The sequence below is a fragment of the Equus przewalskii genome, chromosome 19, assembly GCF_037783145.1.
Source record: "Equus przewalskii isolate Varuska chromosome 19, EquPr2, whole genome shotgun sequence".
Lineage (NCBI taxonomy): Eukaryota > Metazoa > Chordata > Mammalia > Perissodactyla > Equidae > Equus > Equus przewalskii.
Window position 1 is genome coordinate 543,690 of NC_091849.1, and position 144,179 is coordinate 687,868.

The window sequence follows — 144,179 nt, forward strand, 5'->3', positions numbered from 1 at the left end:
TGGCACTGAAGGCATAGTGCAATCACTGCCAACACATTGCATCCAAATCCAGGGCTCTGCATCCTCTGTCACAAGATATGGCAACCAACTTTGGTACTCTGCACCACTGCATGGGCACTGCATCCACATTAAGGGACATCGAATGGGGCACTGCAACCACTGCAGGGACACTCCAGCCAGTGGAAGTGGCACTGCAAGTTCACTGCAATGACTGCAGGATCACTGCATCCTCCTTCATGATCACTGAATCCTCCAACACGTCATACGGCAACCACCTTGAGGGACACTGCATCCACTGCATGAGGACTGCATCTACGTTCAGGGACACTGCACTTGGCTCTGCAACCACTGCAGCAATACTGCATCCACCTGAAGTGGCACTGGAAGCGCACTACAATCACTTCAGGCTCACTGCATTCACCTTCATGGGCACCGCATCCTCTGTCAGAGCATACCTCATCCACCTTGTGGGACACTGCATGTCCTGCATGACTCCTCATCCACATTCCAGCACAATGCTGGGGGCCCTGCAACCACTGCAGGGACACTGCATCCGACTTCATGTGCACTGCATCCTCCGTGACAACATACTGCATACACCTTTAGGTACACTGCATCCACTGCATGGGCACGGTATTCACCTTCAGGGACACAGAAGGTGGCACTGCAACCACTGCAGCAACACTGCTGATGAGGAAATTCAGGCGCACTGCAATCACTGCAGGTTCACGGCCTCCATTGCATGTTCACAGCATCCACATTCAGGGACACAGCAGGGTGCACTGCAACCACTGCAGGGACACTGTATCCAGATGAAGTGACACTGCAGGTGCACTGCATTGACTGAAGGATCACTGTATCGTCCTTCATGGGCACTGAATCCTACTTCACAACATACTGCATCCACCTTGAGTCACACTGCAGACACTGCATGGGCACAGCATCCACATTCAGGGACATGGCAGGGCGGTCTGCAACCACTGCAGGTACACTGCATCCAGCTGAAGTGGCACTGGAGGCACACTGCAATCACTGAAGATTCACTGCATCCACCTCATAGGCACTGCATCAACATTTCAGGACCGTGCCTGGGGCATTGCAACAACTGGAAGGACACTGCATCCCCCTTCATGGGCACTGCATCCTCTGTCACGACATACTGCATAAACATTGTGGGACACTGCATCCACTGCATGGGCACTGCATCAACATTGAGCGACACATAATGTGGCAATGCAACCCCTGCAGGGACACTGCTTCCAGCTGATGTGGAAATGAAGGCGCACTGCAATCACTGCAGTATCACTGCATCCACTGCATGTTCACAGCATCCACATTCAGGGACACAGCAGGTTGCACTGCAACCATGGTCGGATCACTGCATCCACCCTCATGTTCACTGCATCCTCCATCACAACATACTGCATCCACCTTTTGGGACACTGCATCCAATGCATAGATACTGCATCCACGTTCTCGGGCAATGCAGTGGGCACTGCAACCACTGCAGGGACACTGCATACAGCTGAATTTGCACTGCATTCAGCACAGGCTCACTGCATCCACCTGCATCGGCACTGCATATTCCATCACAACATAAGACATCCACCTTGTGGAATACTGCAACTACTGCATGGGCACTGAATCACATTCAGGGAACGGTAGGGGGCACTGCAACCACGGCAAAATCACTGCATACACCATCATGGGCCATGCATCCTTCATCACAACATACTGCATCCTCTTTGTGGGACACTGCATCCACTGCATGACTACTGCATTCACATTCCCGGACAATGTAGGGGGCACTGCAACCACTGCAGAGACACTGCATCCACGTGAAGTGGCACTGCATGTGCACTGCCATGCCTGCATGATCACTGCATCATCCTTCATGGGCACTCAATCCTACTTCACTACATACTGCATCCACCTTGAGTCACGCTGCAGACACTGCATGGGCACAGCATCCACATTCAGCAACATAGCAGGGGGCGCTGCAACCACAGCAGTTACACTGCATCCATCTGGAGTGTTAATGCACGTGGACTGCAATCACTGAAGGTTTACTCTGTCCACCTACTAGGCACTGTATAAAAATTTCAGGACAAGGCCGAGGGCACTGGAACCACTGGAGGAACACTGCATCCCCCTTCATGGGCACTGCATCCTCCGTCACAACATACTGCATAAACCTTTAGGTACACTGCATCCACTGAATGGGCACTGCATTCACCTTCAGGGACACAGAAGGCAGCACTGCAACCACTGCAGCAACACTGCTTCCAGCTGATGTGGAAATGCAGGCGCACTGCCATCACTGCAGGATCACTGCATCCACTGCATGTTCAGAGCATCCACATTCAAGGACACAGCCCGGTGCACTGCAATCACTGCCAGAGGGTTGCATCCACCCTCAGGGGCACTACATCCTCCATCACAACATACAGCATGGAACTTGTCGGACACTGCATCCAATGCCTGGGCACTAAATCCAAGTTCTCGGACAATGCAGCGGACAATGCAACCACTGCAGGGACACTGCATACAGCTGAAGTTTCACTGAAGGCACAGTGCATTCAACACAGGCTCACTGCATCCACCTCCGTGGGCACTGCATCTTCCAAATGACATACGGCATCCACTTTGTGGGACACTGCAACTACTGCATGTGCACTGCATTCACCTTCAGGGAACTATAGGGGGCACTTCAGCCACTGCAGCATCACTGCATACACCTTCATGCGCCCTGCATCCTGCATCACAACATACTGCATCCAATTTGTGGGACATTGCATCCACTGCATGACTACTGCATCCACATTCCCTGACAATGCAGGGGGCACTGCAAGCACTGCAGGGACACTGAATCCACGTTCATAGAACTGCATCATCCATCATAACATACTGCATCCACCTTGTGGGACACTGTATACACTGCATGGGCACTGCATCTACATTCAGGGACAATGCAGGGGGCAGTGCAACCACTGCAGGGACACTGCATAAAGATGAAGTGGCACTGCAGGTGCACTGCAATGTCTGCAGGATCACTGCATCGTCCTTCATGGGCAGAGAATCCTACTTCACAACAAACTGCATCCATCTTGGGTCACACTGAAGACAGTGCATGGACACTGCATCCATATCCAGGGACATGGCAATGCGCTCTGCAACCATGGCAGCTACACTGCTGCCAGCTGAAGTGGCACTGCAGGTGCACTGCAATCACTGAAGTTTCACTGCATCCACTGATTGGTAGTGCATCAAGATTCCATGACAATGCTGGAGGCAATGCATCCACAGGAGGGACACTGCAACCACCTTCATGGGCACTGCATCCTCTGTCACAACATACTGCATAAACCTTTAGGAACACTGCATCCACTACATGGGCATTGCATTCAACTTCAGGTACACAGAATGTGGCACTGCAACACCTGCAGGGACACTGCTTCCAGGTGATGTGGAAATGCAGGCGCAGTGCAATCACTGCAGGATCACTGCATCCACCTCCGTGGGCACTGCATCTTCCATCACAACGTACGACACCCACCTTGTGGGGCACTGCAACTACAGCATGGGCACTGCATCCACATTCAGGGAACTGTTGGGGACACTGCAACCACTGCAGGATCACTAAATCCACCTTCATGGGCCCTGCATCCTCCAACACAACATGCTGCATCCACCTTGTGGGACACTGCATCCACTGCATGACTACTGCATCCAAATTCCTGACAATGCGTGGGGCACTGCAAGCATTGCAGGGACACTGCATCCAGCTGAAGTGGCCCTGAAGGCGTACTGCCATCACTGCTTGCTCTCTGCAACCAAATCCAGGGCTCTGCATCCTCTGTCACAACATACGGCAGCCAACTTTTGGTACTCTGCATCCAATGCATGGGTACTGCATCAACACTCAGGGGAACAGGATGGGGCACTGCAACCACTGCAGGGACACTGCAGCCAGCTTAATTGGCACTGTAAGTTCACTGCAATGACTGCAGGATCACTTCAGCCTCCTTCATGATCACTGAATTGTTCAACGAATCATAAGGCATCCACCAAGAGGGACACTGCATCCACTGCATGAGCACTGCATCCATATTCAGGTAAACTGCACCGGGTACTGCAACCACTGCAGGATCACTGAATCCACCTTCATGGGCACTGCATCCTCCGTCACAACATACTGCATAAACCTTTAGGTACACTGCATCCACCACATGGGCACTGCATTCAACTTCAGGGACAAAGAAGGCACAAATGCAACCCCAGCAGGGACACTGCTTCCAGCTGATGTGGAAATGCAGGCGCACTGCAATCACTTCAGGATCACTGAATCCACTGCATGTTCAGAGCATTCACATTCAGGGACACAGCAGGGTGCACTGTAACCACTGCCGGATCACTGCATCCACCTTCATGGGCACTGCATCCTCCGTCACAACATACTGCTTGCACCTTGTGGGAAACTGCATCCAAAGCCTGGGCACTGCATCCACGTTCTCGGACAATGCAGTGGGCACTGCAACCACTGCAGGGACACTGCATAAAGCTGAAGTTGCACTGCAGGTGCACTGCATTCAGCACAGGCTCACTGCATCCACCTCCGAGGGCACTGCATCTTCCATCAAAACATACTGCATGCATATTGTGGGACACTGCATCCACTGCATGGGGACAGCATCCACGTTCAAGGACACTGCAGTTGACTCTGTGACCACTGCAGCAACACTGCATCCAGCTGAAGAGGCACTGCAAGCGCACTCCAATCACTTCAGGCTCACTGCATCCACCTGCGTGGGCACTGCATCCTCCATCACAGCATACCACATCCACGTGGTTTGCCACTGCATGCCCTGCATGGGCACTGCATCCACATTCAGGGAAACTGTAGGGGGCACTGAAACCACTGCAGGTTCACCACATGCACCTTCATTGGCACTGAATCCTCCACCATAACATACTGCATCCACCTTGTGAGACCCTGCATCCACTGCATGAAGCCTGCATCCACATTCCAGCACAATGCCAGGAGCCACGCAACCACTGCTGGGACACTGCATCCACCTTCATGGGCACTGCATCCTCCGTCACAACAAACTGTATAAATCTTTAGGTACACTGCCTCCACTTCATGGACAGTGCATTCACCTTCACGGATACAGAAGGCAGCACTGCCACCACTGCAGAAACACAGCTTCCAGCTGATGGGGGAATGCAGGTGCACGGCAACCACTGCTGGATCACTGCATCCACCCTCATGGGCACTGCATCCTCCATCACAACATACAGCATGCACCTTGTGGGACACTACATTCAATGCCTGGGCTCTGCATCCTCGTCCTCAGACAATGCAGTTGGCACTGCAACCACAGCAGGGACACTGCATACAGCTGAAATCGCACTGCAGGTGCAGTGCATATAGCACAGGCTCACTACATCCACCTCAGTGGGCACTGCACCTTCCATCACAACATATGACATCCAACTTGCAGGACACTGCAACTACTGCATGGGCTCTGCATCCACATTCAGGGAACTGTAGGGGGCACTGCAACCACTGCAGCAGCACTGCATCCACCTTCATGGGCCCTGCATCCTCCACCACAACATACTGCATCCACCTTGTGGGACACTGCATCCACGGCATGACTACTGCATCCACATTCCTGGACAATGCAGGGGGCACTGCAAGCACTGCAGGGACACTGCATCCACGTTCATAGAACTGCATCATCCATCATAACATACTGCAACCACCTTGTGGGACACTGCATCCACTGCCTGGGCACTGCATCCTCAATCCCGGACAATGTAGGGGACACTGCAACCACTGTAGGTACACTGCATCCAGCTGAATTGGCACAGCAGGGTCACTGCCATCACTGCAGGATCACTGCATTCACCTTCATTGGCACTGCATACTACAACAAACCACAATGCTTCCACCTTGTGGGACACAGCATCCACTGCATGAGCAATGCATTCACATTCCAGGACAATGCAGGGTGTACTGCAACCACTGTAGGGACACTGAATCCAGATGAAGTGGCACTGAAGGCATACTGAAATCACTGCAGGCTCACTGCATCCAACTCAAGGGATCTGCATCCACTGTCACAACATATGGCAACCATATTTTGGTACTCAGCATCCATTGCAGGAGCACTGCATCCAAATTCACGGACACAGGATGGGACCCTGCAACCACTGCAGGGACACTGCAGCTAGCTGACATGGTACTGCAAGTTCACAGCAATGACTCCAGCATCACTGCATCCTCCTTCATGATCACTGAATCATCCAACACATCATAAGGCATCCACCTTGAGGGGCACTTCAACCACTGCAGGATCACTAAATCCACCTTCAATGGCACTGCATACTCCGTCAAATCATACTGCATGCACATTGTGGGACACTGCATCCACTGCATGGGCACTGCATCCACATTACGGGAAAATGTAGGGGGCACTGCCACAACAGCAGGTTCACCGCATCCGCCTTCATGGGCACTGCATTCTCCGACAAAACATACTGCATCCGCATTGTGAGACACCGCATCCACTGCATGACCCATGCATCCACATTCCAGCACAATGACGGGGGCCCTGAAACTACTGCAGTGACACTGCATCCACTTTCATGCGCACTGCATCCTCTGTCACAACATACTGCATAAACCTTTAGGTACACTGCCTCCACTGCATGGGAACTGCATTCACCTTCAGGGACAAAGAATGTGGCACTGCAACCACTGCAGCAACACTGCTTATAGCTGAAGAGGAAATGCAGGCACACTGCAATCACTGCAAGATCACTGCATACACTGCATGTTCACAGCATCCAAATTCAGGGACACAGCAGGGTGCACTGCAACCACTGCAGGGACACTGAATCCAGATGAAGTGGCACTACAGGTGCACTGCAATGACTGCAGGATCACTGCATCGTACTTCATGGGCACTGAATCCTGCTTCCCAACATACTGCATCCTCTTTGTGGGACACTGCATCCACTGTATGACTACTGAATTCACATTCCCGGACAATGCGGGGGGCACTGCAACCACTGCAGGGACACTGCATCCACGTGAAGTGGCACTGCAGGTGCACTGCCATGCCTGCAGGATCACTGCATCATCCTTCATGGGCACTCAATCCCACTTCACTACATATTGCATCCACCTTGAGTCACACTGCAGACACTGCATGGGCACAGCATCCACATTCAGGGACATGGCAGGGGGCTCTGCCACCACAGCAGCTACACTGCATCCCGCTGAAGTGTCACTGCAGGTGCACTGCAATCACTGAAGATTCACTGCATCCACTGCTTAGGAACTGCATCAACATTTCAGGACCTTGCCTGGGGCACTGCAACAACTGGGGGGACACTGCATCCCCCTTCATGGGCACTGCATCCTCCGTCATGACATACTGCATAAACATTTATGTACACTGCATCCACTGCTTGGGCACTGCATTCACCTTCATGGCTCGTGTGGGTCACATATTGTAGAGGACACTTTCACACGTGGTTCAGGCATAGCTCAGCCTTGGCTCACACATGATGCAGGCGTGCCACAGCACTGGCTCCCATGTGGCTGACACGTGATTCAGGCTTTTGTCACGCTTGGCTCGCAAAAGGCTCAGGAGCAGCTTATGCATGATGGTGGTCTTGCTCAGGCGTGGCTCACATGTGGCTGTGGCATGGTTGGCACGTGGTTCCGGCATGGCAGGCATGTTGTGCCAGTGAGGCTGACACGTGCTTCGAATAAGGCTGACCAGTGCTTCAAGTGTGACTGGCAGTCGGTTCAGGCCTGGCTGGCACGTGACCACAACACGGCTTTGACATGACTCAGGCCTGGCTCACAGTTTATTCAGGCATGGCTGACACATGACTCAGGTGAGGCAGCCACGTGGCACAGGTTGGATTCTGTATGTTGTGACAGAGGATGCAATGCTCATGAAGGTAGATACAGTGAGCCTACAGTGATTACAGTGCACCTGCAGTGAAACTTCAGCAGTGTGCAGAGTCCTTGTATGGTTTGCTTGCCCTCTGCATTGTCCCAGACTGTTGCTGCAGTACCCAAGCAGTGAAGGTGGATGCTGTGCACATGCTGTGGATGCATTGTCCCACAATGTGTATGCAATATGTTGTGGCAGATGATGCAGTGCCCATGAAGGTGGATGCACTGATCCTGCAGTGGTTGCAGCGCCCCCTGCATTGTCCTTGAATTTTGATGCAGTGCCCACGCGGTGGATGCAAAGTCCCACAGGTTGCATGCAGTATGATATGATGGATGATGTAGTGGTCATGAAGTTGGATGCAGTGTTGCTACAGTGGTTGCAGTGCCTCCAGAAATGTCCGGTAAGTTGGATGCAGTGCCCATGCTGTGGATGCAGTGTCCCACCAGGTGGATGTAGTATGTTGTCACGGAGGATGCAGTGATCATAAAGGTGGATGCAGTGTTACTGCAGTGGTTGCATGGCCCCCCACAGTTTCCCTGAATTTGGAGGCAGTGCTCATGCAGTGTATGCAATGTCCCACAAGATGGATGCATCATGCTGTGACTGAGGATACAGTGCACAGGATGTTGGATGCAGTGACCGTGCAGTGATTTCAGTGTGCCTGAGGTGCCACTTCAGCTGGATGCAGAGTCCATTCTGTGGTTGCACTGCACCATGCACCTTCCCTGAATGTGGATTCCTTGCCAATGCACTGGCTTCGGTGTCACCAAAGGTGGATGAAGTACGTTGTGAGGGAGGATGCAGTGCCCATGAAGGTGGATGCAGTGATCCTGCAATGATGGCAGTAACCCCTGCAGTTTCCCTGAATGTGGATGCAGTGAGCATGCAGTGATGCAAGGTTCCACAAGTTGGATGCAGTATGATATGACGGATGATGTAGTGCCGATGAGGTTGCATGCAGTGTCATTGCAGTGGTTGTAGTGCCTCCTGAAATGTCCAGCAATGTGGATGCAGTGCCCATGCAGTGGATGAAGTGTCCCACAAGGTTGATGCAGTATGTTGTGATGGTGGATGCAGTACCCATGAAGGTGGATGCAGTGTTGCTGCGGTGATTGCAGTCTCTCCTGCAATTTGTGGTAAGCTGGATGCAGTGCCCATGCAGTGTATGCAGTGTCCCACAAGGTGGATGCAGCATGTTGTGATGGAGGATGCAGTGCCCAGGATGTTGGATGCAATTATCCTGCGGTGATTTCAGTGTGCCTGCAGAACCTCTTCAGCTGGATTCAGTGTCACTGCTGTGGTTGCAGTGCACCCTGCACCTTCCCTGAATTTCGATTCAGTGCCCATGCAATGGCTTCATTGTGACCGAAGTTGGATGCAGTACATTGTGACGGAGAAGGCAGTGCTTACGAAGGTAGACGCAGCATATTGTGATGTAGGAAGCAGTGCCCATGAATGGGGATGCAGTGATCCTGCAATCGTGACAGTGCCCCATGCAGTTTCCCTGAGTGTGGATTGTAGTGCTGAAGCAGTGGATGCACTGGCCCACAAGGTGGATGCAGTATGTTGTGACAGAGGATGCAGTGCCCATGAAGGAAGATGCAGTGATGCAGCAGAGATTTCAATGCACCTGCTGTGCCACTTCAGCTGTATGCAGTGTCTCTGCAGTGGTTGCAGTGCATGCTGCGGTGTCCAAGCATGTGGATGCAGTGCCCACACCATGAATGCAGTGTCAAAGAAGGTGGATGCTATATGTTGTGACGGAAGATCCAGTGCCCATGAAGGAGGATGCAGTGAGTCTTCAGTGACTGCAGTGCGCCTGAAGTGCCCCTTCAGCGGTATGCATTGTCCCTGCAGTGTTGGCAGGGCCCAGTGCATTGTCCCTGAATTTTGATGCAGTGCACATGCGGTGGATGCAGTATCCCACAAGGTGGATGCAGTCTGTTATGACGGATGATGCAGTGCCCATGAAGGTGGATGCAGTTTCCCTGCAGTGGTTGCAGTGCGCCCTTCACTGTCAATGAATGGGGATGCAGTGCCAGTGCAGCGGCTCTAGTGTCAGAGAAGTTGGATGCTGTATGTTATGACGGAGGTTGCAATGCTCACAAAGGTGGATACAGCGTGCCTGCAGTATTTACAGTGCACCTCCAGTGAACCTTCAGAGGTATGCAGTGTCCCTGCATGGTTTGCATTGCCCACTGCATTGTCCCAGAATGTTGCTGCAGTACCCATGCAGTGGATGCAGTGTCCCATAAGGTGGATGCAGTATGTTATGATGTATGATGCAGTGCCGATGAAGTCAGATGTTGTGCGCATGCTTTGGATGCATTGTCCCACAACGTGAATGCAATATGTTGTGATAGATACTGCAGGGCCCATGAAGGTGGATGCACTGATGCTGCAGTGCTTGCAGTGCCCCCTGCAGTTTCCCTGAATGTGGATTCAGTGCTCATGCACTGGATGCTGTGAACCTGCAGTGGTTGCAGTGTCCCCTGCATTGTCCCTGAATTTTGATGCAGTGCCCATGCAGTGGATGCAAAGTCCCACAAGGTGGATGCAGTATGATATGACGGATGACGTAGTGCCCATGAAGTTGGATGCAGTGTCTCTGCGGTGGTTTCAGTGCCTCCTCCAATGTCCAGTAATGTGGATGCAGTGCCCATGCAGTGGCTGAAGTGTCCCACAAGGTGGATGCCATAAGTTGTGATGGAGTAGGCAGTGCCCATGAAGGTGGATGCAGTGTTGCTGCAGTGGTTGCAGTGACTCCTGCAATGTCCGTTAAGGTGGATGCAGTGCCCAAGCAGTGGATGCAGTGTCCCACCACGTTGATGCAGTATGTTGTCATGGAGGATGCAGTGCCCATGAAAGTGGATGCAGTGTTCCTGCACTGGTTGCAGGGCCCCCTGCAGTTTTCCTGAATTTGGAGGCAGTGCTCTTGCAGTGTATGCAGTGTCCCTAAAGGTGGCTGCAGCATGTTGTGACAGAGGATGCAATGCCCAGGATGTTGGATGCAGTGATCCAGCAGTGAGTTCAGTGTGCCTGCACTACCACTACATTTGGATGCAGTTTCCCTTCTATGGTTGCAGTGCACTCTGCAGCTTCCCTGAATGTGGATTCAGTGCCCATGCAGTGGCTTCAGTGTCACTGAAGGTGGATGCAGTACATTGTGATGGAGGATAAGGTGCTCACGAAGGTGGAAGCAGCATGTTGTGATGTGAGATGCAGTGCCCATGAAGGTCGATGCAGTGATCCTGCAATTCTGGCATTGCCACATGCAGTTTTCCTGAGTGTGGACTGCAGTGACGAGCTAGTGGATGCAGTGTCCTGAAGGTGGATTCAGTATGTTGTGACGGAAAATGCAGTGCCCATGAAGGTGGATGCAGTTCCCAGGACGTGGATGCATTGTTCCACCAGGTGGATGCAGGATGTTGTGACGGAATACGCAGTGCCCATGAAGGTGGATGCAGAGATCCTGCAGGGATTGCAGTGTGCCTGTAGTGCCTCTTCGGCTGGATGCAGTGGTGCTGCAGAGGTTGCATTGCCTCCTGAAATGTCCCATAAGGTGGATGCAGGGCCGATACAGTGGCTGAAGTGTCCCACAAGGTGGATTCAGTATGTTTTGATGGAGGATGCAGTGCCCATGAAGGTGGATGCAGTGATCCTGCAGTCGCTGCAGTGCCGACTGCCATGTCCCGGAATGTGGATGCAGTGCCCATGAAGGTGGATGCAGTGATGCTGCAGTTGTTGCGGTGCAGAATTCCATGTCCCAAAATGTGGATGCAGTGCCCATGAAGGTGGATGCAGTGATCCTGCAGGGATTGAAGTGAGCCCGCAGTGCCACTTCAGCTGGATGCAGTGTCTCTGCAGTGGTTGCAGTGCCCCGTGCACAGTCCCTGAATGTGGATGCAGTGCCCATGCAAAGGCTGCAGTGTCACAGAATGTGGATGCAGTAAGTTGTGATGGAGGATGCCGTGATCACAAATAGGGATGCAGTGAGCCTGCTGTGATTTCAGTGCATCTGCAGTGCTCCTTCAGCAGTATGCAGTGTCCCTGCATGGTTTGCAGTGCCCCTGCATTGTCCCTGAATTTTGGTGCAGTGCCCACGCAGTGGATGCAGTGTCCCAAAAGGTGGATGCAGTATGTTGTCATGGAGGATGCAGTGCCAATGAAGGTGGATGCAGTGATCCTGCAGTGGTTGCAGGGCCCCCTGCAGTTTTCCTGAATTTCCATGCAGTGCTCATGCAGTGTATGCAGTGTCCCACAAGGTGCATGCAGCATGTTGTGACGTAGGATGCAGTGCCCATGAAGGTGGATGCAGTGATCCTGCAATGGTGACAGTGCCCTATGCAGTTTCACTGAGTGTGGATTGCAGTGTCGAGGCTGTGGATGCACTGTTCCACAAGGTGGATGCAGTCTGTTGCGACGGAAGATGCAGTGCCCATGAAGGAGCATGCAGTCATGCAGTGGTGATTTCACTGCGCCTGCAGTGCCACTTCAGCTGTATGCAGTGTCTATTCCGTGATTGCAGTGCCCCCAGCACTGTTCCTGAATGTGGATGCAGTGCCCATTCAATGGCTGCAGTGTCATAAAATGTGGATGCAGTAGGTTGTGACGGAGGATGCAGTGCTCATGAAGGTGGATGTAGCATCTTGTGATGGAAGATGCAGTGCCCAAGAAGATGGATGCTCTGATCTTCTAGTCATTGCAGTGCGCCTGAAGTGCCCCCTCAGCTGTATGCATTGTCCCTGCAGTGTATGCAGTGCACCATGCATTGTCCCGGAATTTTGATGCAGTGCACATGCAGTGAGACAAGGTGGAGGCAGTATGTTATGACGGATGTTGCAGTGCCCATGAAGGTGGATGTAGTGTCTCTGCAGTGGTGGCAGTGACCCCTGCACTGTCCCTGAATGTGGATGCAGTGCCCATGCACTGGCTGCACTGTCAGAGATGTTGGAAGCTGTACGTTGTGACACAGGATGCAATGCTCACGAAGGTGGCTACAGCGAGCCTACAGTGATTACAGTTCACCTGCAGTGAACCTTCAGCGGTATGCAGTGTCCTGCATGGCTTGCATTGCCAGCTGCATTGTCCCAGATTGTTGCTGCAGTACCCATGCAGTGGATGCAGTGTCCCAGAAGGTGGATGCAGTATGTTATGACAGATGATGCAGAACCCATGAAGGTGGATGCTGTGCTCATGCTGTGGATGCATTGTCCCACAAGGTGTATGCAATATGTTGTGACAGATGATGCTGTGCCCATGAAGTTCGATGCACTGATCCTGCAGTGGTTGCAGTGCCACCTGCAGTTTCCCTGAATGTGGATGCTGTGCTCATGCACTGGATACAGTGAACCTGCAGTGGCTGCAGTGCCCACTGCATTGTCCCTGAATTTTAATGCAGTGCCCATGCAGTGAATGCAAAGTCCCACAAGTTGGATGCAGTATGATATGACAGATTATGTAGTGCCCATGAAGTTGGATGCAGTGTCGCTGCAGTGGTTGTAGTGCCTCCTGAAATGTCTGGTAATGTGGATGCAGAGCCCATGCAGTGGATGAAGTGTCCCACAAGGTGGATGCAGTATGTTGTGACGTAGGATACAGTGCCCATAAAGGTGGATGCAGTGTTTCTGCAGTGGTTGCAGTGCTTCCTGCAATGTCCGGTAAGGTGGATGGAGTGCCTCTGCAGTGGATGCAGTGTCCCACCAGGTGGATGCAGTATGTTGTCACGGAGGATGCAGTGCCCATGAATGTGGATGCAGTGTTCCGGCAGTGGTTGCAGGGCCTCCTACAGGTTCCCTGAATTTCAGGCAGTTCTCATGCAGTGTATGCAGTGTCCAACAAGGTGGATGTAGCATGTTGTGATGGAGAATGCAGTGCCCAGGATGTTGGATGCAGTGATGCTTCGGTGATTTCAGAGTGCCTGAGGTGCCACATCAGCTGTATCCAGTGTCCATGCTGTTCTTGCAGTGCACCCTGCACCTTCCCTGAATGTGTATTCATTGCCCATGAATTGGCTTTGGTGTCACCGAAGGTGGATGCAGTACGTTGTGACGGAGGATGCAGTGCCCATGAAGGTGGATGCAGTGACCCTGCAATGGTGGCAGTGCCCCATGCAGTTTCCCTGAAATTGGATGCAGTGTATTCAGTGTCCCACAAGGTGGATGAAGCATGTTGTGATGTAGGATGCAGTGCCCATAAAGGTGGGTGCAGTTATCCTACAGTGGTTGCGGTTCCCACTGCAGTGTCCTGAATGTGGATGCAGTGCCCATGGAGAGGATGCACTGTCCAACGCTGTGGATGCAGTATGCTGTGACAGAGGATGCAGTGACCATGAAGGAGGATGCAGTGATGCAGGAGTGATTTCACTGCGCCTGCAGTGCCACTTCAGCTGTACGCAGTGTCTCTGCCATGGTTGTAGTGCATGCTGCAGTGTCCCAGAATGTGGATGCAGTGCCCACACCGTGGATGCAGTGTCACAGAATGTGGATGCAGTAGGTTGTGATGGAGGATGCAGTACTCACGAAGAGGTATGCAGTGACCCTGCAGTGATTACTGTGCATCTGCAGTGCTCCTTCAGCAGTATGCAGTGTCCCTGCATGGATAGCAGTCACCTGCATTTTCCCTGAATTTTGCTGAAGTGCACATACAGTAGAAGTAGTGTGCCACAAGGTGGATGCAGTCTGTTATGACAGATGATGCAGTGCCCATAAAGGTGGATGTTGTGTCCCTGCAGTGGTTGCAGAGACTCCTGCCCTGTCCCAAAATGTGGATGTAGTGTCCATGCAGTGGCTGCAGTGTCAGAGAAGTTGGATGCTGTATGTTGTGACGGAGGATTCAATGCTCACGAAAGTGGATACAGTGAGCCTGCAGTGGTTGGAGGGCACCTGCAGTGAAATTTCAGCGGTATGCAGTGTCCCTGCTGACTTTGCATTGCCCGCTGCATTGTCCCAGAAGGTTACTGCAGTACCCATGCAGTGGATGCAGTGCCTCACAAGGTGGATGCGGTATGTTATGACCGATGATGCAGTGCCCATGTAGGTGGATGCTGTGTGCATGCTGTGGATGCATTGTCCCACAAGTTGCATGCAATATGTTGTAACAGATGATGCAGTGCCCATGAAGGTGGATGCACGAGTCCTGCAGTGGTTGCAGTGCCCACTGCAGTTTCCCTGAATGTGGATGCAGTGCTCCTGCGCTGGATGCACTGAACCTGCAGTGGTTGCAGTGCCCCCTGCGTTGTCCTCGAATTTTGATGCAGTGCCCTTGCAGTGGATGCAATGTCCCACAAGTTGGATGCAGTATGATATAAGGGATGATGTAGAGCCCATGAAGTTGGATGCAGTGTTGCTGCAGTGGTTGCAGGGCCTCCTGCAAAGTCCGGTACGATATATGCAGTGCCAAGGCAGAGGATGCAGTGTCCTGCAAGGTTGAGGCAGTATGTTGTGAAGAATGATGCAGTGCCCATGAAGGTGGATGCACGGATCCTGCAGTGGTTGCAGTGCCCGGTGCATTTTCCCTGAATGTGGATGCCGTGCCCATGCAGTGGATGCAATGTCCCACAAGTTGGATGCAGTATGGTATGCCACATGATGTAGTGCCCATGAAGTTGGATGCAGTGTCTCTGCAGTGGTTGCAGTGCCTCCTGCAATATCCACTAATGAGGATGAAGTTTCCATGCCGTGGGTGAGGTGTCACAGAGGGTGGATGCAGTATGTTGTGACGGAGGATTCAGTGCACATGAAGGTGGATGCAGTGTTGCTGCAGTGGTTGCAGTGCCTCCTGCAATGTCTGTTAAGGTGGATGCAGTGCCCATGCAGTGGATGCAGTGTCCCACCAGGTGGGTGCAGCATGTTTTCATGGAAAATGGAGTGACCATGAAGGTGGATGCAGTGTTCCTGCAGTGGTTGCAGGGCCCAATGCAGTTTCCCAGAATTTGGAGGCAGTGCTCGTGCAGTGTATGCAGCGTCCCACAAGGTAGATGCAGCATGTTGTGACATAGGATGCAGTGCCCAGGATGTTGGATGCAGTGATCCTGTGGTGATTTCAGTGTGCCTGCAGTGCCACTTCAGCTGGATGCAATGTCCCTGCTGTGGTTGCAGTGCCTCCTGCACATTCCCTGAATGTGGATCCAGTGCCCATGCAGTGGCTTCAGTTTCAACGTGGGTGGAGGCAGTATGTTGTGACGTAGGATGCGGTGCCCATGAAGGTGGATGTAGTGATCCTGCAATGGTGGCAGTGCCCCATGCAATTTCCCTGAGTGTGGATTGCAGTGCCGAGGCAGTGGATGCAGTGTCCCACAATGTGGATGCCCTATGTTGTGATGAAAGATACAGTGCCCATGAAGGAGGTTGCAATGATCCTGCGGTGATTTCAGTGTGCTTGCAGTGCCACTTCAGCTGGATGCAGTGCCCATGCAATGGATGCAGTGACACGCTAGGTGAATGCAGTATGTTCTGACGGATGATGCAATGCCCCTGAAGGTGGATGCAGTGTTGCTGCAGTGGTTGCGATGCCCACTGCAGTGTTTCGGAATGTGGATGAACTACGCATGCAGTGGATGCAGTGACTCAAACGTGGATGCAGTATCTTGTGACCAAGGATGCAGTGCCCATGAAGGAGGTTGCAATGATCCTGTGGTGATTTCAGTGCGCTTGTAGTGCCACTTCAGCTGGATGCAGTGCCCATGCATTGGATGCAGTGACAGGCTAGGTGATTGCAGCATGTTCTGAGGGAGGATGCAGTTCCCAAGATGTGGATGCAGTGATCCTCCTTGGATTACAGTGCTCATGCAGTGCCACTTGAGCTGGATGCAGTGTCCCTGCAGTTAGCCAGCGCCGCCTGCATTTTCCCTGAATGTGGATGCAGTGACCATGCAGTTGCTGCACTGTGAATGAAGGTGAATGCAATATGCTGTGACACAGTATGCGATGCCCACGAAGGTGGATGCAGTGCCCAGGCAGTGGATGCATTGTCCCACCAGGTTGATGCAGTATGTTTGACAGAGAATGCAGTGCACATGAAGGTGGATTCAGTGATCCTGCAGTTCTTGCGGTGCCGACTGCCATTTCCTGGGAAGTGGATGCAGCACCCATGAATGTGGATGCAGTGATCCTGCAGGTATAGCAGTGCGCCTGAATTGCCAGTTCAGCTGGATGCAGTGTCTCTGCAGTTGTTGCAGTGCCTCCTGCACTGTCCCTGAATGTGGATCCAGTGCCCATGCAAAGGCTGCGGTGTCACAGAATTTGGATGAAGTAGGTGGTGACGGAGGATTCAGTGCTCATGAAGAGGGATGCAGTGAGCCTGCAGTTTTTACAGTGTGCCTGCAGTGCTCCTTGAGCAGTATGCAGTGTCCCTGCATGGTTTGCAGTGCCCCTGCATTGTCCCTGATTGTTTCTACAGGACACATGGAGTGGATGCAGTGTTCAAAATGGTGGATGGAGTATGTTGTCACGTAGGATGCAGTGTCCATGAGGGTTGATGCAGTGTCACTGCAGTGGCTGCAGTGCCTCCTGAAATGTCCGGTAATGTGGATGCAGTGCCCATGAAGTGGCTGCAGTGTCAGAGAAGTTGGATGGTGTATTTTGTGACAGAGGATGCAATGTTCATGAAGGTGGAGACAGTGAGCCTGCAGTGATTACAGTGCACCTGCAGTGAAGCTTCAGCGGTATGAAGTGTCCCTGCTTGGTTTGCATTGCTCGCTGCATTGTCCCAGAATGTTGCTGCCATACCCATTCAGAGGGTGCAGTGTCCCCAAAGGTGTATGCAGTATTTTGTGACGGATGATGCAGTGCCCATGAAGGTGGATGCTGTGCGCATGCTGTGGATGCATTGTCCGACAAGGTGCATGCAATATGTTGTGAGAGATGATGCAGTGCCCATGAAGATGGATGCACTGATCCTGCAGTGGTTGCAGTGCCCACTGCAGTTTCCCTGAATGTGGATTCAGTGCCTTTGCAGTGGATGCAATGTCCCACAAGTTGGATGCAGTATGATAGGAGGGATGATGCAGTGCCCATGAAGTTGGATGCAGTGTTCCTGAAGTGGGTGCAGAACCCCCTGCAGTTTCCCTGGATTTGGAGTCAGTGCCCATGCAGTGTATGCAGTGTCCCACCAGGTGGATGCAGCTTGTTGTGACGGAGGATGCAGTGCCCAGGATGTTGTATGCAGTGATCCTGCGGTGATTGCAGTGTGCCTGCAGTGCCACTTCAGCTGGATGCAGTGTCGCTGCTGTCATTGCAGTGCGCCCTGCAACTTCCCTGAATGTGGATTCAGTGCCCATGCAGTGGCTTCAGTGTCAGCAAAGGTGGATGCAGCATGTTGTGATGTAGGATGCAGTGCCGATGAAGGTGGATGCAGTGATCCTGCAATGGTGGCAGTGCCCCATGTAGTTTCCCAGAGTGGGTATTGCAGTGCCGAGCCAGTGGATGGAGTGTCCCATAGGGTGGATGCATTATGTTGTGATGGAAGCTGGAGTGCCCATGAAGGGGGATGCAGTGTTGCTGCAGTGGTTGCAGTGCCTCCTGCAATGTCTGGTACAATATATGCAGTGCAGAGGCAGTGGATGCAGTGTCCTGCAAGGTCGATGCAGTATGCTGTGATGAAAGATGTGGTGCCCATGAATGTGGAAGCAGTATTCCTGCAGTGGTTGCGGTGCCCACTGCAGTGTCCCTGAATGTGGATGCAGTGGCCATGCAGTGGATGCCCTGCCGCACCAGGTGTAGGCAGTATGTTGTGACAGAGGATGCAGTGCCCATGAAGGAGGATGCAGTGATGCAGCCATTATTTCACTGTGCTTGCACTGCCACTTCAGCTGTATGCAGTGTCTCTGCAGTGGTTTCAGTGCCCCGTGCCTTGCTACTGAATTTAGATGCCTTGCACATGCAGTGGATACAGTGTGCTACAAGGTGGTTGCAGTCTGTAATGACGGATGATGCAATGCCCATGAAGGTGGATGCAGTGTCCCTGCAATGTTGGCAGTGCCCCGTGCACTGTCCCTGAATTTGGATGCAGTGCCCATGCTGTGGCTGCTGTGTCAGAAAAGTTGGATGCTATATGTTGTGACGGAGGATGCAATGCTCATGAATGTGGATACAGCGAGCCTGCAGTGATTACAGTGCACCTGCAGTGAACCTACATCAGTATGCAGTGTCCCTGCATGGTTTGCATTGCCCGCTGCATTGTCCCAGAATGTTGCTGCAGTACCCATGCAGAGGATGCAGTGTCTCACAAGGTGGATGCAGTATGTTATGACTGAAAATGCAGTGCCAATGAAGGTGGATGCAGTGATCCTGAAATGGTGGCAGTGCCCCATGTAGTTTCCCTGAGTGGGTATTGCAGTGCCGAGGCAGTGGATGCAGTGTCCCACAAGGTGGGTGCAGTATGTTATTACGGATGATGCATTGTCCATACAGGTGGATGCTGTACACATGATGTGGATGCATTGTTCCACAAGGTGTATGCAATATGTTTTGACAGATGATGCAGTGCCCATGAAGGTGGATGCACTCACATGCAGTGATGGAAGTGCTCCTGCAGTGTCACTTCAGCTGGATTCATTGTCCCTGCTGTGTTTGTGGTGCCCCCTGCACTGTCTCTGAAAGTGGATGCAGTTCCCATGCAGTGGCTGCAGTGTCACAGAAGGTGGATGCAATATGTTGTGCTGGATGATGCAGTGCCCACGAAAGTGGATGCTTTGCCCGTGCCATGGATGAAGTGTCCCACAAGGTGGTTGCATTATGCTGTGACAGAGAATGCAGTGCTCATGAAGGTGGAGGCAGTGATCCTGCAGTGGATGCAGTGCCCCATGCAGTTTCCCTGAAGTTGGATTGCAGTGCTGAGGCAGTTTCAAACAAGGTGAATGCAGTATGTTGTGACGGATTATGCATGGCCCATGGAGGTGGATGCACTGATCCTGCAGTGGTTGAAGTGTACCCTGCAGTGTGCCTGAATGAGATTGCTATGACCTTGCAGTGGATGCAGTGTCCCACAAGGCAGATGAAGTGTTTTGTGTTATAGTATGCACTGACCATGAAGGGGAATGCAGTGATACTGCAGTGTTTGCAGTGCCACGTGCAATGTCCAGGAATGTGGATGTGGTGCCCATGCAGTGGATGCAGTATCCCACAAGGCGGATGCAGTATATTGGGACAGGAATGCACTGCCCGTGAAGGTGGATGCAGTGATGTTGCAGTGGTTCAAGTGCCACCTGCATTGTCGGGGAATGTGGACACAGTGCCCATGCAGTGGATGCAGTGAGCCTGCAGTGGTTGCAGTGCCCCCTGCAGTTTCCCTGAATGTTATTTCAGTGACAAGGCCGTGGGTGCAGTGATACTGCGGTGATTGCAGAGGGCCTGCAGTGCCACTTCAGGTGGATGCATTGTCCCTGCAGTGGTGGCAGTGCTCTCTGCACTGTCCTTTAATGGGGATGCAGTGTCAATGTGTTGGCTGCAGTGTCACAGTAGGTGGATGTTGTATGTTGTGACGGAGGATGCAGTGCTCACGAAGGTGGATGGAGTCAGCCTGCTGTGATTACAGTGAGCCTGCAGTGCCCCTTCAGTGGTATGCCATGTCCCTGCATCGTTTGCATTGCACCCTGCATGGTCCCAGAGTGTTGCTGCAGTGCCCATGCAGGTGGATTCGGTATGTTATGATGGATGATGCAGTGCCCATGAAGGTGGATGCACTGATCCTGCAGATGTTGCAGTGCCCCTTGCAGTTTCCATGAATGTGGATGCAGTGCCCATGCATTGGATGCAGTGTCCCACAAGATAGATGCAGTATGTTTTGAAGGAGGATGCAGTGGCCATGATGGTAGATGCAGTGATCCTGCAGTGGCGGCAGTGCCCTCTGCAGTTCTGTGAATGTGCATGCAGTGCCCATGCAGTGGCTTCAGTGATCATGTCGTGATTGCAGTGTGCCTGCACTGCCACTTGAGCTGGATGCATTGAGCATGCAGTGGTTGCAGTGCCCCCTGTGCTGTCCTTTCATGTGGATGCAGTGCCTATGCATTGTCTGTAGTGTCACAGAAGGTGGATGCAGTTTGTTGTGACGGAGGATGCAGTGCTCACGAACGTGGATGCAGTGAGCATGCTGTGATTTCCGTGGGCCTGCAGTGCCTCATCAGCGGTATGCAGTGTCCCTGCAGTATTTGCAGTGCCCCCTGCATTGTCCCTGAATTTTGATGCACTGCCGATGCAGTGGATGCAGTGTCTGACAAGGTGGATGCAGTATGTTATGACGTATGATGCAGTGCCCATAAAGGGGGATGCAGTGATCATGCGGTAATTTCAGTGCACCTGCTTTGCCACTTCAGCGGGATGCAGTGTCCCTGCAGTGGTTGCGGTGCCCCTGCCATGTCCCTGATTCAGAATACCATGCCTTTCTATGGATGCAGTGTCCCACAAGGAGGATGAAGTGATTTTGTTGTACTATGCACTGCCAATGCAGGTGTAGGCAGTGATCCTGCAATAGCGGCAATGCACCTGCAGTGACACTTCAGCTTTATTCACTGTCCCCTGCACTCTCAATGAATGTGGATGCAGTTCCCATTCACTGGCTGCAGTGTCAAAGAAGGTGGATGCAATATGTTGTGATGGAGGATGCACTGCCCACGAAGGTGGATGCTGTGCCCATGCCATGGATGAAGTGTCCCACAAGGTGCATGCAGTATGCTATGACAGAGAATGCAGTGCCCATGAAGTAGGAGGCAGTGATCCTTCAGTGGATGCAGTGCCCCATGCAGTTTCCCTGAAGTTGGATTGCAGTGCGGATGGAGTGGATGCAGTTTCCCACAAGGGGGATGCAGTATGCTGTGACGGATGAAGCAGTGCCCAGGATGTTGGATGCAGTGATCCTGCAGTGATCTCAGTATGCCTGCAGTGCCAATTCAGTTGGACGCAGTGTCACTGCTGTGGTTGCAGTGGACCCTGCACCTTCCATGAATGTGGATTCAGTTCCCATGCAGTGGCTTCAGTGTCACCAAAGGTGGATGCAGTACGTTGTGACAGAGGATGCAGCGCTCACGAATGTGGATGCACTGATCCTGCAGTGGTTTCAGTGCCCCCTGCAGTTTCCCTGAATTTTGATGCAGTGCCCATGCAGTGGATGCAAAGTCCCACAAGTTGGATGCGGTATTATATGAAGGAGGATGGAGTGCCCATGAAGTTGGATGCAGTGTCGCTGCAGTGGTTGCTGTGGCTCCTGCAATGTCCGGAAATGTGGAGGCAGTGCCCATGTGGTGGATGCAGTGTCCCAACAGTGGATGCAGTATGTTGTAACGGAGGATTCAGTGCCCATGAAGGTGGATGCAGTGTTCCTGCAGTGTTTGCAGGGCCCGCTGCAGTTTCCCTGAATTTGGAGGCACTGCTCCTGCAATGTAGACAGTGTCCCACAAGGTGGATGCAGCATGTTCTGACGGAGGATGCAGTGCCCAGGATGTTGGATACAGTGATCCTGCAGGTGATTGCAGTGTGCCTGCAGTGGCACTTCAGCTGGACGCAGTGCCCCTGCTGAGGTTGGAGTGCACCCTTCACCTTCCCTGAATCTGGATTCAGTGGCCATGCAGTGGCTTCAGTGTCACCGAAGGTGGATGGAGTAGGTTGTTACGGAGGATGAAGTGCTCACGAAGGTGGATGAAACATGTTGTGTAGGAAGATGCAGTGCCCATGAAGTAGGATGCAGTGTCAACGTAGGCAGATGCTGTATGTTGTGACGGAGGATGCAATGTTCACGGAGGTGGATACAGAGTGCCTGCAGTGATTAAAGTGCACGTGCAGTGAACCTTCAGTGGTAAGCTGTGTCCCTGCATGGTTTGCATTGCCCACTGCATTGTCCCAGAATGTTGCTGCAGTACCGTGAAGTGGATTCAGTGACCCACAAGGAGGATGCAGTATGTTATGACGGATGATGCACTGCTCATGAAGGAGGATGCACTGATGCTGCAGTGGTTGCAGTGCCCCATGCAGTTTCCCTGAATGTGGATGCAGTGCTCAAGCATTCAATGCAGTGAACCTGCAGTGGTTGTAGTGCCCCCTGCATTGTCCCTGAATTTTGATGCAGTGCCCATGCAGTGGATGCAAAGTTCAACAAGATGGTTGCAGTATGATATAACGGATGATGTAGTGCCCATGAAGTTGGATGCAGTGTCGTTGCAGTGGTTGCAGTCCCTCCTGAAATGTCTAGTAATGTGTATGCAGTGCCCATGCAGTGGATGCAGTGTCCCACCAGGTGGATGCAGTATATTGTCACGGAGGATGCAGTGCTCAAGAAGGTGGTTACAGCATGTTGTGACGTAGGATCAGTGCCCATGAATGTGGATGAAGTGATCCTGCAATGGTGGCAGTGCCCCATGCAGTTTCACTGAGTGTGGATTGTAGTGCCGAGGAAGTGTATGCTGTTTCCTACAAGGTGGATGCATTATGTTTTGACGGAAGATGCAGTGCCCATGAAGGTGGATGCAGTGATCCTCCAGTGGTTGTGGTGCCCACTGCAGTGTCCTTGAATGTGGAGGCAGTGCCCATGCAGTGGATGCAATGTCCCACAATTTGGATGCAGTATGTTGTGACAGAGGATGCAGTGCCCTGAAGGAGGATGCAGTGATATCACTGCACCTGCTGTGCCACTTCAGCTGTATGCTGTGTCTCTGCAGTGGTTGCAGTGCATGCTGCAATGTCTGGTAAAGTGCATGCAGTGCCCATGCAGTGCATGCAGTGCCCCTCCAGGTGGATGCAGTATGTTGTCACGAAGTATGCAGTGCCCATGTAGGTGGAGGCAGTGTTGCTGCAGTGGTTGCAGGGCCCCTGCAGTGTCCCTGAATTTGGATGCAGTGCTCATGCAGTGTATGCAGTGTCCCACAAGGTGGATGCAGCATTTTGTGACAGAGGATGCAGTGCTCATGAAGGTGGATGCAGTGATCCTGCCATGGTGGCAGTGGCCCATGCAGTTTCACTGACTGTGGATTGCACTGCCGAGGCAGTGGATGCACCTTCTCACAAGGTGGATGCAGTATGCTGCGAGGGAAGAGGCAATGCCCATGAAGGTGGATGCACTAATCCTGCAATGGTTGCAGTGACCCATGCAGTTTCCTTCAACGTGGATGCAGTGCTCATGTTCTGGATGCAGTGAACCTGCAGTGGTTGTAGTGCCTCCTGAAATGTCCAGTAATGTGGATGCAGTGCCCGTACAGTGGATGAAGTGTAACACAAAGTGGATGCAGTATGTTGTGATGGAGGATGCAGTGCCCATGAAGGTGGATGCAGTGTTGCTGCAGTGGTTGCAGTGCCTCTTGCAATGTGCAGCAAGGTGGATGCAGTGCCCATGCAGTGGATGCAGTGTCCCACCAAGTGGATGCATTATGTTGTCATGGACGATTGAGTGCCCATGAAGGAGGATGCAGTGATGCAGCAGAGATTTCACAGAACCTGCAGTGCCACTTCAGCTGTATGTAGTATCGCTGCAGTAGTTCCAGTGCATGCTACAGTGTCCAAGAATGTGGATGCAGTGCCCAAACCATGAATGCAGTGTCACAGAAGGTGGATGAAATATGTTGTGATGGAGGATCTAGTGCCCACGAAGGAGGATGCAGTGAGCCTGCAGTGATTGCAGTGCGCCTGCAGTGCCCCTTCAGCTGTATGCATTGAGCCTGCAGTGTTTGCAGTGCCCTGTGTATTGTCCCTGAATTTTGATGCAGTGCGCCTGCAGTGGATGCAAAGTCTCACAAGTTGAATGCAGCATGATATGACGCATGATGTAGTGTCCATGAAGTTGGATCCAGTGTCACTGCAGTAGTTGCAGTGCCTCCTGAAATGTCCGGTAATGTGGATGCAGTTCACATGCAGTGCATGAACTGTCCCACAAGGTGGATGAAGTATGTTGTGAAGGACCATGCAGTGCCCATGAATTTGGATGTAGTGCCGCTGCTGTCGTTGCAGTGCACCCTGCACCTTCCCTGAATTTGAATTCAGTGCCCATGCGGTGGCTTCAGTGTCATCGAAGTTGGATGCAGTACGTTGTGGCGGGGGATGCAGTGCCCATGAAGGTGGAACCAGTGATCCTGCAGTGTTTGCATTGCCCACTGCAATGTCCCAGAATTTGCATGCACTTCCCATTCTGTGGATCCAGTGTCTGAAAGACGGATACAGTATGTTGTGACCAAGGATGCAGTGCCCACGAAGGAGGTTGCAGTGATCCTGTGGTGATTTCAGTGTGCTTGCAGTGCTTCTTCAGCTGGATGCATTGCCTGTGCATTGGATGCATTGACACGCTAGGTGAATGCAGTATGCACTGACGGATGATGCAGTGCCCATGAAGGTGGATGCAGTGAACCTGCAGGGATTTCAGTGCGCCTGCAGTGCCACTTCAGCTGGATGCAATGTCACTGCTATGGTTGCAGTGCCTCCTGAAATGTCCGGTAATGTGGATGCAGCGCCCATGTGGTGGATGAAGTGTCTGACAAGATGGATGCAGTATGTTGCGACAGAGGATGCAGAGCCCATGAAGGTGGATGCAGTGTTCCTGCAGTGGTTGCAGTGCCCCCTGCAGTTTCCCTGAATGTGGATGCAGTGCTCATGCACTGGATACAATGACCCTACAGTGGTTGCCGTGGCCCCTGCATTCTCCCTGAATTTTGATGCAGTGCCTCTGCAGTGAATGCAAATTCCCACAAGTTGGATGCAGTATGATATGACGGATGATGTAGTGCCCATGAAGTTGGATGCAGTGTCACTGCAGAGGTAGCAGTGCCTCCTGAAATGCCCCTTATTGTGGATGCAGTGCCCATGCAGTGGATGAAGTGTCCCACAAGGTGGATTCAGTATGTTGTGATGGAGGAGGCAGTGCCCATGAAGGTGGATGCACTGTTGCTGCAGTGGTGGCAGTGCCTCCTGCAATGTGCATTAAGGTGGATGCAGTGCCAATGCAGTGAATGCAGTGTCCCACCAGGTGGATGCAGTATGTTCTCACGGAGGATGCAGTGTGCATGAAGGTGGATGCAGGTTTCCTGCAGTGATTGCAAGGCCCCCTGCAGTTTCCCTAAATTTGGAGGCAGTGCTCATGCTGTGTATGCATTGTCTCACAAGGTGGATGCAGCATGTTGTTACGGAGGATGCAGTGCCCTGGATGTTGGATGCAGTGATCCTGCGGTGACTTCAATGTGCCGTCAGTGCCACTTCAGCCGGATGCAGTGTCTCTGCAGTGGTTGCACTGCATGCTGTGGTGTCCCAGAATGTGGATGCAGTGCCCAGGCTGTGGATGCACTGTCACAGAAGGTGGATGCAATATGTTTTGATGGAGGATGCAGTGCCCATGATGGTGGATGCAGTGTCTCTACAGTGTTTGCAGTTCCCCCTGCACTGTCCCTGAATGTGCATGCAGTGCCCATGCAATGGCTGCAGTGTCACAGATGGTAGATGCAGCAGGTTCTCACTGTGTATGCAGTGCCCATGAAGGTGGATGCATTGATCCTGCACTGGTTGTAGTTCCCATGCCGTGTCCATGAATGAGAATGTCGTGCCAGTGCATAGGATGCAGTGTCCCACAAGGCGTATGAAGTGTTTTGTGGTGTAGCAAGCACAGCCCATGAAGGTGGATCCAGTGAGCCTACAGTGTCACTTCAGCTGATGAGGTGGCCCTGCAGTTGTTGCAGTGCCCCCTGCACTGTGTCTGACTGTGGATGCAGTGATGCTGCAGTGGATGTAGTGCCCCATGCCATTTCCCAGAATTTGGATTGTAGTACGGAGGCAGTGGTCGCAGTTTCCCACAAGGTGGATGCAGTATGTGTGACGAATGATTCAGTGCACATGAAGGTGGATGCAGTGATCCTGCAGTGGTTGCAGTGCCACCTGCACTGTCCCTGAATGTGGATGCAGTGACCATGCAATGGATGCAGCATCCCACAAGGTGGATGCAGTATGTAGTGGCAGAGGATGCAGTGCTCATGAAGGTGGATGCAATGATCCCGCAGTGGATGCAGTGCCCCATGCAGTTTCCCTGAAGATGGATTGCAGTGCCGACGCAGTGGATTCAGTGTCCCACAAGGTGGATGCAGTATGCTGTGATGGAGGATGCAGTGCCCATGAAGGTGGATGCAGTGATCCTGCAGTGATTGCAGTGACCACTGCAGTGTCTCTGAATGTGGCTGCAGTGACCATGCAGTGGATGCAGTGTCACAGAAGGTAGATGCTCTATGTTGTGACGGATGAAGCAGGGCCCATGAAGGTGGATGCAGAGATCCTCCTGAGGTTGCAGTGCACCCTGAAGTTCTCTGAATGAGAATGCCGTGTCCTTGCTGTGGATGCAGTTTCCCATAAGACGTATAAAGTGTTTAGAGTTGTTGTATGCACTGTCCATGAAGTTTTGTGCAGTGATACTGCAGTGGTTGCAGTGTCCCCTGCAGTTTCCCTGAATGTGGATGCAGTGCTCATGCAGTGGATGCAGTGATCCTGCGGTGATTGCAGTTTGCCTGCAGTGCCTGTTGAGCTGGATGTAGTGATCATGCTGTGGTTGCAGTGTCCCTTCAAGAGTATGCTATGCCCTTGCAGTGAATTCAGTGTCCCACAAGGTGGATGCAATATGTTGTGATGGAAGACGCAGTGCCCATTATGTTGGATGCACTGATCCTGCAGTGGTTGCGGTACCCACTGCAGTGTCCTTGAGTGTGGATGTAGTGCCCATGCATTGAATGCAGTTTTCCGCAAGGTGAATAATGTATGTTCTGATGGAGGATGCAGTGCCAATGAAGTTGGGTGCAGTGAACCTGCAGTGGTTGCAGTTTCCCAGCAGTTTCCCTGAATGTGAATGCACTGCTCTTGCAGTGGGTGCAGTGATCCTGCTGTGATTGCAGTGTGCCTGCAGTGCCAGTTGAGTTGGATGAGTGATCCTGCTGTGGTTGCAGTGTACCCTGCAGTGTCCCTGAAAGAGTATGCCATGCCCTTGCAGTGGATGCAGTGTCCCACAAGGTGATGCAGTATGTTGTGATGGAAGATGCAGTGCCCATGAAGGTGGATGCAGTGATCCTGCACTGGTTGCAGTGCCCAATTCAGTGTCTCTTAATGTGGATGCAGTGCCCATGCAGTGGATGCACTGTCCCACAAGGTGAATGTTGTATGTTGTGACCAAGGATGCAGTACCCATGAAGAATGTTGCAGTTAGCCTGTGGTGATTTCAGCGCTCTTGAAGTGGCATTTCAGCCGGATGCAGTGCCCATGCATTGGATGCAGCGACACGCTAGTTGAATGCATTATGTTGTCATGGAGGATGCAGTGCCCATGAAGGTGGATGCAGTGATCCTGCGGGGATTACAGTGTGCCTGCAGTGCCTCTTCAGATGGATGCATTGTCCCTGCAGTGGTTGTAGTGCCCCCTTCATTTTCCCTGAATGTGGATGCAGTGACCATGCAGTGGCTGCAGTGTGAAAGAAGGTGAATTCAATATGTTGTGACAGAGGATGCAGTGCCTACGAAGGTGGATGCAGTGCCCAGTCAGTGGATGCATTATCCCACCAGGTGGATGCAGTATGTTGTGACGGAGGATGCAGTGACCATGAAGGTTGATGCAGTGGTCCTGCAATTGTTGCTGTGCCGACTGCCATTACCCTAAATGTGGATGCAGTGCCCATGAAGGTGGATGCAGTGATCCTGCAGTTGTTGCTGTGCCGACTGCCATGTCCTGGAATGTGGAGGCAGTACTCATGAAGGTGGATGCAGTGATCCTGCAGGAATTGCAGTGCACCAGCAGTGCGACTTCAGCCTGATGCAGTGTCTCTGCAGTGGTTGCAGTGCCACTGGAACTGTCCCTGAATGTGGATGCAGTGCCCATGCAATGGCTGCAGTGTCACAGAATGTGCATGCAGTAGGATTTTGACAGAGGATGCAGTGCTCTCGAAGAGGGTTGCAGTGAGCCTTCAGTGATTACAGTGCGCCTGCAGTGCTCCTACAGCAGTATGCAGTGTTACTGCATGGTTTGCATTTCCCGATGCATTGTCCCAGAATGTTGCTGCAGTACCCATGCAGTGGAGGTGGTGTCTCACGTGTGGATGCGTGTGTTATGACGGATGATGCAGTGCCCATGAAGGTGGATGCTGTGCACATGCTGCGGATGCATAGTCCCACAAGGTGTATGCAATACGTTGTGACAGATGATGCAGTGCCAATGAAGGTGGATGCACTGATCCTGCAGTAGTTGCAGTGCCCTCTGCAGTTTACCTAAATTTAGATGCAGTGCCCATGCAGTGGATGCAGTGTCCCACAAGGTGGATGCAGTATGTTGTGACGGAGGATGAAGTGCCCATGAGGGTGGATGCAGAGTTGCTGCGGTGGTTTCACTGCCTCCTGCAATGCCTGGTAAGTTGGATGCAGTTCCCATGCAGTGAATGAAGCGTCCCACCATGTGGATGCATTATGTTTTGACAGAGGATGCAGTGCCCATGAAGGTGGATGCAGAGTCGCTGCAGTGGTTGCAGTGCCTCCTGCAATGTCCAGTAAGGTGGATGCAGTGTGCAGCAGTGGATGCAGTGTACGACCAGGTGGATGCAGTATGTGGTCATGGAGGATGCAGTGCCCATGAAGGTGGATGCACAGTTCCTGCAGTGGTTGTGGTGCCATCTGCAGTGTCCCTGAATGTGGATGCACTGACCATGCAGTGGATTCAGTGTCCCAAAGGTGGTTGCAGTATGTTGTGACCAAGGATGCAGTGCCCATGATTGAGGTTCCAGTGAGCCTGCAGTGAGTTCAGCAGATGCAGTGCCTCTGCATTGGATGCAGTGACACACTAGGTGAATGCAGTATGTTCTGACGGAGGGTGCAGTGCCCATGAAGGTGCATGCAGTGATCCTGCAGGGATTACAGTGCACCTGCAGTACCACTTCAGCTGGATGCAGTGTCCCTGCTGTGGTTGGAGCACCCACCGCATTTTCCATGAATGTGGATGCAGTGACCATGCATTGGCTGCAGTGTGACACCAGGTGGATGCAGTATGTTTTCACGGAGGATGCAGTGCACATGAAGGTGGATGCACAGTTCCTGCAGTGGTTTTGTTGCCCAGTGCATTGTGCCTGAATGTTCATGCACTGCCCATGCAGTGGATGCAGTGACCCAAACGTGGATGCAGTATGTAGTGACCAAGGATGCAGTGCTGATGAAGGAGGTGGCAGTGATCCTGCAGTGATTTCAGTGAGCTTGCAGTGCCTCATCAGATGGATGCAGTGCCCGTGTATTGGATGCAGTGACACGCTAGGTGAATGCCGTATGTTTTGATGGAGATGCAGTGACCATGAAGGTGGATGCAGTGATCCTGCAGTGGTTTCAATCCACCTGCAGTGTCCCTGAATGAGAATGCTGTGTCCGTGCAGTGGATGCATTGTCCCACAAGGCAGATGAAGTGTTTTGTGTTGTAATACGCACTGCACATGAATGTGGATGCAGGGACCCAGCAGTGATGGCAGTGCGGCTGCAGTGCCACTTGAGCAGATGCCGTGTCCCTGCAGTTGTTGCAACACCGCCTGCACAGACCCTGAATGTGGATGCAGTGCCCATGCAGTGGCTGCGGTGTCAGAGAATGTGGATGCAGTATGTTTTGACGGAGGATGCAGTACTCACAAAGATGGATGCAGTGAGCCTGCAGTTAGTACGCTGCTCCTGCAGTGATGCTTCAGCGGTAAGCAGTGTCCCAGCATGGTTTGAACACACCAATGAATTGTCCCTGAATGTTGATGCAGTGCCATGCAGTGGATGCAGTGTCTCACAAGATGGATGCAGTATGTAATGAGTGTTGATGCAGTGACCGTTAAGGTGGATGCAGTGCGCATGCATTGGATGCAGTGTGGCAAAGGGTGAATGCAGCATGTTGTGATGGAGGAGGCAGTGCTCATGAAGGTGGATGCAGTGATCCTGCAATGGTTGCCGGGTCCCATGCAGTTTTCCAGAATGTGGATTGCAGTGCCGATGCAGCGGATGTAGTGTCCCACAAGATGGATGCAGTATGTTGTGAGGGAGGATGCAGTGCCCATGAAGGTGGATGCAGTGTTCCTGCAGTGGTTGCAGGGCCCCCTGCAATTTCCCTGAATGTGGATGCAGTGCTCATGCACTGGATGCAGTGAACCAGCAGTGGTTGCAGTGCCTCCTGCTTTGTCCCTGAATTTTGATGAAGTGTGCATGCAGTGGATGCAATGTCCCACAATTTGGATGCAGTATGATATGACGGATCATGCAGTGCCCATGAAGGTGGATGCAGTGCGCATGCTGTGGATGCAGTGCCTCACAAGGTGGATGCAGCCTGTTGTGACGGCAGAAGCAGTTCCCAGGATGTTGGATGCGCTGATTTCAGTTTGCCTGCAGTGCGACTTCAGCTGGAGACAGTGTCCCTGCTGTGGTTTCACTCCACCCTGCACCTTCCCTTAATGTGGATTCAGTGCCCATGCAGTGGCTTCAGTGTCACCGAAGGTGGATGCAGTTTGTTGTGACGAAGCATGCAGTGCTCACGAATCTGGATGCAGTGAGCCTGCAGTGATTGCAGTGCACCTGCAGTATCTCGTCAGCGGTATGCAGTATCCTTGCAGTGTTTGCAGTGCACCATGCATTTTCCTTGAATGTTGATTCAGTTCCAATGCACTGGATGCTGTGTCCCACAAGGTGGTTGCATTATTTTATGACGGATGATGCTGAGCCCATGAATTGGGATGCAGTGATCGTGTGGTGATTTCAGTGCACCTGCATTGCCAATTCAGCTGGATGCAGTGTCCCTGCAGTGCTTGCAGTGCCCCTGCAGTGACCTTGATTCAGAATGCCGTGCAATTTCTGTGGATATAGTGTCCCACAAGGAGGTTGCAGTGTTTTGTGTTGCAGTATGCACTGCCCATGAAGGTGGAGGCAGTGATCCTGTGGTGATTTCCGTATGCCTGCATTGCCACTCCAGCTGAATGCAGTGCCGCACCTGTGGTTGCAGGGCACCCTGCACCTTCCCTGAAGGTGGATTCAGTGCCCATGCAGTGGCTTCAGTGTCACCGAAGGTGGATGCAGTACATTGTGACAGAGGATGCAGTGCTCACGAAGGATGTTGCATCATGTTGTGACGTAGGATGCAGTGCCCATGAAGGTGGATGCAGTGATCCTGCAATGGTGGCAGTGCCCCATGCAGTTTCCCTGAGTTTGTATTGCAGTGTCGAGGCAGTGGATGCAGTTTCTGACAAGGATGATGCAGTATGTTGTGACAGAAGATGCAGTGCCCATGAAGGTGGATGCAGTGTTCCTGTGGTGCTTGCAGTGCCCACTGCAGTGTCCCTGAATGTGGATGCAGTGCCCATGCAGAGGATGCACAGTCCCACAATGTGGATGCAGTATGTTGTGACAGAGGATGCAGTGCTCATGAAGGAGGATGTAGTGATGCAGGTGTGATTTCACTGCACCTGCAGTGCCACTTCAGCTGTTTGCAGTGTCTCTGCAGTGGTTGCAGTGCATGCTTCAGTGTCCCAGAATGTGGATGCAGTGCCCACACCTTGGATGCAGTGTCACGTAAGGTGGATGCAATATGTTGTGAAGAAACATCCAGTGCCCATGAATCAGGATGCAGTGACCCTGAAGTGATTGCAGTGCGTGAGAAATGCCAGTTCAACTGTAAGCATTGTCACTGCAGTGTTGGCAGTGCCCCGTGCATTGTCCCTGAATTTTGATGCAGTACACATGCAGTGGATGCAGTGTGCCACAAGGTGGATGCAGTCTGTTATGACGAATGATGCAGTGTCTAGGAAGGTGGATGCAGTGTCTCTGCTGTGGTGGCAGTGCCCCATGCACTGTCCCTGAATGTGGATGCAGTGTCCAGGAAGGTGGATGCAGTGTCCCTGCAGTAGTGGCAGTGCCCTCTGCACTGTCCCAGAATGTGGATGCAGTGCCCATGCAGTGGCTGCAGTGTCAGAGAAGTTGGATTCTATATGTTGTGACGGAGGATGCAATGCTCACGAAGGTGGATACAGACAGCCTGCAGTGATTACAGTGCAGCTGCAGTGAAACTTCAGGGGTATGCAGTGTCACTACATGGTTTGCATTGCCCGCTGCATTGTCCCTGAATGTTGCTCCAGTACCCATGCAGTGGATGCAGTGTACCACATTGTTGATGCAGTATGCTGTGACAGATGAGGCAGTGCCCATGAAGGTGGATGCTGTGCGCATGGTGTGGATTCATTTTCCCAGAATGTGTATGCAATATGTTGTGACAGATGATGCAGTGAGCATGAAGGTGGATGCACGGATCCTGCTGTGGTTGCAGTGCCCCCTGCAGTTCCCCTGAATGTGGATGCCGTGCTCATGCACTGGATGCAGTGAACCTGCAGAGGTTGCAGTGCCCACTGCATTGTCCCTGAATTTTGATGCAGTGCTCATTCAGTGGATGCACAATCCCACAAGTTGGATGCGGTATGATATGTCGGATGATGTAGTGCCCATAAAGTTGGATGCAGTGTCGCTACAGTGGTTGCAGTGCCCCATGAATTGTCCAGCAATGTGATGCAGTGCCCATGCAGTGGCTGAAATGTCCCACAAGGTGGAAGCAGTATGTTGTGACGGAGGATGCAGTGTCCATTAACGTGGATGCAGAGTGGCTGCAGTGGTTCCAGTGCTTCCTGAAATGTTTGGTAATTTGGACGCAGTGCCATGCAGTGGATGCAGTGTCCCACCAGGTGGATGCAGTACGTTGTGAGGGAGGATGCAGTGCCCATGAAGGTGGATGAAGTGTTGCTGCAGTGGTTGCAGTGCCTCCTGCAATGTCTGGTAAGGTGGATGCAGTTACCATGCAGTGGATGCAGTGTCACACCAGGTGGATGCAGTATGTTGTCAAGGAGGATGCAGTGCCCGTGAAGGTGGATGCAGTGTTCCTGCAGTGGTTGCTGGTCCCCCTGAAGTTTCCCTGTATTTGCAGGCGATGCTCATGCAATGTATGCAGTGTCCCACAAGGTGGATGCAGCATGTTTTGATAGAGGATGCAGTGCCCAGGATGTTGGATGCAGTGATCCTGCTGTGATTTCAGTGTGCCTTCAGTGCCACTTCAACTGGACGCAGTGCCCCTGCTGTGGTTGCAGTGCACCCTGCACATTCCTTGAATGTGGATTCAGTGCCCCTGCATGGGCTTCAGTGTTACTAATGGTGGAGGCAGTACGTTGTGATGGAGGATGCTGTGCTAACGAAGGAGGATGCAGCATGTTGTGAAGTAGGATTCAGTGACCATGAAAGTGGATGCAGTGTTCCTGCAGTGGTTGCAGGGCCCCCGGAAGTTTCCCTGAATTTGGAGGCCATGCTCATGCAGTGTATGCAGTGTCCCACAAGGTGGATGGAGCATGAGATCTTGGAGGATGCAGTGCCCAGGATGTTTGATGCAGTGATTTCAGTTTGCCTGCAGTGCCACATCAGCTGGATGCAGTGTCCCTGCTGTGGTTGCAGTGCACCCTGCACCTTCCCTCAATGTGGATTCAGTTCCCATGCAGTGGCTTCAGTGTGACCGAAGGTGGTTGCAGTACTTTGTGTCGGAGGATGCAGTCCTCATGAAGGTGGATGCAGTCATCCTGCAATGGTGGCAGTGCCCCATGCAATTTCCCTGAGTGTGGATTGCAGTGCCAAGGCAGTGGATGCAGTGTCCCACAAGTTGGATACAGTATGTTGTGACAGAAGATGCACTGCCCATGAATGTGGATGCAAGGATCCTGCAGTGGTTGCGGTGCCCACTGCACTGTCCCTGAATATGGATGCAGTGCCCATGCAGTCAATGCAGTGTCCCACAACGTGGATGCAGTCTGTTATGACGGATGATGCAGTGCCCATGAAGGTGGATGCTGTGTGCATGCTGTGCATGCATTGTCCCACAAGGGGTATCGAGTGTTTTCTGTGGTAGTATGCACTGCCCATGAAGGTGGAGGCAGTTATCCTACAGTGATGGAAGTGCCCCTGCAGTGTGTCATCAGCTGGATTCAGCCTGCAATGTCCCTGAATGTGGATGCAGTTCCCATGCAGTGGCTGCAGTGTCATGGAAGGTGGATGCAATACGTTGTCATGAAGGATGCAGTGCCCACGAAGGTGGATGCCGTGCCCATGCCATGGATGAAGTGTCCAAAAGGTGGATGCAGTATGATATGTCAGAGAATGCAGTGCCCATCAAGGTGGAGGCAGTGATCCTTCAGTGGATGCAGTGCCCCATGCAGTTTCCCTGAATGTGGATTTCATTGCTGATGCACTGAATGCAGTGTCCAACAAGGTGGATGCAGTATGTTGTGAATAAGGATGCAGTGCCCATGAAGGTGGATGCAGTGATCCTGCAGTGATTACAGTGAGCCTGCAGTCCCTCCTCAGCGGTATGCAGTATCCAGCAGTGGTTGCAGTGCCACTTTCCATGTCCGGGAATGTGGATGCGGTGCCCATGCAGTGGATGCAGTATGCCACAAGGCAGATGCAGTATATTGGGACAGAAATGCATGGCCCATGAAGCTGGATGCAGTGATGCTGCAGTGGTTGAAGTGTCACCTGCATTGTCGGGGAATGTGGATGCAGTGCCCATGCAGTGGATGCAGTGATCCAGCAGTGGTTGCATTGCAACCTGCAGTTTCGCTGAATGTGGTTTCAGTGACAAGGCCGTGGGTGCAGTGATACTGCGGTGATTGCAGAGGGCCTGCAGTGCCACTTCAGGTGGATGCATTGTCCCTGAAGTGGTGGCAGTGCACTCTACACTGTCCCTGAATGGGGATGCAGTGCCAATGCATTGGCTGCAGTGTCACAGTAGGTGGATGCTGTATGTCGTGACGGAGGATGCAGTGCTCACGAAGGTGGATGGAGTCAGCCTGCAGTGATTACAGTGCACCTGCAGTGCCCCTTCAGCAGTATGCCATGTCCCTGCATGGTTTGCATTGCAGCCTGCATGGTCCCAGAATGTTGCTGCAGTGCCCATACAGTGGATGCAGTGTCCCACTAGGTGGATGCAGTATGTTATGACGGATGATGCAGTGCCCATGAAGGTGGATGCAGTGAACCTGCAGTGATTGCCGTGTGCCTGCAGCGCCTCATCAGCGGTATGCAGTGTCCCTGCAGTGTTAGCAGTGCCCTGTCATTGTCCCTATAATGTTGATGCAATGCTGATGCACTGGATGCAGTGTCCCAGAAGGTGGTTGCAGTATTTTATGACGAATGATGCAGTGCCCATGAAGGGGGATGCAGAGATCCTGCAATGTTGGCAGTGCCCCATGCAGTATCTCTGAGTATGTATTGCAGTGCTGAGGCAGTGGATGCAGTGTTCCACAAGGTGGATGCAGTATGTTGTGATGGATGATGCAGTGCCCATGATGGTGGATGCAGTGATCTTGCAGTGATTGCAGTGCACTTGAAGTGCCCCTTCAGCTGTATGCATTGTACCTGCAGTGTTTGCAGTGCCCCGTGCATTGTCCCCGAATTTTGATGCAGTGCCCATGCATTGGATGCAGTGTCCCAAAGGGTGGATGCAGTATGTTGTGGTGCAAGATGCATTGCCCATGAAGGTGGATGCAGTGTTCCTGCAGTGGTTGCAGGGCCGCCTGCACTTTCCCTGAATTTGAATGCAGTGCTCATGCAGTGTATGCAGTGTACCACACGGTGGATGCAGCATGTTTTGACGGAGGATGCAGTGCCCACGTTGTTGGATGCAGTGATCATGCAGTGATTTCAGTGTGCCTGCAGAGCCACTTCAGCTGGATGCAGTGTCCCTTCTGTGGTTGCAGTGCACCCTGCACCTTCCCTGAAGGTGCATGTAGTGCCCATGAGTGGCTTCAGTGTCAGCGAACGTGGATGCAGTACATTGTGACAGAGGATGCAGTCCTCACAAAGGTGGATGCAGCGAGCCTGCAGTGATTATACTGCACCTGCAGTGCCCCTTCAGCGGTATGCAGTGACCCTGCTTGGTTTGCCTTGCCCCATGCATTGTCCCTTAATGTTGCTGCAGGGCCCATGCAGTGCATGCATTCTCCCACAAGGTGGATGCAGTGCCCATGAAGGGGAATGCAGTGATCCTGCAGTGGTTGCATTGCCCCATGCAGTTTCCATAAATGTGGCTTGCAGTGCCGAGGCAGTGGATGCAGTGTCCCACAAGGTGGATGCAGTATGTTGTGACAGAGCATGCAGTGCTCATGAAGGTGGATGCAGTGATCCTTCATTGGTTGCGGTGTCCACTGAAGTGTCGCTGAATGGGGAGGCACTACCCATGCAGTGGAGGCAGTGTACCAAATATAGATGCAGTATGTTGTGACCAAGGATGCAGTGTCCAAGATAGAGGTTTCAGAGATCCTGCGGTGACATCAGTGCACTTGGAGTGCAACTTCAGCTGGAAGCAGTGCCCATGAATTCGATGCAGTGAAATCCTAGGTGAATGCAGTATGTTCTGACGGAGTATGCAGTGCCCATGAAGGTGGATGCAGTGATCCTGCAGTGGTTGCATTGCCGCATGCAGTTTCCATGAATGTGGCTTGCAGTGCCGAGGCATTGGATGCAGTGTCACACAAGGTGGATGCAGTATGTTGTGACGGAGGATGCAGTGTCCATGAAGGTTGATGCAGTGATCCTGCCATTGTTGCGGTGTCGACTGCCGTGTCCCGGAATGTGGATGCAGAGATCCTGCAGGTATTGCCGTGCACCTGCAGTGCCACTTGAGCTGGATGCAGTGTATCTGCAGTGGTTGCCGTGCCCCCTGCACTGTCCCTGAATTGGATGCAGTGCCCATGCAATGGCTGCAGTGTCAAAGAAGTCGGATGCTTTGTGTTGTGACTGTGGATGCAATGCTCACGAAGGTGGATATAGCGAGCCTGCAGTGATTACAGTGCATGTGCAGTGAATCATCAGCTGTATGCAGTGTCCCTGCATGGTTTGCATTGCCCAATGCATTGTCCCTGAATGTTGCTGCAGTACCCATTCAGTGGATGCAGTGTGCCACAAAGTGGATGCAGTATGTTATGACGGATGATGCAATGCCCATGAAGGTGTATGCTGTGTGCATGCGGTAGATACATTGTCCCAGAAGGTGTATGCAATATGTTGTGACAGATGATGCAGTGCCCATGAAGGTGGATGCACTAATCCTGCAGTGGTTGCAGTGCCCCCTGCAGTTTCTCTGAGTGTTGGTGCAGTGCTCATGCTCTGGATGCAGTGAACCTGCACTGGTTGCAGTGCCCCCAGCATTGTCCCTGAATTTTGATGCAGTGCCCATGCAGTGGTTGCAAAGTCCCACAAGTTGGATGCAGTATGATATGATGGATGATGTAGTGCCAATGAAGTTCAATGCAGTGTCGCTGCAGTGGTTGCAGTGCCTCCTGAAACGTCCAGTAATGTGGATTCAGTGCCCATGCAGTGGATAAAGTGTCCCAGAATGTGGATGCAGTATGTTGTCAAGGAGGATGTAGTGCCCATGAAGGTGGATGCCATGTTCCTGCAGTGTTTGCAGGTCCCCTGCAGTTTACCTGAATTTGGAGGCAGTGCTCATGCAGTGTATCCAGTGTCCCACAAGGTGGATGCAGCATGTTGTGACGGAGGATGCAGTGCCCAGGATGTTGGATGCAGTGATCCTGCAGTGATTTCAGTGTGCCTACAGTGCCACTTCAGTTGTATGAAGTGTCGCTGCTGTGGTTGCAGTGCACCCTGCTCTTCCCTGAATGTGAATTCAGTGCCCATGCAGTGGCTTCAGTGTCACCGAAGGTGGATGCAGTACGTTGTGATGGAAGATGCAGTGCTCAAAAAGGTGGATGCATCATGTTGTGGCGTAGAATGCAGTGCCCAAGAAGGTGGATGCATTGATCCTGCAATGTTGGCAGTGCCCCATGGAGTTTCCCTGAGTGTGGATTGCAGTGCCAAGGCAGTGGATGCACTGTCCCCGAAGGTGGATGCATTATGTTGTGACAGAGGATGGAGTGCCCATGAAGGAGGATGCAGTGATGCATGGGTGATTTCAATGCGCCTGCAGTGCCACTTCAGCTGTATGCAGTGTCTCATCATTGGTAGCTGTGCATACTGCAGTGCCCCATGATGTGGCTGCAGTGCACACGCCATGGATGCAGTGTCAAAGGAGGTGGATCCAAATGTTGTGAAGGAGGATCCAGTGCCCACGAAAAGGATGCAGTGAGCCTGCAGTGATTGCAGTACGCCTGAAGTGCCCCTTCAGCTCTATGCATTGTCCCTGCACTGTTTGCAGTGCACCGTGCATTGTCCCTGAATGTTGATGCAGTGCCCATGCAATGGCTGCAGTGTCACAGAAGGTGGATGCAGTAGGTAGTGATGGCGGATGCAGTGCCCCTGAAGGTTGATGCAGTGATCCAGCAGAAATTGCAGTGTCACTTCAGCTGTACGCAGTGTCTCTGCAGTGGTTACAGTGCCCCCTGCACTGTCCCTGAATGTGGATGCAGTGCCCATGCAATGGCTGCAGTGTCACAGAAGTTGGATGCAGTAGCCTGTGATGGAGGATGCAGTGCTCACTAAGAGGGCTGAAGAAGTGAGCCTTCAGTGATTACAGTGCACCTGCAGTGCTCCTTCAACAGTTTGCAGTGTCCCTGCATGGTTTGCAGTGCCCCTGCATTGTCCCAGAATGTTACTGCAGTGAACATGCAGTGGATGCATTGTTGCAAAGGGTGGATGCATTATGTTGTGGCACAGGATTCAATGCCCATGAAGGAGTTTGCAGTGACCCTGCGGTGTTTTCAGTGTGCTTGCAGTGCGACTTCAGCTGGATGCAGTGCCCATGCAATGGCTGCAGTGTCACAGAATGTGGATGCACCATTTTTTGACGGAGGATGCAGTGCCCAGGTTGTTGGTTGCAGTGATCCTGTGGTGATTTCAGTGTGCCTGCAGTGCCACTACAGGTAGATGCAGTGTCCCTGCTGTGGTTGCATTGCCCACTGCAGTTTCCCTGAATGTGGATGCAGTGACCATGCAGTGGCTGCAGTGTGAAAGAAGGTGAATGCAATATGTTGTGACAGAGGATGCAGTGCCCACGAAGGTGGATCCAGTGGCAGGCAGAGGATGAATTGTCCAAGCAGGTGCATACAGTATGTTTTGACAGAGAATGCAGTGCCCATGAAGGTGGATGCAGTGATCCTGCAGTGTTTGCATTGCCCCCTGCAGTTTCTGTGAATGTGGATGCAGTGCCCATGCATTGGATGCAGTTTCCCACTAGGTAAATGCAGTATTTTCTGATGGAGGATGCAGTGCCCATGAATGTTTATGCAGTGATCCTGCAATGGCTGCAGTGCACAGTGCAGTTTCCCTGAATGTGGTTGCAGTGCCCATGCAGAGGATGCAGTGACGCTGCGCTGATAGCAGTGGGTCTGCAGTGCCACTTCAGCTGGATGCAGTGTCACTGCTGTGGCTGCAGCACCCCCTGCATTGTCCCTGAATGTGGATGCAGTGCCAATGCAGTGGATGCAATGTCCCCCATGGTGAATGCAGTATTTTGTGATGGAGGATGCAGTGCCACTTCAGCTGGATGCAGTGTCACTGCTGTTGCTGCAGTGCCCCCAGCATTGTCCCTGAATGTGGATGCAGTGCCCACGCCATGGATGCAGTGTCACAGGTGGTGGATCCAAATGTTGTGACAGAGGATGCAGTGCCCATGAAAAGGATGCAGTGAGCCTGCAGTGATGGCAGTGCGCCTGTAGTGCCCCTTCAGCTGTAGGCATTTTCCCTGCAGTGTTTGCAGTGCCCCGTGCATTGTCCTTGAATATTTTTGCAGTGCACATGCAGTGGATGTAGTGTGCCACAAGGTGGATGCAGTCTGTTATGATGTATGATGCAGTGCCCATGAAGGCGGATTCAGTGTCCCTCCTGTACTGGCAGTGCCCCCTGAACTCTCCCTGAATGTGGATGCAGTGCCCATGCAGTGGCTGCAGTGTCAGTTAAGTCAGATGCTGTATGTTGTGACGGAGGATGCAATGGTCATGAAGGTGGATACAGCGAGCCTGCAGTGATTACAGTGCACCTGCAGTAAACCTTCAGCTGTATGCAGTGTCCCTGCATGGTTTGCATTGCCTGCTGCATTGTCCCAGAATGTTGCTTGAGTACCCATGCAGTGGAAGCAGTGTCCCACAAGGTGGATGCAGTATGTTGTGATGGAAGATGCAGTGCCCATGAAGGTGGATGCACTGATACTGCTGTGGTTGCTGTGCTCCCTGCAGTTTCCCTTAATGTGGATGCAGTGCTCATGCACTGGATGCAGTGAACATGCAGTGATTGCAGTACCCCTGCACTGTCTCTGAATTTGGATGCAGTGTACATGCAGTGGATGCAGTGTGCCATAAGGTGGATGCAGTCTGTTATGACGGAGGATGCAGTGTCCATGAATCTGGATGAAGTGTCCCTGAAGTGGTGGCAGTGCCCACTGCACTGTCCCTGAAAGTGGATGCAGTGCCCAGGCAGTGGAGGCAGTGTCCAACAAGGTGGATGCAGTATGTTGTGACGGACGATTCAGTGCCCATTAAGTTGGAGGCAGTGTTGCTGCAGTGGTCGCAGTGCCTCCTGCAATGTCCAGTAAGGTGGATGCTGTGCCCATGCAGTGGATGCAGTGTCCCACTACATGGATGCAGTATGTTGTGACGGAAGATGCAGTGCCCCTGAAGGTGGATGCAGTGATCCTGCAGTGGTTGTGGTGCCCACTGCAGTGTCCCTGAATGTGGATGCTGTGGCCATGCAGACTATGCATTGTCCAAATTGTGGATGCAGTATGTCTTGAAAGAAGACGCAGTGCCCATGAAGGAGGATGCAGTGATTCAGCAGTGACTTCCCTGCGCCTGAAGTACCACTTTAGCTTTATGCACTGTCAGTGGAGGGGTTGCAGTGCATGCTGTGGTGCCCCAGAATGTGGAGGCAGTGCCCATGCAGTGGATGCCCTGTCCCACAAAGTGAATACAGTTTGTTGTGACAGTGGTTGCAGAGCTCATGAAGGGTGATGCAGTGAGCCTGCAGGGATTGCAGTGTGCCTGAAGTGCCCCTTGAGCTGTATGCATTGTCCATGCAGTGTTTGCAGTGCCCCGTGTATTGTCCCTGAATTTTGATTCAGTGAAAATGCAGTAGATGCAGTGTGCCACAAGGTGTATGCAGTCTGGTATGATGGATGATGCAATGCCCATTAACTTGGATGCAGTGTCCCTACAGTGGTGGCAGTGACCATTGCAGTGTTCCTGAATGTGGATGCAGTGCCCATGCAGTGGCTGCCATGTCAGAGAAGTTGGATGCTGTATGTGCTGAGGGAGGATGCAATGCTCATGAAATTGGATACAACGAGCCACCAGTGATTACAGTGCACCTGCAGTGAACCTTCAGCGGTATGCAGTGTCCCTGCATAGTTTGCATTGCCTGCTGCATTGTCCCATAATGTTGCTGCTGTGCCCATGCAGTGAATGCAGTGTCCCACAAGGTGGATGCAGTATGTTATAACGGATGATGCAGTGCCCATGAACGTCGATGCTGTGTGCATGCTGAGGATGCATTATCCCACAAGGTGTATGCAGTATGCTATGACGGATGATGCAGTGCCCATGAAGGTAGATGCTGTGCACATGCTGAAGATGTGTTATGCCACAAGTTGTATGCAGTATGTTGTGACGGATGATGCAGTGCCCATGAAGGTGGATGCACGGATCCTGCAGTGGTTGCTGTGCCCCATGCAGTTTCCCTGAATGTGGATGCAGTGCTCATGCACTGGATGCAGTGAACCTGCAGTGCTTGCAGTGCCCCCAGCATTGTCCCTGAATTTTGATGCAGTGCCCATGCAGCGGATGCAGAGATGCACAAGTGGGATGCAGTATGATATGACAGATGATGTATTCCCCATGAAGTTGGATGCAGTGTCGCTGCCATGGTTGCAGTGCCTCCTGCAATGTTTGGTAAGGTGGATGCAGTGGCCATGCAGTGGATGCATTGTCCCAAAAGCTGGATGCAGTATGTTGTCACGGAGGATGCAGTACCCATTAAGGTTGATGCAGTGTTCCTGCAGTGGATGCAGGGCCCCCTGCACTTTCCCTGAATGTGGATGCATTGCTCATGCAGTGTATGCAGTGTCACTAAAGGTGGATGAAGCATGTTGTGATGTAGTATGCAGTGCTCATGAAGGTTGATGCAGTTATCCTGCAATGGTGGCAGTGCCCCATCCAGTTTCCCTGAGTGTGGATTGTATTGCCGAGGCAGTGGATGCAGTGTCTCACAAGGTGGATTCAGTATGTTGTGATGGAAGATGTAGTGCCCATGGAGGTTGATGCAGTGATCCTGCAGTGGTTGCAGTGCCCACTGAAGTGTCCCTGAATGTGGATGCAGTGACCATGCAGTGGATTCACTGTCTCACAAGGTGGATGCAGTATGTTGTGACAGAGGACGCAGTGATCATGAAGTTCGATGCACTGATCCTGCAGTGGTTGCAGTGCCGCCTGCAGTTTCCCTGAATGTGGATGCACTGCTCATGCAATTGATGCAGTGAACCTGCAGTGGTTGCAGTGCCCCCTGCAGTGTCCCTGTATTTGGCAGCACTGTCCATGCAGTGGATGCAGTGTCCCAAAGGTGGAGGCACTATGATGTGACCAAGGACGGAGTGCCCATGAAGGAGGTTGGAGTGATCCTGTGGTGATTTCAGTGTGCTTCCATCACCACTTCAATTGGATGCAGTGTCCGTGCATTCAATGCAGTGACATGCTACATGAATGCAGTATGTTCTGACGGAGGATGCAGTGTCCATGAAGGTAGATGCAGTGATCCAGCGGGGATTACAGTGCGCCTGGAGTTCCACATCAGCTGGATGCAGTGTCCCTGCAGTGGTTGCAGCGCCCCCTGCATTTTCCTGAATGTGGATAAAGTGGTCATGCTGTGGCTGCAGTGTGAAAGAATGTGAATGCACTATGTTGTATCAGAGGATGCAGTGCCCACGAAGGAGGATGCATCATGTTGTGACATAGGATGCAGTGGCCATGAAGGTGCATGCAGTGATCCTGCAATGGTGGCAGTGCCCCATGCAGTTTCCCTGAGTATGTATTGCAGTGTCGAGGCAGTGGATGCATTGTCCTATCTGGTGGATGCAGCATGTTGTGTCGGAGGATGCAGTGCCCAGGATGTTTGATGCAGTGATCCTGCCGTGATTTAAGTGTGCCTGAGGTGCCAATTCAGCTGGATGCAGTGTCCCTGGTGTGGTTGCAGTGCACCCTGCATCTTCCCTGAATGTGGATTCAGTGACCATGCAGTGGCTTCAGTGTCAGCGAAGGTGGATGCAGCATGTTGTGACGTAGGATGCAATGCCCATGAAGGTGGATGCAGTGAGCCTGCAATGGTGGCAGTGCCCCATGCAGTTTCCCTGAGTGTGGATTGCAGTTCCGAGGCAGTGGTTGCAGTGTCCCACAAGGTGTATGCAGTATGTTGTGACGGAGATGCAGTGCCCATGAATGTGGATGCAGTGATCCTGCAGTGGTTGCAGTGCCCACTGCAGTGTCCCTGAATATGGATGCATTGCCCATGCAGTGGATGCACTGTCCCACAAGGTGGATGCAGTATGTTGTGACAGAGGATGCAGTGCCCATGAAGGAGGATGTAGTGATGCAGCAGTGATTTCACTGTGCCTGCAGTGCCACTTCAGCTGGATGCAGTGTCCCTGCTGTGGTTGCAGTGCACCCTGCACTTTCCCTGAATGAGAATGCTGTGCCCTTGCTGTGGATGCAGTTTCCCACAAGGTGGATGAAGTGTTTAATGTTGTAGTATGCACTGCCCATGAAGGTTTGTGCAGTGATACTGCAGTGGGTGCAGTGCCACCTGCAATGTGTGGGACTGTGGATGTGGTGCCCATACTGTGGATACAGTGTCCCACAAGGTGGATGCAGTATGTTGTGACACAGGATGCACTACCCATGAAGGTGGATGCAGTGATGGTGCAGTGGTTGAAGTGCCACCTGCATTGTCCCTTAATGTGTATGCAGTACCCATGCAGTGGGTGCAGTGTCCCCTGCAGTTTCCCTGTGTCTGGTTTCAGTTACAATGCAGTGGGTGCCGTGATACTGTGGTGATTGCAGTGGGCCAGCAATGCCACTTCAGGTGGATACATTGTCCCAGCAGTGGTTGTAGTGCCCTCTGCAGTGTCCCTGAATGAGGATGCAGTGCCAATGCATTGGCTGCAGTGTCACAGTAGGTGGTTGCTGTATGTTGTGACGGAGGATGCAGTGCTCAGGAAGGTGGGTGATGTCAGCCTGCAGTGATTACCGTGTGCCTGCAGTGCCCCCAAAGCGACATCCAGTGTCCATGCATGGTTTGCATTGCCCCATGCATGGTCCCAGAATGTTGCTGCAGTGCACATGCAGTGGATGCCATGTCCCACAAGGTCGATGCTGTATGTTATGATGGATGATGCAGTGCCCATGAAGGTGGATCCACTCATCCAGTAGTGGTTGCAGTGCCCCCTGCACCTTCCCTGAATGTGGATGCAGTGCCCATGCATTGGCTTCAGTGTCACAGAAGGTGGATTCAGTACGTTGTGACGGAGGATGCAGTGCTCACGAAGGTGGATGCAGCAAGCCTGCAGTGATTACACTGCTCCTGCAGTGCCCCTTCATGCGTATGAAGTGTCCCAGCTTGGTTTGCATTGCCCCCTGCATTGTCCCAGAATGTTGCTGCAGTGCCCATGCAGTGCATGCAGTGTCACCCAGGGTGGATGCAGTATGTTATTACAGATGATGCAGTGCCCATGTAGGTGGATGCTGTTCGCACACAGTGGATGCAATGTCCCACAAGCTGTAAGCAGCACGTTGTGAGAGAGGATGCAGCGGACATGTAGGTGGATGCACTGAGCCTGCAGTGTTTGCATTGCCCCCTGCAGATTCCGTGAATGTTGATGCAGTGCCCATCGATTGAATGCGGTTTCCCACGAGGTGAATGCAGTATTTTCTGATGGAGGATGCTGTGCCCATGAATGTTGATGCAGTGATCATGCAGTGGTTGCAGTGCCCACCGCAGTTTCCCTGAATGAGGTTGCAGTGCGCATGCAGTGGATACAGTGACCCTGCGCTGATAGCAGTGGGCCTGCAGTGCCACTTCAGACGGATGCAGTGTCACTGCAGTGGCTGCAGTGCCCCCGGCAGTTTCGTGAAGGTGGATGCAGTGTTCCTGCATTGGATGCAGTTTCTAACGAGGTGAATGCAGTATTTTCTTATGGAGGATGCAGTGCGCATGAATGATGATGCAATGATCCTGCAGTGGTTGCAGTGCCCCCTGAAGTTTCCCTGAAGGTGGTTGCAGTGCCCATGAAGTGGACTCAGTGACACTGTACCGATAGAAGTGGGCCTGCAGTGCCAATTCAGCTGGATCCAGTGTCACTGCAGGGGCTGCGGTGCCCCCTGCATTGTCCCTGAATGTGGATTCAGTGCCAATGCAGTGGATGCAATGGCCCCCCTGGGGAATGCAGTATGTTGTGATGGAGGATGCAGTGCCACTTCAGCTAGATGCAGTGTCCCTGCCATGGTTGCAGTGCCCCCTAAACTGTCCCTGAATGTGTATTCAGTGCCAATGTAGTGGCTGCAGTGTCCCAAAAGGTGAATGCAGTATTTGTGACAGAGGATGCAGTGCTCATGAAGGTGGATGCAGTGATCCTGCAGTGGTTGCATTGCCCCATGCATTTTCCATGAATGTGGCTTGCAATGCCGAGGCAGAGGATGCAGTGTCCCAAAAGGTGGATGCAGTATTTTGTGACAGAGGATACAGTGCACATGAAGGTTGATGCAGTGACCCTGCACTTGTTGCGGTGCCAACGGCCGTGTCCCTGAATGTGGATGCAGTGCCCATGAAGGTGGATGCAGTGATGCTGCAGGGATTGACGTGCGCCTGCAGTGTCACTTCTGCTGGATACAGTGTCTCTACAGTGGTTGTAATGTCCCCTGCACAGTCCCTGAATGTGGATGCAGTGCCCATTCAATGGCTGCAGTGTCACAGAAGGTGGATGCAGTAGGTTGTGACGGAGGATGCAGTGCTCACAAAGAGGGATGCAGTCAGCATACAGTGAATACAGTGCGCATGAAGTGCCCCTTCAGCTGTATGCATTGTTCCTGCTGTGATTGAGTGCCCCGTGTATTGTCCCTGAATTTTGATGCAGTGCACATGCAGTGGATGCAGTGTGCCACAAGGTGGATGAAGTCTGTTATGATGGATGACGCAGTGCCCGTGAAGGTGGATGCAGTGTCCCTGCAAGGTTTGCAGTGCCCCTGCATTATCCCTGAATGTTGCTGCAGTGCCCATGCAGTGGTTGCAGTGTCCAAATTGGTGCATGCAGTATGCTGTGGTGCAGGATGCAGTGCCCATGTAGGTGGATGCAGTGTTCCTGCATTGGCTGCAGGGCCCCTTGCAGTTTCCCAGAATTTGCATGCATTGCTCATGCAGTGTCCTGCAAGGTGGATGCAGCATGTTTTGACTGAGGGTGCCATGCCCAGGTTGTTGGGTGCAGTGATCCTGCATTTATTTGAGTGTGCCTGCAGTGCCACTTCAGCTGGAGGCAGTGTCCCTGCTGTGGTTGCAGTGCACCTTGCACCTTCCCTGAATGTGGATGCAGTGCCAACGCAGTGGCTTCAGTGTCACCGAAGGTGGATGCAGTACGTTGTGTTCGAGGATGCAGTGCTCATGAAGGTGGATGAAGCGAGCCTGCAGTGTTTACACTGCACCTGCAGTGCTCCTTCAGCAGTATGCAGTGTCACTGCTTGGTTTGCATTGCTGCCTGCATTGTCCCAGAATGTTGCTACAGTGCCCATGCAGTGTTCCTCAAGGTGGATGCAGTATGCTCTTAGGGATGATGCAGTGCTCGTGAAGGTGGATTGTGTGTGCATGCAGTGGATGCATTGTCCCACAAGGTGTAAGCAGCACGTTTTGAGAGAGGATGCAGTGGACATGAAGGTGAATGCACTGATACTGCCGTGTTTGCATTGCCCCATGCAGTTGCCCTGAATGTGGTTGCAGTGCCCCACAAGGTGGATGCAGCATGTTGTGATGGTGGATGCAGTGCCCAGGATCTTGGATGCAGTGATCCTGCGGTGATTTCAGTGTGCCTGCAGTGCCACTTCAGCTGGATGCAGTGTCCCTGCTGTGGTGGCAGTGCACCCAGCACCTTCGATGAATGTGGATTCAGTGCCCATCCAGTGGCTTCAGTGTCACCGAAGGTGGATGCAGTACGTTGTGACGGAGGATGCAGTGCTCTTGAAGGTGGATGCAGCATGTTGTGACGTAGGATGCAGTGCCCATTAAGGTGGAAGCTGTGCTCATGCTGTGGATGCATTGTCCAACAAGTTGTATGCAATATGTTGTGACAGATGATGGAGGGTCCATGAAGGTGGATGCACTGATCCCGCAGTGGTTGTAGTGGCCCCTGCAGCTTCCCTGAATGTGAATGCAGTGCTCCAGCACTGGATGCAGTGAACCTGTAGTGGTTGCAGTGCCCTCTGCATTGTCCCTGAATTTTGATGCAGTGCCCATGCAGTGGATGGAAAGTCCCACCAGTTGGATGCAGTATGATGTGTGGGATGATGTAGTGCCCATGAAGTTGGATGCAGTGTCTCTGCAGTAGTTGCAGTGCCTCCTGAAATGTCCGGCAATGTGGATGCAGTGCCCATGCAGTGCATGAAGTTTCAAACAAGGTGTATGCAGTATGATGTGACAGAGGATGCAGTGCTCATGAAGAGGGATGCAGTGAGCCTGCAGTGATTACAGTGCACCAGCAGTGCTCCTTCTGCAGAATGCAGTGTCCCTGCATGGTTTGCAGTGCCCCTGGAATATCCCTGAATGTTGCTGCATTGCCCACGAAGTTGATGCAGTGCCCCAAAAGGTGGATGCAGTATGTTGTCACGGAGGATGCAGTGCCCATGAATTTGGATGCAGTGATCCTGAAGTGGTTGCAGGGCGCCCTGCCATTTCCCTGAATGTGGATGCCTTGCTCATGCACTGTATACAGTGTCCCACAGGTTTGATGCAGCATGTTGTGACGTAGGATGCAGTGCCAATCAAGGTGGATGCAGTGATCCTGCAATGGTGGCAGTGCCCCATATAGTTTCCCTGAGTATGGATTGCAGTGCCGAGGCAGTCGATGCAGTGTCCTACAAGGAGGATGAAGTATGTTGTGATGAATGATGCAGTGTCCAAGAAGGTGGATGCAGTGATCCTGCAGTGGTTGCAGTGCCCACTGAAGTGTCCCTGAATGTGGATGCAGGGACAATGCAGTGGATGTACTGTCTCACAAGGTGGATGCAGTAGGTTGTGACAGTGGATGAAGTGATCATGAAGTTCGATGCAGTGATCTTGCAGTCATTACAGTGCCTCCTGCAGTTTCCCTCAATTTGGATGCTGTGCTCATGCACTGGAAGCAGAGGACCTGCAGTGGTTGCAGTGCCCCCTGCAGTGTCCCTGAATGTGGATTCACTGCCCATGCATTGGATGAAGTGTCCAAGGTGGATGCAGTATGTTGCGACCAAGGATGCAGAGCCCATGAAGGAGGTTGCAGTGATCCTGTGGTGATTCCAGGGCGCTTATAGCGCCACTTCAATTGGATGCAATGCCCATGCATTTGATGCAGTGACATGCTAGATGAATGTAGTTGTTCTGACGGAGGATGCAGTGTCCATGAAGATGAATGCAGTGATCCAGAGGGGATTACAGTGCGCCTGCAGTGCCACTTCAGCTGGAGGCAGTGTCCCTGCAGTGGTTGCAGCACCCCCTGCATTATCCCTGAATGAGGATGCAGCGACCTTGCAGTGGCTGCAGTGAGAAGGAAGGTGAATGCAATATGTTGTTTAAGAGGATGCAGTGCCCATGAAGGCAGATGCAGTGCCCATGCAGTGGATGCAGTGTTCCTGCAGTGGTGGCAGTGCCACCTGCACTTTCCCTGAATTGGATGCAGTGCCCGTGCATTGGCTGCAGTGTCAGAGAAGCTGGATGCTGTATTTTATGATGGAGGATGCAATGCTCACGAAGGTGGATACAGCGAGCCTGCAGTATATACAGTGCACCTGCAGTGAACCTTCAGCGGTATGCAGTATCACTGAATGGTTTGCATTGCCCACTGCATTTTCCCAGAATTTTGCTGCAGTACCCATGCAGTGGATACAGTGTCCCACATGGTGGATGCAATATGTTATGACGGATGATGCAGTGCCCATAAAGGTGGATGCTGTGCACATACTGTGGATGCATTGTCCCACAAGGTGTATGCAATATGTTGTGATAGATGATGCAGTGCCCCTGAAGGAGAATGCACTGATGCTGCAGTGGTTGCAGTGACCCCTGCAGTTTCCCTGAATGTGGATGCAGTGCACATGCACTGAATGCTATTTACCTGCAGTGGTTGCAGTGCCCCCTGCATTGTCCCTGAATTTTGATGCAGTGCCCATGAAGTGGATGCAAAGTCCCACAAGTTGGATGCAGTATGATATGACGGATGTAGTGCCCATGAAGTTGGATGCAGTGCTGCTGCAGTGCTTGCAGTGCCTCCTGGAATGTCCGGTAATGTATATGCAGTGTCCATGGAGTGGATGAACTGTCCCACAAGGTGGATGCAGTATGTTCCGAAGGAGTAAGCAGTGCCCATGAAGGTGGATGCAGTGTTGCCACAGTGGTTGCTGTAACTCCTGCATTGTGCAGTAAGTTGGATGCAGTGTCCATTCAGTGGATGCAGTGTCCCACCAGGTGGATGCAGTATCTTATCAAGGAGGATGCAGTGCCCAAGAAGGTGGATGCAGTGGTTGCAGGGCCCCCTGCAGTTTCACTGAATTTGGAAGCAGTGCTCATGAAGTGTATGCCGTGTCCCACAAGGTTGATGCACCATGTTGTGACGAAGGGTGCAGTGCAAACGTAGGTGGATGCAGCATGATGTGACGTAGGATACAGTGCCCATGAAGGTGGATGCAGTGATCCTGCAATGGTGGCAGTGCCCCATCCAGTTTACCTGAGTGTGGATTGCAGTGCCGATGCGGTGGACACAGTGTCCCACAAGGTGGATGCAGTATGTCGTGACGGAAGATGCAGTGCCCATGGAGGGGGATGCAGTGATCCTGCAGGGATTGCAGGGCGCCTGAAGTGCCTTTTCGGTTGGATGCAGTGGCACTCCAGTGGTTGCAGTGCCTCCTCAAATGTCTGGTAAGGTGGATGCAGTGCCCATGCAGTGGATGATGTTTCCAAGAAGGTGGATGCAGTATGATGTGATGGAGAATGCAGTGCTCATGAAGCTGGATGCAGTGATCCTGCAGTGGTGGCAGTGCCCCATGCAGTTTCGCTGAGTGTGGATTGCAGTGCCAAGTCAGTGGGTGCTGTGTCCCACAAGGTGGATGCAGTATGTTGTGATGGAAAATGCAGTGCCCATGAAGGTGCATTCAGTTATCCTGCAGTGGTTTCAGTGCCCACTGCAGTGTCCCTTAATTTGGATGCAGTGCCCATGCAGTGCCTGCAGTGTCAGAGAAGTTGGATGCTGTAAGTTGTGACGGAGGATCCAATGCTCATGAAGGTGGATACAGTGAGCCTGCAGTGATTACAGAGCACCTGCAGTGAACCTTCAGCAGTATGCAGTGTCCCTCCATGGTTTGCACTGCCTGCAGCATTGTCCCAGAATGTTTCTGCAGTGCCCATGCATGGGATGCAGTGTCCCACTAGGTGGATGCAATATGTCATGATGGACGATTCAGTGCCCATGAAGTTGGATGCACTGATCCTGCAGTAGTTGCAGTGCCCTTTGCATTTTCCCTGAATGTGGATGCAGTGCCCATGCATTGGATGCAGTGTCCCACAAGATTGATGCAGTATGTTTTGACGGAGGATGCAGTGCCCATGAAGGTGGATGCAGTGATCCTGCAATGGTGGCATTGCCCCATGCCGTTTCCCTGAGAGTGGATTGCAATGCCAAGGCAGTGGATGCAGTGTCCCGAAGGTAGATGCAGTATGTTGTGATGGAAGATGCAGTGCCCATGAAGGTGGATGCAGTGTCCCTCCAGTGGTGGCAGTGCGCCCTGCACTGTCCCTGAATGTGGATGCAGTGCCCATGCAGTGGCTGCACTGTCAGAGAAGTCACATGCAGTATGTTGTGACGGATTATGCACAGGTCCAGAAGGTTGATAGAGTGAGCCTCAAATGATTAGAGTGCACCTGCAGTGAACCTTCAGCGGTATGAAGTGTCCCTGCGTGGTTTGCATTGCCCACGGCATTGTCCCAGAATGTTGCTGCAGTACCCATGCAGTGAATGCAGTGTGCCGCAAGGTGGATGCAGCATGTTGTCATGGAGGATGCAGTGCCCATGAAGGTGGATGCTGTGCACATGCTGTGGATGCATTGCACCACAAGGAGTTTGCAATATGTTGTGATAGATGATGCAGTGCCCATGAATGTGGATGCACGGATCCTGGTGTGGTTGCAGTGCCACCTGCAGTTTCCCTGAATGTGGATGCTTGTCCATGCAGTGGATGCAAAGTCCCACAATTTGGATGCAGTTTGATATGACGGATGATGTAGTGCCGATGAAGTTGCATGCAGTGTCGCTGCAGTGGTTGCAGTGCCTCCTGAAATGACCGGTAATGTGGATGCAGTGCCCATGCACTGGATGACGTGTCCCACAAGGTAGATGCAGTATGATGTGAGGGTGATGCAGTGCCAATGAATGTGTATGCAGTAGTCCTGCAGTGATTGCTGTCTCTCCTGCAATTTGTGGTAAGCTGGATTCAGTGCCCATGCAGTGGATGCAGTGTCCCACAAGGTGGATGCAGCAGGTTGTGACGGAGGAGGCAGTGCCCAGGATGTTGGATGAAGTGATCCTGCGGTGATTTCAGGTGTCTGCGGTGCCACTTCAGCTGGATTCAGTGTCGCTGCTGAGGTTGCAGTACACCCTACACCTTCCCTGAATGTGGATTCAGTGCCCATGAAGTGGCTTAGGTGTGAGCGAAGTTGGATGCAGTACATTGTGACAGAGAATGCAGTACTTACGAAGGTAGATGCAGCATTTTGTGACGTAGGAAGCAGTGCCCATTAATGCAGATGCAGTGATCCTGCAATGGTTAAAGTGCCCCATGCAGTTTCCCTGAGTGTGGATTGCAGTGCTGACGCAGTGGATGCACTGTCCCACAAGGTGGATGCAGTATGTTGTGACAGAGGAGGCAGTGCCCATGAAGGAAGATGCAGTGATGCAGCAGAGATTTCACTGCGCATGCTGTGCCACTTCAGCTGTATGCAGTGTCTCTGCAGTGGTTGCAGTGCATGCTGCGGTGTCCAAGAATGTGGATGCAGTGCCCACGCCGTGGATGCAATGTCACTGAAGGTGGATGCAATATGTTGTGACGTAGGATCCAGTGCCCTCGAAGGAGTATGCAGTGAGCCAGCAGTGATTGCAGTGTGCCTGAAGTGCCCCTTCAGCTGTATTCATTGTCCCTGCAGTGCCCCATGCATTTTCCCTGAATTTTGATGCAGTGCACATGTGCTGTATGCAGTGTCCCACAAGGTGGATGCTGTCTATTCTGACGGATGATGAAGTCCCCAGGAAGTTGGATGCAGTGTCCCTGTATTGGTTGCAGTGCCACCTGCACTGTACCTGAATCTGGATGCAGTGCCAATGCGGTGGCCGCAGTGTCAGAGAAGTTGGATGCTGTATGTTGTGACGGAGGATGCAATGCTGATGAAAGTGGATACAGTGAGCCTGCAGTATTTACAGTGCAACTGCAGTGAACATTCAGCGGTATGCAGTGTCCCTTCATGGTTTGCATTGCCCTCTACATTGTCCCAGAATGTTGCTGCAGTACTCATGTAGTATATGTATTTTCCAAAAAGTGGATCCAGTATGTTAATACGGATGCTGCAGTGCCCAGGAATTTGGATGCTGTTCGCATGCTGTCGATGCATTGTTCCACAAGTTGTATGCAATATGTTGTGATAGATGATGCAGTGCCCATAAAGGTCGATGCACTGATGCTGCAGTGGTTGCAGTGCCCTCTGCAGTTTCCCTGAATGTGGATGCAGTGCTCATGCATTGTATGCAGTGAACCTGCAGTGGTTGCAGTGCCCCCTGCATTGTGCCTGAATTTTGATGCAGTGCTCAGGCAGTGGATCCAAAGTCCCACAAGTTGGATGCAGTATGATATGACGGATAATGCAGTGCCCATGATAGTGGATGGAGTGTTGCTTCAGTGGTTGCAGTGCCTCCTGCAATGTCCAGTAATGTAGATGCAGTGCCCATGCAGTGGATGAAGTTTCACACACGTGGATGCAGTATGTTGTGACAGAGGATGCAGTGCCCATGATAGTGGATACAATGTTGCTGCAGTGGTTGCAGTGCCACCTGCAATGCCCGGTAAGGTGAATGCAGTGCCCATGCAGTGGATGCAGTGTCACAACACGTGGATGCAGTATGTTGTCATGGAGTATGCAGTGCTCATGAAGGTGGATGCAGTGTTCCTGCAGTGGTTGCATGGCTCCCTGCAGTGCCACTTCAGCTGGATGCAATGTCCCTACTGTGGTTTCACTGCACCCTGCACATTCCCTGAATGTGGATTCAGTGCCCATGCAGTGGCTTCAGTGTCACCGAAGTTGGATGCAGTACATTGTGACGGAGGATGCAGTGCCCATGAAGGCGGATCCAGTGATCCTGAAATGGAGGCAGTGCCCTAGACAGTTTCCCTGAGTGTGGATTGCAGTGCCGAGGCAGTGGATGCAGTGTCCCACAAGGTGGATGCAGTATGTTATGAAGGAAGATGCAGTGCCCATGGAGGTGGTTGCAGAGATCCTGCAGTGGTATCAGTGCCCCCGGAAGTTTCCCTGAATATGGATGCAGTTCTCATGCACTGGATGCAGTGATACTGCAGTGGTTGCGGTGCCCACTGCAGAGTTCCTGAATGTGGATGCAGTGCCCATGCAGTGGACGCACTGTCCCACGCGGTGAATGCAGTATGTTGTGACAGAGGATGCAGTGCCCATGAAGGAGGATGCAGTGTTGCAGAGGTGATTTCACTGCACCTTCAGTGCCATTTCAGCTGTATGCAGTGTCTCTGCAGTGGTTGCAGTGCATGCTGCGCTGTCCCAGAATTTGGGTGCAATGCCCAATTCGTGGATGTAGTGTCACAGAAGATGGGTGCAATATGATGTGAAGGAGGATCCAGTGTCCACGAAGGAGGATGCAGTGAGCCTGCACTGATTGCAGTGCACCTGAAGTGGCCCTTCAGCTGTATGCATTGTCCCTGCAGTGTTTGCAGTGCCTCGTTCATTGTCCCTGAATTTTATGCAGTGCACATGCAGTGGATGCAGTGTGCCACAAGGTGGATGCAGTCTGTTATGATGGAGGATGCAGTGCCCATGAATGTGGATGCACTGTCCCTGCAGTGGTTGCAGTGACCCCTGCACTGTCCCTGAATGTGGATGCAATGCCCAGGCAGTGGATGAAGTTTGCCACCAGGTGGATGCAGTATGTTTGACAAAGAATGCAGTGCCCATGGAGGTGAATGCAGTGATCCTGCAGTCGTTGCATTGCCCAATGCAGTTTCCATGAAGGTGGCTTGCAGTACAGAGGCAGTGGATGCAGTGTGCCGCAAGGTGGATGCAGTATGTTGTGACAGAGGATGCAGTGACCATGGAGGTTGATGCAGTGATCCTGCAGTTGTCGCAGTGCCGACTGCCGTGTCCCGGAATGTGGATGCAGTTCCCATGACAGTGGATGCAGTTATGCTGCAGGGGTTGCAGTGCACCTGCAGTGCCACTTCAGCTTAATGCAGTGTCTCTGTAGTGGTTGCAGTGCCCCCTGCACTATCCCTGAATGTGGATGCTGTGCCCATGCAATGGCTTCCCTGTCACACAATGTGGATGCAGTACGTTGTGACGGAGGATGCAGTGCTCAAGAAGAGGGATGCATTGAGCCTGCAGTGATTACAGTGCACCTGCAGTGCTCCTTCAGCAGTATGCAGTGTCCCTGCATGGTTTGCAGTGCCCCTTCACAGTCCCTGAATGTTGCTGCAGTGCCCATGAGGTGGATGCAGTGTCCCAAAAGCTGGATGCAGAATGGTGTTACAGAGGATGCAGTGCCCAGGATTTTGGATGCAGTGATCCTGTGGTGATTTCAGTGTGCCTGCAGTGCCACTTCAGCTGGATGCAGTGTCCCTGCTGTGGTTGCAGTGCACCCTGCACCTTCCCTGAATGTGGCTTCAGTGTCCATGCAGTGGCTTCAGTGTCACCGAAGGTGGATGCAGTACGTTGTGATGGAGGATGCAGTGCTCACGAAGGTGGATGCAGCATGTTGTGACATAGGAGGCAGTGCCCATGAATGTGGATGCAGAGATCCTGCAATTTTGGCAGTGCCCAATGCAGTTTCCCTGAATGTGGATTGCAGTGCCGAGACAGTGGATGCAGTGTCCCAGAAGGCGGATGAATTGTTTTGTTTTGTAGTATGCCCCTCCCATGAAGGTGGATGCAGTGTACTGTAGTGGTTGAGGCGCCACCTGCAATGTCCGTGAATGTGGATGCGGTGCCCATGCTGTGGATGCAGTATCTGACAAGGCTGATGCAGTATGTTTTGACGGAGGATGCAGTGGCCATAAACATGAATGCAGTGATCCTGCAGTGGCTGCACTTCCCTCTGCAGTTTCTGGGAATGGGAATGCAGTACCCAGGCAGTGAAAGCAGAGATCCATTTGTGATTGCAGTGTGCCTGCACTGCCACTTCTGCTGGATGCCTTGTACCTGCCATGGTTGCAGTGCCCCCCGCACTGTCCCTTAATGTGGATGCAGTGCCCATGCATTGGCTGCAGTGTCAGAGAAGGTGGATGCAGTTTGTTGTGACGGAGGATGCAGTGCTCACAAAGGTGGATGCAGTGAGCCTTCTGTGATTTCAGTCAGCCTGCAGTGCCTCATCAGCAGTATGCAGTGTTCCTGCAGTGTTTGCAGGGCACCATGCATTGTCCTTGAATGTTGATGCAGTGCCGATGCACTGGATGCAGTGTCCCACAAGGTGGTTGCAGTATTTTATGATGGATGATGCTCTGCCCAAGAAGGGGGATCCAGTGATCGTGCGGTAATTTCAGTGCACTCGCATTGCCACTTCAACTGGATGTAGTGTCCCTGCAGTGATTGCTGTGCCCTGTAGTGTCCCTGATTAAGAATGCCATGCCCTTTCTGTGGATGTAGTGTCCCACAAGGAGGATGAATTATTTTGTGTTGTAGTATGCAGTGCCCATGAAGGTGGATGCACTTATCCGGCAGTGGTTGCAGTGCCCCCTGCAATTTCCCTGAATGTGGATCCAGTGCTCATGCACTGGACGTAGTGAACCTACAGTGGTTGCAGTGCCCCCTGCATGGTCCCTGAATTTTGATGCAGTGCCCATGCAGTGGATGCAAAGTCCCACAAGGTGGATGCAGTATGATATGACGGATGATGTAGTGCCCCTGAAGTTGGCTGCAGTGTCGCTGCATTGGTTGCAGTGCCTCCTGAAATGTCCGGTAATGTGGTTGCAGTGCCCATGATGTGGATGCAGTGATCCTGAAGTGGTTGCAGTGCCCACTGCAATGTCCGTGAATGTGGATGCAGTGCCCATGAAGTGGCTGCAGTGTCAAGAAGTTGGATGCTGTATTTTGTGATGGAGGATGCAATGCTCATGAAGGTATAGACATTGAGCCTGCAGTGATTACAGTGCACCTGCAGTGAACCTTCAGCGGTATGAAGTGTCCCTGCTTGGTGTGCATTACCCGCTGCATTGCCCCAGAATATCGCTGCAGTACCCATTCAGAGGACGCAGTGTCCCAAAAGCTGGATGCAGTATATTATGCTGGATGATGCAGTGCCAATGAAGGTGGATGCTGTGCGCATGCTGTGGATGCATTGTCCGACAAGGTGCATGCAATATGTTGTGACAGATGATGCGGTGCCCATGAAGATGGATGCACTGATCCTGCAGTGGTTTTAGTGCCCACTGCAGTTTCCCTGAATGTGGATGCAGTGCTCATGCAGTGGATGCAGTGAACCTGCAGTGGTTGCAGTGCCCACTGCATGGTCCCTGAATTTTGATGCAGTGCCCTTGCAATGGATGCAAATTCCCACAAGTTGGATGCAGTATGATATGACGGATGATGTAGTGCCCCTGAAGTTGGCTGCAGTGTCGCTGCATTGGTTGCAGTGCCTCCTGAAATGTCTGGTAATGTGGATGCAGTGCCCATGCAGTGGATGAAGTGTCCCACAAGGTGGATGCAGTATGTTGTGACGGATGTGGCAGTGCTCATGAAGGTGGATGCAGTGTTGCTGCAGTGGTTGCAGTGTCTCCTGCAATGTCCGGTAATGTGGATTCAGTGCCCATGCAGTGACTTCAGCGTCACACCAGGTGGATCCAGTATGTTGTGACGGAGGAGGCAGTGCCCATGAAGGAGGATGCAATGTTCACGAAGGTGGATACAGAAAGGCTGCAGTGATTACAATGCACCTGCAGTGACCCTTCAGCATTATGCAGTGTCCCTGCATGGTTTGCATTGCCCGCAGCAATGTCCCAGAATGTTGCTGCAGTACCCATGCAGTGGATGCAGCGTCCCATAAGGTGGATGAAGTATGTTATGACGGATGATACAGTGCCAATGAAGGTGGATGCTGTGGGCAGGCTGTGCATGCCTTGTCCCACAAGGTGTACGCAATATGTTGTGACAAATTATCCAGTGCCCATGAAGGTGGATGCAGTGATCCTGCAGTGATGAAAGTGCCCCTGCAGTGTCACTTCAGCTGGATTCAGTGCCCCTGCAGTAGTTGTGGTTCCCCCTGCATTGTCTTTGAACGTGGATGCAGTTGCCATTCAGTGGCTGCAGTGTCACAGAAGGTGAATGCAATACGTTGTGCTGGATGATGCAGTTGCAACGAAGGTGGATGCTTTGCCCGTGCCCTGGATGAAGCGTCCATCAAGGTGGATGCAGTATGCTGTGACAGAGAATGCAGTGCCCATGAAGGTGGAGGCAGTGATACTGCAGTGGTTGCAGTGCCCCCTGCAGTGTCCCTTAATGTGGATGCAGTGCCCATTAATTGGCTGCAGTGTCAGAGAAGCTGGATGCAGTTTGTTGTGACGGAGAATGCAGTGCTCACGAAGGTGAATGCAGTGAGCCTGCAATGATTGCACTGGGACTGCAGTGCCTCATCAGGGGTATGCAGTGTCCCTGGAGTGTTTGCAGTGCCCCATGGATTGTCCTTGAATGTTGATGCATTGCCGATACACTGGAGGCAGTGTCCCACAAGGTGGTTGCAGTATTTTATGATGGATGATGCTGTGCCCATGAAGGGGGATGCAGTGATCTTGCGGTGATATCAGTGCACCTTCATGGCCACTTCAGCTGGATGCAGTTTCTCTGCAGTGGTTGCCGTGCAGCTGCAGTGTCCCTGATTCAGAATGCCGTGCCATTTCTGTGGATGTAGTGTCCCACAAGGAGGATGAAGAGTTTTGTGTTGTAGTATGCACTGCCCATGAAGGTGGAGGCAGTGATCCTGCAGTGATTTCAGTATGCCTGCAGTGCCTCTTCAGCAGGATGCAGTGTCGCTGCTGTGGTTGCAAGGCACCCTGCACATTCCCTGAATGTGGATTCAGTGCCCATGCAGTAGCTTCAGTGTCACTGAAGGTGGGTGCAGTATGTTGTGAGGGAGGATGCAGTGCTCACTAAGGTGGATGCATCATGTTGTGACAGATGATGCAATGCCATGCAGGTGGATGCAGTGATCCTGCAGTGGTTGCGGTGCCCACTGCAGTGTCTCTGAATGTGGATGCAATGCCCATGCAGTGTCAAAGAAGGTGGATGCAATATGTTGTGATGGAGGATCCAGTGCCCACAAAGGAGGATGCAGTGAGCCTGCCGTGATTGCAGTGCACCTGAAGTGCCCCTTCACCTCTAAGCATTCTCCCTGCAGTGTTGGTAGTTCCCTGTGCATTGTCCTTGAATTTAGATGCAGTGCCCATGCAGTGGATGCAGTGTGCAAAAAGGTACATGCAGTCTGTTACGAGGGATGATGCAGTGCCCATGAAGGTGGATGCAGTGTGGCTGCAGTGGTTGCAGTGCCTCCTGAAATGTCCTGTAAGGTAGATGCAGTGCCATGCAGTGGATGCAGTGTCCCACCAGGTGGATGCAGTATGTTGTAACCGAGGAGGCCGGGCACATGTAGGTGGATGCAGTGTGGCTGCAGTGGTTGCAGTGCCTCCTGCAATGACTGGTAATGTGGATGCAGTGCCAAGGCAGTCGATGCAGTGTCACAACAGGCGGATGCAGTGTATTGTAACAGAAGATGCAGTGCCCATGAAGGTGAATGCGGTTTTCCTGCGGTGGTCGCAAGGCCCCCTGCAATTTCCCTGAATTTGGAGGCAGTGCTCATGCGGTGTATGCAGTGTCTGACACGGTGCATCCAGCATGTTATGACGGATGATGCAGTGCCCATGAAGGTGGATGCAGTGTCCCTGCAGTGGTGGCAGTGCCCCCTGCATTGTCCCTGAATGTGGATGCAGTGCCCATGCACTGGATGCAGTGAACCTGCAGTGTTTGCAGTGCCCCCTTCATTGTCCCCGAATTTTGATGCAGCGCCCATGCAGTGGATGCAAAGTCCCACAAGTTGGATGCAGTATGATATGACGGATGATGTAGTGCCCATGAAGCTGGATGCTGTGTGCATGCTGTGTATGCAGTGTCCCACAAGGTGGATGCAGCATGTTGTCACAGATGATGCAGTGCCCATGAAGGACGATGGAGTGATGCAGCATAGATTTCAGTGTGCCTGCAGTGCTACTTCAGCTGGATGCAGTGTCACTGCTGTGGTTGTAGTGCACCCTGCACCTTCTCTGAATGTGGATTCAGTGCCAATGCAGTGGCTTCAGTGTCACCGAAGGTGGATGCAGTACATTTTGATGTTGGATGCAGTGCTCACAAAGGTGGATGCAGCATGTTGTGACATAGGACGCAGTGACCAAGAAGGTGGATGCAGTGATCCTGCAATGGTGGCAGTGCCCCATTCAGTTTCCTTGAGTGTGGATTGCATTGCCGAGGCCATGGATGCCCTGTCCCACAAGGTGGATGCAGTATGTTGTAATGGAAGATGCAGTATATGTGAAGGTGGATGCAGTGATACTGAGGTGGGTACGGTGCCCACTGCAGTGTCTCTGAATGTGGATGCAGTGCCCATGCAGTGGATGCAGTGTCCCACCAGGTGGATGCAGTATGTTGTGACAGAGGATGCAGTGCCCATGAAGGATGATGCAGTGGTGCAGCGGTGATTTCATGGTGCCTGCAGTGCCACTTCAGCTGTATGCAGTGTCTCTGCAGTGGTTGCAGTGCATGCTGCAGTGTCCCAGAATGTGGATGCAGTGCCCACGCCATGGTTGCAGTGTCACAGACATGGATGCAATATGATGTGACGGAGGATCCAGTGCCCACGAAGGAGGATGCAGTGAGCCTGCAGTGATAGCAGTGCACCTGAAGTGCCCCTTCAGGTGTACGCATTGTCCCTGCAGTCTTTGCAGTGCCACGTACATTGTCCCTGAATTTTGATGCTGTGCAGATTCAGTGGATGCAGTGTGCAACAACGTGGATGCAGTCTGTTATGATGAATGATGCAGTGACCATGAAGGTGGATGCAGTGTCCCTGCAGTGGTGGCAGTACCTCCTGGACTGTCCCTGAATGTGGACGCAGTGCCCATGCAGTGGCTGCAGTGTCAGAGAAGTTGGATGCTGTATGTTGTGATGGAGGATGCAATGCTCACGAAGGTTGATACAGCGAGCCTGTAGTGATTGCATTGCACTTTCAGTGAACCTTCAGCGGTATGCAGTGTCACTGCTTGGTTTACATTGCCTGCTGCATGTCCCAGAATGCTGCTGCAGTACCCCTGCAGTGGATGCAGTGTCCCACAAGGTGGATGCACTATGATATGACGGATGATGTAGTGCCCATGAGGTTGGATGCATTGTCAGTGCAGTGGTTGCATTGCCTCCTGTAATGTCCGGTAATGTGGATGCAGTGCCCATGCAGCGGCTGAAATGTCCCACAAGGTAGATGCAGTATGTTGTGAAGGAGGATGTAGTGCCCATAAAGCTGGGTGCAGTGATGCTGCAGTTGTTCCGCTGCACACTGCAGTATGCCTGATGTGGATGCACTGCCCATGCAGTGGATGCAGTGATCCCGTGGTGATTACAGTGCTTCTTCAGTGCCACTTCTGTTGTATGCAGTGTCTCTGCAGTGGTTGCAGTGTTCCCTGCACTCTCCCTGATTGAGGATGCAGTGCTGATGCATTGGATGCAGTGTCCCAAAATGTGGTTGTAGTATGTTGTGACGGAGGATGCAGTGCCCATGAAGGCAGATGCAGTGATTGTGTGGTGATTACAGTGCACCTGCAGTGGCAGTTCAGCTGGAGGCAGTGTCCCTGCAGTGGTTGCAGTGCCCCCCGCAGTGTCCCTGATTCAGAATGCCATGCCATTTCTGTGGAGGCAGTGTCCACTAAGGCAGATGAACTGTTTTGTGTTGTAGTGTGCACTGCCGATGATGGTGGGGGCATTGATGGCAGTACGCCTGCAGTGCCATTTCAGCTTTATGCAGTGTCCACTGCACTGTCCCTGAATGTGGATGCAGTACCCATGCAGTGGCTGCAGTGTCACAGAAGGTGGATGCAGTATGTTGTGATGGAGGATGCAGTTCCCACGAAGGTGGACGCAATGAGCCTGCAGTGATTACAGTTCGCCTGCAGTGCGCATTCAGCTGACTGCAGTTTCTCTGCAGTGGTTGCAGTGCCCCCTGAAGTTTCCATGAATGTGGATGCAGTGCCAATGCTGTGGATGCAGTGACAAAGAAGGTGAATGCAATATGTTGTGACGGAGGATGCAGTGCCCATGAAGGTGATGCAGTGATCCTGCCACGTGGGCACTTTCCCATGCAGTTTCCCTCAGTGTGGATTGTAGTGCCGAGGCAGTGGATGCAGTGTCCCACAAGGTGGATGCAATATGCTGTGTCAGAGGATGCAGTGCCCAAGAAGGAGGATGCAGTGATGCAGCGGTGATTTCACGGTGCCTGCAGCACCACTTCAGCTGTATGCAGTGTCCCTGCAGTGTTTTCAGTGTCCTGTGCAGTGTCCCTGAATTTAGATGCAGTGCCCATGCAGTGATTGCAGTGTGCCACAAGGTGGATGCAGTCTGTTACGAGGGATGATGCAGTGTCCATGAAGGTGGAGGCAGTGTCCCTGAAGTGGTGGCAGTGCCTCCTGTACTGACCCTGAATGTGGATGCAGTGCCGATGCAGCGACTGCAGTGTCAGAGAAGTCAGATGCTCTATGTTGTGAGGGAGGAGGCAATGCTCACGAAGGTGGATACAGCGAGCCTGCTGTTATTACAGTGCACCTGCAGTGAAACTTCAGCAGTATGCAGTGTCCCTGCATGGTTGGCATTGCCCGCTGCATTGTCCCAGAATGTTACTGCCGTACCCATGCAGTGGATCGAGTGTCCCACAAGGTGGATGCAGTATGTTATGACTGATGATGCACTGCCCATGAAGGTGGAGGCAGTGTTGCTGCAATGGTTGCAGTGCCTGCTGCAATGTCTGGTAAGGTGGATGCAGTGCTCATATGGTGGATGCAGTGTCCCACCAGGTGGATGCAGTACGTTTTCACGGAGGATGCAGTGCCCATGAAGGTGGATGCAGTGTTCCTGCAGTGGTTGCAGGGCCCCCTGCAGTGTCCCTGAATTTGGAGGCAGTGCTACTGCAGTGTATGCAGTGTCCCACAAGGAGGATGCAGCATGTTTTGAAGGAGTATGCAGTTACCAGGATGTTGCATGCAGTGATCCTGCACTGATTTCAGTGTGCCTGCAGGGTAACTTCAGCTGGATGCAGTGCCCAGCTGAGTGCATCCTGCACCTTCCCTGAATGTGGATTCAGTGTCCATGGAGTGGCTTCAGTGTCACTGAAGGTGGATACAGTACGTTGTGATGGAGGATGCAGTGCTCACAAAGGTGGAAGCAGCATGTTGTGACGTAGGATGCAGTGCCCATGAAGGTGGATACAGTGATCCTGCAGTGGTTGTGGTGCCCACTGCAGTGTCCCTGAATGTGGATGCAGTGCCCATGGAGTGGATGCAGTGTCCCTGCAGTGCTGGCAGTGCCCCCTGCACTGTTTCTTAATGTGGAAGCACTGCCAATGCTGTGGATGCAGTGATCCTGTGGTGATTACAGTGCATCTGCAGTGCCATTTCAGTTGTAAGCAGTGTCTCTGCAGTGGTTGCAGTATCCCTTGTACTGTCCCTTAATTTGGATGCAGTGTCCATGCATTGGATTCACTGTTCCTCCAGGTTGATGCAGTATGTTGTGACAGAGGATACAGTGACGATGAAGGTGGATGCAGTGTTGTTGCAGTGGTTGCAGTGCCTCCTGCAATGTCCAGTATGGTGGATTCAGTGCCCATGCTAGTGGATGCAGTGTCCCACAATGTGGATGCAGTGTGTTGTCACGGAGGATCCAGTGAGCATGAAGATGGATGCAGTGGCCCCGCAGTGGTTGCAGTGCCCCCCTGCATTGTCCATGAATGTGGATGCTGTGACCATATATTGAATGCAGTGTTGCTCAAGGTGAATGATGTATGTTATGATGGAGAATGCAGTGCCCATGATGGAGGTGCAGTCATCCTGCAGTGGTTGCAGTGTCCCCCGCAGTGTCCCTGAAAGAGTATGCTGTGCCCTGGCAGTGGATGCAGTGTCGCACAACTTGGATGCAGTATATTGTGATGGAAGACACAGTGCCCATGAAGGTGGATGCAGTGATCCTGCAGTGGTTGCGGTGCCCACTGCAGTGTCCCTGAATGTGGATGCAGTGCCCATGCATTGAATGCAGTTTTCCACATGGTGAATGATGTATGTTCTGACAGAGGATGCAGTGCACATGAAGGGGGATGCAGTGATTGTGCGGTGATTTTAGTGCACCTGCGTGGCCACTTCAGCTGGATGCAGTGTCCCTGCAGTGGTTGAAGTGCCCCTGCAGTGTCCCTGATTCAGAATGCCGTGCCCTTTCTGTGGATGTAGTGTCCCACAAGGAGGATGAAGTGTTTTGTGTTGTAGTATGCACTGCCCATGATGGTGGAGGCAGTGAGCCAGCAGTGATTTCAGTATGCCTGCATTGCCACTTCAGCTGGATGCAGTGTCGCTGCTGTGGTTGCAGTGCACCCTGCACATTCCCTGAATGTGGATTCAGTGCCCATGCAGTGGCTTCAATGTCACTGAAGGTGGATGCAGTACCTTGTGACGGAGGATGCAGTGCTCACGAAGGTGGATTCAGAATTTTCTGACGTAGGATGTAGTGCCCATGAAGGTGGATGGAGTGATCCTGCAATGGTGGCAGTGCCCCATGCAGTTTCCCTGAGTATGTATTGCAGGGCCGAGGCAGTGGATGCATTGTCCCTCCTGGTGGATGCTGTATGTTTTGACAGAGAACGCAGTGCCCATGTAGGTGGATGCAGTGGTCCTGCAGTGGTTGCGGCCCACTGCAGTGTCCCTGAATGTGGCTTGCAGTGCCGAGGTAGTAGATGCAGAGTGCCGCAATGTGGAAGCTGTATGTTGTGACGGAGGATGCAGCGCCCATGAAGGATGATGCAGTGATCCTACAGGGATTGCAGTGCACCTTCAGTGCCACTTCAGCTGTATGCAGTGTCTCTGCAGAGGTTGCAGTGCCCCCTGCACTGTCCCTGGATGTGCATGAAGTGCCTGTGCAATGGCTGCAGTGTCACAGAAGGTGGATGCAGTAGGTTGTGACGGAGGATGCAGTGCTCACAAAGAGGGATGCAGTGAGCCTGCTGTGATTACACTGATCCTGCTGTGCCCCTTCAGCATTATGCGGTGTCACTGCTTGTTTTGCATTGCCCCCTGCCTTGTCCCAGAATGTTGCTGCAGTGCCCATGCAGTGCATGCAATGTCCCTCAAGGTGGATGCAGTATGCTCTTACAGATGATGCAGTGCCCACGAAGTTGGATGCTGTGCACATGCTGTGGATGCATTGCCCCACAAGGTGTAAGCAGCACGTTGTGAGAGAGGATGCAGTGGACATGAAAGTGGTTGCACTGATCCTGCACTGTTTGCACTGCCCCATCGTTTCACTGAATGTGGATGCAGTACCTCTGCATTGGATGCATTTTCCCACGAGGTGAATGCAGTATTTTCTGATGGAGGATGCAGTGCCCATGAATGTTGATGCAGTGATCCTGCAGTGGTGCAGTGGCTCCTGGAGTTTCTCTGAACGTGGTTGTAGTGCCCATGCAGAGGATGCAGTGACCCTGTGGTGATAGCAGTGGGCCTGCAGTGCCACTTCAGCTGGATGCAGTGTCACTGCAGTGGCTACAGTGCCCCCAGCATTGTACCTGAATGTGGATGCAGTGCCAATGCAGTGGATGAAATGTCCCACATGGTGAATGCAGTATGTTGTGATGGAGGATGCAGTGCCACGTCACCTGGATGCAGTGTCTCTGCAGTGGTGGCAGTGCCCCCTGAACTGCCCCTGAATGTGTATGCAGTGCCAATGCAGAGGCTGCAGTGTGCCTCAAGGTGAATGCAGTATGCTGTGACAGAGGATGCAGTGCCCATGAATTTGGATGCAGTGTCACTGCAGTGGTTGCAGTGCCTCCTGAAATGACCGGTAATGTGGATGCAGTGCCCATGAAGTGGATGAAGTTTCCCAAATGGTGGACGCAGTATGTTGTCATGGAGGATGCAGTGTCCATGAAGGTGGATGCACAGTTCCTGCAGTGGTTGCGGTGCCCACTGCAGTGTCCCTGAATGTGGGTGCACCGCCCATGAAGTGGATGCTGTGTCCCAAATGTGGATGCAGTATGTTGTGACGTAGGATGCAGTGCACATGTAGGTGGAAGCAGTGATCCTGCAATTTTCGCAGTGACCCATGCAGTTTACCTGAGTGTGGATTCCAGTGCCGAGGCAGTGGATGCAGTGTCCCACAATGTGCGTGCAGTATGTTGTGACAGACGAAGCATTGCCAATGAAGGTGGATGCAGTTATCCTCCAGTGTTTGCGGTGCTCACTGCAGTGTCCAAGAATGTGGATGCAGTGCCCATGAAGTGGATGCACCGTCCCACAAGGTGGATGCAGTATGTTGTGACAGAGGATGCAGTGAGCATGAAGGAGGATGCAGTGATGCAGCAGTGATTTCACTGCACCTGCAGTGCCCCTTCACTTGTATGCAATGTCCCTGCAGTGTTTGCTGTGCCCCGTGCATTCTCCCTGAATTTTGAAGTGCACAGCAGTGGATGCAAAGTCCCACAAGTTGGATGCAGTATGATATGACGGATAATGTAGTGGCCATGAAGTGGGATGCAGTGTCCCTGCAGTGCTTGCCGAGCCTCCTGAAATGTCCGGTAATGTGGATGCAGTGTCCATGCATTAGATGAAGTGTCCCAGAAGGTGGATGCACCATGTTGTGACGAAAGATGCAGTGCTCATGAAGAGGGATGCAGTGAGCCTGCAGTGATTACAGAGCACCTGCAGTGCTCCTTCAGCCTTATGCATTGTACCTCCATTGTTTGTTGTGCCCCTGCATTGTCCCTGAAGGTTGCTGCAGTGCACATGCATTGGATGCCGTGTCCCAAAAGCTGGATGCAGTATGTTGTCACGGAGGATGCAGTGCCCATGAAGGTGGATGCAGTGATCCTGCAGTGGTTGCAGGGCCCCATACAGTTTCCCTGAATTTGGATGCCTTGCTCCTATAGTGTATTCAGTGTCCCAAAAGGTGGATGCAGAATGTAATGATGTAGCATGCAGTGCTCATGAAGGTTGATCCAGTGATCCTGCAATGGTGGCAGTGCCACATCCAGTTTCCCTGAGTGTGGATTGCAGTGCCGAGGCAGTGGATGCAGTGTCACACAAGGTGGATGGAGGATGTTGTGATGGAAGATGCAGTGCCCATGGAGGTGGATGCAGTGATCCTGCTGTGGTTGTGGTGCCCAATGAAGTGTCCCTGAATTTGGATGCAGTGACTATGCAATGGATTCACTGTCTCACAAGGTGGATACCGTATGTTATGACAGAGGACGCAGTGATCATGAAGTTCGATGCACTGACCCTGCAGTGGTTGCAGTGCCCCCTGCATTTTCCCTGAATGTGGATGCAGTGCTCATGCAAGGGACACAGTAAACCTGCAGTGGTGGCAGTGCCCCCTGCAGTGTCCCTGAATGTGGATTCAATGCCCATGCAGTGGATCCATTGTCCCAAAGGTGGATGCAGTATGTTGTGACCAAGGTGGCAATGCCCATGAAGGAGGTTGCAGAGACCCTGTGGTGATTTCAGTGCGCTTGCAGCGCCACTTCAATTGGATGAAATGTCCTTGCATTGGATGCAGTGACATGCTAGATGAATGCAGTATGTTCTGATGGAAGATGCGGTGTCCATGAAGGTGGATGCACTGATCCAGCGGGGATTAGAGTGTGCCTGCAGTGCCACTTCAGCTGGATGCATTGTCCCTGCAGTGGTTGAAGCACCCCCTGCATTTTTCCTGAAAGTGGATGAAGTGGTCATGCAGTGGCTTCAGTGTCACCGAAGGTGGATGCAGCATTTTGTAACCTAGGATGCAGTGCCCATGAAGGTGGATGCACTGATACTGCAATGAAGGCAGTGCCCCATGCAATTTCCCTGAGTGTGGATTGCAGTGCCAAGGCAGTGTACGCAGTCTCCCTCAAGGAGGATGCAGTATGTTGTGATGGATGATTCAGTGCCCATGAGGGAGGATGCAGTGATGCAGGGGTGATTTCACTGTGCCTGCAGTGCCACTTCAGCTGTATGCAGTGTCTCATAATTGGTAGCAGTGCATGCTGCAGTGCCCCATGGTGTGGATGCAGTGCCTACAGCGTGGATACAGTGTCACAGTCAGTGGATCCCAAAGTTGTAACACAGGATCCAGTACCAATGAAAAGGATGCAGTGAGCCTGCAGTGATTGCAGTGCGCCTGAAGTGCCCCTTCAGCTGTATGCATAGTCCCTGCAGTGATAGCCGTGCCCTGTGCATTGTCCCTGAATTTTGATGCAGTGCCCATGCAGTGGATGCAAAGTCCCACAAATTGGATGCAGTATGATACGACGGATATGCAGTGCCCATGAAGTTGGATGCAGTGATCTTGCAGTGGTTGCATTGCCCCATGCAGTTTCCAAGAAAGGGTCTTGCACTGCCGAGGCAGTAGATGCCATTTCCCACAAGGTGGATGGAGTATGTTGTGATGGAGGATGCAGTGCCCATGAAGTTAGATGCAGTGATCCTGCAGTTGTTGCAGTGCTGAATGCCGTGTCACGGAATGTGGAAGCAGTGACCATGAAGGTGGATGCAGTGATCCTGCAGAGATTGCATTGCACCTGCAGTGCCTCTTCGGCTGTATGCAGTGGCGCTGCAGTGGTTGCGGTGCCTCCTGAAATGTCTGGTAATGTGGATGCAGTGCCCACACAGTGGATGAAGTGTCCCACAAGGTGTATGCAGTATGTTGTGATGGCCGATGCAGTGCCCATGAAGATGGATGCAGTGTTGCTGCAGTGGTAGCAGTGCCTCCTGCAATGTTAGGTAAGGTGGATACAGTGACCATGCGGTGGATGCAGTGTCCCACCAGGTGGATGCAGTGCCCATGAAGGTGGATGCAGTGTTCCTGCAGTGGTTGCAGTTCCCACTGCACTGTCCCTGAATGTGAATGCACTGCCCATGCAGTGGATGCAGTTTCCAAAACGTGGATGCAGTATGTTGTGTCCAAGGATGCAGTGCCCATGAAGGAGATTGCAGTGATCCTGGGGTGATGTCAGTGCACTTGCAGTGCCACTTCAGCTGGATGCATTGCCCATGCATAGGATGCATTGACACACTAGGTGAATGCAGTATGTTCTGACAGAGGATTCAGTGCCCATGATGGTGGATGCAGTGATCCTGCAGGGATTTCAGGGCGCCTGCAGGGCCACTTCAGCTTGATGCAATGTCTCTGCTGTGGTTGCAGTGCCCCTGCACTGTTCCTGAATGTTGATGCATTTCGCATGCAATGGTTGCAGTGTCACAGAATGTGGATGAGGTATGGTGTCACGGAGAAAGCAGTGCTCAGGAAGAGGGATGCAATGAGCCTGCAGTGCTTAGACTGCACCTGCTGTGCACCTTCAGCAGTATGCAGTGTCCCTGCATGGTTTGCAGTGCCCCTGCATTGTCCCTGAATGTTGCTGCAGTGCCCAACAGTGGATGCAATGTCCCAAAAGGTGGATGCAGTATGCTGTCATGGAGCATGCAGTGCCAATGAAGGTGGATGCAGTGATCCTGCAGTGGTTGCAGGGCCACCTGCAGTTTCCCTGAATGTGGATGCAGTGCATATACAGTGTATGCAGTGTCCCATAAGGAGGATGCAGCATCTAGTCACGTAGGATGCAGTGCCCTTGAAAGTGGATGCAGTGATCCTGCAATGGTGGCAGTGCCCCATGCAGTTTCCCTGAGTGTGGATTGCAGTGCCGAGGCAGTGCATGCTGTGTCCCACAAGGTGGATGCAGCATGTTGTTACGGAGGATGCAGTACCCAGCATGTTGGATGCAGTGATCCTGCGGTGATTTCAGTGTGCCTGCAGTACCAATTCAGCTGTATGCAGTGTCCCTGCTGTGGATGCACTGCACCCTGCACCTTCGCTGAATGTGGATTCATGCCCATGCAGTGGCTTCAGTGTCACTGAAGGTGGATGCAGTACGTTGTGAAGGAGGATGCAGTGCTCTTGAAGGTGACGCAGCATGTTGTGATGTAGGATGCAGTGCCCATGAAGGTGGATGCTGTGTGCATGCTGTGGATGCTTTGTCCCAAAGGTGTATGCAATATGTTGTGACAGATGATGGAGTGTCAATGAAGGAGGATGCACTGATCCTGCAGTGGTTGCAGTGCCCCTGGCAGCTTCCCTGAATGTGGATGCAGTGCTCATGCACCAGATGCAGTGAACCTGCAGTGGTTGCAGTGCCCTCTGCATTGTCCCTGAATTTTCATGCAATGCCCACGGAGTGGATGCAAAGTCCCACACGTTGGATGCAGTATGATGTGACGGATGTTGTAGTGACATGAATTTGGATGCAGTGTTGCTGCAGTAGTTGCAGTGCCTCCTGAAATGTCCGGCAATGTGGATGCAGTTCCCATGCAGTGGATGAAGTTTCCCAGAAGATGGATCCCGTATGATGTGACGGAGAATGCAGTGCTCATGAAGAGGGATGCACTGAGCCTGCAGTGATTACAGTGTGCCTGCATGCTCCTTCAGCAGTATGCAGTGTCCCTTCATGGTTTGCAGAGCCCCTGCATTGTCCCTGAATGTTTCTGCAGTGCTCATGCAGCGGATGCAGTGTCCCAAAAGGTGGATGCAGTATGTTGCCACGGAGGATGCAGTGCTCATGAAGGTGGATGCAGTGTTCCCGCAGTGGTTGCAGGGCCCCCTACAGTTTCCCTGAATTTGGAGGCAGTGCTCAAGCAGTGTATGCAGTGTCCCACAAGGTGGATGCAGCATGTTTTGAAGGAGGATGCAGTGCCTAGGATGTTGGATGCAGTGATCCTGCAGTGATTTCAGTGTGCTTGAGGTGCCAATTCAGCTGGATGCAGTGTCACTGCTGTGGTTGTAGTGCACACTGCACCTTTCCTGAAGGCGGATTTAGTGCCCACGCACTGGCTTCAGTGTCACCGAAGGTGGATGCAGCATGTTGTGACGGAGGATGCAGTGCACACGAAGAGGGATGCAGTGAGCCTGCAGTAATTACAGTGCATGTGCAGTGCTCCTTAAGCAGTATGCAGCGTCCCATCATGGTTTGCAGTGCCCCTGCCTTGTCCCTGAAGTTTGCTGCAGTGCCCATGCAGTGGATGCAGTGTCCCAATAGGTGGATTCAGTATGTTGTGACCCAAGATGCATTGCCCATGAAGGAGGATGCAGTCATGCAGCGTTGATTACACTGCGCCTGCAGTGCCACTTCAGCTATATCCTCAGTCTCTGCAATGGTTGCACTGCATGCTGCAGTGTCCCAGAATGTGGAGTCAGTGCCCACGCCGTGGATGCAGAGTCACAGAATTTGGATGCAATATGTTGTGATGGAGGATCCAGTGGCCATGAAGGTGGAAGCTGTGTGCATGCTGTGGATGCATTGGCCCACAAGGTGTATGCAATATTTGTGACAGATGATGCAGTTCTCATGAAGGTAGATGCAGTGATCCTGCAGTTGTTCCGCTGCCCACTGTGGTATGCCTGATGTGGATGCACTGCCCATGCATTGGATGCAGTGATCCTGTGGTGATTACAGTGCTACTGCAGTGCCACGTCAGTTGTATGCAGTGTCTCTGCAGTGGTTGCAGAGTTCCCTGTACTGTCCCTGAATGTGGATGCAGTGCCCGTGCAGTGGCTGCAGTGTCACAGAAGGTGGATGCAGTATGTTGTGATGGAGGATACAGTTCCCGCGAAGGTGGATGCAGTGAGCCTGCAGCGATTGCAGTTCACCTGCAGTGCGCATTCAGCTGACTGCAGTTTCTCTGCAGTGGTTGCAGTGTCCCCTGCATTTTCCATGAATGTAGATGCAGTGCTGATGCAGTGGATGCAGTGTCAAAGAAGGTGAATGCAATATGTTGTGACTGATGATGCATTGCCCAAGAAGTTGGATGCTGTGCCAATGCTGTGGATGCATTGTCCCATCAGCTGGATGCAGTATGTTGTGACAGTATGCAGTGCCCATGAAGGCGGATGCAGTGATCATGTGGTGATTACAATGCACCTGCAGTGACACTTCAGCTGGAGGCAGTGTCCCTGCAGTGATTGCAGTGCGCCTGAAGTGCCCCTTCTGCTGTATGCATTGTCCCTGTAGTGTTTGAAGTGATAGTGCATTGTCACTGAATTTGGATGCAGTGCACATGCAGTGGATGCAGTGTGTCACAAGGTGGACACAGTCTGTTATGACGTATGAGGCAGTGCCCGTGAAGGGGGTGAAGTGTCCCTGCAGTGGTGGCAGTGCCAAATGCACTGTCCCTGAATGTGGATGCAGTGTCCAAGCAGTGGCTAAAGTGTCAGAGATGTAGGATGATGTATGTTTTGACGGAGGATGCAATACTCATGAAGCTGGATACAGCGATGCCTTCAGTGATTTCAGTGCACCTGCAGTGAACATTCAGCGGTATGCAATGTCCCTCATGGTTTTCATTGCCTGCTGCATTGTCCAAGAATGTTGCTGCAGTCCCCATGCAGTGGATGCAGTGTCCCACAAGGTGGATGCAGTATGTTATGACGGATGATGCAGTGCCCATGAAGGTGGATGCTGTGCGCATGCTGTGGATGCATTGTCCCACGATGTGTATGTAATATGTTCTCACAGATGATGCAGTGCCCATGAAGGTGGATGCACTGATCCTGCAGTGGTAGCAGTGCCCCCTGCAGTTTCCCAGAATGTGGATGCAGTGCTGATGCACTGGCTGCAGTGAACCTTCAATGGTTGCACTGCCCCGTGCATTGTCCCTGAATTTTGATGCAGTGCGCATGCAAAGACCCACAAGTTGGATGCACTATGATATGACGGATGAGGCAGTGCCCATGAAGGTGGTTGCAGTGCCTCCTGCAATGTCCGGTAAGGTGGATGCAGTGCCCATGCAGTGGATGCAGTGTCCCACCAAGTGGATGCAGTATGTTGTGATGGAGGATGAACTGCCCATGAAGGTTGATGCAGTGTTCCTGTAGTAGATGCATGGCCCCTGCAGATTCCCTGAATTTGGAGGCAGAGCTCCTGCAGTATATGCAGTGCACCACAAGGTGGATGCAGCATGTTGTGTCAGAGGATGCAGTGCCCAGGATGTTGGATGCAGTGATCCTGTGGTGATTTCAGTGTGCCTGCAGTGACACTTCATCTGGATGCAGTGCCCCTGCTGTGGTTGCAGTGCACCCTGCCCCTTCCCTGAATTTGGATTCAGTGCCCATGCATTGGCTTCAGTGTCAGCTACGCTGGATGCAGTACGTTGTCACGGAGGATGCAGTGCACACGAAGGTGGATGCAGCATGTTGTGTCATAGGATGCAGTGTCCATGAAGTTGGATGCAGTGATCCTGCAATCGTGGCGCTGCCCCATGCATTTTCCCTGAGTTTGTATTGCAGTGCCAAGGCAGTAGATTCAGTGTCACACAAGGTGGAGGCTTGTATTGTGACGGAAGATGCAGTGCCCATAAGGGTGGATGCAGTGATCCTGCAGAGGATGCAGTGTCACAGAAGGTGTATGCAGTATGTGGTTACAGAGGATACAGTGCCCATGAAGGAGGATGCAGTGATGCAGCAGTGAATTCACCAGGCCTGCAGTGCCACTTCAGCTGTATGCAGTGTCTCTGCAGATGTTGCAGTGCATGCTGCAGAGTCCCAGAATGTGGATGCAGTGTCCAGCCCGTGGATGCAGTGTCACAGAAGGTGGATGCAATATGTTGTGACAGAGGTTCCAGTGCCCACAAAGGAGGTTGCAGTGAACCTGCTGTGATTGCAATGCGCCTGAAGTGCCCCTTCAGCTTTATGCACTGCCCCTGCAGTGTTTGCAGTGCCGAGTGCACTGTCAATGAATTTTGATGCAGTGCACATGCAGGGGAAGCAGTGTGACACAAGGTGGTTGCAGTCTGTTATGAGGGATGATGCAGTGCCCATGAAGGTGCATGCAGTGTCCCTGCAGTGGTGGCAGTGACCCCTGCACTGTCCCTGAATGTGGATGCAGTGCCCATGCAATGGCTGTGGTGTCCCAGAATGTGGATGCAGTGCCCAGGCAATGGCTGCGGTGTCCCAGAATGTGGATGCAGTGCGATGCCGAGGATGCAGTGTCACAGAAGATGGATGCTTATGTTGTCACAGAGGATCCAGTGCTCAAGAAGGAGGATGCAGTGAGCCTGCAGTGATTGCAGTGCGCCTGAAGTGCCCCTTAAGTTGTATGCATTGTCCCTGCTGTGTTTGCAGTGCCCCGTGCATTGTCCCGGAATTCTGATCCAGTGCCCATGCAGTGGGTGCAAAGTCCCACAAGTTGGATGCAGTATGATATGATGGATATGTAGTGCCCATGAAGTTGGATGCAGTGTCGCTGCAGGGGTTGCAGTGCCTCCTGAAATGTCCGGTATTGTGGATGCAGTGCCCACGCAGTGGATGACGTTTCCCACAAGGTGGATGCAGTATGTTGTCACGGAAGACACAGTGCTCACGATGAGGAAAGCAGTGAGCCTGCACTGATTACAGTGCGACCGCAGTTCTTCAGCAGTATGCAGTGTGCTGCATGGTTTGCAGTGCCCCTGCATTGTCCCTGAAAGTTGCTGCAGTGCCCATGAAGTGTATGCAATGTCACAAAAGGTGGATGCATTATGTTGTCATGGAGGATGCAGTGCCCATGAAGGTGAATACAGTGTCGCTGCAATTGTTGAAGTGCCTCCTGAAATGTCCGGTAATGTTGATGCAGTGCCCATGCAGTGAATGAAGTGTCATCAAATGTGGGTGCATTACATTGTGATGGAGGATGCAGTGCTCCCGAAGGTTCGTGCAGCATGTTGTGATGTAGGATGCAGTGCCCATGACGGTGGATGCAGTGATCATGCAATTATGGCAGTGCCCCATGCAGTTTCCCTGAGTGTGGATTGCAGTGCTCCTGCAGTGTATGCAGTGTCCCACAAGGTGGATGCAGAGTGTTGTGACTGAAGATGCAGTGCCCATGATGTTGGAGGCAGTGCTCCTGCAGTGATTGCAGTCCCGACTGCAGTGTCCCTGAATGTGGATGCAGTGCCCATGCAGTGGATGCACTGTCCCACAAGGTGGATGCAGTATGTTGTCACAGAGGATGCAGTGCCCATGAAGGTGGATGCAGTGTTCCCGCAGTGGTGGCAGTGCCCCTTGCACTATCCCTGAATGTGTATGCAGTGCCCATGCAGTGGATGCAAAGTCCCACAAGTGGGATGCAGTATGATATGACAGATGATGTCATGCCCATGAAGTTGGATGCAGTGTCACTGCAGTGGTTGAAGTGCTTTGGCAATGTCCGGTAAGGTGGATGCAGTGCCCATGCACTGGATGCACTGTCCCAACAGGTGGCTGGCGTATGCTGTCACGGAAGATGTAGCATGTTGTGACAGAGGATGCAGTGCCCATGATGGTGGATGAAGTGATTCTGCGGTGGTTGCATTCTCCCCTGCAGTTTCCCTGAATGTGGATGCAGTGCTCATGCAGTGTATTCACTGTCCCACAAGGTGCATGCATTATGATATGACGGATGATGTAGTACCAATGAATTTGGATGTAGTGTCGCTGAAGTGGTTGAAGTGCCTCCTGAAATGTCCGGTAAGGTGGATGCAGTGCCCATGCAGTGGATGAAGTGTCCAACCAGGTGGATGCAGTATGTTGTGATGGAGGATGCAGTGCCCATGAAGGTGGATGCAGTGTTCCTGCAGTGGTTGCATTGCCCCCTGCAGTTTCCCTGAATTTGGCAGCAGTGCTCAGCCATTGTATGCAGTGTCCCACGAGGGGCATGCAGCATGTAGTGATGGAGGACGCACTGCCCAGGATGTTGGATGCAGTGATCCTGCGTGATTTCTGTGTGCCTGCAGTGCCACTTCAGCTGGATGCAGTGTCCCTGCTCTGGTTGCATTGCACAGTAAACCTTCCCTGAATGTGGATTCAGTGCCCATGCAGTGGCATCATGTCAACGAAGGTTGATGTAGTGTGTTGTGAGGCAGGATGCAGTGCCCATGACGGAAGATGCACGCATCCTGCTGTGGTTGCATTGCCCCCTTCAGTTTCCCTGAATTTGGAGGCAGTGCTCATGCAGTGTATGCAGTGTCCCACAAGTTGGATGCAGCATGTTGTGACGGAGGATGCAGTGCTCAGGATGTTGGATGCAGTGATCCTGCGGTGATTTCCCTGTGACTGCAGTGCCACCTCAACTGGATGCAGTGCCCCTGCTGTCTTTGCAGTACACCCAACACCATCAAGGAATGTGGATTCAGTGCCCATGCAGTGGCTTCTGAGTCACCGAGGGTGGATAGTGTACATTGTCACAGAGGATGCAGTGCTGATGAAGGTGGATGCAACATGTTGTGACGTAGGATGCAGTGCCCATGAATGAGGATGCAGTGCTCCTGCACTGGATGCAGTGAACCTGCAGTGGTTGCAGTGCTCCCTGCATTGTCCCTGAATTTTGATGCGGTGTCCATGCAGTGGATGCAAATTCCCATAAGCTGGATGCAGTATGATATGACGGATGATGTAGTGCCCATGAAGTTGTTGCAGTGTCACTGCAGTGGCTACATTGCCTCCTGAATTGTATGGTAAGGTGGATGCAGTGCTGATACAGTGGCTGAAGTGTCCCACAAGTTGGATGCAGTATGTTGGCACAGAGGAGGCAGTGCCCATGAAGGCGGATGCAGTGTTCTTGCAGTGGTTGCAGGGCCCCCTGCAGTTACCATGCATTTGGAGGCAGTGCTCATGCAGTGTATGCAGTGTCCCACAAGGTGGATGCAGCATGTTGTGACGGAGGATGCAGTGCCCAGGATGTTGGATGCAGTGGTCCTGCATTGATTTCAGTGTGCCTGATGTGCCACTTCTGTTGGATCCAGTGTCCCTGCTGTGGTTGCAGTGCAACCTGCACCTTCCCTGAATTTGGATTCAGTGGCCATGCATTGGCTTCAGTGTCAGCTACTGTGGATGCAGTACCTAGTGAGGGAGGATGCAGTGTCCATGAAGGTGGATGCAGTGATCCTGCAATGGTGGCACTGCACCATGCAGTTTCCCTGAGTGATTATTGCAGTGCTGAGGCAGTGGATGCAGTGTCCCACAAGGTGGAGGCAGTAAGTTGTGATGGAAGATGCAGTGCCCATGAGGGTGGAAACAGTGATCCTTCAATGGTGGAAGGGCCCTATGCAGTTTATCTGAGTGTGGATTGCAGTGCTGAGGCAATGAATGCAGTGACCCACAAGGTGGATGCAGTATGTTGTGACGGAAGATGAGGTGCCCTTGAAGGTGGATGCAGTGATCCTGCAGTTGTTGCGGTGCCCACTGCCCTGTCCCTGAATGTGGATGCAGTGCCCATGCAGTGGATGCATTGTCACAGAAGTTGTATGCAGTATGTGGTGACAGAGGATGCAGAGCCCATGAAGGAGGATGCCATGATGCAGCGGTGAATTCACAGGGCCTGCAGTGCCACTTCTGCTGTATGCAGTGTCTCTGCAGTGGTTGCAGTGCATGCTGCAGTGTCCCAGAATGTGGATGCAGTGCCCACGCCGTGGATGCAGTGTCACAGAAGGTGGATGCGATATGTTGTGATGGAGGTTCCAGTGCCCACAAGGCAGGTTGCAGTGAGCATGCAGTGATTGCAGTGCGCCTGAAGTGCCCCTTCAGCTGTATGCATTGTCCTTCCAGTGTTTGCAGTGCCCCATGCATTGTCCCTGAATTTCATGCAGTGCACATGCAGTGGATACAGTGTGCCACAATGTGGATGTAGTCTGTTATGACGGATGATGCAGTGCCCATGAAGGTGGATGCAGTGTCATTGCAGTGGTGGCAGTGCCCTCTGCACTGTCCCTGCATGTGGATGCAGTGCCCAGTCAGTGGATGCATTGTCCCTCCAGGTGGATGCAGTATGTTTTTACAGAGAATGCAGTGCCCATGAAGGTGGATGCAGTGATCCTGCAGTGATTTCGGTGCCCACCACAGTGTCCCTGAATGTGGCTTGCAGTGCCGAGGCAGTAGATGCAGTGTGCCACAAGGTGGATGCAGTATGTTGTGACAGAGGATGCAGTGCCTATGAAGGTTGATGCAGTGATCCTGCAATTGTTGCAATCCTGACTGCCATGTCCCGCAATGTTAATGCAGTTCTCATGAAGGTGGATACACTGATCCTTTAGTGGTTGCCGTGCCCCCAGCAGTTTCCCTGAATGTGGATGCAGTGTTCATGCACTGGATGCAGTGAACCTGCAGTGGTCGCAGTGACCCCTGCCTTGTCCCTGAATTTTAATGCAGTGCCAATTCAGTGAATGGAAAGTCCCACAAGTTGGATGCAGTATAATATGACGGATGATGTAGTGCCCATGAAGTTGGATGCAGTGTTGCTGTGGGGGTTGCAGTGCCTATTGAAATGTCTGGTAATGTGGATGCAGTGCCCATGCAGTGGAGGAATTGTCCCACAAGGTGGATGCATTATGCTGTGAGGGAGGATGCAGTGCCCATGAAGTTGGATGCACTGTCGCTGCAGTGGTAGCAGTGCCTCTTGCAATGTCCAGTAAGGTGGATGCAGTGCCCATGCAGTGGATGCAGTGTCCCACCAGTTGGATGCAGTATGTTGTCAGGAAGGATGCAGTGCCCATGCAGTGGATGCAGTGTCCCAACAGGTAGATGCAGTATGTTGTCACGTAGGATGCAGTGCCCATGAAGTTGGATGCAGTGATACTGCAATTGTTGTGGTGCCGACTGCCTTGTCCCGGAATGTGGATGCTGTTCCCATGAAGTTGGATGTAGTGATGCTGCAGGGATTGCAGTGCGCCTGCAGTGCCACTTCAGCTTGATGCAGTGTCTCAGCAGTGGTTGCAGGTCCGCTGCTACTGTTCCTGAATGTGGATGCTGTGCCCTTGCAGTTGCTGCAGTGTAAGAGAAGTCGGATGCTGTAGGTTGTGACAGAGAATGCAATGCTCACGATGGTGGATACAGTGAGCCTGCAGTGATTACAGTGCACCTGAGGTGAACCTTCTGTGGTATAGAGTGTCCATGCATGGTTTGCATTGCCCACTGCATTGTCCCAGAATGTTGCTGCAGTACCCATGCATTGGATGCAGTGTCCCAAAAGGTGGATGCAGTATGTTGTGACTGAGGATGCAGTTCACATGAAGGTGGATGCAGTGTTGCTGCAGTGGATGCAGTGCCTGCTGCAATGTCTGGTAAGGTGGATGCAGTGCAAATGCAGTGGATACAGTGTCCCCCCAGGTGGATGCAATATGTTGTCACAGTGGATGCAGTGCCCATGGAGGTAGATGCAGTGTTCCTGCAGTGGTTGTAGGGCCCCGTGCAGTTTCCTTGAATTTGGAGGCAGTGCTCATGCAGTGTATGCAGTTTCCCAAAAGGTGGATGCTGCATGTTTTGACGGAGGATGCAGAGCCCACGATGTTGGATGCAGTGATCCTGCGGTGATGTCAGTGTGTCTGCAGTGCCACTTCAGCTGTATGCAGTGTCGCTACTGTGGTTGCAGTGCACCCTGCTCATTCCCTGAATGTGAATTCAGTGCCCATGCAGTGGCTTCAATGTCACCGAGGGTGGATGCGCTACGTTGTGACGGAAGACGCAGTTCTCACGAAGGTGGATGCAGCATGCTTTGATGTAGGATGCATTGCCCATGAAGGTGGATACAGTGATCCTGCAATGGTGGAAGTGCCCCATGCCGTTTCCCTGAGTGTGGATTGCAGTGCCGAGGCAGTGGATGCAGTGTCCAAAAGGTGGATGCAGTATGTTGTGACGGAACATGCAGTGACCATGAAGGTGGATGCAGTGTCCCAGCAGGGTGGCAGTGCCCCCTGCAGTGTCCTTGAATGCGGATAAAGTGCCCATGCAGTGGCTGCAGAGTCAAGAGAAGTTAGATGCTGTATGTTGTGACGGAGAATGCAATGCTCACGAAGGTGGATACAGTGAGCCAGCAGTGATTACAATGCACCTGAAGTGAACCTTCAGTGGTATGCATTGTCCCAGCATGGATTGTGCTGCAGGCTGCATTCTCCCAGAATGTTGCTGCAGTACCCATGCATCGGATGCAGTGTCCCAAAAAGTGGATTCAATATGTTGTGAGAGATGATGCAGTGCCCATGAAGGTGGATGCACAGATCTAGAAATGGTTGCAGTGACCCCTGCAGTTTCCCTGAATGGGGATACAGTGCTCATGCACTGGATGCAGTGACCCTGCAGTGGTTGCAGTGCCCCCTGCATTGTCCCTGAATTTTGATGCAGTGCCCATGCAGTGGATGCAATGTTCCACAATTTGGATGCAGTATGATATGACGGATGATGTAGTACCCATGAAGTTGGATGCAGTGTCACTGCCCTGGTTGCAGTGCCTCCTGAAATGTCTGGTAATGTGGTTGCAGTGCCCATGCAGTGGTTGAAGTGTCCCACAAGGTGGATGCAGAATGTTCTGGTGGAGGATGCAGTGCCCAAGAAGACGGATACAGTGTTGCTGCAGTGGTTGCAGCACCTCCTGCAATGTCCGATAAGGTGTATGCAGTGCCCATGCAGCGAATGCAGTGTCCCACCTGGTGAATTCAGTGTGTTGTGACGGAGGATGCAGTGCACATGAAGGTGGATGCAGTGTTCCTGCAGTGGTTGCAGCACCCCTTGCAGTTTCCCTGAATTTGAAGGCAGTGCTTCTGCAGTGTATGCTGAGTCCCATAAGGTAGATGTAGCATGTTTTGACGGAGGATGCAGTGCCCAGGATGTTGGATGCAGTGATCCTGCGCAGATTTCCGTGTGCCTGCATTGCCACTTCAGCTGGATGCAGTGCCCCTGCTGTGGTTGTAGTGCACCCTTCACCTTCCCTGAATGTGGATTCAGTGCCCATGCAGTGGCTTGTGTGTCACTGAAGGTGGATGCACTATGTTGTAATGGAGGATTCAGTGCTCACATAGGTGGATGCAGCATGTTGTGACATAGGATGCAGTGCTCATGAAGGAGGATGCAGTGATGCAGTGGTGATTTCACTCCACCTGCAATGTCCCTTCACCTGTATGCAGTGTCTCTGCAGTGGTTGCAGTGCATGCTGTGGTGTCCCACAATGTCAATGCCGTGCCCACGCCGTGAATTAAGTGTCACAGAAGGTGGATGCAATGTGTTGTGACGGAGGATCCAGTGACCACGAAGGAGGATGCAGTGAGCCTGCAGTGATTGCATACGCCTGAAGTGCCCCTTCAGCTGTATGAATTGTCCCTGCAGTGTTTGTAGTGCCCCGTGCATTGTCCCTGCATTTTGATGAGGTGCACATGCAGTGGCTGCAGTGTGCCACAAGGTGGATGCAGTCTGCTATGATGGATGATGCAGTGCCGATAAAGGTGGATGGAGTGTCCCTGCTGAGGTGGCAATGCCCCCTGCACTGTACCTGAATTTGGATACAGTGCTCATGCAGTGGTCGCAGTGTCAGAGAGGTTGGATGCTGTATGTTGTGACGAAGGATGCATTTGTCATGAAGGTGGATACAGTGAGCCTGCAGTGATTACAGGGCATGTGAAGTGAACCTTCAGCGGTATGCCGTGTCCCTGCATGGTTTGCATTGCCAGCTGAATTTCCCAGAACATTGCTGCAGTACCCATGCAGTGGATGCAGTGTCCCACCAGTTGGATGCAGTATGTTATGACGGATGATGCAGTGCCCATGAAGGTGATGCATTGATCCTGCAGTGGTTTCAGTGCCCAGTACCGTTTCCCTGAATGTGGATGCAGTGCTCATGCACTGCATGCAGTGACCCTGCAGTGGTTGCAGTGCCCCCTGCATTGTCCCTGAATTTTGATGCAGTGCCCATGCAGTGGATGCAAAGACCCACAAGTTGGATGCAGAATGATATTACGGATGATGTAGTGCCCATGAATTTGGATGCAGCATCGCTGCAGTGGTTGCAGTGCCTCCTGAAATGGCTGGTAATGTGGATGCAGTTCCCATGCAGTGGCTGAAGTGTCCCACAAGGTGGATGCAGTATGTTGTGACGGAGGAGGCAGGGCTCATGAAGGTGGATTCAGTGTTGCTGCAGTGGTTTCTGTGCTTCCTGCAATGTCCAGTAAGGTGGATGCAGTGCCCATGCAGTGGCTTTAGTGTCACCGAGGTTTGATGCAGTATGTTGTGACGGAGGATGCAGTGCTCACGATGGTGGATGCAGCAAGTTGTGAAGTAGGTTGCAGTGCCCAAGATGGGGGATGAAGTGATGCTGCAATGGCGACCGTGCACCATGCAGTTTCCCTGAATGTGGATTGCAGTGCCCAGGCAGTGGATGCAGTGTTCAACAAGGTGGATGCAGTATTTTGTGACGGAGGATACAGTGTACATGAAGGTGGATGCAGTGATCCTGCAGGTGTTGCAGTGCCGACTGCGGTGTCCCAGAATGTGGATGCAGTTACCATGAAGGTGGATGCAGAGTTGCTGCAGGGATTGCAGTGCACCTGTAGTGTCACTTCAGCTGGATGCAGTGTCTCTGCAGTGGTTGCTGTGCCCCCAGCACTGTCCCTGAATGTGGATGCTGTGCCCATGCAATGGCTTCACTGTCACAGAATGTGGATGCAGTATGTTGTGACGGAGGATGCAGTGCTCACAAAGAGGGATGCAGTGAGCCTGCACTGATTACAGTGCACCTGCAGTGCTGCATCAGATGTATGCAGTGTCCCTGCATTTATTGCAGCGCCCCTGCATTGTCCCTGAATGTTGCTGCAGTGCCCATGAGGTGGATGCCGTGTCCCAAAAGGTGGATGTAGCCTGTTGTGACGGAGAATGTAGTGCCCAGGCTGTTGGATGCAGTGATACTGCTGTGATTTCAGTGTGCCTGCAGTGCCTCTTCAGATGGATGCAGTGTTCCTGCTGTGGTTGCAGTGCCTCCTGAAATGTCTGGTAATGTGGATGCAGTGCCCATGCAGTAGCTGCAGTGTCAGAGATGTTGGATGCTGTATGTTGTGACGGAGGATGCAATCCTCCCGAAGTTGGATACAGCAAGCCTTTAGTGATTACAGTGCACCTGCAGTGAACATTCAGCGGTATGAATTGTCCCTGCTTGGTTTGCATTGCCCGCTGCATTGTCCCAGAATGTTGCTGCAGAACCCATGCAGTGGATGCAGTGTCCCACAAGGTGGATGCAGTCTATTGTGACGGATAATGCAGTGCCCATGAAGGTGGATGCAGAGATCCTGCAGTGGTGGCAGTGCCCATGCAGATTCCCTGAGTGTGGATTGCAGTGCCGAGGCAGTGGTTGCAGTGTCCCACAAGGTGACTGCAGTACCCAAGATGCAGTGCCCATGAAGGTGGAAGCACTGATCCTGCAGTGTACCTGAATGTGGATGCAGTGCCCATGAAGTGGATGCACTGTTCACAAGGTGGATGCAGTATGTTGTGACCGAGGATGCAGTGATGCAGCAGTGATTTCACTGCGCCTGCAGTGCCACTTCAGCTGTATGCAGTGTCTCTGCAGTGGTTGCAGTGCATGCTGCGATGTCCCAGAATGTGGATTCAGTGCCCAAACAGTGGATGACATGTCACAGAATTTGGTTGGAATATGTTGTGACTGGAGATCTAGATCCCACGAATGAGGATGCAGTAAGCCTGCAGTGATTGAAGTGCGCCTGAAGTGCCCCTTCAGCTGTATGCATTTTCCCTGCATTGTTTGCCGTGCCCCGTGCATTGTCCCTGAATTTTGATGCAGTGCACACACAGTGGATGCAGTCTGTTTTGACGGATGATGTAGTGCCCATGAAGGTGGATGCAGTGTTCCCACAGTGACTGCAAGGCCCCCTGCAGTTTCCCTGAATTTGGAGGCAGTGCTCATGCAGTGTATGCATTGTCCCACAAGCTGGATGCATCTTGGGACAGAGGCTGCATTGCCCAGGATGTTGGATGCAGTGATCCTGTGGTGATTTCAGTGTGCCTGCAGTGCAACTTCAACTAGACGCAGTGTCCCTGCTGTGCTTGCAGTGCACCTTGCACCTTCCCTGAATGTGGATTCAGTGCCCATGAATTGGCTTCAGTGTCACCGTAGGTGGATGCTGTACGTTGTGACGGAGGATGCAGTGCCCATGAAGTTGATGCAGTGTCGCTGCAGTGGTTGCAGTGCCTCCTGAATTGTCTGGTAATTTGGATGCAGTGACCATGCAGTGGATGAAGTGTCCCACATGGTGGATGCAGTGTTCCTGCAGTGGTGGCATTGCCCCATGCCGTTTCCCTGAGTGTGGATTGCAGTGCTGAGGCAGTGGATGCAGTGTCCCACAAGTGGATGCAGTATGTTGTGACGAAAGATGCAGTGCCCATGAAGGTGGATGCAGTGTTGCTGCAGTGGTTGCAGTGCCTCCTTCAACGTCTGGTAAGGTAATTGCTGAGCCCATGCAATGGATCCAGTGTCCCACCAGGTGGATGCAGTATGTTTTGACAGAGGATGCAGTGCCCATGAAGGTGGATGCACGGATCCTGCAGTGGTTGCAGGGCCCCCTGCACTCTCCCTGAATATGGATGCAGTGCCCATGCAGTGGATGCAAAGTACCACAAGTTGTTTGCAGTCTGTTATGACGTATGATGCAGTGCCCATGAAGGTGGATGCTGTGCGCATGCTGTGGATGCATTGTACCTCAAGGTCTATGCAATATGCTGTGACAGATGATGCAGTGCCCATGAAGATGGATGGACTGATCCTGCAGTGGTAGCAGTACCCCCTGCATTGTCTCTGAATTTTTATGCACTGCCCATGCAGTGGATGCAAAATCCAACAAGTTGGATGCAGTATGATATGCCAGGTGATGTCGTGCCCATGACTTTTGAGGCAGTGTCGCTGTAGTGGTTGCAGTGCCTCCTGAAATGTCCGGTAATGTGGATGCAGTGCCCAAACAGAGGCTGATGTGTCCCAACAGGTGGATGCAGTATGTTGTCACGGAGGATGCATTGCCCATGAAGTTGGATGCACTGTTCCTGCAGTGGTTGCAGGGCCCCCTGCAGTTTCCCTGAATTTGGAGGCAGTGCTCATGCAGTGTAGGCAGTGCCCCACAAGGTGGATGCAGCATGTCGTAATGGAGAATTCAGTGACCAGGATCTCGGATGCAGTGATCCTGTGGTCATTTCAATGTGCCTGCACTGCCACTTCAGCTGGATGCAGAGTCACTGCTGTGGTTGCAGTGCACCCTGCACCTTCCCTGAGTGTGGATTCAGTGCCCATCCAGTGGCTTCAGTGTCACCGAAGGTATATGCAGTAAGCTGAGATGGAGGATGCCGTCCTCACGAATGTGGATGCAGAATGTTGTGACGTAGGATGCAGTGCCCATGAAGGTGGATGCAGTTATCCTGCAATGGTAGCAGTGCCCCATGCAGTTTCCTTGAGTGTGGATTTCAGTTCCGAAGCAGTGGATGCAGTGTCCCACAAGGTGGATGCACTATGTTGTGACGGAGGATGCAGTGCCAATGAACGTTGATGCAGTGATCCTGCAGTTGTTGTGGTGCCAAATGCTGTGTCCCTGAATGTGGCTGCAGTGCCCATGAAGGTGGATGCAGTGATCCTGCAGGGATTTCAGTGTGCCTTCAGTGCCACTTCAGTTGGATGCAGTGTCTCTGCAGTGGTTGCTGTGCCCCCTGCACTGTCCCTGAATTTGGATGCACTGCCCATGCAATGACTGCAGTGCCACAGAAGGCGGATGCAGTAGGTTGAGACGGAGGATGAAGTGCCCATGAAGGAGGTTGCAGTGATCCAGCAGTTGTTGCGGTGCCCACTGCTGTGTCCCAGAATGTGGCTGCAGTGCCCATGAAGGTGGATGCAGTGATCCTGCAGGGATTGCTGTGCGCCTTCAGTGCCACTTCAGTTGGATGCAGTGTCTCTGCAATTGTTGCAGTGCCCCCTGCACAGTCCCTGTATGTGGATGAAGTGTCCGTGCAATGGCTGCAATGTCACAGAAAGTGAATGCAGTGGGTTGTGATGGAGGATGCAGTGCTCACAAAGAGGGATGCAGTCAGGCTGCAGTGATTACAGTGAGCCTGCAGTGCTCCTTCAGCAGTATGCAGTGTCCCTGCATGGTTTGCAGTGCCCCTGCATTGTCCCTGAATGTCGCTGCAGTGCCCATGCAGTGGATGCACTGTCACAAATGGTGCATGCAGTATGTTGTGGCACAGGATTTAGTGCCAATGAAGGTGGAATCAGTGTTCCTGCAGTGGTTGCAGGGCCCCTGCAGTTTCCCTGAATTTGCATGCAGTGCTCATGCAGTGGATGCAGTGTCCCTCAAGGTGGATGCATGTTCTGATGGAGGATGCAGTACTCAGGTTGCTGGGTGCAGTGATCCTGTGGTGATTTCAGTGTGCCTGCAGTGCCACTTCAGCTGGATGCAGTGTCCCTGCTGTGGTTGCAGTGCACCCGGCACCTTCCCTGAATGTGGATGCAGTGCCCATGCATTGGCTTCAGTGTCACCGAAGGTGGATGCAGTAGGTTGTGACAGAGGATGCAGTGCTCAGGAAGGTGGATGCAGCGAGCCTGCAGTCCTTGCACTGCACCTGAAGTGCCACTTTAGCTGTATGCAGTGTCTCTGCTTGGTTTGCATTGTCCCAGAAGTTTGCTGCAGTGCCCACGCAGTGCATGCAGTGTCCCTCAAGGTGGATGCAGTATGCTATTACGGATGATGCAGTGCCCCTGAAGGTGGATGCTGTGCACATGCTGTGGATGCATTGTCCCACAAGGTGTAAGCAGCACGTTGTGAGAGAGGATGCAGTGGACATGAAGGTGGATGCACTGATCCTGCAGTGTTTGCATTGCCCCCTGCAGTTTCCGTGAATGTGCATGCAGTGCTCATGCATTGGATGCAGTTTCCCACTGATGAATGCAGTATTTTCTGATGGAGGATGCAGTGCCCATCAGTGTCATTGCAGTGATCCTGCAGTGGTTATAGTGCCCCCTACATTGTCCCTGAATGTGGATGCAGTGCCAATGCAGTGGATGCAATGTCCCCGATGGTGAATGCAGTATGTTGTGATGGAGGATGCAGTGCCACTTCAGCTGGATGCACTGTTCCTGCCGTGGTTGCAGTGCCTCCTGACATGGCCCTGAATGTGTATGCAGTGCCAATACAGTGGCTGCAGTGTCCCACAAGGTGAATGGAGTATGTTGTGACAGAGGATGCAGTGCTCATGAAGTTGGAGGCAGTGATCCTGCAGTGGTTCCAGTGACCCATGCAGTTTCCCTGTAAGTGGTTGCCATGCCTATGCAGTGGATGCAGTAACCCTGCGCTGATAGCAGTGGGCCTGCAGTGCCACTTCAGCTGGATGCAGTTTCACTGCAGTGGTTGACATGCCCCCTGCATTGTCCCTGATAGTGGACGCAGTGCCAATGCAGTGGATGCAATGTTCCCCATGGTGAATTCAGTATTTTGTGACGCAGTATGAAGTGCCCATGAAGGTTGATGCAGTGATCAGGCAGTTGTTGCGGTGTCAAATGCAGTGTCCTGGAATGTGGCTGCGGTGCCCATGAAGGTGGAGGCAGTGATCCTGCAGGGATTGCAGTGCACCTGCAGTGCCAATTCAGCTGGATGCAGTGTTCCTGCAGTGGTTGCATGGCCCCGGCAGTTTACCTGAATTTGCATGCAGGGCTCATGCAGTGTATGCAGTGTCCCACAAAGTGGATGCAGCATGTTTTGACGGAAGATGCAGTGCCCAGGTTGTTGGGTGCTGTGATCCTACAGTGATTTCAGTGTGCCTGCAGTGACATTTCAGCTGGATGCAGTGTCCCCGCATGGTTGGCTGTGCCCCTGCATTGTCCCTGAATTTTGCTGCAGTGCCCATGCAGTGGATGCAGTATGTTGTGATGCAGGATGCAGTGCCCATGAAGGTGGATGCAGTGTCGCTGCAGTGGTTGCAGTGCCTCCTGCAATGTCCGGTAAGGTGGATGCAGTGCCCATGCAGTGGATGCAGTGTCCCACCAGGTGGATGCAGTATGTTGTGATGGAGGATGCAGTGCCCATGAAGGTGGATGCAGTGTTCCTGCACTGGTTGCAGGGTCCCTGAACTTTCCCTGAATTTGAAGGCACTGCTCATGCAGTGTATGCAGTGTCCCACAAGCTGGATGCAGCATGTTGTGATGGAGGATGCAGTGCCCATGATGGTGGATGCAGTGATCCTGCAATGATGGCACTTCCCCATGCAATTTCCCAGATTGTGGATTGCAGTGCTGAGGCAGTGGATGCAGTGTCCCACCAGGTGGGTGCAGTATGTTATGATAAATGATGCAGTGCCCATGAAGGTGGATGCTGCGCACATGCTGTGGATGCATTGTCCCACAAGGTGTATGCAATATGTTGTGACAGATGATGTAGTGCCCATGAAGGTGGATGCACTGATCCTGCAGTGGGTGCAGAGCCCTGGGCAGTTTCCCTGAATGTGGATGCAGTGCTAATGCACTGGATGCAGTGAACCTGCAGTGGTTGCAGTGCCCCCTGCATTGTCCCTTAATTTTGATGCAGTGCCCATGCAGTGGATGCAAAGTCCCACAAGTTGGATGCAGTATGATATGACACACGATGTAGTGCTCATGAAGTTGGATGCAGTGTCGCTGCAGTGGTTGCAGTGCCTCCTGAAATGTCCGGTAATGTGGATGCAATGCCCATACAGTGGCTGAAGTGTCCCACCAGGTGCATGCCGTATGTTGTCACAGAGGAAGCAGTGCCCAGGAAGGGGTATGCAGTGTTCCTGCGGTGGTGCAGGGCCCCCTGAAGTTTCCCTGAATTTGGAGGCAGTGCTCATGCAGTCTATGCAGTGTCCCACAAGGTGGATGCAGCACGTTGTGACGGAGGATGCAGTGCCCAGGATGTTGGATGCAGCGATCCTTTGGTGATTTCAGTGTCCCTGCAGTGCCACTTCAGCTGGATGCAGTGTCGCAGCTGTGGTTGCAGTGCACCCTACACCTTCCCTGAATGTGGATTCAGTGCCCATGCAGTGGCTTCAGTGTCACCGACGGTGGATGCAGTACGTTGTGGTGGAGGATGCAGTGCTCACGAAGGTGGATGCAGCATGTTGTGATGTAAGATGCAGTGGCCATGAAGGTGTATGCTGTGATCCTGCAATGGTGGCAGTGCCCCATCCAGTTTCCCTGAGTGTGGATTGCAGTGCCGAGGCAGTAAATGCAGTGTCCCTCATGGTAAATGCAGTATGTTGTGTGGAAGATTCAGTGCCCATGAAGCTGGATGAAGTGATCCTACAGTGGCTGTGCTGCCCACGGAAGTGTCCCTGAATATGGATGCACTTCCCATGCAGTGTTTGCAGTGTCCCAAAGGTGGATGCAGTATGTTTTGACCAAGGATTCAGTGCCCATGAAGGAGGTTGTAATGATCCTGTGGTGATTTCACTGTGCTTGCAGTGCCAATTCAGCTAGATCTAGTGCCCGTGCATTCAATGCAGTGACACTTTAAGTGAATGCAGTATGTTCTGATGGAGGATGCAGTGCCCATGAAGGTGGATGCAGTGATCCTGCAGGGATTACAGTGCACCTGCAGTGCCTCTTCTGCTGGATGCAGTGTCCCTGCAGTGGTTGCAGTGCCCCCATGTGCTTTTCATTAATGTGGATGCAGTGACCATGCAGTGACTGCAGTGTGAAAAAAGGTGAATGAAATATTTTGTGACAGAGGATGCAGGGCCCATGAAGCTGGATGCAGTGCCCCGGGACTGGATGCATTGTTCCACCAGGTGGATGCAGTATGTTTTGACAGAGAATGCAGTGCCCATGAAGGTTGATGCAGTGATCCTGCAGTGGTTGCATTGCCCCATGCAGTTTCCATGCATGTGTCTTGCAGTGCTGAGGCAGTGAATGCAGTGTCCCACATGGTGGATGCATTATGTTGTGAAGGAGGATTCAGTGCCCATGAAGGTTGATGCGACTATCCTGCAGATGATGCGGTGCCGACTGTCGTGCCCCAGAAAGTGGATGCAATGCCCATGAAGGTGGATGCAGTGATCCTGCAGGGATTGCAGTGCAACTGCAGTGCCACTTCAGCTGGATGCAGTGTCAATGCCGTGGTTGCTGTGCCCCCTGCACTGTCCCTGAATGTGGATGCTGTTCGCATGCAGTGGATGAAGTTTCCCACAAGGTGATGCAGTATGCTGTGTCAGAGGATGCAGTGCTCAAAGAAGAGGGATGCAGTGGGCCTGCAGTGACTGCAGTGCGCCTGCAGTGCTCCTTTAGCAGTATGCAGTGTCCCTGCATGGTCAGCAGTGCCCCTGCCTTGTCCCTGAATGTTTCTGCAGTGCCCATCCCGTGGAAGCAACGTCCCACAAGTTGGATGCAGTATGATATGACGGATGATGCAGAGCCCATGAATTTGGATGCAGTGTCGCTGCTGTGGTAGCAGTGCCTCCTGAAATGTCCATTAATGTGGATGCAGCACCCATGCTGTGAATGAAGTGTCCCACAAGGTGGATGCAATCTGTTATGACAGATGATGCAGTGCCCATGAAGGTGGATGCAGTGTTGCTGCAGTGGTTGCAGTGACTCCTGCAATGTCCTGTAAGGTGGATGCAGTGCCCATGCAGTGGATGCAGTGCCCCAAAAGGTGGATGCAGCATGAGGTGACGGAGGATGCAGTGCCTGGGATGTTGGATGCAGTGACACTGTGGTGATTTCAGTGTGCCTGCAGTGCCACTTCAGCTGGATGCAGTGTCCCTGCTGTGGTTGCAGTGCACCCTGTACCTTCTCTGAATGTGGATTCAGTGCACATGCAGTGTCTTCATTTCCACAGAAGGTGGATGCAGTACATTGTGATGGAGGATGCAGTACCCATAAAGGAGGATGCAGTGATGCAGTGGTGATTTCACTGCACCTGCAGAGCAACTTCAGTTGTATGCAGTGTCTCTGCAGTGGTTGCAGTGCATGTGGCAGTGTCCCAGAATGTGAATGCAGTGCCCACGAAATGGTTGCAGTGTCACAGAAGGTGGATGCAATATGTTCTGATGGAGGATCGAGTGCCCAGGAAGGAGGATGCAGTGAGCCTGCAGTGATTGCAGTGTGCCTGAAGTGCCCTTCAGCTGTATGCGTTGTCCCCACAGTGTTTGCAGTGCCCCATGCATTGTCCGTGAATGTTGATGCAGTGCCAATTCTGTGGATGAAATGTCCCACAAGGTGGATTTAGTATGTTTTCACAGATGATGCAGTGCCCATAAACGTGGATGCACTGATCCTGCAGTGGTTGCAGTGACCCATGCATTTTCCCTGAATGTGGATGCAGTGCTCATGCACTGGATGCAGTGAACCTCCAGTGGTTGCAGTGCCCCCTGCATTGTCCTTAAATTTTGATGCTGTGCCCCTGCAGTGGATGGAAAGTCCCACAAATTGGATGTGGTATGATATGACGAATGATGTAGTGCCCATGTAGTTAGATGCAGTGTCACAGCAGTGGTTGCAGTGCCTCCTGAAATGTCTGGTAATTTGGATGCAGTGCCCATGCAGTGGATGCCTTGTGCCACAAGGTGGATGCAGTCTGTTATGACGCATGATGCAGTGCCCATGAAGGTGGATGCAGTGTCATTGCAGTGGAGGCAGTGCCCCCTGCACTCTCCCTGAATGTGGATGCAGTCTCCATGTAGTGGCTGCAGTGTCAGAGAAGTTGGATGCTGTATGTTGTGATGGAGGATGCAATGCTCACAACGGTGGGTACAGTGAAACTGCAGTGATTAGAGTACACCTGCATTGAACCTTCAGTGGTACGCAGTGTCCCAGCTTGGTTTGCATGGCCAGCTGCATTGTGCAAGAAGTTTGCTGCAGTACCCATGCAGTGGATGCAGTGTCCCACAAGGTGGATGCAGTTTGTTGTGACGGAGGTGGCAGTGCCCATGAAGGTGGATGCAGTTTTGCTGCAGTGGTTGTAGGGCCTCCTGCAATGTCCAGTAAGGAGGATGCAGTGCCCATTCAGTGGATGCAGTGTCCCACGAGGTGGATGCAGCATGTTGTGAGGGAGGATGCAGTGCCCATGAAGGTGGATGCAGTGATCCTGCAATGGTGACAGTGCCTCATGCAGTTTCACTGAGTGTGTATTGCAGTGCCAAGGCAGTGGATGCAGTGTCCCACAAGGTGGATGCAGTATGTTGTGATGGAAGATGCAGTGCCCATGAAGGTGTATGCACTGATCCTGCAGTGGTTGCAGTGCCCCCTGCAGTTCCCTGAATGTGGATGCAGTGCTCATGCACTGGTTGCAGTGAACCTGCTGTGGTTTCAGTGCCCCCTGCATTGTCCCTGAAGTTTGATTCAGTGTCCATGCAGTGGATGCAAAGTCCCACAAGTTGGATGCAGTATGATATGACGGATGATGTAGTGGTCATGAAGTTGAATGCAGTGTCCCTGCAGTGCTTCAGTGCCTCCTGAAATATCCGGTAATGTGGATACAGTGGCCATGCAGTAGATGAAGTGTCCCACAAGGTAGATGCAGCATGTTCTGACGAAGGATGCATTGCTCATGAAGAGGGATGCAGTGAGCCTACAGTGATTACAGAGCACCTGCAGTGTTCCTTCAGCCGTATGCATTGTCACTGCATTGGTTGCAGTGCCCCTGCATTGTGCCTGAATGTTGCTGCAGTGCCCATGCAGTGGATGCAGTGTCCCAAAAGGTGAATGCAGTATGTTGTCACGGAGGATGCAGTGCCCATGAAGGTGGATGCACTGATCCTGCAGTGGTTGCAGGGCCCCATGCAGTTTCCCTGAATTTGGATGCATTGCTCATATAGTTTATGCAGTGTCCCAAAAGGTGGATGCAGCATGTTGTGACATAGTATGCAGTGCTCATGAAGGTGGATCCAGTGATCGTGCAATGGTGGCAGTGCCCCATCCAGTTTCCCTGAGTGTGGATTGCAGTGCCGAGGCAGTGGATGCAGTGTCCCACAAGGTGGATGCAGGATGTTGTGATGGAAGATGCAGTGCCCATGGAGGTGGATGCACTGATCCTGCAGTGGTTGTGGTGCCCACTGCAGTGTCCCTGAATGTGGATACAGTGACTATGCAGTGGTTTCACTGTCTCACAAGGTGGATGCAGTATGTTGTGAGAGAGGACGCAGTGATCATGAAGTTCGATGCACTGATCCTGCACTGCTTGCAGTGCCCCTGCAGTTTCTCTGAATGTGGATGCAGTTTTCATGCAATGGAGGCAGTGAACCTGCAGTGGTTGCAGTGCCCCCTGCAATGTCCCTGAATGTGGATGCACTGCCCATGCAGTGGATGCATTGTCCCAAAGGTGGATGCAGTATGTTGTGACCAAGGTGGCAATGCCCATGAAGGAGGTTGCAGTAACCCTGTGGTGATTTCAGTGCACTTGCACCGTGACTTCAATTGGATGCAATGTCTGTGCATTGGATGCAGTGACATGCTATATGAATGCAGTATGTTCTGACGGAGGATGCAGTGTCCATGAAGGTGGATGCAGTGATCCAGTGGGTATTAGAGAGCGCCTGCAGTGCCACTTCAGCTGGATGCAGTGTCACTGCAGTGGTTGAAGAGCCCCCTGCATTTTTCCTGAATGTAGATGAAGTGGCCATGCAGAAGCTTCAGTGTTACCGAAGGTGTATGCAGCATATTGTAACGTAGGATGTAGTGCCCATGAAGGTGGATGCAGTGATCCTGCAATGGTGGCAGTGCCCCATGCAGTGTCCCTGAGTGTGGATGCAGTGCCCATGCAGTGGATGCACTGTCCCACAAGGTGGATGCAGTATGTTGTGATGGATGATGCATTGCCCATGAAGGTGGGTGCAGTGATCCTGCACTGGTTGCAGTGCCCACTGCAGTGTCCCTGAATGTGAATGCAGGGCCCATGCAGTGGATGCACTGTCCCTCAAGGTGGATGAAGTATGTTGTGACAGAGGATGTAGTGCCCATGAGGGAGGATACAGTGATGCAGGGGTGATTTCACTGCACCTGCAGAGCCACTTCAGCTGTATGCAGTGTCTCATCATTGTTAGCAGTGCATGCTGCAGTGCCCCATGGTGTGGATGCAGTGCCCACGCCGTGGATACAGTGTCACAGGAGGTGGATCCAAATGTTGTGATGGAGGATCCAGTACCCACGAAAAGGATGCAGTGAGCCTGAAGTGATTGCAGTGCACCTGCAGTGTCACTTCAGCTGGATGCAATGTCTCTGCTGTGGTTGCAGTGTCCCCTGCACTGTTGCTGAATTTGGATGCATTGCCCATGCAATGGATGCAGTGTCACAGAATTTGGATGCAGTAGTGTGTGATGGAGAATGCAGTGCTCACGAAGAGGGATGCAGTGAGCCTGCAGTGCTTAGAGTGCACATGCTGTGCTCCTTCAGCTGTATGCAGTGTCCCTGCATGGTTTGCAGTGCCTGCATTGTCCCTGAATGTTGCTGCAGTGCCCAACAGTGGATGCAATGTCCCAAAAGGTGGAGGCAGTATGCTGTCATGGAGGATGCAGTGCCCATGAAGGTGGATCCAGTGATACTGCAATGGTGGCAGTGCCCCATGCAGTTTCCCTGAGTGTGGATTGCAGTGCCGAGGCAGTGTACGCCGTGTCCCACAAGGTGGATGCAGCGTGTTGTTACGGAGGATGCAGTGCCCAGGATGTTGGATGCAGTGATCCTGCGGTGATTTCAGTGTGCCCGTAGTGCCACTTCAGCTGTATGCAGTGTCCCAGCTGTGGTTGTACTGCACCCTGCACCTTCCCTGAATGTGGATTCAGTGCCCATGCAGTGGCTTCAGTGTCACCAAAGGTGGATGCAGTACGTTGTGAAGGAGGATGCAGTGCTCTCGAAGGTGGATGCAACATGTTGTGACGTAGGATGCAGTGCCCATGAAGGTGGATGCTGTGCACATGCTGTGGATGCATTGTCCCAAAGGTGTACGCAATATGTTGTGAGAGATGATCGAGTGTCAATGAAGGTGGATGCACTGATCCTGCAGGGGTTTCAGTGCTCCCGGCAGTTTCCTTGAATGCGGATGCAGTGCTCATGCACTGGATGCAGTGAACCTGTAGTGGTTGCAGTGCCCTCTGCATTTTCCCTGAATTTTCATGCAATGCCCATGCAGTGGATGCAAAGTCCCACAAGTTGGATGCAGTATGATGTGACGGATGATGTAGTGCCCATGAAGTTGGATGCAGTGTCGCTGCAGTGGTTGCAGTGCCTCCTGAAATGTCCGGTAATGTGGATGCAGTGCCCATGCAGTGGATGCACTCTCCCACAAGGTGGATGCAGTATGTTTTGACGGGTAATTCAATGGCCATGCAGTGGATGCAGTGATCCTGTGGTGATTGCAGTGCACTTCAACTGTCACGTCAGCTGGATGCATTGTGCATGCAGTGGTTGCAGGTCCCCCTGCACTGTCCCTTAATGTGGATGCAGTGCACATGCATTGGCTGCAGTGTCACAGATGATGGATGCAGTTTGTTGTATCGGAGGACACAGTGGTCACGAAGTTGGATGTGGTGAGCCTGCAGTCATTACAGTGCGCCTGCAGTGCCTCATCAGCGGTATTCAGTGTCCCTGCAGTGTTTGCAGTGCCCCGTGCATAGTCCCTGAATGTTGATGCACTGCCGATGCAGTGGATGCAGTGTCCAACAAGGTGGTGGCAGTATGTGATGGCAGATGATGCAGTGCCCATGAAAGGGTACACAGTGATCGTGCTGTGATTTCAGTGCACCTGCATTGCCACTTCAGCTGGATGCAGTGTCCATGCAGTGGTTGCAGTGAACCTGCAGTGTCCCTGATTCAGAATGTCGTCACTTTTCTGGGGATGCAGTATCCCACAAGGAGGATGAATTGTTTTGTGTTGCAGTATGCACTGCCCATGAAGGTGGAGGCTGTGATCCTGTGGTGATTTCAGTATGCCTGCAGTGCCACTTCAGCTGGATGAAGTGTCGCTGCTGTGGTTGCACTGCACCCTGCAGCTTCCCTGAATTTGTATTCAGGGCCGATGCAGTGGCTTCAGTGTCACCTAACGTGGATACAGTATGTTGTGACCGAAGATGCAGTGCTCACAAAAGTGGATACAGCATGTTGTGATGTAAGATTCAGTGCCCATTAAGGTGGATGCAGTGATCCTGCAATGGTGGCAGTGCCCCATGCAGTTTCTCTGAGTATGGATTGCAGTGCCAAGGCAGTGGATGCAGTGTCCCACAAGGTGGATGCAGTACATTGTGACGGAAGATGCAGAGCCCATGAAGGTGGATGCAGGGATCCTGCAGTGGTTGTGGTGCCCACAGAAGTTTCCCTGAATGTGGATGCAGTGCCCACACCGTGGATGCAGTGTCACAGAAGGTGGATGCAATATGTTGTGACAGAGGATCCAGTGCCCACGGAGGATGCAGTCAGCCTGCCATAATTGCAGTGCACCTGAAGTGCCTGTCCAGCAGTATGCATTGTCCCTGTAGTGTTTGCAGTGCCCCGCACATTGTTCCTGAATTTTGATGCAGTGCACATGCAGTGGATGCAGTGTGGCAACAGGTGGATTAGGTCTGTTATGACGGATGATGCAGTTCCCATGAAGGTGGATGCAATGGCCCTCCAGTGGTGACAGTGGCCCCTGCACTGTCCCTGAATTTGGATGCAGTGCCCATGCAGTGGCTGCAGTGTCAGAGAAGTTGTATGCTGTATGCTGTGACGGAGGATGCAATGCTCACGAAGGTGGATACAGCAAGCTGACTGTGATTACAGTGCACCTGCAGTGAACCTTCAGCTGTATGCCGTGTCCCTGCATGGTTTGCATTGCCCGCTGCATTGTCCCAGAATGTTGCTGCAGTACCCATGCAGTGGATGAAGTGTGCCACAAGGTGGATGCAGTATGTTATGACAGATGATGCAGTGCCCATGAAGGTGGATGCTGTGCCCATGCTGTGGATGCATTGTACAACAAGGTGTATTCAATATGTTGTGACACATGATGCAGTGCCCGTGAAGGTGGATGCATTGTCCCACAAGGTGGATGCAGTATGTTGAGACAGAGGATGCAGTGCCCATAAAAGAGGATGCAGTGATGCAGCGGTGATTTCACTGCACCTGCAGTGCCAATTCAGCTGTATGCAGTGTCTCTGCAGTGGTTGCAGTGCATGCTGCAGTGTCCCAGAAGGTGGATGCAGTGCCCATGCCGTGGATGCAGTGTCACAGAAGGTGGATACAATATGTTGTGATGGAGGATCTAGTGCCAACGAAGGAGGATGCAGTGAGGCTGCAGTGATTGTAGTCCGCGTGAAGTGCCCCTTCAGCTGTATGCATGGCCCCTGCAGTGTTTGCAGTGCCCGGTGTATTGTCCCTGAATGTGGATGCAGTGACCATGCATTGGCTGCAGTGTCAGAGAAGTTGGATGCTGTATGTTGTGACGGAGGATGCAATGCTCCCAAAGGTGGATATAGAGAGCCTGCAGTGATAACAGTGCACCTTCAGTGAATCTTCAGCGGTATGAATTGTCCCTGCTTGGTTTGCATTGCCTGCTGCATTGTCCCGAAATGTTGCTGAAGTGCCCCTGCAGTGGATGCAGTGTCCCATAATGTGTATGCAGTATGTTATGATGGATGATGCAGTGCCCATGAAGGTGGATGCTCTGCGCATGCTGTGGATGCACTGTCCCACAAGGTGGATGCAGTATGCTGTGACACATAACGCAGTGCCCATGAAGGTGGAGGCAGTGATCCTGCGGTGGTAGTTCACACTGCAGAACTGCATGGGCACTACATCCTCATTCAGAGACATGGCAACGGGCTTTGCAACCACTGTAGGTAAACTGCATGCAGCTGAAGTGGCTCTGCTGGTGCACTGCAATCGCTGAACTTTCACTGCATTGCCACTGCATCAATATTCCAGGACAATGCCATTGGCACTGCAAGCACAGCAGGGACACTGCTGCCAGCTGATGTGGAAATGCAGGCGCACTGCAATCACTGCAGGATCACTGCATCCACATCCATGGTCACGGCATCCTCTGTCACAACATACTGCATGCACCTTGTGGAACACTGCATCCAATTCCTAGGCACTGCAACCAAGTTCTCAGAAAATGCAGAGCTCACTGCAAGCACTGCAGGGACACTGCATAAAGCTGAAGTCGCACTGCAGGTGCACTGCATTCAGCACAGGCTCACCGCATCCACCTTTGTGGGCATTGCATCTTCCATTACAATGTAGAATTCCATCATGTGGGACACTGCATCCACTGCCTGGGCACTGCATCCACATTAAGGTAAACAGCAGGGGGCACTGCAACCACTGCAGAAACACTGCATCCACCTTCATGGGCACTGCATCCTCCGTCACAACATACTGGATGCACATTGTGGGACACTGCATTCACTGCATTGGCACTGCATCCACGTTCAGGTACACTGCAATTGGCTCTGCAACCACTGCAGCAACACTGCATCCAACTGAAGTGGCACTGCAAGCACACTGCAATCACCTCAGGCTCACTGCATCCACCTTCGTGGGCACTGCACCCTCTGTCACAGAATACCGCATCCACCTTGTGGGACACTGCATGCACTGCACTGGCACTGCATCCACATTCAGGGAAACTGTAGGGTGCACTGCAACCACTGCAGGTTCACCACATCCACCTTGATGGGCACTGCATCCTCCGACAAAACATACTGCATCCACCTTATGAGACACTGCATCCACTGCATGACCCCTGCATCCACATTGCAGCAAAATGCCGGGGGCCCTGCAACCACTGCAGGGACACTCCATCTGCCTTCATGCACACTGCATCCTCCGTGACATGGAGGATCAACATTCAGGGACATGGCAGGGAGCTCTGCAACCACAGCAGATACACTGCATTCAGCTGAAATGGCACTGCAGGTGCATTGCAATCACTGAAGTTTCAGTGGATCCACTGCATAGGCACTGCATCAACATTTCAGGACAATGCCGGGGGCACTGCACCAACTGGAGGGACACTGTATCCCCCTTCATGGGTACTGCATCCTTCTTCACAACATACTGCATAAACATTTAGGTACACTGCATCCACTGCATGGGCACTGCATTCACCTTCAGCGACACAGAAAGCAGCACTGCAACCCCTGTAGGAACACTGCTTCCAGCTGATGTGGAAAGGCAGGCTCACTGCAGTCACGGCAGGATCCCTGCATCCACTGCATGCTCAGAGCATGCACATTCAGGGACACAGCAGGGTGCACTGCAACCACTACCAGATCAATGCATCCACCCTCATGGGCACTGCATCCTCCATCACAACATACTGCATGCACCTTGTGGGACACTGCATCCAATGCCTGGGCACTGCATCCATGTTCTCTGACAATGCAGTGGGAAGTGCAACCACTGCACGGACACTGAATACAGCTGAAGTTGCACTGCAGGCTCACAGCATTCAGCACAGGCTCACTGCATCCACCTTTGTTGGCACTGCATCTTCCATCACAACATACGACACCCACGTTGTGGGACACTGCAACGAATGCATTGGCACTGCATCCACATTCGGGGAACTGTAGGGGGCACTGCAAACACTGCAGTATCAGTGCTTCCACCTTGATGGGCCTTGCATCCTCCATCAAAACAAACTGCATCCACCTTGTGGGACACTGCATCCATTGCATGACTACTGCATCCACATTCCCGGACAATGAGTGGGCACTGCAAGCACTGCAGGGACACTGCATCCACCTTTTGAGAACTGCATCATCCGTCATAACATACTGCATCCACCTTGTGGGTCACTGCATCCACTGCCTGGGCACTGCCTCCACATTCCCAGACAATGCAGGTGGCACTGCAACCACTGCAGCAACAATGCATCCATCAGAACTTTCACTGCAGGCACACTGGCATCACTGCAGGATCACTCGATCCACTGCATGTTCAGAGCATGCACATTCAGGGTCACTGCAGTGTGCACTGTAACCACTGCTGGATCACTGCTTTCAACTTCATGGGCACTGCATACTGCAACACACCACAATGCCTCCACATGGTGGGACACTGCATCCACTTCATGAGCACTGCATCCACATTCCAGGACAATGCAGGTGGCATAGCAAGCACTGCAGGGACAGTACATCCATCTGAAGTGGCACTAAAGGCGTACCGCAATCACTGCCGAATCACTGCATCCAACACCAGGGCTCTGCATCCTCTGTCACAACATACGGCAACCAACTTTTGGTACTCTGCATCCACTGCATGGGCACTGCATCCACATTCAGGTACACTGAACGGGGCACTGCAACCACTGCCGGATCAAGGTATCCAGCCTCATGGGCACTGCATCCTCCCTCACAACATATTGCATGCACCTTGTGGGACACTGCATCCAATGCCTGGGTACTGCATCCACGTTCTCAGACAATGCAGTGGGCACTGCAACCACTGCAGGGACACTGCATACAGCTGAACTCACACTGAAGGCACACTGCATTCAGCACAGGCTCACTGCATCCACCTTTGTCCTCACTGAATCTACCATCATAACACACGACATCCACCTTTTGGGACACTGCAACAAATGCATGGGCACTGTGTCCACATTCAGGGAACTGTAGGGGGTACAGCAACCACTGCAGCATCACTGCATCCACCTTCATTGGCCCTGCATCCTTTGTCACAGTGTACTGCATCCACCTTGTGAGACACTGCATCCACTGCCTGGGCACTGCATCCACATTCAGGGACACAGAATGGCGCATTGCAACCACTGCAGGGACACTGCACCCAGCTGAAGTGGCACTAGAAGTTCACTGCAATGACTGCAGGATCACTGCATCCTCCTTCATGAGCACTGAATGCTCCAACACATCATAAAGCCTCCACCTTGAGGGACACTGCATCCACTGCATGAACACTGCATCCACATTCATGTAAACTGCAGGAGGCTGGGAAAACCCTGCAGGATCACTGCATCCACCTTCATGGGCACTGCATCCTCCGTCACAACTTACTGCATGCACATTGTGGGACACTGCATCCACTGAATGGGGACTGCATCCACGTTCAGGGACACTGCAGTTGGCTCTGCAACCACTTCAGCAACACTGAATCTACCTGAAGTGGCACTGCAAGCACACTGCAATCACTTCAGGCTCACTGCATCCACCTTCGTGGGCACTGCATCATCCGTCACAGCATACTGCATCCACCTTGTGGGACACTGCATGCACTGCATGGGCACTGCATCCACATTGAGGGATACTTTAGGGTGCACTGGAACCACTTCATGTTCACCGCATCCACCTTCATGGACGTTGCATCATCGGACATAACATACTGCATCTACCTTGTGAGACACTGCATCCACTGCAATACCCCTGCAACCACATTCCAGCACGATGTTGGGGGCCCTGCAACCACTGCAGGGACACTGAATCCGCCTTCATGCCCACTGCATCCTCCGTCACAAAATACTGCATAAACCTTTAGGTACACTGAATCCACTGCAAGGGCACTGCATTCACCTTCAGGGACACAGAAGGTGGCACTGCAACCACTGCAGCAACACTGAATCCAGCTGAAGTGGCACTCTAGGCGCACTGCCATCAATGCAGGATCACTACATTCACCTTCATCAGCACTGCTAACTACATCACACCACAATGCCTCCACCTAGTGGGACATTGCATCCACTGCATGAGCATTGCATCCACATTCCAGGACAATTCATTGGGCGTTACAACCACTGCAGGGAAACTGCGTCCAGCTGAAGTGGCACTGAATGCGTACTGAAATCACTCCCGGCTCACTGGATGCAGCAACAGGGCTTGGCATCCTCTGTCGCAACATACATCAACCAACTTTTGGTATTCTGCATCCCCTCCATGGGCACTGCATCCACATTGAGTGACACAGAACGTGGCACTGCAACCACCGCAGGGACACTGCAGCCAGCTGAAGTGGCACTGCAAGTTCACTGCAATGACTGCAGGATAACTGCATCCTCCTTCAGGATCACTGAATCCTCCAACACATCATAAGGCATCCACCTTGAGGGACACTGCATCCACTGCATGAGCAGGGCATCCACATTCCAGGACAATGAAGGGGGCATCACAACCATTGCAGCGACACTGCATCCAGCTGAAGTGGCACTGCAAGCACACTGCAATCTCTCCAGGCTCACTGCATCCACCTTCGTGGGCACTGCATCCTACGTCACAACATACTGCATAAACCTTTAGATACACTGAATCCACTGCATGGGCACTGCATTCACCTTCAGTGACACTAGGTGTCACTGCAACCCCAGCAGGGACACTGCTTCCAGCTGATGTGGAATTGCAGGCGCACTGCAATTACTGCAGGATCACTGCATCCAATGCATGTACACAGCATCCACATTCAGGGACACAGCAGGGTGCACAGCAACCACTGCCGGATCACTGCATCTACCCTCATGGGCACTTCATCCTCAGTCACAACATACTGCATGCATCTTGTGGGACACTGCATCCAATGCCTGGGGACTGCATCCACATTCCCGATCAAGCAGGCGGCACTGCAACTCCTGTAGCAACACTTCTTCCAGCTGATGTGGAAATGCAGGCGCACCTCAATCTCTGCAGGATAACTGCATCCAATGCATGTTCAGAGCATGCACATTCAGGGACAAATCAGGGTGCACTGCAACCACTGCAGGATCACTGCATCCACATTCATGGGCCTTGCATCTTCCATCACAACATAGGACATGCAACTTGTGGGACACTACAACTACTACATGGGCACTGCATCCACATTCAGGGAACTGTAGGGGGCACTGCAACCACTGCAGCATCACTGCATCCACCTTCTGTAGGCCCTGCATCCTCCATCACAACATACCGCATCCACCTTGTGGGACACTGCATCCAATGCATAAGCACTGCATACACATTCCAGGACAATGCAGGGGGCTTTGCAACCACTGCAGGGACTCTGAATCCAGCAGAAGTGGCACTGAAGGTGTACTGCAATCATGGCCGGCTCACTGCATCCCACTCTAGCACTCTGCATCCTCTGTCACAACATATAGCAACCAACTTTTGGTACTCTGCAACCACTGCATGGGCACTGCATCCACATTCAGGGACACAGAACGGGGTACTGCAACCACTGCAGGGACACTGAAGCCAGCTGACATGGCATTGCAACTTCACTGCAATGACTGCAGGGTCAATGCATCCTCCTTCATGGTCACTGAATCCTCAAACACATCATAAGTCATCCACCTTGAGGGAGACTGCATCCACTGCCTGAGCACTGCATCCACATTCAGGGAAACTGGAGGGGGCACTGCAACCACGTCAGGATCAATGCATCCACCTACATTGGCACTGCATCCTCCATCAGAACATACTGCATGCACATTGCAGGACACTGCATCCATTGAATGGGGACTGCATCCACGTTCAGGGACACTGCATTTGGCTCTGCAACCACTCCAGCAACACTGCATCCAGCTGAAGTGGCACTGAAACTGCACTGCAGTCACTTCAGGCTAACTGAATCCACCTTAATGGGCACTGCATCCTCCTTCACAGCATACCGCATCCACATTGTGGGACACTGAATGCACTCCATGGGCACTGCATCCACATTCAGGGAACTGTAGGGGACAATGCAACCACTGCAGGTTCACCGCATCCACCTTCATGGGCACAGCATCCTCCAACAAAACATACTGCCTCTGCCTTGTGAGACACTGCATCCACTGTATGACCGTGGATCCACATTCAAGCACAATGCCGGGGGCCCTGCAACTACTGCAGGGACACTGTATCCGCCTTCATGTGCACTGCATCCTCCATCACAACATACTGCATAAACCTTTAGGTACACTGCCTCAACTGCATGGACACTGCATTCACGTTCAGGTAAACAGAAGCTGGCACTGCAACCACTGCCTCAACACTGCTTCCCGCAGATGAAGAAATGCAGGTGCACTGCAATCACTGCAGGATCACTGCATCCACTGCATGTTCACTGTATCCACATTCAGGGATACAGCAGTGTGCACTGCAACCACTGCAGGGACACTGCATCCAGATGAAGTGGCACTGCACATGCACGGCAATGACTGCAGGATCACTGCATCTTACTTCATGGGCACTGAATCCTGCTTCACAACATAGTGCATCCACCTTGCGTCAGAATGCAGACACTGCATGGGCACAGCATCCACATTCAGGGACATGGCAGGGGGCTCTGCAACCACTGCAGCAACACTGCATCCAGCTGAAGTGGCACTGCAGGTGCACTGCAATCACTGCAGATTCACTGCATCCACTGCATAGGCCCTGAATCAACATTTCAGGACCGTGCCGGGGGCACTGCAACTACTGGAGGGACACTGCATCCCCCTTTATTGGCACTGGAACCTCCGTCACAACATACTGCTGAAACCTTCAGGTACACTACCTCCACTGCATGGGCACTGCATTCTCCTTCAACTACACATAAGGCAGCACTGCAACCCATGCAGGGACACTGCTTCCAGCAGATGTGGAAATGCAGGCGACCTGCAATCACTGAAGGATCACTGCATCCAATGCATGTACACAGCATCCACATTCAGGGAAACAGCAGGTTGCATTGCAACCACTGCTGGATGACTTCATCCACCCTCATGGGCACTGCATCCTCCATCACAACATACTGCATGCACCTTGTGGGACACTGCATCCAATGCCATGGCACTGCATCCCCATTCTCAGACAATGCAGTTGATACTGCAATCACTGCAGGGACACTACATACAGCTGAAGTCGCACTGCAGGCACACTGCAATCAGCACAAGCTCACTGCATCCACCTCCGTGGGCACTGCATCTTCCAGCACAACATACGACATCCACCTTGTGGGACACTGCAGCAACTGCATGGGCACTGCGTCCACATTCAGGGAACTGTAGGGGGCACTGCAACCATTGCAGCATCACTGCATCCACATGCATGGGCCCTGCATCCTCCATCACAACATACTGCATGCACCTTTTGGGACACATCATCCGAAGCCTGGACACTACAACCAAATTCAGGGACAATGCAGGCGGTACTGCAACTACTGCAGGGACACTGCATCCTAATGAAGTGGCACTGCATGTGCACTGCAATGTCTGCAGGATAACTGCATCGTCCTTCATAGGAACTGAATCCTACTTCACAACATACTGCATCGACCTTGGATCACACTGCAGACACTGCATGGGCACTGCATCCACATTCAGATACATGGCAAGGGGCTCTGCAACCACTGCATCCAGCAGAAGTGGCTCTGCAGGTGCACTGCAATCACTGAAGTTTCACTGCATCCACTGCATTGGCACTGCATCAATATTCCAGGACAAAACCGTTGGCACTGCAGGAACATTGCATCCACCTTCATGAGAACTGCATCATCTGTCATAACATACTTCACCGACCTTGTGGGACACTGCATCCACTGCCTGGACACTGCATCCACATTCCCAGACTATGCAGGGGGCACTGCAACAACTTCAGCAACACTGCAACCAGGTGATTGGCACTGCAGTCGCACTGCCATCACTGGAGGATCAGTGCATTCACCTTCATACGCACTGAATACTACAACACACCACAATGCCTTCACAATGTGGGACACTGCATCCACTTCATGATCTCTGCATCTGCACTAAGGGACACAGAACGGGGCACTGAAACCACTGCAGGGACACTGCATCCACCTTCATGGGCAATGCACCCTCCGTCAAAACAAACAGCATGCACATAGTGGGACACTGCATCCACTGCATGAGGACTGCATCCACGTTCAGGGACACTGCAGTTGGCTCTGAAACCACTGCAGCAAAACTGCATCCAGCTGAAGCGGCACTGCAGGCGCACTGCAATCACTGAAGATTCACTGCATCCACTGCATAGGCACTGCATCAACATTTCAGAACAATGCCGGGAGCACTGCAACCACTGCAGGGACACTGCATCCCCCTTCCTGGGCACTGCATCCTCCATCACAACATACTGCATAAACATTTAGGTACATTGCATCCACTGCATGGGCACTGCATTCACCTTCAGTGAAACAGAAGTTGGCACTGCAACCCCTGCAGGGACACTGCTTCCAGCTGATCTGGAAAGGCAGGTGCACTGCAATCACTGCAGGATCACTGCATCCACCCTCATGGGCACTGCATCCCCCATCACAACATACTGCATGCACCTTTGGGACACTGAATCCAATGCCTGGGAGCTGCATCCATATTCTCGGACCATGCAGTGGGCATTGCAACCACTGCAGGGACAGTGCATACAGCTGAAGTTGCACTGCAGGCACACTGCATTCAGCACAGGCTCACTGCATCCACCTTCGTGGGCACTGCATCTTCCATCACAACATACGACATCCACCTTATGAGACACTGCAACTACTGCATGGGCACTGCATCCACATTCAGGGAAACTGCAGGGGGCAGTGCTACCACTTCAGCATCACTGCATCCACATTCATGGGTCCTGCCTCCTCCATCACAACATACTGCATCCACCTTGTGGGACACTGCATCCACTGCATGACTATTGCATCCAGATTCCTGGACAATGCGGGGGCACTGCAAGCACTGCAGGGACACTGCATCCACCTTCATGAGAACTGCATCATCTGTCATAACATACTGCATTCACCTTGGGGTACTATGCATCCACTGCCTGGGCACTGCATACACATTCCTGGACAATGCAGAGGGCACTACAACCAGTGCAGCAACAACGCATCCAGCTGAAGTGTCACTGCAGGTGCACTGCAATGACTGCAGGATCACTGTATCCTTCTTCATGATCACTGAATCCTCCGACACATCATAATGCATCCACCTTGAGGGACACTGCATCCACTGCATGGGCACTGCATCCACATTCCCGGACAATGTGGGGGGCACTGCAAGCACTGCAGGGACACTGCATCTACCTTCATGGGCACTGTATCCTACGTCACAAAATACTGCATAACCTTTGGGTACACTGCATCCACTGCATGGGTACTGCATTCAACTTCAGGGACACCGAAGGCAGCACTGCAACCACTGCAGGGACACTGCAGCCAGCTGAAGGGGCTCTTCATGCACAATGCAATCACTGCAGGCTCACTTCATCCACCTTCGTTGGCACTGCATCCACTGCCTGAGCACTGCATCCACATTCCAGGACAAGGCAGAGGTCATTGCAACCACTGCAGGCACACTGCATCCAGCAGAAGTGGCACTGAAGGCATACTGCAATCACTGCCGGCTCACTGCATCCAGCTCATGGTCACTGCATCCTCTGTCACAACATACGGCAACCAACATTTGGTACTCTGCATCCACTGCATGGGCACTGCATCCACATTCAGGGAACTGTAGGAGGGACTGCAAACACTGCAACATCACTGCATCCACTTTCATGGGCCCTGCATCCTCCATCACAACCTACTACATCCACTTTGTGGGACACTGCATCCACTGCCTGGCCACTGCATCCACATTCCAGGACAATGCAGGGAGCACTGCAACCACTGCAGCAACAAGGCATCCAGCTGAAATGGCACTGCAAGCACAGTGCCATCACTGCAGGATCACTGCAGTCACCTTCATCGGCACTTCATCCTCCATCACAACTTACTGCATTCACCTTGTGGGACACTGCATCCACTGCATGAGCACTGCATCCACATTCAGGTAAACTGCAGGGGGCACCACAACCACTGCAGCATCTCTGGATCCACCTTCATGGGCACTGCATCCTCCATCACAACATACTGCATGCACATTGTGGGAGACTGCATCCACTGCATGTGCACTGAATCCACATTCAGGGAAAGTGTATAGCGCACTGCAACCACTGAAGGTTCACCACATCTTCCTTCATGGGCACTGCATACTCCGACAAAAAATACTGCATCTGCCTTGTGAGACACGGCATCCACTGCATGACTACTGCATTCACATTCCTGGACAATGCGTGGGGCACTGCAGGCACTGCAGGGACACTGCATCTACCTTCATGAGAACTGCATCTTCCGTCATAACATACTGCATCCACCTTGTGGGACACTGCATCCACTGCCTGGGCACTGCATACACATTCCCAGAAAATGCGGAGGGCACTGCAACGAGTGCAGTAAAAAGGCATCCAGCTGAAGTGGCACTGCAGGCGCACTGTCATCACTGCAGGATCACTGCAATTGCCTTCATTGGCACTTCATCCTCCATCAAAACTTACTGCATCCACCTTCTGGGACACTGCATCCACTGCATGAGCACGGCATCCACATTCAGGTAAACTGCAGGGGGCACTGCAACCACTGCAGCATCACTGCATCCACCTTCATGGGCACTGCATCATCCATCACAACAAACTGCATGCACATTGTGGGACACTGCATCCACTGCATGGTCACTGCATCCACGTTCAGGGACACTGCAGTTGACTCTGCAACCACTGCAGCAACACTCGATCCAGCTTAAGTGGCACTGCAGGTGCACTGCAATCACTGCATGCTCACTGCATCCACCCTCATGGTCACTGCCTCCCCTGTCACAAAATACCAAATCCACCTTGTGGGACACTGCATGCACTGCATGGGCACTGCATCCACATTCTCGGACAATGCACTGGGCACTGCATCCACTGCAGGGACACTGCATACAGCTGAAGTCGCATTGCAGGTGCACTGCATTCAGCACAGGCTCACTGCATCCACCTTCGTCGGCACTGCATCTTTCATCACAACATACGACATCCACCTTGTGGGACACTGCAAATACTGCATGGGTGCTGCATGCACATCCAGGGAACTGTAGGGGGCACTGCAACCACTGCGGCATCACTGCATCTACCTTCATGGGCCCTGCGTATGCCATCACAACCAACTGCATCCACCTTGAGGGACACTGCATCCACTGCATGATCCCTCCATCCACATTCCAGCACAATGCCGGGGGCCCTGCAAGCACTGCAGTGACACTGCATCCTCCTTCATGCGCTCTGCATGCTCCATCACAACATACTGCATATACATTTATGTACCATACTTCCAATGCATGGTCACTGCATTCAAGTTCAGGGACACAGAAGGCGGCACTGCAACCACTGCAGCAACACTCATCCAGCTGATGAGGAAATGCAGGCGCACTACAATCACTGCAGGATCACTGCATCCACTGCATGTTCACAGCATCCACATTCACGGACACAGCAGGGTGCCCTGCAACCACTGCAGGGATACTGCATCCACGTGAAGTGGCACTGCAGGTGCACTGCAATGACTGCAGGATCACTGAAGCATCCTTCATGGGCACTGAATCATGCTTCAGAAAATACTGCATCCACCTTGAGTCGCACTGCAGACACTGCATGGGCACAGCATCCACATTCAGGGACATAGCAGGGGGCTCTGCAACCACTGCAGCTACAGTGCATCCAGCTGAAGTGGCAATACGTCCTCCGTCACAACATACTGCATGTAAATTGTGGGACACTGCCTCCCCTGCATGGGCACTGCATTCACCTTCAGGGACACAGAAGGCAGCACTGCAACCCCTGCAGGGACACTACTTCCAGCTGATGTGGGAATGCAGGTGCACTACAATCACTGCAGGATCACTGCATGCACTGCATCTTCACAGCATCCAAATTGAGGGACACAGCAGGGTGCACTGTATCCACTGCCGGATCACTGCATCCACCTTCATGGGCACTGTATCCTCCGTCACAACATACTGCATGCACCTTATGGGACACTGCCTCCAATGCCTGGGCACTGCATCCAGGTTCTCAGAAAATGAAGTCGGCAGTGCAACCACTGCAGCATCACTGCATTCACCTTCATTGGCCCTGAATCCTCCATCACAACATACGTCATCCACCTTGTGGGACACTGCATCCACTGCATGACTACTGCATCCACATTCCCGGACAATGTGGGGGGGCACTGCAATCACTGCAGGGACACTGCACCCACCTTCATGAGAACAGCATCATTCGTCTAAACATACTGCATCCACCTTGTGGGACACTGCATCCACTGCCTGTCCACTGCATCGACATTCCAGGACAATGCAGGAGGCACTGCAACAACTGCTGGGACACTGCAGCCAGCTGAAGAGGCACTGCAGTTGCACTCCAATGACTGCAGGATCTCTGCATCCTCCTTAATGATCACTGGAATCCTCCATCACAACATACGTCATCCACCTTGTGGGACACTGCATCCACTGCATGGGCTCTGGATCCATGTTCAGGGACACTGCAGTTGGCCCTGCAACCACTGCAGAAACCCTGCATCCAGCTGGAGTGGCAATTTAGGTGCACTGCAATCACTGCAGTCTCACTGCGTCCAACTCGTGGGCACTGCATCCTCTGTCACAACATACGGCAACCAAATTTTGGTACTCTTCAACCACAGCATGGGCTCTGCATCCACATTCAGTGACACAGAATGGGGCACTGCAAGCAATGCAGGGACACTGCAGCCAGCTGAAGTGGCACTGCAATTTCACTGCACTGACTGCAGGATCACTGCATCCTCCTTCATGATCACTGAATCCTCCAACACATCATAAGGCATCCACCTTGAGGGACACTGCATCCACTGCATGAGCACTGCATCCACATTGAGGTAAACTGCAGGGGGCACTGCAACCACTGCAGAATCACTGCCTCCACCTTCATGGGCACTGCATCCTGCCTCACAACATACTGTATCCACCTTGTGGGAAACTGCATGCACTGCATGGGCACTGCAGTCACATTCAGGGAAACTGCAGGGGGCACTGCAGCCACTGCAGCATCGCTGCATCCACCTTCATGGGCCCTGCATCCTCCATCACAACATACTGCATCCACCTTGTGGGACATTGCATCCACTGCATGACTACTGAATCCACTTACCCAGACAATGAAGGCATCACTGCAAGCACTGCAGGGACACTGCATCCACCTTAATGGGCCCTGCATCCTCAATCAATACATACTGCATCCACCTTGTGGGAAACTGCATCCACTGCATGTACACTGCATCACCATTCAGGTAAACTGCATTGGGCACTGCAACCACTGCAGGAATACCACATCCACCTTCATGGGCACTGCATCCTCTGTCACTACATACTGCATGCACATTGTGGGACACTGCATCCACTGCATGAGCACTGCATCCACGTTCAGGAAACTGCAGTTGGCTCTGCAACCACTGCAGCAACACTGCATCCAGGTGTAGTGGCACTGCTGGTGCACTGCAATCAATGCAGGCTCACTGCATCCGCCAACGTGGGCAGTGCATCCTCCGTCACAACAGGTCCCATCCACCTTGTGGGACACTGCATGCACTGCATGGGCACTGCATCCAAATTCACAGAAACTGTAGGGGGCACTGCAACCACTGCATGTTTACCGACTCCACTTTCATGGGCACTGCATCCTCTGACAAAACATACTGCATCCGCCTTGTGAGACACTGCCTCCACTGCATGACGCCTGCATGCACATTCCAGCACAAAGCTGGGGGCACTGCATCCACTGCAGGGACACTCCATCCACCTTCATGGGCACTGCATAGTCCATCACAACATACTGCATAAACCTTTAGGTACACTGCATCCACATTCAGGGACACAGAACTGGGCACTGCAAGCACTGCAGGGAAACTGCAGCCAGCTGAAGTGGCTCTGCAGGTGCACTGCAATGACTGCAGGATCACTGCAACCTCCTTCATGATCTTTGAATCCTGCATCACAACATAAGGCATCCACATTGAGGGACACTGCATCCAGTACATGACCACTGCATCCACATTCAGGTAAACTGCAGGGGGCACTGCAACCACTGCAGGATCACTGCATACACCTTCGTGGGCACTGCATCCTACTTCACAATTTACTGCATCCACCTGTGGGAAACTGCATGCACTGCAGGGGCACTGCAGCCACATTCATGGAAACTGTAGGGGGCACTGAAACCACTGCAGGTTCACCGCATCCACCATCATCAGCACTGCATACTCCGACAAAGCATACTGCTTACAACTTGAAGGACACTGCATCCACTGCATGAGCACTGCATCCACATTACAGGACAATGAAGGGGGCATCACAACTGCTGCAGGGACACTGCATCCAGCTTATGTGGCACTGAAGGCATACTGCAATCACGTCCGGCTCACTGGATCCAACTCGTCGGCTCCGCATCCTCCTTCACGACATTCGGAAACTAACATTTATACTCTGCATCAAACGCATGGACACTGCATCCACATTCAGTGTCACAGAATGGGGCACTGCAACCACTGCAGGTACACTTCAGCCAGCTGATGGAGCACTGCAGGTGCACTGCAATGACTGCAGGATCACTGCATCCTGCTTCATGATCACTGAATCCTCCATCACAACATAAGTCATCCACCTTGAGGGACACTGCATCCACTGCATGACCACAGCATCAACATTCAGGGAAACTGCAGGGGGCATTGCTACCACTGCAGGATCACTGCATCCACCTTCATGGGCACTGCATCCTCCGTCACAACATACTGCATGCACATTGTAGGACACTGCATCCATTGCATGGGGGCTGCATCCAAGTTCATGGACACTGCAGTTGGCTCTGCAACCACTGCAGCAACACTGCATCCAGATAAAGTGGCACTGCAAGCGCACTCCAATCACTTCAGGCTCCCTGCATCCACCTTCATGGGCACTGCATCCTCCATTATAGCATACCACATCCACCTTGTGGGACACTGCATACACTGCATGGGCACTGAATCCACATTCCGGGAAACTGTAGGGGTACAGCGACTGCACGTTCACTGCATCCACCTTCATGGGCACTGCATCCTCCGACAAAACATACTGCATCCACCATGTGACCCACGGCATCCACTGCATGATCCCTGCACCCACATTCCAGCACCATTCTGGGGGCCCTGCAACCACTGCAGCGACACTACATCCGCCTTCATGCACACTGCATCCTCTGTCACAACATACTGCATAAACCTTTAGGTACACTGCATCCACTGCAAGGGCACTGCATTCACCTTCATGGACACAGAAGGCTGCACTGCAACCACTGTGGCAACACTTCTTCCAGATGATGAGGAAATGCAGGCACACAGCAATCACTGCAGGATCACTGCATCCACTGAATGTTCACAGCATCCGCATTCAGGGACACAGCAGGGTGCACTGCAACCACTGCCGGAACACTGCATCCACCCTCATGGGCACTGCATCCTCCGTCACAACATACTTCATGCACCTTGTGGGACACTGCATCCACTGCATCGGCACTGCATCCACATTCAGGGACACTGGGTGGGGCACTGCCACCATTGCAGGGACACTGCAGCCAGCTGAAGTGGCACAGGAGGTTCACTGCAATGACTGCAGGATCACTGCATCCTCCTTCATGAATACTGGATCCTCCATCACAACATAAGCCATACACGTTGAGGGACACTGCATCCACTGCAAGAGCACGGCATCCATATTCTGGTAAACTGTATGGGGCACTGCAACCACTGCAGGATCACTGCATCCACCTTGTTGGACACTGCATCCTCCATCACAACATACTGCATGCATATTGTGGGACAGTGCATTCACTGCATGGGCACTGCAACCACAATCAGGGAACTGTAGTGAGCATTTCCACCACTTTAATTTCACCACATCCACGTTCTTCTGCACTGCATCCTCCGACAAAGCATACTTCATTTGTCTTGTGAGACACTGCATCCAGTGCATGACCCCTGCATCCACATTCCAGCACCATGCCGGGGGCCCTGCAACCACTGCACGGACGCTGTATCCACCTTCATGCACACTGCATCCTCCGTCACAACATACAGCATAAACCTTTAGGTACACTGCATCCACTGAATGGGCACTGCATTCAACTTCAGGGACACAGAAGGAGGCACTGTAACCCCTGCTGCGACACTTCTTACAGGTGATGCTTAAATGCAGGCGCTCTGCAATCACTGCAGGATAACTGCATCCACTGCATGTTCACAGCATCCACATATTGGGACACAGCAGGGTGCACTGCAACCACAGCCGGATCACTACATCCACCTTCATGGGCACTGCATCCTCCATCACAACATACTGCATTCACCTTGTGGGGCACTGTATCCAAAACCTGGGCACTGAATCCACGTTCCCAGACAATGCAGTGCTCACTGCAACCCCTGCAGGGACACTGCATACACCTGAAGTTGCACTGCAGGTGCACTGCATTCAGCACAGGCTCACTTCATCCACTGCTTAGGCACTGCATGAACATTTCAGGACAATGCCGGTGGCACTGCAACCACCGGGTTGACAGTGCATCCCCATTCATGGGCACTGCATCCTCCGTCACAACATACTGCATAAACCTTTAGGTACACTGCCTCCACTGCTGGGCACTGCATTCACCTACAGTGACACAGAAGGCGGCACTGCAACCCCTGCAGAGACACTGCTTCCAGCTGATGTGGAAATGCAGGGGAACTGCAATCACTGCAGAATCACTGAATCCAATGCATGTTCACAGCATGCACATTCAGGGACACAGCAGGGTGTACTGCAAACACTGCCGGGTCACTGCATCCACCTTCATGGACACTGCATCCTCTGTCACAACATACTGCATAAACCTTGTGGGACACTGCATCCAATGCCTGGGCACTGCACCCACGTTCTCGGACAATGCATTTGGCACTGCAACCACTGCAGGGACAATGCACACAGCTGAAGTCACACTGCAGGTGCACTGCATTCAGAACAGGCTCACTGCATCCACCTCCGTGGGCACTGCATCTTCCATCACAACATACAACATCCAGCTTGTGGTCCACTGCAACTACTGCACGGGCACTGCATCCAAATTCAGGGAACTGTAGGGGGCACTGCAGCCACTGTAGGATCACTGCATCCACCTTCATGGGCCCTGCATCCTCCATCACAACATAAAGCATGAACCTTGTGGGACACTGCATCCACTGCATGGGCACTGCATCTACACTCAGGGAGACAGAAAGGGGCCCTGCAACCACTGCTGGGACACTGCAGCCAGCTGAAGTGGCACTGCAAGTTCACTGCAATGACTGCAGGACCACTGCATCCTCCTTCATGATCACTGAATCCTCCAACACATCATAAGGCATCCTACTTGATGGACACTGCATCCACTGCATGAGCACTGCATCCACATTCAGGTAAACAGCAGGGGGCACTGCAACCACTGCAGGATCACTGTATCCACCTTCATGGGCAGTGCATCCTCCATCACAACATACTGCATGCACATTGTGGGACACTGCATGCACTGCATGGGCACTGCATCCACATACCGGGAAACTGTAGGGGCACTGGAACCACTGCAGGTTCATCGCATCCACCTTCAGGGACACTGCATCCTCTGACAAAACATACTGCATCCGCCTTGTGAGACACTGCATCCACTGCATGACCCCTGCATTCACATTCCAGCACCATGCCGGGACTCTGCAACCATTGCAGGGACACTGCAACCAGCTGAAGTGGCACTGCAAGTTCACTGCAATGAGTGCAGGATGACTGCATGTTCCTTCATGATCATTGTATCCTCCAATGCATCATAAGGCATCCACATTGATGGACACTGCATCCACTGCATGAGCACTGCATCCACATTCAGGTAAACTGCAGGCTGCACTGCAACCACTGCAGGATCACTGCATCCACCTTCATGCACACTGTATCCCCCGTCGCAACATACTTCATAAACCTTTAGCTACACTGCAACCCCTGCAGGGACACTGCATCCAGGTGATGTGTAAATGCAGGCACACTGCAATCACTGCAGGATCACTGCATCCAATGCATGTTCAGAGCATGCACATTCAGAGACACAGCAGCGTGAACAGCAACCACTACCAGATCACTGCATCCACCCTCATGGGCACTTCATCCTCCATCACAACCTACTGCATGTACCTGGTGGGACACTGCATCCAATGACTGGGCACTGCATCCACATTCTCGGAGAATGCAGGGGGCACTGTAACCACTGCAGGGACACTGCAACCACCTTCATGAGCCCTGCATCCTCCATCACAACATACTGCATCCACATTGTGGCACACTGAATCCACTGCATGACTACTGCATCCACATTCCCAGACAATGTGGGGGGCACTGCAAGCACTGCAGGGACACTGCATCGACCTTCATGAGAACTGCATCATTCGTCAAAACATACTGCATCCACCTTGTGGGACACTGCATCCCCTTCCTGGGCACTGCATCCACAATCCCGGACAAGGCAGGGGCCACTGAAACATTTGCAGCAACACTGCATCCAGGTGAACTGGCACTGCAGGTGCACTGCCATCACTGCAGGATCACTGCATTCACCTTTATCGGCACTGCATACTAAAACACACCACAATGCCTCCACATTGTGGGACACTGCATCCACTGCATGAGCACTACATGACCATTCCAGGACAATGCAGGGTGTATCGCAACCACTGTAGGCACACTACGTCCAGCTGAAGTGGCACTGAATTCGTACTGCATCAGTGCCAGGTCACTGCATCCAACTCGTGGGCACTGCATGCTCTGTCACCACATACAACAACCCACTTATGATACTCTGAATCCACTGCATTGGCACGGCATCCGCATTCAGGGACACAGAAATGGGAACTGCAACCACTGCAGGGACACTGCATCCAGCTGAAGTGGCATGGCACGTGCAATACCATGACTGCAGGATGACTGCATACTCCTTCATGATCACTGAATCCTCCATCACAAGATAAGGCATCCACATTGTCGTACACTGCATCCACTGCATGAGCGCTGCATCCACATTCCAGGACAATGCAGGGGCATTGAAAACACTGCAGCAACACTGCATGCAGCTGAAGTGGCACTGAAGGCGTACTGCAATCACTGCCCTCTCAGTGCATCCAACACCAGGGATCTACATTCTCTGTCACAACATACGGCAACCAACTTTTGGAACTCTGCATCCACTGCATGGGCACGGCATCCACATTCAGGGACACAGAACGGGGCACTGCAAACACTACAGGGACACTGCAGCCAGCTGAAGAGGCACTGCAAGTTCACTGCAATTACTGCAGGATCACTGCATCATCCTTCGTGATCACTGAATCCTCCATCACAACATAAGGCATCAACTAGGAGAGACACTGCATCCATGGCATGACCACTGCATCCACATTCAGGTAAACTGAAGGGGGCACTGGAACCACTGCAGGATCACTGCATCCACCTTCATGGACACTGCATCCTCTGTCACAACATACTGCATGCACATTGTATGACACTGGGTCCACTGCATGGGCCCTGCATCCACATTGATGGACACTGCAGTTGGCCCTGCAATCACTGCAGCAACACTGCATCCAGCTGAAGTGGCAAGCAAGCACACTGCAATCACTTCCAGCTCACTGCATCCACCTCCGTGGGCACTGCATACTCCTCACAACATACTGCATCCACCTTGTGGGACACTGCATGTACTGCATGGGCACTGAATCCACATTCAGGGAAACTGTAGGGGGCACTGCTGCCACTGCCGGTTCACTGCATCCACCTTCATGGGCACTTCATCCTCCAACAAAACATACTGCATACACCTTGTGCGACACTGCATCCAATGCCTGGGCACTGCTTCCGTGTTCTCGGACAATGCAGTGCCCCCAGCAAACGCTGTTGGGACACTGCATACAGCTGAAGTCACACTGCAGGTGCACTGCATTCAGCACAGGCTCACAGCATCCACATTCGTGGGCAGTGCATCTTCCATCACAACATATGACATCCAGCTTGTGGGCCACTGCAACTACTGCATGGGCACTGCATCCACATTCAGGGAACTGTAGGGGGCACTGCAACCACTGCAGCATCTCTGCATCCACCTTCATGGGCCCTGCATCCTCCATCACAACATACTACATGCACATGGTGGGACACTGCATCCACTGAATGGGCATGGCCTCCACGTTCGTGGACACAGCAGTTGGCTCTGCACCCACTGCAGCAACACTGCATCCAGCTGAAGTGGTACTGCAAGCGCACTACAATCACTGCTGGCTCACTGCATCTACCTGGTGTGCACCGCATCCTTCATCACAGCATACCACATCCCCCTTGTGGGACACTGCATGCACTGCATGGGCTCTGCATCCACATTCAGGGAAACTGTAGGGGGCACTGCTACCATGCCGGTTCAGCGGATCCTTCATGGGTGCTGCATCTTCTGACAAAACATACTGCATCCGCCTTGTGAGACACTGCATCCTCTGCATGACCCCTGCAACCACATTCTAGGACAATTCCGGGGGCACTGCAACCACAGCTGAGACACTGCATCTACTTTCATTGGCACTGCATCCCCCGTCACACCATACTGCATAAACTTTAGGTACACTGGCTCCACTACATGGGCACGACATTCACCTTAAGGGACACAGAAGGCAGCACTGCAACCCCTGCAGGGACACTGCTTCCAGCTGATGTGGAAATGCAGGCTCAGTGCTATCACTGCTGGATTACTGCATCCACTGCATGTTCACAGCAGACACATTCAGGGACACAGCAGGGTGCATGCAACCACTGCTGGATCACTTCATCCACCCTCATGGGCAGTGCATCCTCCTTCACAACATACTGCATGCACCTTCTGGGACACTGCATCCAATGGCTGGGCACTGCATCGACGTTCTCGGACATAGCAGTCGGCAGTGCAACCACTGCAAGGACAATGCATACAGCTGAAGTCGCACTGCAGGTGCACTGCATTCATCACAGGCTCACTGCATCCACATCTGTGGGCACTGCATGTTCCATCACAACATACGACATCCACCTTGTGGAACACTTCAACTACTGCATGTTCACTGCATCCACATTCAGGGAACTGTAGGGGGAACTGCAACAACTGCAGGTTCTCCCCATCCATCTTCATGGGCACTGCATCCTCCGACAAAGCATACTGCATACACCTTGTGACACACTGCATACTCTGCATGAGCAATGCATCCATATTCCAGGAAAATGCCAGGTGCACTGCAACCAATGCAGGGACACTGCATCCACCTTCATGGGCACTGCATCCTCCGTCACAACACACTGCATGCACCTTGTGAGATACTGCATTCACTGCATGGGGACTGCATCCACGTTCAGGGACACTGCAGTTGGCTCTGCAACCACTGCAGCAACACTGCATCCAGCTGATGTGGAAAAGCAGGTGCACTGCAATCACTGCAGGTACACTGCATTCACCTTCCTGCACACTGTCTCCTCCATCACAACATACTGCATAAACCTTTAGGTATGCTGCATCCACTGCATGGGCAGTGCATTCACCTTCAGGGATACATAAAGTGGCACTGCAACCACTGCAGCAACACTGCTTCCAGCTGATGAGGAAATGCAGGCACACTGCAATCACTGCAGGATTACTGCATCCACTACATGTTCACAGCATCCACATTCAAGAACAAAGAAGGGTGCACTGCAACCACTGCAGGGACACTGCATCCAGATGATGTGGCACTGCAGGTGCACTGCAATGACTGCAGGATCACTGCATCGTCCTTCATGGGCACTGAATCCTGCTTCACAGCATACTGCATCCACCTTGAGTCACACTGCAGACACTGCATGGGCACAGCATCTACATTCAGGGACATGGCAGTGTGATCTGCAACCACTGCAGCTACACTGCATCCAGGTGAAGTGGCACTGCAGGTGCACTGCAATCACGGAAGATTCACTGCATCCACTGCATGGGCACTGCATCAACATTTCAGGACAATGCCAGGGGAACTGCAACCATTGGTGGGACACTGCATCCCCCTTCATGCGCACAGCATCCTCAGTCACAACATACTGCTTAAACCTTTAGGTAAACTTCATCCACTGCATGAGTACTGCATTCACCTTCAGTGACCCAGAAGGCAGGACTGCAACCCCAGCAGGGACACTGCTTCCAGCTGATGTGCAAATGCAGGCGCACTGCAATCACTGCAGGATCACTGCATCCACTGCAATTTCAGAGCATGCACATTTAGGGACACAGCAGGGTGCGCTGCAATCAGGGCCAGATCACTGCATCCACCCTCATGGGCACTGCATCCTCTGTCACAACCTACTGCATGCACCTTGTGGGACACTGCATCCAATGCCTGGGCACTGCATCCACGTTCTCGGACAATGCATTTGGCACTGCAAACACTGCAGGGACACTGCATTCAGATGAAGTGGCACTGCAGGTGCACTGCAATGACTGCAGGATCACTGCATCATCCTTCATGGGCACTGAATCCTGCTTCACAACATACGGCATCCACCTTGAGTCACACTGCAGACACTGCATGGGCACAGCATCCACATTCAGGGACATGGCTGTGGACTCTGCAACCATTGCAGCTACACTGCATCCACCTGAAGTGGCACTGCAGGCACACTGCAATCACTGAAGATTCACTGCATCCACTGCATCAACATTTCAGGACAATGCTGGGGGCACTGCAACCACTGGAGGGACACTGCATACAGTTAAATTCGCACTGCAGGCACAATGCATTCAGCACAGGCTCACTGCATCCACCTTCGTGGGCACTGCGTCTTCCAGCACAACATACGACATCCACCTTGTGGGACACTGCAACTACTGCATAGGCACTGCATCCACATTCAGGGAACTGTTTGGGGCACTGCAACCACGGCAGCATCACTGCATCCAACTTCATGGGCCCTGCATCCTCCATGACAACATACTGCATCCACCTTGTGCCACACTGCATCCACTGCCTGGGGACTGCATCCACATTCCCGGTCAATGCAGGGGACACTGCATCCTCTGTAGCAGCACTGCTTCCAGTGGTGTGGAACAGCAGGTGCACCTCAATCACTGCAGGATCACTGCATCCACTGCATGTTCACAGCATGCACATTCAGGGACACAGAAGGGTGCACAGCAACCACTGCCAGATTGCTGCATCCACCTTCATGGGCCCTGCATCCTCCCCCACAACATACTTCATCCACCTTGTGGGACACTGCTACCTCTGCATGACTACTGCCCCCACATTACCTGACAATGCAGGGACACTGCAAGCACTGCACAGACACTGCATCCACCTTCGCGAGAACTGCATTATCTGTCATAACATACTGCATCCACCTTGTGGGCCACTGCATCCACTGCCTTGCCACAGCATGCACATCCAGGACAATGCAGGAAGCAGTGCAAGCACTGCAGGGACACTGCATCCAGCTGATGTGGCAATGCAGGCACACGGCCATCACTGCAGGATCACTGCATTCACATTCATCGGCACTGCATACTACAACACATCATAAGGCATCCACCTTGAGGGACACTGCTTCCACTGCAGGACAACTGCATCCACATTCAGGTAAACTTCAGGGGGCATGGCAACCACTGCAGGATCACTGCATCCACCTTCATGGGCACTTCATCCTCCGTCACAACATACTGCATGCACATTGTGGGACACTGCAACCACAGAATGGGCACTGCATCCACCTTCAGGGAAACTGTAGGGGGCACTGCCACCACTGCAGGTTCACCGCATCCACCTTAATTGGCACTGCATACGCCAACAAAGCATACTGCATCCGCCTTGTGAGACACTGTGTCCACTGCTTGACCACTGCATCCACATTTCAGCGCAATGCCAGGGGCCCTGCAACCACGGCAGGGACGCTGAATTCACCTTCATGGGCACTGCCTCCTCCGTCACAACCTTCTGAATGAACATTTAGATACACTGCATCCACTGCATGGGCACTGCATTCACCTTCAGGGACACAGAAGGCGGCACTGCAACCTGTGCAGGGGCACTGTTTCCAGCTGATGTGGAAATGCAGGCGCACTGCAATCACTGCAGGATCACTGCATCCACTGCATGTTCACAGCATCCACATTCAGGGACAAAGCAGGGTGCACTGCAACCACTGCCACATCACTGCATCCACCCTCATGGGCGCTGCATCCTCCATCACAATATACTGCATGCACCTTGTGGGAAACTGCATCCAATGTCTGGGCACAGCATCCAAGTTTTCGGACAATACAGGGGGCATTGCAACCACTGCAGGGACACTACATCCAGCTGAAGTGGCACTGAAGGAGTACTGCAATCACTGCCAGCTCACTGCATCCAAATCGCAGGCACTGCATCCTCCGTCACAAAATATGGCAACCAACTTTTGGTACTCTGCATCCACTGCATGGACACTGCCTCCACATTCAGGGACAAAGTACGGGACACTCCAACCACTGCAGGGACACTGCAGCCAGCTGAAGTGGGACTCCAGGTGCACTGCAATGACTGCAGGATCACTGCATCCTTCTTCATGATCACTGAATTCTCCATCACAACATAAGTCATCCACCTTGAGGGACACTGCATCCACTGCATGAACACTGCATCCAAATTCAGGTAAACTGCAGGGGGCACTGCAACTGCTGCAGGTTCACCTCATCCACCTTCATGGGCACTCTATCCTCTGACATAACATACTGCATCTGCTGTATGAGACACTGCATCCACTGCATGACCCCTGCATCCACAGTCCGGACAATGAAGGGGGCATTGCAACCACTGCAGGACACTGCATCCAGTTGAAGTGGCACTGCAGGAGCACTGCAATCACTGAATTTTCACTGCAACCACTGGATTGGGACTGCATCAACATTTCAGGACAATGCCAGGGGCACTGCAACTTCTGGAGGGACACTGCATCTGTGTTCATGGGCACTGCATTCTCTGTCAAAACATACTGCACAAACCTTTGGATACACTGCATCCACTGCCTGTGCACTGCATTCACCTTCAAGGACACAGAAAGCAGCACTGCAACTGCTCTAGGGACACTCCTTCCAGCTGATGTGGAAATGCAGGTGCACTGCAATCACTGCAGGATGACTCCATCCACCTTCATGAGAACTGCATCATCCATCATAACATACTGCATCCACCTTGTGGGACACTGCATCCATTGCTTGGCCAATGCATCCACATACCCGGACAATGCAGGGGGCACTCTAACCACTGCAGCAACACTGCATCCAGCCGAATTGGCACTGCAGGTGCACTGCCATCACTGCAGGATTCCTGCATTCTCCTTCATCGGTACTGCATACTACAACACATGACAATGCCTCCACATTGTGGGACACTGCATCCACTGCATGAGCACTGCATCCACATTCCAAGACAATGCATGGGGCATTGCAAACACTGCAGGACACTGCATCCAGCTGAAGTGGCAGTGAAGCCGTACTGCAATCACTGCCGGCTCACTGTATCCAACTCCTGGGCACTGGATCCACAGACAAGGACACAGAACGAGGCACTGCAACCACTGCAGGGACACTGCATGCACCTGAAGTGGCACTGAAGGGGTACTGCAATCACTGCCGGGTCTCTGCCTACAATGCCAGGGCTCTGCCTCCTCTGTCACAACATACGGCAGCCAACTTTTAGTACTCTGCATCCACTGCATGGGCACTGCATCTACACTCAGGGGCACAGGATGGGGCACTGAAACCACTGCAGGGACACTGCAGCCAGCTGAAGTGGCACTGCAAGTTCACTGCAATGACTGCAGGATCGCTGCATCCTCCTTCATGATCACTGATTCCTCCATCACAACATACTGCATCCACCTTGAGGGACACTGCATCCACTGCATGAGCACTGCATCCACATTCAGGTAAAGTGCAGGGGGCACTGCTACCACTGCAGGATCACTGCATCCACCTTCATGGGCACTGCATCATCTGTCAAAACATACTGCATGCACATTGTGGGACACTGCATCTACTGCATGGGGATGCATCCACGTTCAGGGACACTGCAGTTGGCTCTGCAACCACAGCAGAAACACTGCATCCAGCTGAAGTGGCACTGAAAGGGCACTGGAATCACTTCAGGCTCACTGCATCCACCTTCGTGGGCACTGCATCCTCCGTCACAGCATACCGTATGCACATTGTGGGACACTGCATCCACTGCTTCACCCCTGAATCCACATTGCAGCACAATGCCAGGGTCACTGCAACCACTGCAGGGACACTGCATCCACCTTCTTGCGCATGCATCCTCCGTCACAACATACTGCATAAACCTTTAGGGAAACTGCCTCCACTGCATGGGCACTGCATTCACCTTCAGAGACACAGAAGGCGGCTCTGCAACCACTGCAACAACACTGCTTCCAGCTGATGAGGAAATGCAGGCGCACTGCTATCATTGTAGGATCACAGCATCCACTGCATGTTCAAAGCCTCCACATTCAGGGACACAGCAGTGTGCACTGCAACCACTGCAGGGACACTGCGTCCAGATGAAGTGGCACTGCAGGTGCACTGCAATGACTGCAGGATCACTGCATCATCCTTCATGGGCACTGAATCCTGCTTCACAACATACTGCATCCACCTGGAGTCAAACTGCAGACACTGCATGGGCACAGCATCCACATTCAGGGACATGGCAGGGGGCTCTGCAACCATTGCAGCTACACTGCATCCACCTGAAGTGACACTGCAGGTGCACTGTAATCACTGAAGTTTCACTGCATCCACTGCATAGGCACAGCATCAACATTTCAGGACAATGCCGGGGGCACTGCAACCACTGGAGGGACACGGCATACAGCTGAATTCGCATTGCAGGTGCAATGCATTCAGCACACGCTCACTGCATCCACCTTCGTGGTCACTGCATCTTCCAGCACAACATATGACATCCACCTTGTGGGACAGTGCAACTACTGCATGGGCACTGCATCCACAATCATGGAACTACAGGGAGCCCAGCAACCACTGCAGCATCACTGCATCCACCTTCCTGGGCCCTGCATCATCGATCACAACATACTGCATCCACCTTGTGGGACACTGCATCCACTGCCTGGGGACTGCATCCACATTCCCGGTCAATGCAGGGGGCACTGCATCCTCTGAAGCAACACTGCCTCCAGCTGATGTGTAAATGCAGGTGAACCTCAATCACTGCAGGATAACTGCATCCAATGCATGTTCACAGCATGCACATTCAGGAACACAGCAGGGTGCACAGTAACCACTGCCGGATCACTGCATCCACCTTCATGGGCCCTACATCCTCCATCACAACATACTTCATCCACTTTGTGGGACACTGCTACCTCTGCATGACTACTGCATCCATATTCCTGGAAAATGCAGGGGGCACTGAAAGCACTGCAGGGACACTGCATCCACCTTAATGAGAACTGCCTCATCTGTCATAGCATACTGCATCCACATTGTGGGTAACTTCATCCACTGCCTGGCCACAGCGTGCACATTACAGGACAATGCAGGAAGCACTGCAAGCACTGCAGGGACACTGCATCCAGCTGAAGTGGCACTGCAGGCGCACTGCCATCACTGCAGGATCACTGTATTCACCTTCATCAGCACTGCATACTACAACACACCACAATGCCTCCACATTTTGGGACACTGCATCCACTGCAGAGCACTGCATCCACATTCCAGGACAATGCAGGGGGCATTGCAACACTGCCGGGACACTTCATCCAGCTGAAGTGGCACTGAAGGCATACTGCAATCACTTCCAACTCACTGCATCCAAATCGTGGGCACTGCATCCTCTGTCAAAAATACGGCAACCAACTTTTGGTACTCTGCATTCACTGCATGGGCTCTGGATCCACATTCAGGGACACAGGACGGGGCACTGCAATGACTTCAGGGACACTGCAGACAGCTGAAGTGGCACTGCAGGTGCACTGCAATGATTGCAGGGTCACTGCATCCTCCTTCATGATCACTCAATCCTCCAACACATCATAAGTCATCACAATAGGGACACTACATCAACTGCATGAGCACAGCATGCACATTCAGGTAAACTTCAGGGGGCACGCCAACCAGTGCAGGATCACTGCAACCACCTTCATGGGCACTGCATCCTCCGTCACAACATACTGCATAAACCTTTAGGTACACTGCCCCCACTTCATGGGCACTGCATTCACCTTCAGGGACACAGAAGGTGGCATTTCAACCCCTGCATGGACACTGCTGCCAGCAGATGTGGAATTGCAGGCGCACTTCAATCACTGCAGGATCACTGCATCCACTGCATCTTCACAGCATCCACATTCAGGGACACAGCAGGGTGCACTGCTACTACTGCAGGATCGCTGCATCCACCCTCATGGGCACTGCATCCTCTGTCACAACATTCTGCGTGCACCTTGTGTTACAGTGCATCCAATGCCTGGGCAGTGCATCCATGTTCTCAGTCAATGCAGTGGGCACTGCAACCACTGCACGGACACTGCATATAGCTTATGTTGCACTGCAGGCGCACTGCATTCAGCAGAGGCTCACTGCATTCACCTCCGTGGGCACTGCATCTTCCATCACAATATATGACATCCACCTTGTGGGACACTGAAACTACTGAATGGGCACTGCATCCACATCCAGAGAACTGTAGGGTGCACTGCAACCACTGCAGCATCATTGCATCCACCTTTGTGGGCCCTTCATTATCTATCCCAACATACTTCATCCACATTGTGTGACACTGCATCCACTGCATGACTACTGCATCCAAATACCTGGTCAATGCACGGGGCACTGCAAGCACTGCAGGGACACTGCATCCACCTTCATGAGAACTGCATCATCCGTCATAACATACTGCATCCACCTTGTGGGACACTGCATCCACTGCCTGACCACAGCATATACATTCCCGGACAATGCTGGGGGCACTGCAACCACTGCAGCAACACTGCATCCAGCTGAAGTGGCACTGCAGGTGCACTGCCATCACTGCAGGATACCTGCATTCACCTTCATTGGCACTGCATACTACAACAGACCATAATGCCTAGACATTGTGGGGCACGGCATCCAGCTGAAGTGGCACTGAACATGTACTGCAATCACTGCCGGCTCACTGCTTCCAACTTGTGGGCACTGCATCTTCTGTCACAAGATACGTCAAACAACTTTTGGTACTCTGCATTCACTTCATGGGCACTGCATCCACATTCAGGGACACAGAACTGGGCACTGAAAACACTGCAGGTACACTGCAGCCAGCTGAATGGCACTGCAGGTGCACTGCAATGACTACAGTATCACTGCATCCTCCTTCATGAACACTTAACCTTCCATCACAACATAAGTCATCCACTTTGAGGGACACTGCATCACTGCATGAGCACTGCATCCACATTCAGGTAAATTGCAGGGTGCACTGCAACCACTGCCCGATCAATGCATCCACCTTCATGGGCACTGCATCTTCTGTCACAACATAAGCATGTACATTGTGGAATGCTGCATCCACATTCATGGAAACTGTAGTTGGCACTGCCACCACTGCAGGTTCACCGCATCCACCTTCATCAGCACTGCATACTCCGACAAAGCATACTGCATCCGCATTGTGAGACACTGCAGCCACAGCATGACGACTGCATCCACAATCCAGCACCATGCCGGGGGACCTGCAACCACTGCAGGGGCGCTGCATCCACCTTCATGCACCCTGAATCCTCTGTCACAACATACTGCATAAACCTTTAGGTACACTGCATCCACTGCATGGGCACTGCATTGACATTCAGCGACACATAAGGCGGCACTGCAACCCCGGCAGGGACACTGCTTCCAGCTGATGTGGAAATGCAGGTGGACTGCAATCACAGCGGGATCCCTGTGTCCACTGCATGTTCACAGCATCCACACTTAGGGACACAGCAGGGTGCACTGCAACCACTGCCTGATCACTGCATCCACCCTCATGGGCACTGCCTCCTCCGTAACAACACACCGCAAGCACCTTGTGGGACACTGCATCCACTGCATGACTACTGCATCCACGTTTCCGGACAGTGCTGGGGGCACTGCAAGCACTGCAGGACCACTGCATCCACCTTCCTGCGGACTGCATCATCCGTCATAACATACTGCATCTACCTTGTGGGACACTGCATCCACTGCCTGGCCACTGCATCCACATTCCCGGGCAATGCAGGGGGCACTGCAACCACTGCAGCAACACTGCATCCAGCTGAAGTGGCACTGCAGGTGCACTGCCATCCCTGCAGGATCACTGCATTAACCTTCATCAACACTGCATACTACAACACACCACAATGCCTCCACATGGTCGGACACTGCATCCACTGAATGAGCACTGCATCCACATTCCAGGACAATGCAGGGGCCATTGCAACCACTTCACGGACACTGCATCCAGCTGAAGTGGCACCGAAGGCGTACTGCAATCACTGCCGGCTCACTGCATCCAATTCCAGGGCTCTGCCTCCTCTGTCACAACATGCGGCAACCAACTTTTGGTACTCTGCATCCACTGCATGGGCACTGCATCGACATTCAGGGACAAAGGACGGGGCATTGCAACCACTGCAGGGAGACTGCAGCCAGCTGAAGTGGCACTGCAGAGTTGACTGCAATGATTGCAGGATCACTGCTTCCTTCTTCATGATCACTGAATCCTCCAACACATCATAATGCATCCACCTTGAGGGACACAGCATCCACTGCATGAGCACTGCATCCACATTCAGGTAAGCTGCAGGGGGCACTGCAACCACTGCAGGGACACTGCATACAGCAGACGTCACACTGCAGGCACACTGCATTCAGCACAGGCTCACTGCATCCACCTCCTTGGGCACTGCATCTTACATCACAACATACGACATCCACCTTGTGGGACACTGCAACTACTGCATGAGCACTGCATCCACATTCACGGAAATGTAGGGGGCACTGCAATCACTGCAGCATCACTGCTTCCACCTCCATGTGCCCTGCATCCTCCATCACATCATACTGCATCCACGTTGTTGGACACTGCATCCACTGCATGACTACTGCATCCACATTCCCGGACAATGCAGGGGGCACTGCAAGCAATGCAGGGACACTGCATCCACATTCATGAGAAAAGCATCCTCCATCACAGCATACAGCATCCACCTTCTGGGACACTGCATGCACTGCATGGGCACTGCAACCACATGCAGGAAAACTGTAGGGGGCACTGCAACCACTGCAGGTTCACCGCATCCATGTTCATGGGTACTACATCCTCCGAATAAACATACTGCATCCACCTTGTGAAACACTGCATCCACTGCATGAGCACAGCATCCGGATTCCAGGACAATTAAGGGGGCAATGAAACCACTGCATGCACACTGCATCCAGATGAGTGGCACTGAAGGCATACTGCAATCACTGCCAGCTCACTGCATCCAACTCGTGGGCACTGAATCCTCTATCACAACATACGGCAACCAACTTTTGGTACTCTGCATCAACTGCATGGGCACTGCATTAACATTTCAGGACAATGCCGAAGGCAAAGCAACCATTGGAGGGACACTGCATCCCCTATATGGGCACTGCATCCTCTGTCACAACATATTGCATGCACCTTCTGGGACACAGCATCCAATGCCTGGGAACTGCATCCACGTTCTCTGACAATGCAGTCGGCACTGCAACCACAGCAGGGACACTGCATACCACTGACATCGCACTGCAGGTGCAATGCATTCAGCACACGCTCACTGCATCCACATTCGCAGGCAGTGAATCTTCAGTCACAACATACGACATCCACCTTGTGGGACACTGTATCCACTGCATGAGCACTGCATCCACATTCCAGGACAAAGCAGGGGGCATTGCAACCACTGCAGGGACACTGCATCCAGCTGAAGTGGCACTGAAGGCGTACAGCAATCACTGCCGACTCACTGCATCCAACTCCTGGGATCTGCATCCTCTGTCAAAACATACGGCAACCAACTTTTGGTACTCTGCATCAACTGCATGGGCACTGCATCCACATTCAGGGACACAGGACGGGGCACTGCAACCACTGCAGGGACACTGCAGCCAGCTGAAGTGGCACTGCAAGTTCACAGCAATGACTGCAGGATCACTGCATCCTCCTTCATGATCACTGAAACCTCCAACACATCATAGGTCATCCAACTTGAGGGACACTGCATCCACTGCATGACGACTGCATCCACATTCAGGTAAACTGCAGGGGGCACTGGAACCACTGCAGGATCACTGCATCCACCTTCATGGGCACTGCATCCACCGTCACGAAATACTGCATGCACATTTTTGGACACTGCACCCACTGCATGGGGACTGCATCCACGTTCAGGGACACTGCAGTTGGCTCTGCAACCACTGCAGCAACACTGCATCCAGCTGAAGTGGCACTACAAGTGCACTGCAATCACTTCAGGCTCACCGCATCCACCTTCATGGTCACTGCATCCTCCATCACAGCATACCGCATCAACCTTGTGGGACACTGAATGCACTGCATGGGCACTGCATCCATGTTCAGGGAAACTGTGGGGGTCACTACAACCACTGCAGGTTCACCGCGTCCACCTTCATGGGCACTGCATCCTCCGACAAAACATATTGCATCCGCCTTGTGAGAAACATCATCCACTGCATGAAGCCTGCTTCCACATTCCAGCACAATGCCGGGGGCCCTGCAAACACTGCAGGGACACTGCATCCACCTTCATGCGCACTGTATCCTCTGTCACAACATACTGCATAAACCTTTAGGTACACTCCCTCCACTACATGGGCACTGCATTCACCTTCAGGGACACATAAGGCGGAACTGGAACCACTGCAGCAGCACTGCTTCCAGCTGATGAGGAAATGCAGGTGCACTGCAATCACTGCAGGGTCACTGCATCCACGGCATGTTCACAGCATCCGCATTCATGGACACAGCAGCGTGCATTGAAACCACTGCAGGGACACTGCATCCAGATGAAGTGGCACTGCAGGTGCACTTCCATGACTGCAGGATCACTGCATTGGCCTTCATGGGCCCTGAATCCTACTTCACAACATACTGCATCCACCTTGAGTCACACTGCAGACACTGCATGGGCACAGCATCCACATTCAGGGACATGGCAGGGGGTCTGAACATCTTCAGCTACACTGCATCCAGCTGAAGTGGCACTGCAGGTGCACTGCAATAACTGAAGATTCACTGCATCGACTGCATAGGCACTGCATCACCTTTTCAGGACAATGCTGGGGGCACTGCAAGCACTGGAGGGACACTGCATCCCCTTCATGGGCACTGCATCCACTGTCACAACATACTGCATAAACCTTTAGGTTCACTGCATCCACTTCATGGGCACTGCATCCACATTCAGCGACTCAGAACGGGGCACTACATGCACTGCAGGTTCACCGCATCCACCTTCCTGGGCACTGCATCCTCCGAAAAACATGCTGCATCCGCCTTGTGAGACACTGCATCCGCTCATGACCACTGCATCCACATTCAAGCACAATGCTGGGGGCCCTGCAACCACTGCAGGGGCACTGCATCCGCCTTCATGCGCACTGCATCCTCCGTCACAACATACTGCATAAACCTTTAGGTACACTGCCTCCACTGCATGGGCATTCCATTCACCTTCAGGGACACAAAAGGCAGCACTGTGACCACTGCAGCAACACTGCTTCCTGCTGATGAGGAAATGCAGGCACACTGCAATGACTGCAGGATCACTGCATCCACTGCATGTTCACAGCTTCCACATTCAGGCATAACTCAGCCATGGCTCACACGTGACGCAGGCATGCCACGGAACTGGTTCCCATGTTGCTGACACATGATACAGGCTATGATCACGCATGGCTCACGCAGGCTCATTTGTGTCTCATGAGTGGCTCCCCTTTGCTTCATGCATGGTTCAAGCATGCAACATGTGTGTTTCACAGGTTCTTCAGATGTGGTTCAAGGGTGTCTCCCATGTGGTTCCTGCATGGCTCACACATGGTTTGGGTGTAATTCAGGCGTGGATCTCACATGACTCGTCTGGGTCACATATGGTTGAGGACACTCTCACACGTGGTTCAGGCATAGCTCAGCCATGGCTCACACGTGACACATGCGTGCCACAAAACTGGCTCCCATGTGGCCGATACATGATACAGGCTTTGCTGACTCATGGCTCACACGTGGTTCAGGTGTGGCTCATGCATGTCTGTGGTGTTGCTCAGGCATGGCTCACATGTTTCTGAGGTGTGGCTCATGCATGGCTGTGGTGCTGCTCAGGCGTGGCTCACACTTGTTTGTGGCATAGTTGGCACGTGGTTCAGGCATGGCCGGCAGGTGACTTCCACATGGCTGAGATGTGACTCAGGAGTGGCTCACACGTTTTTCAGGCATGGCTGACACATGACTCAGGTGAGGCAGCCACATGAGACAGGCGTGCCTGTCACATCATGCAGCTGTGGCTCATACCTCATTCATGCTCGTCCTTCACATGGCTCAGGGGTGGCTGGTGCGTGATTCACACAAGGGTGCCAGGTGGTTCAGATGTGGCTGACACATGACGCAGGCATGGCTGACACGGGACTCAGGCATTCATCGCACATTATCTGTGCCTGGCAGACATGTGTTTCATGCATGGGTTACATGTCGTTCCTGTGTGGCACACACGTGACTCACTCGCTGCTGACAAATGGATCCCACCTACTCGGACGTGTCTGGCACGTGGCTCACGCATGGCCCAGCCATGTTTCAAGCGTGGCTCCCTTGTGGTTCACGTGTGGTTCAAACCTTGAACGTGTGTGCTTCACACGTGTTTCACATGTGGTTCAAGTGTGTCTCACATGGTTCAGTCATGGTTCAGGTGTGGCTCCCAAATGGTTCAGGTATAACTCAGGTGTGGCTCACACATGGCTCATGTGGGTGTCAAATATGGTTGAGGAGTGTTTGAGCCTTGATTCAGGCGTGGCTCACACGTGGTGCAGGCATGGCTCAGCAATGGCTCACCTGGAGTTCATGTGAGCCTCAGACCAGGGCCAGGTGTGGCTGACACATGATTCAGGAGTTTGTCACACACGGCTAACACACGTCTTGTGTGAGGCTCACGCAAGGATGGGGCGTGGCTCTAGCATGGTAGGCACGTGGCTAAGGCATGTCTGACATGAGACTCAGGCGTTGCTCACATGTGTTTCAGGCATGGGTTTCAGGTGTGTTGGGCATGGGTTCCAGTGCTGTGTGGAGCTTCGTTGAGGCCGCAGTGACACGTGATTGTTGAGGGGCTGACACTCGCTGTGTGGCAGTTGACGCATGGCTCAGGCATGGCTGACATGTGGTTCGGATGTGGGTGACAGGTGATTCAGCTGTGGCTGGCACTTTACTGATGCGGGGCTGACACACGACGCAGGCCTGGCTCACAAGTGACTCAGGCATTCATCGCACATTATCCATGCGTGGCAGGCATGTGGTCACACGTGGGACATGTCGTACAGGTGTGGCTCCCATGTTGCTGAAACGTGGCCACCACATACTCAGTCATGGCTGGCACGTGGCTCATGCATGCCTAAGCTGTGTTTCATGAGTGGCTCACCTAAGGTTCATGTGTGGTTCGAGCATTGAACATGTGTGCTTCCCATGTTGTTCAGATGTGGTTCAAGGGTGCCTCACATGTGGTACAGGCATGGTTCAGTTGTGGCTCACACACAGTTCAGATGTATTTCAGGCATGGCTCACACGTGACTTCTGTGGATCACAAATGCTGCAGGAGACTTTCACACATGATTTAGGCATGGCCCACACATGGTTCAGGTTCAGCTCAGCCAAGGTTCACACGTGATGCAGGCACACCACAGAACTGGGTCACATGGGGCTGACGCATTATTCCGGCGTTTGTCACGCATGGCTCACACCCGGCTGATGCATGGCGGTGGTGTTTCTCAGGCATGGCTCACACTTGTTTGTGGCATGGTTGGCACGTGGTTCACACATGGCAGGCAGGTGGCTCCAGCGTGGCTGACACCTGCTTCAAGTGAGGCTGGCGTGTGTCGAAATTGGGACTGGCACATAGTTCAGTCATGGCTGGCATGTGACTCCGGCATGGCTGAGATGAGACTGAGGTGTGGCTCACACGTTTTTCAGGCATGGCTGACACATGACTCAGGTGAGGCACCCAAGTGACACAGGCGTGCCTGTGACATCACGCATGTGTGGCTCGCACCTGGTTCATGCACGGCCTTCACGTGGCTCAGGGCTGGCTGGTGCGTGGTTCACGCAGGGGTGCCAGGTGTTTCAGGTGTGGGTGACACATGACACAGGCATGGCTGACACGTGACTCAGGCATTCATCGCACATTATCCATGCATGGCAGACATGTGTTTCATGCATGGGTTACATGTCATTCATGTGTGGCACACATGTGACTCACTCGCTGCTGACACATGGCTCCCACCAACTCAGACGTGGCTGGCACATGGCTCACGCATGGCCCAGCCATGATTCACGAGTGGCTCCCCTCTGGTTCATGTGTGGTTCACACCTTGAACATGTGTGCTTCACACGTGTTTCGCATGTGGTTCAAGTGTGTCTCATGTGGTTCAGTCGTGGTTTAGGTGTGGCTCCCAAATGGTTCAGGTGTAACCCACGTGTTACTCTCACACGGCTCATGTGCATTCCCATATGGTTGAGGAGTGTTTCAGCCGTGATTCAGGCGTGGCTCACACGGGGTGCAGGCATGGCTCAGCCATGGCTCACATGGAGTTCAGGCGAGCCTCAGACCTGGGACAGGTGTGGCTGACACATGATTCAGGAGTTTGTCACACATGGCTAACATAGGTCTCAGGTGAGGCTCACGCATGGCTGGGGCGTAGCTCTGGAATGGTTGGCATGTGGCTCAGGCATGTCTGACACGACACTAAGGCATTGCTAACGTGTGTTTCAGGCATGAAATTCAGGTGTGTCGGACACGGGTTCCAGTGGTATGTGATGTTTCGTTCAGGCCACAGTGACACATGCTTGCTGTGTGGCTGACACTTGGTGTGTCGCAGTTGACGCATGGCTCAGGTGTGCCTGACATGTGGTTCAGATGTGGGTGACAGGTGATTCAGGAGTGCCTGGCACTTTTCTGATGCGGGGCTGACAGATGACTAAGGCATGGCTCACACGCGACTCAGGCATTCATCACACATTATCCATGCGTGGCAGGCATGTGGTCACACGTGGGACATGTCGTGCAGGTGTGGCTCCCACGTTGCTGAAACGTGGCCCCCATATACTCAGTCATGGCTGGCACGTGGCTCATGCATGCCTCAGCTGTGTTTCATGAGTGGCTCACCTGAGGTGCATGTGTGGTTCAAGCATTGAACATGGGTGCTTCCCATGGGCTTCAGATGTGGTTCAAAGGTGCCTCACACGTGGTTCAGGCACAGTTCAGTTGTGGCTCACACACGGTTCAGATACAATTCAGGCATGGCTCACACATGACTTGTGTGGGTCTCAAATGCGACAGGAGACTTTCACACATGACTGAAGCATGGCTCACACATGGTTCAGGTGCAGCTCAGCAAAGGCTCACAAGTGATACAGGCATGAAACAACTGGGTCACATGTGGGTGACGCACAATTCAGGCGTTGGTCACGCATGGCTCACACATGGCTGAGATGTGTCTCATGCATGGCTGTGGTGCTGCTCAGGTGTGGATCACACTTGTTTGTGGCATGGTTGGCTGTGGGTCAGGCATGGCAGGCAGGTGGCTCGAGCATGGCTGCCACTTGCTTCAAGTGAGGCTGGCATGCGGTTAAATTGGGACTGGCACGTGGTTCAGTCGTGGCTGGCATGTGACGTCGGCATGGCTGAGATGAGACTCAGGCGTGGCTCACACGTATTTCAGGCATGGCTGACACATGACTCAGGTGAGGCAGCCACGTGACACAGGCGTGCCTGCCACATCACACAGGTGTGGCTCGCACCTGGTTCATGCATGGCCTACACGAGGCTGAAGGCTGGCTGGTTCACGCAGGGGTGCCAGGTGTTTCAGGTCTGGATGACACATGATGCAGGCATGACTGAAACGTGACACAGGCATTCATCACACATTATCCATGCATGGCAGACATGTGTTTCATGCATGGGTTACGTGTCAATCGTATGTGGGACACACGTTACTCGCTTTTTTCTGACCCATGGCTCCCACCTACTCAGACGTGCCTGGCACGTGGCTGACACATGGCCCAGTCATGTTTCACGTGTGGCTCCCATGTGGCTCATGTGTAGTTCAGGCATTGAACATGGGTGCTTCACTCGTGGTTCCCATGTGGTTCAAGTGTGACACATGTCGTTCAGTCATGGTTCAGGTGTGGCTCCCAAATGGTTCAGGTGTAACCCAGGTGTGGCTCACACATGGCTCATGTGCATGTCACCTATGGTTGAGGAGCGTTTCACCCATGATTCACGCATGCCTCACACGTGGTGCAGGCATGGCTCAGCCACAGCACACATGTACTTCAAGTGAGCCTCAGACCAGGGCCAGGAGTGGCTGTCACATGATTCAGGAGTTTGCCACACATGGCTAACACATGACTCAGGGGAGGCTCACAACATGCTGGGGCGTGGCTCTGGCATGGTAGGCATGTGGCTCATGCATGTCTGACACAAGACTCAGGCGTTGCTCACATGTTTCACGCATGGGATTCAGGTGTGTCGGACACGGTTTCCATTGGTGTGTCATGTTTTGTTCAGGCTGCAGTGACACGTGATTGATGTCGGGTTGACACTTGGTGTGTCACAGTTGACACATGGCTCAGGCATTGCTGAAATGTGTTTTGGATGTGGGTGACAGGTGATTCAGGTGTGGTAGGCACTTTACTGATGCAGGGCTGACACATGACGCAGGCATGGCTCACACGTGACTCAGGCGTTCATCGCCCATTTTCAATGTGTGGAAGTCATGTGGTCACACGTGGGACATTTCGTACAGCTGTGGCTCCCACGTTGCTGACACGTGGGCCCCACATAATCAGTCACGGCTGGCACGAGGCTCATGCATGCCTCAGCTGTGTTTCATGTGTGGCTCACCTGAGCTTCATGTGTGGATCAAGCATTGAACATGGGTGCTTCCCATGCGGTCCAGATGTGGTTCTAGGTTGCCGCCCATGTGCTTCAGGCATGGTTCAGTTGTTGCTCACACACAGTTCCGATGTAATTCAGGCATGGCTCACACATGACTTGTGTGGGTCTCAAATGCTACAGGAGACTTTCACACATGATTTAGGCATGGCTCACACATGGTTCAGGTGCAGCTCAGCCAAGGCTCACACGTGATGCAGGCATGACACAGAACTGGGTCACATGTGGCTGGCGCATGAGTCAGGCCTTTGTCATGCATGGCTTCCACACGGCTGAGGTGTGGCTCATGCAGGGATGTAGACTGCTCAGGCATGGCTCACACTTGTTTGTGGCATGGTTGGCACGTGGTTCAGGCAGGGCCAGCAGGTGGCTCCAGCGTGGCTGACCTGTGCTTCGAGTGAAGCTGGCGTGTGGTGAAATTATGCCTGGCACATGGTTCAGTCGTGGGTGGCATGTGACTTCGGTATGGCTGACATGAGAATCAGGAGTGGCTCACACGTTTTCAGGCATGGCTGACACATGACTCAGGTGAGGCAGCCATGTGACACAGGCGTGCCTGTCATATCATGCAGCTGTGGCTCGCACCTGGTTCATGCTCGTCCTTCACGTGGCTCAGGGGTGGCTGCTGCTTGGTTCCCGAATGGGTGCCAGGTGTTTCAGGTGTGGCTGACACGTGACTCAGGCATTTATCGCACATTATCCGTGCCTGGCAGACATGTGTTTCATGCAGGGGTTACATGTCGTTCCTGTGTGGCACACACGTGACTCACTCGCTGCTGACAAATGGCTCCCACCTACTCGGACATGGCAGGCATGTGGCTCACGCATGGCCCAGCAATGATTCACGAGTGGCTCCCCTGTGGTTCAAGTGTGGTTCACACCTGAAACATGTGTGCTTCACACGTGTTCCCCATGTGGTTCAAGTGTGTCTCATGTGGTTCAGGTGTGGCTCCCAAATGGTTCAGGTGTAAGCCAGGTGTGGCTCACAAACGGCTCATGTGCGTGTCACATATGGTTGAGGAGTGTTTCAGCCGTGATTCAGGCGTGGCTCACACGTGGTGCAGGCATGGCTCAGCCATGGCTCACATGGAGTTCAGGCGAGCCTCAGACTGGGGCCAGGTGTGGTTGACACGTGATTCAGGGGTTTGCCACACATGGCTAACATACATCTGAGTGGAGGCTCACGCATGGCTGGGGCATGGCTCTGGCATGGTAGGCACCTGGCTCAGGCATGTCTGACATGAGACTCAGGAGTTGCTCACATGTGTTTCAAGCATGGGATTCAGGTGTGTCGGGCACGGGTTCCAGTGTTGTGTGGTGCTTCGTTGAGGCTGCAGTGACACGTGATTGCTGAGGGGCTGACACTCACTGTGTGGCAGTTGACACATGGCTTAGGCGTGGCTGACATGTGGTTCAGATGTGGGTGACAGGTGATTCAGGTGTGGTTGGCAGTTTACTGATGTGGGGCTGACACACGACACAGGCATTGCTCACACGTGACTCAGGCATTCATCGCACATTATCCATGCGTGGCAGGCATGTGGTCACACGTGGGACATGTTGTGCAGGTGTAGCTCCCACGTTGCTGAAACGTGGCCCCCACATACTCAGTCATGGCTGGCACGTGGCTCATGCATGCCTCAGCCGTGTTTCATGTGTGGCTCACCTGAGGTGCATGTGTGGTTCAAGCATTGAACATGTGTGCTTCCCATGTTGTTCAGATGTGGTTCAAGGGTGCCTCACACGTGGATCCGGCACGGTTCAGTTGTGGTGCATACACAGTTCAGATGTAATTCAGGCATGTCTCACACATGACTTGTGTGCATCACAAATGTCACAGGAGACTTTCACACATGATTGAGGCATGGCTCACACATGGTTCCGGTGCAGCTCAGCCAAGGCTCACATGTGATGCAGGCAGGAAACAGAACTGGGTTGCATGTGGCTGACGCACGATTCAGGCGTTTGTCATGCATGGCTCCCACACGGCTGAGGTGTGGCTCATGCATGGCTGTGGTGCTGCTTGGGGTGGCTCACACTTGTTTGTGGCATGGTTGGCACGTGGTTCAGGCATGGCAGGGAGGTGGCTCAAGCGTGGCTGCCACTTGCTTCAAGTGAGGCTGGCGTGTGTTTAAATTGGGACTGGCACATGGTACAGTCATGGCTGGCATGTGACTTCGGCACTGCTGAGATGAGACTCAGGCGTGGCTCACACGTTTTTCAAGCATGGCTGACACATGACTCAGCTGAGGCAGCCACGTGACACAGGCATGCCTGTAACATCACGCAGGTGTGGCTCGCACCTGGTTCATGCACGGCCTTCATGTGGCTCAGGGGCGGCTAGTGTGTGGTTCACGCAGGGGTGCCAGGTGTTTCAGGTGTGGCTGACACATGATGCAGGCGTGGAAGACACGTGACTCAGGCATTCATTGCACATTATCCATGCATGGCAGACATGCGTCTCATGAATGGGTTACATGTCGTTCTTGTATGGCACACACGTGACTCACTCGCTGCTGACACATGGCTCCCACCTACTCATTCTTGGTGGACACGTGGCTCACACATGGCCCAGCCATGTTTCATGAGTGGCTCCCTTGTGGTTCATGTGTAGTTCAAACCTTGAACGTGTGTGCTTCACACGTGTTTCACATGTGGTTCAAGTGTGTCTCATGTGGTTCAGTCATGGTTCAGGTGTGACTCCCCAGTGGTTCAGGTGTAACCCAGGTGTGGCTCACACATGGCTCCTGTGCATGTCACATATGGTTGAGGAGTGTTCCACCCATGATTCAGGCGTGGATGACATGTGGTGCAGGCATGGCTCAGCCGTGGCTCACATGGAGTTCTGGCAAGCCTCAGACCAGGGCCAGGTGTGGCTGACACATGATTCAGGAGTTTTTCACACATGGCTAACACATGTCTCAGATGAGGCTCACGCATGGCTGGGGCGTGGCTCTGGCATGGTTGACACGTGGCTCAGGCATGTCTGACACGACACTCAGGCGTTGCTGCCATGTGTTTCAGGCATGTGATTCAGGTGTGTCAGACATGGGTTCCAGTGGTGTGTGAGGCTTTGCTCAGGCTGCAGTGACACGTGCTTGCTGTGTGGCTGACACTTGGTGTGTTGCAGTTGACACATGGCTCAGGCATGCCTGACGTGGTTCAGATGGGGTTGACAGGTGATTCAGGTGTGGCTGGCACTTTTTTGATTGGGGCGGACACATGACGCAAGCTTGGCTCAGACGTGAGTCAGGCATTCATCACACTTTATGTATCTGTGGCAGGAATGTGGTCACACCTGGGACATGTCGTACACGTGTAGCTCCCATGTTGTTGAAACGTGGCCCCCACATACTCAGTCATGGCTGGCAAGTGGCTCATGCATGCCTCAGCCTTGTTTCATGTGTGGCTCACCTGAGGTTCAGGTGTGGTTCAAGCATTGAACATGGGTGCTTCCCATGTGGTTCAGATGTGTTTCAAGGGTGCCTCACGTGTGGTTCAGGCATGGTTCAGTTGTGGCTCACACACGGTTCAGATGTAATTCAGGCATGGCTCACACATGACTTATGTGTGTCACGAATGCTGCAGGAGACTTTCACACATGATTTAGGCATGGCTCACACATGGTGCAGCTGAAGCTCTGCCAAGGCTCACATGTGATGCAGGCACACCACAGAACAGGGTCACATGTGGCTGACGCATGATTCAGGCGTTTGTCGCGCATGGCTCCCACATGGCTGAGGTGTGGCTCATTCATGGCTGTGGTGCTGCTCAGGCATGGCTCACACTTGATTGTGGCATGGTTGGCACGTGGTTCAGGCATGGCAGGCAGGTGGCTCCAGCGTGGCTGACACGTGCTTCAAATGAGGCAGGCGTGTGGTTAAATTGGGACTGACACATGGTTCAGTCGTGGCTGGCATGTGACTTCAGCATGGCTGCGATGAGACTCAGGCGTGGTTCTCACGTGGTGCTGGCCTGGCTCAGCCATGGCTCACTTGTAGTTCAGGCGAACCTCAGACCGGGGCCAGGTGTGGCTGACACATGATTCAGGAGTTTGTCACACATGCTAACACATGTCCCAGGTGAGGCTTACGCATGGCTGGGGCATGGCTCTGGCGTGGTTGGCATGTGGCTCAGGCATGTCTGACACGAGACTCAGGTGTTGCTGACATGTGTTTCAGGCATGTGATTCATGTGTGTTGGACACAGGTTCCAGTGGCGTCTGAGGCTTCATTCAGGCCTCAGGGACACGTGATTGCTGTTTGGTGACACTTGGTCTCTTGCAGTTGACACATAGCTCAGGTGTGCCTGACATGGTTCTGATGGGTGTGACCGGTGATTCAGCTATGGCTGGCACTTTTCTGATTCGGGGCAGACACATGACGCAGGCATGGCTCAGACGTGACTCAGGCTTTCATTGCACTCTATCCCTGGTTCAGGTGTGTCAGACACGGGTTCCAGTGGTGTGTGAGGCTTTGTTCAGACCGCAGTAACACGTGATTGCTGTGTGGCTGTCACTTGGTGTGTCTCAGTTGACACATGGCTCAGGTGTGCCTGACGTGGTTCAAATGGGGGTGACAGGTGATTCATATGTGGCTGGCACTTTTCTGATGCGGGGCAGACACATGATGCAGGCATGGCTCAGACGTGACTCAGGCATTCATCGCACATTATCCATGCACGGCAGACATGTGGTCACACGTGTGTGACATCTACAGTTGTGGCTCACACAGGACTCACACATTGCTGACACTTGGCTGCCACGTACACGGTCCTGGCTGGCAGGTGCCTCACTCATGGTCATCCATGGTTTCTGTGTGTCTCACATGTGGTTCATGTGTGGTTCAAGCATCAAAGTTGTGTGCTTCACATGTGGCTCACATGTGTTTCAAGGGTGTCTCACCTGGGGTTCATGCATGCTTCCATTGTGGCTCACACTTGGTTCAGGTGTAATTCAGATGTGGCTCACACATGATTCATGTGTGCTTCACATATGGTTCTGGAGGGTTTCACATGGATTCAGGCATGGCTCACAGCTTTTTCAGGAGTAGCTCAACCATGGCTCACACATGATGCAGGCGTGCATCTGAACTGGGTCAGGTGTGGCTGACACATGATTCAGACTTTCGTCACCCATGGCTCACACATGGCTCCTGTATGGCTCATGCATGTCTGTGTGTTGTGCAGGCATGGCTCGCCCGTGGTCCTGGCATGGCTTGCATGGATTTCAGGCATGGCAGGCAAGTGGTTTCTGCATGACTGACACGTGGTTCAAGTGAGGCTGAGATGTGGTTCAAGTGTGACTGGCACTTGGTTCAGGACTGGCTGGCATGTGACTTAGGTATAGCTGAGACATGACTCAGGTGAGGCAGCCCCATGACACAGGCACGCCTGACACATGATGCAGGTGTGGGTTGCACGTGGTCCATGCATGGCCTTCACATGGTTCAGGTGTGGCTGCCACCTGGGTCAGGCATGCCTGACACATCACTCAGGCATGCCTGACATGAGATTCAGGCACGGCATGCATGTTGTTCAGGTGTGACTGATGCGTGTTTCAGTCTTGTCAGGCCTATGGTTCAGGTGTGGCTGATGCATGGTTCAGGCATGGGTGAATGGTGGTTCAGCCATGGCTGACGTGACTCAGGCACATGTGAAACATGACGGGAGTTGGTGACATGTGACTCAGGCGTGGCTGTCATGTGGCTCAGGTGTGGCTACAACGTGATGCCTGCGTGGCTCAAATGTGATTCAGGCTGCTTGTCTGGCATGTTCTTCAGCCCTGGCTCACATGTGACTCAGGCACGGCTGACATCTGGTTCAGGAGTGGCTGAAACGTGACTCAGGTGTGGCTCAAAGGTCATTCAGGCATGTTTGACATGTGCTTCACTGGTGGCTGACACGTGACCCATGCGTGGCTGACACGTGACTCAGGCATGTCTTTCACATGGTGTAGGTGTGGCTGGCTCGTCACTCTGGTGTGGTTCACACATGACTTAGTTGTGCCTGACTTGTGATTCAGGCTTTGCTCGCACATTGTTCAGGTGTGCCTGATGCATGGTTCAGGCATGGCTGGCATGGGGCTCAGGTGTGGCTGGTGTCAGGTTCTGGTGTGGCTGGCACCTGGGGCAGACATGAGGGACAGGAGGTTGAAGTGTTGGTGACACATGGCTCAGACGTGACTGACATGTGGCTTATGCATGAGTCCAGTGTGGCTGACGTGTGGTTCAGGTGTGGCTGGCTTGTGGTGCAGATGTGGATGGCATGTGGTTCAAGCAAGGCTGTACCAAGGTAGAGAGATGCTGTTTCGTTGTTCAGGGTTCGCTGGCACAAGCTAGGCACATGGCTCACACGTGGTTCTCGTGTGACTGGCACATGATTCTGGTGGGTCTACCATGTGGTTCAGGCGTGGCAGGAACTTGCTTCAGGCATGGCTGTCATTTGATACTGGCGTGACTGCCACATGGTTCTGGTTTGGCTGACGTGTTTCAGGTGTGTCTGACACGTGTTTCAGGGGTGGGTGATTCGTGGTTTGGGCATCGGTGACACATGATTCAGGTGTGGCTGAGACAT